The sequence below is a fragment of the Nerophis lumbriciformis genome, linkage group LG11 (genome assembly GCF_033978685.3).
Source record: "Nerophis lumbriciformis linkage group LG11, RoL_Nlum_v2.1, whole genome shotgun sequence".
NCBI classification, from domain to species: domain Eukaryota; kingdom Metazoa; phylum Chordata; class Actinopteri; order Syngnathiformes; family Syngnathidae; genus Nerophis; species Nerophis lumbriciformis.
Window position 1 is genome coordinate 13,427,396 of NC_084558.2, and position 144,179 is coordinate 13,571,574.

The window sequence follows — 144,179 nt, forward strand, 5'->3', positions numbered from 1 at the left end:
TTAAAATATTTGGCTTTCATGGCTCTCTCAGCCAAAAAGGTTCCCGACCCCTGGTATATGACATCTTTAAAGGGAAACTGCACTTTATTTTATTTTATTTGCGTATCGTTCACAATCATTACGAGAGACAAGGGAGCCATCAATACTATCTCTAAATCACTTTAAAAATGCATTCAAAAACCGTCACCAATATTTCATTTACGTTCCATAACCTGTGTAATAACCAAGCTGTAGCGACATCATTATTGTAAGAGCGAACACTGAGGAACACTTTTTCTTTCGTAGTAACACATCGGCGTGCTACGGTATTAGCCGTAAAAGCTAACTAAGCTGGCTTCTATGACAACACCAAACACGCTTGAGTTTGTAATACACAACACAATGCGATAAGACACCAATTTGTACTGACTGGAAAAAATGGCAAATCATATTACAGTATCTGTAAAGTATTATCCCCCATTTCATGTTTTGTTTGTAGACAGCTAGCCAGACTGCGTATGTTCTGTATTCTCCACTCATTTCACAGAGAAACTTAAAAACATTGTTTATGCTACATCTCTGGCTCAGCAGGTATGTTTGTGTGTTGTGAAACTGAGTTACGATGCATGTCTTCATCATAATAGACTAGAACCAGGAAATGTGAGCACATTAGTCCAGTGCTTAAGTCACTGCACTAGCTTTCTGTTGCTCAGAGAATAGACTTTAAAACAGCTCTGCTTGTGTACAAGTCTTTCCACGGTCTCGAGCCAAAGTACATCTCTGACATGTTAGAACCATATGACCCATCTCGACCTCTGACAACCTCGGGGAGTCACGGTCTCCTGCAGGTGCCGAGAGTCAGGATGAAACATAGTGAGACTTGTGTTTCAGTGTCATCCTTGGCAATGTTCAAATCCAGCCTGGAAACACTTATTCAATTGTGCACATGACAACTGAAAGTATTTTTCCACACTGTTTGATTGATTTTAATTTGAATTATGATTGTTTTATGATGATTCTATTTTCTGACTTTAATTTAAATTATGATTATTTTATGATTATTTTATATTTTCATATTTACCTACTAGTATTTTTCTGTAAAGCACTTTGAATTGCCTTGTTTACAAATTGCGGTCTATAAAATAAACTTGCCTTGCCTAATTGCCAGCTATCATAAACGATAATATGAATTTAACAATATCATTATTTATTCATGTTTTTATTTTAAACCTGCAAGGTCAGGGGATTTTAATTGAAAATCCCCTGACAAGCAGGGAAACCTGCGAAACAGGCTTGAAGGGATGATATAGCCTCTGTGTTTTTTCTGACCTAACGTATATTCCGCTCTACCCCGGTATTGAGCAATGTATAACGGATAAACCACAGAAACCTCAACTATAATATATATATATATATATATATATATATATATATATATATATATATATATATATATATATATATAGTACAGGCCAAAAGTTTGGACACACCTTCTCATTCAATGCGTTTTCTTTATTTTCAAGACTACATGGTAGATTGTCACAGAAGACATCAAAACTATGAATGAACACATGTGGAGTTAAAAAAGGTGAAATAACTGAAAACATGTTTTATATTCTAGTTTCTTCAAAATAACCACCCTTTGCTCTGATTACTGCTTTGCACACTCTTGGCATTCTCTCGATGAGCTTCAAGAGGTAGTCACCTGAAAGGGTTTTTACTTCACAGGTGTCATAGTTCCGATGCCTTCAGTGACAATCTACAATGTAAATAGTCATGAAAATAAAGAAAACGCATTGAATGAGAAGGTGTGTCCAAACTTTTGGCCTGTACTGTATATATTTTTTTTTATTAATCAGTCCAACAAAATAATACACCACAATACCATAATATTCCAATTCCAAAACCAGCAACATTCAGATTAGTAATCAACAGAGCAATTGAGAGGACACACAGACATGACTCAAAACAATCTAAAAGTAATCAAACAAAAATTAATAATATCAACAACAGTATCAATATTAATAAGAATTCCACATTATATGCAATATGATATACTCTGCGTGCACGTCGTCCTTCCAGGTTCTCCCATCATGCCTGTGGTTTGATCAAAAGCGCGACTCTGTGATAGTTTTGGCACGCTTGCAGAGAACACTCCAGCTGCTGATGCATGGCACGGAAGCCACCCGCAGGTAGCGATAAGTAAACAAAGTCAAAGGGAAGGACGGCCATACTTGCCAACCCTCCCGGATTTTCCGGGAGACTCCCGAAATTCAGCGCCTCTCCCGAAAACCTCCCGGGACAAATTTTCTCCCGAAAATCTCCCGAAATTCAGGCGTAGCCTCCAGCTCCGCCCCCTCCAGCTCCATGCAGACCTGAGTGACGTGTCGACAGCCTGTTTTCCGCTTTCCCACAATATAAACAGCGTGCCTGCCCAATAACGTTATAACTGTAGAATGATCGAGGGCGAGTTCTTGGTTTCTTATGTGGGTTTATTGTTAGGCAGTTTCATTAACGTCCTCCCAGCGCGGTAACAACACACAACAACAGCAGTCACATTTTCGTCTACCGTAAAGCAGTTTGTCTGCCGTAAACAGCAATGTTGTGACACTCTTAAACAGGACAATACTGCCATCTACTGTACATACATATGTGACAATAACATCTAAGGCTTTTAGAGTGTGCAGTGCACAACTGCGCACACAACAAGGAGACGAAGCAGAAGAACGAGGAAGATACAGCCATGGCGACGCCGACGACGAGTAAGATGAAGAAATACGCTTGTAAGTTCCAAGCCGCAGCTGCGATTGGACCTGGATAGCCTTCGGGAAGAAGTAGTGGACTGCCAAGTGCTTGGCAGTGAAGATCTTCCTCAGGAGGCAAAGATTGACCGGTTTTGGGCCATGCTAGGGAGAGAAGGAAGATTCCAGACTTTAGTGCATTTGATGAAAGCACTTTTGTGCGTGCCACACAGCAATGCATCATCAGAGAGGGTGTTCAGCATGGTTAGAAAAATAGTGACAGAGAATAGAACAAGGATGGACAAGTCAACCCTTAACAATGAGTAGATGAGTGTTATGTGTGTGTATATGTGTAAATAAATGAACACTGAAATTCAAGTATTTCTTTTATATATATATATATATAAATATATATATAATAAAATACATATATACTGTATATATAGCTAGAATTCACTGAAAGTCAAGTATTTCTTATATATATATATATATGTATATATATTGGTGTATATATATATATATATATATATATATATATATATATATATATGAAATACTTGACTTGGTGAATTCTAACTGTAAATATACTCCTCCCCTCTTAACCACGCCCCCAACCCCGCCCCCGCCCCCCACCCCCCACCCCCACCTCCCGAAATCGGAGGTCTCAAGGTTGCCAAGTATGAGGACGGCAACAAAGCGCCAACCTCGTCGGCTCCAAAAAACATTTCACAATTGATAAACACGGAGGTGCAGTTTACCCTCCAAATGAAAAAGTCACGGGGTAATTCGCTTACACGTTTGTTCTAATCTGGGCCCGACATCGTGAGGAATTAGCATCCTTGCTAATTAACTAGATGTTAGTTGCGTTAATATTGTGCAATATTGCAATGTGCTTCATGATAAGACACAATCTGATTAGCATAATCCATTGGTTTACCTGAGGGGTAAAACGCAACACCAGTGCATGCTGTCTAGTTCTCGGGGCCCTGCTGCTTTGAACTACGGGTGGTGCACCCGGAAGGAGTCAATCAATGCAGAGGTAATTGAAAAAGATGAAAAACAAGCGAGAACTCAGAAACAATCGATTTCCCCGTGAAGTGTTCAAAGACTCCCAGGCAAGAGAGCAGCTTTGTTTCGTCCGTCCGTCCTGGTTGCTGAACAGGAAACAAGGCGTCAACTCGGCTGAACGTTACAATAAGAGGCGGTAGCAATATGACCTTTGACCCCCCCTCCATTACTTCAAGCTTAACATGCAGTCAGGAGTCTGGTTCCAACAACAACATAAAAAAAAAAAGAATCTCTAAAAGTTTTAAAAGTTTTGGTTTCTATAGCACAAAGAAATCCCTCTATCTTCCACAACATGATGCAACACCCCTAGTTGGGCATACAACATGATGCCCCGCCCCTAGCTGGATGCCCCGCCCCTTGTACACACCCACAGCTCAACAAAGCACCAATTCGGAAAAAGACAATGGAAGACAAAGCACTTTATTGTCTTTGCACAAGTACAACCGCATTTCATGTTGAGCACAATCCTGGGGCAGCACGGTGGCACAGGGGTTAGTACGTGTGCTCACAATAAGAAGGTCCTGGGTTCAATCCTGGGCTCGGGATCTTCCTGTGTGGAGTTTGCATGTTCTCCCCGTGACTGCGTGGGTTCCCTCCGGCTATATCGGCTTCCTCCCACCTCCAAAGACATGCACCTGGGGATAGGTTGATTGGCAACACTAAATGGTCCCTAGTGTGTGAATGTGAGTGTGAATGTTGTCTGTCTATCTGTGTTGGCCCTGCGATGAGGTGGCGACTTTTCCAGGGTGTAGCCCGCCTTCCGCCCGAATGCAGTAGAAAATGGATGGATGGATGGATGGAGTACAATCCTGTTCAGGAGCAAACCTTGTACAAGGAGACAGAACAGGAACACTGAAAACACCCGTAAAAGGTGGGAAAAGGTGGGGTTGAGGGGAAAAAAAGGTCGATCTCAGACTGGGCTCCTATGGGGGGGCAGACAGGGGCCAAGAAAAAAAAATTGATAGTTGATAAGCACACATAAAGATGGTACGACACATAAAGCAAAAGACTTGCAACAGGAGGGGAGGGAGATGGGAGAGGCTGCAGCTTTCTCAGCGCTGCTCAAGCCGCCCATGGCCCCTGAGGGGTTTGAACGCTGGCAAAAGGGGCGGGGTTAGGGGTATGTGCGCATCAGTGACGTGCGGTGAGGTTGATGGCTGGTGAGGCACTGACTTCATCACAGTCAGATTTACAAACATATGAACCCTAAAGAGTATCTTATTCACCATTTGATTGGCAGCAGTTAACGGGTTATGTTTAAAAGCTCATACCAGCATTCTTCCCTGCTTGGCACTCAGCATCAAGGTTTGGAATTGGGGGTTAAATCACCAAAAATTATTCCCGGGCGCGACGCCGCTGCTGCCCACTGCTCCCCTCACCTCCCAGGGGGTGAACAAGGGATGGGTCAAATGCAGAGGACAAATTTCACCACACCTAGTGTGTGTGTGACAATCATTGGTACTTTAACTTAACTTTAATTTTACACATACAAACTGTAGCACACAAAAAAGCACATTTAATAAAAAAAAACGTTATTGTGGTCTTACCTTTATGTAATATATTGGGTTGGAGGCAATAACCAGGCGAGGTGATGAAGTACGTCTCTTTACTGTAGACTTCAGAACAGACTCAACACACTTGACGTCAGGTGCGCAACACCACGTAAATCGTTGGCCAACCAAAAAGTAACCACAGTACGCTATGGCCAACATTAACCAGGAGATGGCAACAGACAAACATAGATCACTCTATTACATTCCTCCCCTTTTAGAAATGTAGAAGTAAGTTACTCAAAAGAAATAAACAACCCAACTAACAAATGCAGCAGCTCAATAAGAAGCCAAAAAGTGCAAAAACAATAATGTTCATGTTGGAGGAGTTGTGAATGAATGAAATATGAAATCCGTGCTGCAGTCTGCAGGTGTACCTAATGTTGTGTCCCTGCAGTCTTCACGGCTCCTCCAACACGAACATTATTGTATTTGCACTTTTTGGCTTCTTATTAAATAACTTTTTTTAAATAGATTCAATCTTGCACGTGGAAAGTTTAAGTGTGGGCTTTAGTTGATATAACACTCTTGTGAGGGGGTACATTCTATGGCCGGGGTGCATTCTCTACCACCAGGAGGCGGGATTACTGCGAGACTCACACAGTGCGTCTTCGCAGCAGTTTTATGATCACTCAGCACAAGAAATACGTTACACACATACAGTTGTTGACAAAATACACTGTACATTATATACCTCAGCTAACTAAACTATGGAAATGTATAACATAATTCATATAGCAATACGGTCTCACTGCACAGCAGGCCAGCAGTTAGCCGAGAACGCAATCCATGTTGAGGCACTGAGTGACTTGCCTCAACTGGCTGCTGATCACCGCACCGTCTCTTCTCAGTATTTGAACGGCAAATGTGAAAATTCAGCGATTTTGAATACAAATAATCTAAAACTGGTGAAGTTAAATGGAAAATAACTTTATAGTATAATCACTGGATACATATAACAATTTAATTAATTTTTTTTCTTTTTAAATTTTTTTTCTTTCCATGATGGCAGGTGAGGCCCCGCCTGCCTCTAGTGACTGCACGTCAATGGTGCGCATATGTATCCATGGTCCATGGTGGGGGTTATAAGTCTGTAGGCCTGGAGTTGCTCTGCAGGCGGTGGCAAAGGAACAGAGTTCATCTCTCCATGAGTTGTTGACAGGGAAGGAGTTATAGTTTCGTCTTGGCTGCACTGTCCTCCAGAAGAATTTTAAAGTATGGACCTTGCCAGGTCGCAGCCAGGGAAGACAATCAAAATCACAATTGGTGTGTTTGAGCGAGCAATTTTTTTTTTATTACTCCAATTGTCTGTATGTGGTACTCCAATTCATCCTGCAGAGCAGACGGCGTCCGATGTTATCCAATTTGCAATTTATCCAAAATCACAAAATCTGAGTGTTTTTCCCACATCCTCCAATCATTTGTGACAGCTCTGGGGTGTCTTGAACGGCTGCCACCATCTTCCACTTTGTCGATACATCGGAGCAACGTTTACTCCAATCAGCAGATGTCCTCACAGAAAAATATTGTGGGTTGATGGTTGTTGACTTTTGTGTCATATTAACATGTGCAGTGATGACATCGTTCTAAGGGCGGTGCTAATTTAGCTAGTTGGATGCAAACACTGCTGGTTGAGTGAAATAAACCACACCTTTACTCCATCCAGCCATCTATAAACCTGCCCAGTGGCCTTGTGGTTTGAGTGTCAGCCCTGAGATCGGTAGGTCGTGAGTTCAAACCCCAGCTGTGTCATACCAAAGACTATAAAAATGGGACCCATTACCTCCCTGCTTGGCACTCAGCATCAAGTGTTGGAATTGGGGGTTAAATCACCAAAAATGATTCCCGAGCATGGCCACCGCTGCTGCTCACTGCTCCCCTCACCTCCCAGGGGGTGGAACAAGGGGATGGGTCAAATGCAGAGGGTAATTTCACCACATATAGTGTGTGTGTGACTATCAGTGGTACTTTAACTTTTAACTTTATTTCCTCTTGTCCCGGTCACGCGCATTTCGCTCATTCCCGTGACGAAGGAGAGGAGAACAACTTGGTTGAAAAAAGGTAAGAACTAAATATATTTAATTGAATGGAAACACTCCAGATGGAGTAATAAACCACGCCTGCATTCAACAAGGGAATTTCACTTATTGTACTTAAAACTTGTACAGGCTTTTAATGCTCATATAAAGTTGAAAAGTCATATGTTAACGTCTGCTGGGGTGTAAAATGATTCATTTGTCATTAAAGCCGGACCAAATGGTAATCTGCTTACTAAGGTAGCTAGCTAACAAACATGGTGCTTAGCATGCACGTTAGCTAACAAAATCTTACTTAGCATGCTAGCTAGCTAACAAGCATAGTGTTTACTTAGCACGCTCGCTAACAAACAAGCATAGCGTTTACTTAGCACGCCCGCTAACTAACAAAATTTTAATTAGCATGATAGCTAGCTAACATGCATAGTGTTTACTTAGCACGCTCGCTAACTAACAAAATTTTAATTAGCATGATAGCTAGGTAACAAGCATAGTGTTTACTTAGCACGCTCGCTAACTAACAAGCATAGCGTTTACTTAGCATGCACGCTAGCTAACAAAATTTTAATTAGCATGATAGCTAGCTAACAAGCATATTGTTTGCCCGTGTATAAATGTATAATGTATATCGAAAGTAAATATAGTGTATTTAAATGCCATTTAGAAGCCAAAGAAGCCGAGGATGTCATTATGGTTTGTGAAGCCCTTTGAGACATTTGTGATAACGGCTGTTATCGTCATTCCGAATAGGTAGATATCGTCAACGTCCTTGACTGAAAAGGTTGTCGGGCATGCGGCACTCCTCTTCTCCCAAGAGTCCGTCATGTGTGCAGCAACAACCGCTCCGTCCAGACAGGCACGTTTCCCCGAATCTGAGATCTTGTAAATTTTGTTGAGAGACCAGTTGATCAATTCCATTGTTTAGATTTCATAGATCAGTGCAAAAAGAGGCTACAAGAACGTTAAATAATACCGGACGAGACAAAGAGACAAGCAGGGCAGACATGGACAGGGGAGGGAGTGTGACCGCCTTTGCCAAGAGTCTTGGGGTGTAAAATGATTCATTTGGGAGCCGGATGACACCCGCTAACAGGTTTAACCCAGCCCGAGGTCCGCAATATGAGTTTGCCAAGTATGAAAATGAGCTGCAATTTTTCGTGAAAGAAAATCTGTTCTAAATGCATTCACTGGATGTCGCAATAGCAATTACAGTACAGGCCAAAAGTTTGGACACACCTTAATGGGTTTCCTTTATTTTTGTAGATTGTCACTGAAGGCATCAAAACCATCAAAACTATGAATGAACACATGTGGAGTTATGTATTTAACAAAAAAAGGTGAAATAACTGAAAACATGTTTTATATTCTAGTTTCTTCAAAATAGCCACCATTTGCTCAGATTACTGTTTTGCACACTCTTGGCATTCTCTCGATGAGCTTCAAGAGGTAGTCACCTGAAAGGGTTTTCACTTCACAGGCATACTTGCCAACCTTGAGACCTCCGGAGGGGGGCGGGGGGGCGTGGTTGGGGGCGTGGTTAAGAGGGGAGGAGTATATTTACAGCTAGAATTCACCAAGTCAAGTATTTCATATATATATATATATATATATATATATATATATATATATATATATATATATATATATATATATATATATATATATATATATATATATATATATAAATCTACATCCTGAAAATATGCAAACAAAACTGTGTTTATATAATTGATACTTCAAACTTGCATAAATAAATCTTAAGGAATATAACATAACTTGGCTTCTGAGAGCTTCAAAATGTAATGAATAAAATGCTAAAGTTGTTGATAAACAAGCAATTATTTTAATAATTAAATATGGTCATTTTAAATGAATTATTATGATCATTTAAAATTAATTATTTCAAATATGTTTATTTTAATGTATAATTATATGGCTGGATGTAATAAGGAGTCAGAAAAAATACAAATAAAAATATAATTAATTTTGATGTTTTTAGCAAAATATAGTAAAAATGTATTTAGTTTTTAAAAAAAAAATAAATAAATATATTTATTTTTAGGTAAGATAAACATAATACGGTAATACAATTTATCTCTAGTCTGGATGATTTAGTTCTTGTCACCCTGTTGTCCTCCCGTCTCTTCCCCAAGGATGGCTTCATGAGCAGGGCAAACGCCCGGAGATGCCCTACGTCAGTGGTCCCCAACCTTTTTGTAGCTGCGGACCGGTCTACGCTTGAAAATTTGTCCCACGGACCGGGGGGGGGGGGAGGGGTGGTTTTTTTTGTTTGTTTGTTTTTTTCATAAAGAAATACAATCATGTGTGCTTACGGACTGTATCCCTGCACACTTTATTGATCTATATTGATATATAATGTATATATTGTGTTTTTTATGTTGAATTAATAAAAAAAAAAAAAAAAAAAAAAAAAAAATATATATATATATATATATATATATATTTATTTATTTATTTATTTTTTATTTATTTATTTCTTGTGCGGCCCGGTACCAATCAGTCCGCGTGGTTGGGGACCACTGCCCTACGTCAACAACACGGTCGGCGGCCCGTGGGTGCGCAGCTCGTACATTGCCGCCCTCTACTTCACCCTCAGCAGCCTGACCAGCGTCGGCATTGGCAACGTGTGCGCCAACACGGACGCCGAGAATATCTTCTCCATCTGCACCATGCTCATCGGCGGTATGCAGGACGCCTCGTATAGAATAACGTGATTGGGCAGGCACCTTGTTTATATCGTGGGAAAGCGGACGTGAATAAAGGTTGTCCTCACTCAGGTCCGTATGGAGCTGGAGGGGGCGTGTCCTGAAAAATCGGGAGATTTTCGGGAGAATATTTGTCCCGGGAGGTTTTCGGGAGAGGCGCTGAATTTCGGCAGTCTCCCGGAAAATTCGGGAGGGTTGGCAAGTATGGTCACAGATGTCATAGTTTTGATGACTTCAGTGACAATCTACAATGTAAATAGTCATGAAAATAAAGAAAATGCATTGAAATGAGAAGTTGTGTCCAAACTTTTGGCCTGTATTGTATGTTAGGCAATCAAGCGGTTTATAGTGGGGCCAAGAAGGTATATCGAGCAAGAGGTACACACCAAAGCGGGGCTGCGGCTTCTCCCCCTCAACATAAATGAAACACTGTTTCAAACACATCGTGCTTTGGCACCCTCATTGCCCCGAAAATGAGTAAAGTGGATGCAAAATGAAACTCCACCCTCCTGAATAGGGTTCCCTGTATGTCGCGCCTATCCTTTTTTTGTTTGGATTAGAACAATCATTTCCCTGTTTTTAGGTTTGATCATAAATCCATTATCCGAATTTACTAATGTGTTTTGAAAATCGAAAATGGGAATTTATCGACGAATGAAAAACTTTTTTCTCTATTCTTGTGGATTGGCCATGCACAGTGTCTCTTCTCAGGATCCTGGTCTGTGGGTGACCTAGAACAACCGAAGAAGACAAAGAACAGTGTCAGTGTCGTTTAAACAAGTTGGTTGCGGTCAAGAGTTCCCTTCTATTTGTTGAATGTACAGAGACATGGAAAGTGACACATTTTATTGGTTGTCTATAGAGCAGGCAAACGGGTCCGAGTACATTGCTCTTTTTTTTTCTGTTGTAGTTCCGGGTCACCCACAGACGAGGATACGGAAAAGAGACTCTGTGCATGTGGAGTCGACCATATCTCCAAACATTGAATGGGGAATGGAGACAAGAGTTTTTCACATGCTGTTTTAATTCTTGATTTTCAAACCCATTAATAATTTGGGATAATGTTAACGATCTGTTCGGTTTTTTGTTTTGATAATTAAAACCCAAAAAGATTTTTATGTTTTCTAATTCAAACGGGAAAAAAAACAGATGGCCGCGACATTGACAACGCCTATTTGATACCTAGAATAGTTTTTATTATGTATTATCTTTTTAGTATTCTGCTCAATCCCTGATAGGCTGTGACTTAAAGTTGTATTGGCTTTGTAGATACACTGAGACAAACTCTAAGTTCATTGTGTACTATGTTGTGTTTTTAACTTAAACTGCACCAATTTGTTCTTCAGAACTTTCAACTAACTTGAAGTGTTTTGTCAAGAGGATCATTTTTTATATGTACATTTTTTAGAGTGTGCTTGTTTAGTTTTGGCCAAAGTAAAACAAAAAAACCCAACAATCTAAAGTTGTCTTTATTTCTTAATTATTATGCCATGATTTCACCAGTCAGGCCCATTTGGGATTATATTTTCCTACATGCGGCTCATGAGCTAAAATGAGTTTGACGCTACTGGCACACAAAAGCAGGCTTCACCACACGTCCTAAAATTAAACCTGGAGCTCTGACACCTAACAGACGCAGGTAGGTGTACGTTTTAAAGTTTTGTTTTTCTTTAGTTAATAAGATATAGCAGTGATTCTCAAACTACTAGTGGTACATGGGCTCCATCAGTAGTACAACAAAGAAACACTTGATTAAAGTACCGTATTTTCCGCACCATAAGCCGCCCTGGGTTATAAGCCGCGCCTTCAATGAACGGCATATTTCAAAACTTTGTCCACCTATAAGCCGCCCCGTGTTATAAGCCGCATCTAACTGCGCTAAAGGAATGTCAAAAAAACAGTCAGATAGGTCAGTCAAACTTTAATAATATATTAAAAACCAGCGTGATGTGGGCGCGCATGGAGTCGTATATCAACATGGACGGAGCTGCGTGAAAAAAGCCACCCGGCCTCTTCGCGTAAACTTACCTTAACCACTCGCTCATCTTTTCTTCATCCATCCATCCCTTCGAGTTAGCTTTTATGATGACGCCGGCTGGAAAGGTCTCTTTTGGCAAGGTCTTCCTTTTGAATATCACCATGGGTGGAAGTTTCTGGCCATTAGCATGGCAAGCTAGAACCACAGTGAAGGATGACTTCTCATTCCCTGTGGTGCGAATATTCACCGTACGTGCTCCCGTTGTATCCACAGTGCGGTTCACAGGAATATCAAAAGTCAGTGGAACCTCGTCCATGTTGATAATGTTCTCTGGCCGGATCTTTTTTTCAGCTATCTTGTTTTTACAATATGCACGGAAAGTAGCCAGCTTTTCTTGAAAGTCTTTAGGCAGTTGCTGTGAAATAGTAGTCCGTGTGCGGATGGAGATATTGCGTCTTTTCATGAACCGGAAACCTGTCGCTTAGTAGGAGCCATTTTGTGCTCTTTACAGATGTAAACACACAAAGGAAATGAAACGTAATATCCGCGCGCTTCTTCTTCTTCTTCTACGCGGGCGGGTGGTTGCTTACAGTAGAAGAAGAAGCGCTTCCTGTTCTATGGGGGCGGGTGCTTACCTTGGCGGTTGCTTGCGTAGAAGAAGAAGCACTTCCTCTTCTACGGGGAAAAAAGATGGCGGCTGTTTACCGTAGTTGCGAGACCGAAACTTTATGAAAATGAATCTTAATATTAATCCATATATAAAGCGCACCGGGTTATAAGCCGCACTGTCAGCTTTTGGGTAAATTTGTGGTTTTTAGGTGCGGCTAATAGTGCGCAAAAATACGGTACAGTGTTTTATTTTCAAACACAGTGTTACTCTTCGAACTGTGTGTATTGTTACAGTGGCCAAAGATATTAAATATACTTGTCAAATAAAACCTCGGCCTTGTTTTCAATGAATACTTAGGCCTTCTGCGCTGCTGTATTTTAATGTTTTTCATTATGGTGATACTTGGAGAGCCAAGTGTTTTCTGAGGTGGCACCTGGTAAAACATTTTTTAAAAACCATTAAGCCATAGCATTGCATGCTGTTTATAAAAAGCCCTTTAATGTTAGCACCGACATTTGTGTCCTTTCGTACCGCTCCTCTATGTTTGGTTCCTGTCTGTGATACACGGCGTGGAACACATTGGACAAGTGCAGAGTTGTATGAACGCTGTTTCAGTGTAGGAACGTTTCATCCACCCATTGTGTGCCTGCAGCACAGCCATTGTGGGCGGGCTTATTGATATTTTCCAGTTTTGCTAGCTCAATATGCGTCCAAAGAAAGCAATGGACAAGCGATGTATGGTTGGAAACATTCAGGAAGTATCCACAGCATTGTAGACGGTGCCTCTCCCCACCCACTCCCTTTGACTGCATACCAAGAATATTAACCGACAAGGTAAGGTGGATTTTTTTTTTCTATTCCTAATCATTGTAGCGATCTGGCTGTTACACTGAAGAAGTTTTGTGATTTCCAACTGAGTGCCCCACAGGGCTAGTGACAGTGTGTGTGCGTGTCAGCAGGGTGGCTGTGTACAAGGATAGTTCAGCTTGTTTTTGTTGTGGCTTTGTGATTAAATAGAACGTTGATGCATCACCTCCTTGGTATATTAGTGACGTTTGTCGAGGCTGTAACCGTTTATTCATGTTTACATAGTTTTTTTTTACGGAGAAATTTGCTTCAAAATACACACATTTCTATTTACAAACTCTTTTTAGGAACCAATTAAGTTCGTAAATCAAAGTTTCTCTGTGTTTTGTTCACCAAATATAATTTTAGCATTTTTCCTGATTCAGACTACATTTTTTTTAAATACACGTCACCATACTTGCCAACCTTGAGACCTCCGATTTCGGGAGGTGGGGGCGGGGAGCATGGTCTGGGGTGGGGCGGGAGCGTGGTTGGGGGCGTGGTTAAGAGGGTAGGAGTATATTTACAGCGAGAATTCACCAAGTCAAGTATTTCATATATATATATATATATATAGGAAATTCTTGACTTTTAGTGAATTCTAGCTATATATATATATATATATATATATATATATATATATATATATATATATATATATATATATATGTATATGTATATATATATATTTTTATTTTTATTTTATTTTATATATATATATATATATATATATATATATATATATATATGAGAAATACTTGAATTTCAGTGTTCATTTATTTACACATATATACACACATAACACTCATCTACTCATTGTTGAGTTAAGGGTTGAATTGTCCATCCTTGTTGTATTCTCTGTCACTATTTTTCTAACCATGCTGAACACCCTCTCTGATGATGCATTGCTGTGTGGCACACACAAAAGTGCTTTCATCAAATGCACTAGAGTCTGGAATCTTCCATCTCTCCCTAACATGACCCAAAACCGGTCAATCTTTGCTTCCTGAAGAAGATCTTCACTGCCAAGCACTTGGTAGTCCACTACTTCTTCCCGGAGGCTATCCAGGTCCAATCGCAGCTGCGGCTTGGAACTTACAAGCGTATTTCTTCATCTTACTCGTCGTCGGCGTCGCCATTGCTGTATCTTCCACGTTCTTCTGCTTCGTCTCCTTGTTTTGTGCGCAGTTGTGCACTGCACTCTCTAAAAGCTGTAGATGTTATTGTCACATATGCATGTACAGTAGATGGCAGTATTGTCCTGTTTAAGAGTGTCACAACATTGCTGTTTACGGCAGACGAACTGCTTTACGGTAGACGAAAACGTGACTGCTGTTGTTGTGTGTTGTTACCGCGCTGGGAGGACGTTAATGAAACTGCCTAACAATAAACCCACATAAGAAACCAAGAACTCGCCCTCGATCATTCTACAGTTATAACGTGATTGGGCAGGCACGCTTTTTTATTGTGGGAAAGCGGACATGAAAACAGGCTGTCGACACGTCACTCAGGTCCGTATGGAGCTGGAGGGTGCGTGGCCTCCAGCTCCGCCTGAATTTCGGGAGATTTTCGGGAGAAAATTTGTCCCGGGAGGTTTTCGGGAGAGGCGCTGAATATCGGGAGTCTCCAGGAAAATCCGGGAGGGTTGGCAAGTATGGCAGTCACTATTGTTTGCAGCATTGCGCGACAGTCTGTCGATTCACCTACTAGTGGCTCCAATTGCTGGGGTGCAACCGTGTGACCTCAAAGCCGTCCCCTTTGACTTGCACGTGCTCAGATGGTGGGAAAACATCCAACATGACTACTGTTTATTTAACTTTAGCGGCGCAGAATTGGGCATATTCTAAAGGTTTAGTGGCGAATGTACAAGCCGGATATCATCATTAAAATAACTGAATGTGATGAAGTGAATCCATACACTTTTAAAAAGAAATGGTTTCAACAAAATTTAGGAGATTCTACATCACTGAAGTGGACTTTTCAAGCTATCTGGTCAGTGAAACTTTCTTTTAAACCCGCAAGGAGTAGAAATATAAAAAGTATGAAGGCAAGTCATTTGGATGGTCCACAAATCGAGCATTAAGTGATGAAAGATAATTTTGTATTTATTGGCGCATAAGTAAATAACATATTTGATGGATGTTACAGAGTGAGTCACCGATCATTTTTATTGGCGTTTCTGTGTTGTTAGGCAATTAGCATAAAATATTCTGTTGGAAGCCAAATATTTTTGCTATCGTCTATAAATCGGCGTCTGGAGTTATTTTAATGGTGTGGAATTATTGTTTTGTATCAATGTTTAGTTTAGATTTAGTACTTCCCTGTTGTTCAGCAATGTTTAGTTTCGACCATTAACCGACTTCTTAAAAACACTGTTTACTGCCTTCAACATTATGAAGGCTTTGTAGACAAAAAAACACACACTTTAGTCTCCTTTAGACTCTTTTAATCCGTTACAGTTATGCTGTCGGAAGCTGAGCCCATCAGTAGACATGATACTGAACAGTGTGCTCTGATTGGTTTGGTCTTATCTCGTGGCCAATAGGGCTGTGATATTGATATTTTAAGTTTATTTAGCCAGTATTATGCTTACAAATGTTTAATTTAGGACCAAAACATTGTTAAATATGCTTTGAAAAAAAAAATATCCCCAAAAAATCTGCTATGAGGTGAAAGCCGCAACAATTGAAGCGCAATGTTGCAAGAGGCGACTGTATTTCTGTGTTATGCAGACTATTGAGCGCCCCGGATATAATCAACACCCATTAAATTTTACAAGAAAAAAATATTTTTCCATATATTAGCCGCACCACAGTACAAGCCTTAGATATACACGTTGTGAAATGAGTTATTTACACAGAAAGATTTTGTAAATGTTTATTTACATAGCTTAATTGTTTCCAAACGGTGCCTGTAACACAGCAGTAAAACGGCTAATCAAACAAAACAGAAGTCATCGTCATGGACCAACTAGCTGCAGAAATTAGCTCTTCAATCAGCTAAACAGACTCAGCGAGTCCACAGTGACACGGTGACATTTTGATGAGTTTACTGAGGAATTTGTGAAACTAGCAATACAAGAAGAATGCCATTGTAAGTTAATATTACTAACATAGACACTCGTAAACGTGTTCATTACATTACGATAGCGCGTACAAATGTGAATGATAATGAAAATACTCTTACAGGCATCACACATGGGATGGTTTAGTAATTATAAATTGTTTTAGTTATATTGTAAAACTTACAAACGTTGCTTGGAGTGAAGAATGAATAATCCTTTTGAGTTTTTACTTACTTTTCATTTTTACGGTTTTACTTTCGGTTTAAAGCATCAAAAAACAAAGTACATTTTCAGCCAGCAATACCTGCAGTGAGCAAACTTGTCTGAAAGATGGCGCCATAGCACAAACAATAACACACCACTTCAGTCCTCTGCTTGTGTTTAATGAAAACTATTGAATGCAAAACATTATGACCATTAGCGGGAAAAAAAATCCATAAATTAGTCGCACCGTTTTGGCTTATAGGCTGGAATTTACGGTATGTTGTGCCAATGGTGGCTAATGTTGCCGCTATCTTCACCGCAACAATCTCAACTTGACCAACTTATGGCAAAAGAAAATTTTGATGGACTTCATCTTCAACTCCTAAATTGTTTATATCAATTTTTATGGGTGAAATGATTTGTTTTAACAACAATTCGATTCGATACTGAATTTGTGGTTGCCGATACGATATCTGGATGATAATATTTTTTTAGCACGATACGATCAGTTACTTCTTTAAATAAATAAATAAACCAGTGTGACTTTGAAAAAAAATCTGGACACTGCAGGTGAAGTTTCATATATTCCTGTTATTTTTTTTAAGATAATGATGTATAAATGAATTATGAATCCAAACAACCAAGTGAACAACAATTAATGGCCAATGCATTCACATCTTATGTGAATAAAGTGCAACCAACATTTTAGGTTCAAATAACAAGAGGAAACCTTTTCTGTCCTCATTTTCAATAATCAAGAACTTTTCAATTAAAATATAGTAACCAAGTTTTAAGATTTACCTGCTAAAAATACAGTATCAGTTCTCGGCCCTGGCATCCCTGATGAAGACAGCATCCCAGGTGTGTGTAAGCATGTATGCCCCGGGATCCCTGTTGACGGTGTTGGTCCCTCACTTCCTAATTTCCACAGCCTCCTTCATCCATCTCTTCTATTTCTTTCTTTCTCATGAAATAACTTTTCCTTGGCTGCCAGTTGTTGTGTTGTCGTTTCATGTTGTTGTGTTCTGGAAATCGGTGCTTCGCTGTAACTTGCTCTGCTGTCACTTCTGTTTTGTCAGTCCATTCTTTGTGGCTTAAAGTTGTGTTGCGGCTTTATATCATTGTGTTGTGTCGTTTGCCTTTGTTGTGGCTTTTGCAAATCGTGCTGTAGCTGAAAGTTTTTGTGTTGTCATTAATGATTGTTGGGTCATGGGTTATACTTGTAGCGCTTTTCTACCTTTTTTGTGTTTGTTATGACCTTTCTGGACCACCGTAGGTATCCGCTATTTTTGTATTGATGACCCACAGACGGGCAAAATAGACTTAATGTTTAACGTCCTTATCTTTAAAAGTGCGAAACTTCATATAGAGTCTGCCATTTTTAAATCCAATGTTTTCCTGTTTCTAGTATCGATAAAATCAATACTAGACCTTTTAAAACAAATTTGGTCCAAAGACATGCACCTGGGGATAGGTTGATTGGCAACACTAAATTGGCCCTAGTGTGTGAATGTGAGTGTGAATGTTGTCTGTCTATCTGTGTTGGCCCTGCGATGAGATGGCGACTTGTCCAGGGTGTACCCTGCCTTCCGCCCGAATGCAGCTGAGATAGGCTCCAGCGACCCCGAAAAGGGACAAGCGGTAGAAAATGGATGGATGGATGGATACCTATCATCCAGAAGGCAAATTTGCAAAGCACAGATCATTGTAGTAGGAATATAAAACTATATATCGATTAATCGTTACAACCCTATCAATTAAGCATCCTCACATTGGTGAGACTTTTACACAAAATGACAATAGTACGATAAAGCATCAGACATTTGGTTCAGCACTTAAAGCTTACTGAGACTGCTATCAACCAACAACAGCTGTTCAGGCAAAAGTGTAGATTACCTCTTGACTCAAGAGGAAACTATTATTCGATGTCAAAACAGCTTTGGCGAGAGCGATGTGGGATGACAATGCAGGACACTCATTGCTAACAAGACAGAATGATAAGTGACACCAAAGCTAAAGGCCATAGCTGCGACTGTTGACCAAGTTTTTGCAAAACATTACATGCTCGTGGTTTCAGCAGATGGAAACCCAGTTCTAACTTGGAGGAATTTCCCAGGATGTGACTAAGTTGCCATAGTAATTGTCATGTCTGTGTTGATCATGTTTTTGTTTGGCCATGTGCTGTTTGTTTTTTGGACGCTTTTTAGTTCCTGGTTTCACTCTCTTGTTTTGTCACCATAGCAACCATTAGTTTTCACCTGTCACGTCACACACCTGTTTCACGTTTTGAGTCACGCACCTGTTTTCACTAATCATATCACTATAATTTAAGCTTCGAGTTGCCAGGCTATCTTTCTGGCAACATCACTCTTTATGATCACTCTTCTTCATGCCATGTTCACAGTTCCATGCCAAGTAAGTTTTTGTTTCTTGTTCATAGTCTTTTGCCTTTGTGCAAGTCTTTTGTTTTCATTAGCCAAGGTTTTTACCTTCGCCCTTGTGTGCGCCTTTCGTTTGTTGTTTTTTGATAGTGTTTAATAAATCATGTGCTCACATTCCCATCTGCCCGAGCCAACTTTCCGTTGCCTTCCGGAAAAACAAAACCCAAGGACCAAGTCCTGACAGTAATGATGCTTGCATGATCCTCCAAGCTGCTGTGAGTACTGTATTCTACAGGAGAACACACTCAAGGCAACTATATTGAAACAAGTGTATAGGTGACTATATGGTTATACATTTTTTATGTTCTATAAAAATATTTAATTTATTAATACTAATCCTAATTCGCCGAAATTCTTTTGCCACGGTCATGTCCAATACCAATTATTCGCGATAAACGAGAGATGACTGTAATACCGATTTTTGCAGGATATCCTTCTAATTCCTCCTTTCTGTAAAGTAGATCAGTTGATAACTGGCCCTAAATAGCCCTGCAGCTAAATGAGATAAACCTCCGTTTGTGCATGGAAAAACAATGGAGGAGAAAGATCGGATAAAATTGAAGTAAAGGATGAATCAGGCTACAGGATGATAACGGATGACAGGGGGAGGACAGAGGAAAAACGGAAGCAAGTGCGGTGTGAATGATTGTGAAGTAATTGTTCGGTCAAAACACAAGGTTGCTGTCATGCTGCCTGGACACATACAGACACATACCCCCCATCAGGACAAGAGAGAAGTGGTCATTACAAGTCAATAGGCGGCCTCTCAGTCGTCATTCAAGAGGCACCAGAAGAAATTGGCTGCATTCAGCCTGAATACCATCTTTGTCGTGTTTGAGTTCAACAGGGATTATCAACTTCTATTGGCTTTGGTATAGAGATGTAATACGAAAAACCATATGGTTAATAAACTATGGTAAAAACTCCCGATGGTTGGTACCACTGCTTTAAATTAAAATCGTAAAACCATGATTGATAATCACACTTTGATAAACTCATGGACCAGTGGCACTTCTTCCTGGAGAAGAAAACCAGGGGTAGCTCACTTACCAGGTTACAAGAAAACAAGACATTAAAGCAGTGGTTCTTAACCTTGTTGGAGGTACAGAACCCCACCAGTTTCATATGCGCATTCACCGAACCCTTCTTTAGTGAAAAATACAATGTTTTTTTTTTTCAAATTCAAGAAAACATTATGTTTTTTTTACTGGTGCACAAAATGAACCGTGCATGAACATCACCTTGTTCAAAGAACAAAACCAACACAGTGCATGAACTCACAACAAATTACACACCTTACACACATTCACATGAATTGATTAACGTGGACCCCGACTTAAACAAGTTGAAAAACGTATTCGGGTGTTACCATTTAGTGGTCAATTGTACAGAATATGTACTGTATTGTGTAAACTGTACTGATTAATATAATGTATTCTCTTCCTTTGCAATCTGCTAGTAAAAGTTTCAATCAATCAATCAATCAAAAAACCTGCAAATCAGATGGAAAATTAGAAGGAACATTGTTTGGGGGTATCCATAATACGCTGATAGGGAGAAGTTTTTATTTACACGATAAGTCGGATGTGTCTTTACCTGCGTGGCGGAGGCTCCGCTGAACCCCTGATGCCGACTCACCGAACCCCTAGGGTTCGATCGAACCCAGGTTAAGAACCACTGCATTAAAGTATTTCGCTATTAAAAAAACAACTTAACCCATTTAAGAGATGAATAAACCTATTGCTATTTGAGCAACTAAAGTATAAAATATTTCATTGTGACATTAAACTTACGAGCTGTGTTTTCTTAGTACACAGTAGGATTATACGGTATACAATGGTGCCAGAACACTGCCAGTAAGATTTGGTATTGAAAAAAAAAAGACATTTTAGAAAAAGTTGTATTGGCACCGAACAAGTTTGGGCAACAAATAAATACAAACAATAAAAAATATAATATTTTTGGTGGATGTTTTCGATGCCAATATTCATATTTTTGTACACTTGTATTGTTTTTGTGTGTTTCAAAGGTTTTTATGATTGTTTTTCGTTTGAATACAAATATCGATTGTAACTATACCAAGTACAAGAGCCGTATCTCGTCGATACTACAATGATTACATCAATATTTTTTATCATCAGTAAATATTTTGTCCTTTTTCTTTTTATGTTTTTGTTTATAAACTCAGGAAATACATTCCTGGACAGAGAATCGTTTTAATCATGACCACTGTATGACCCTGCAACTTTTTGGTATTGAACAATACCTACATTTGTAATGTCACCCACAAATGTGTAAAATAGCCAAACAACAGAAGCATAAGTGCTTATCACATTTTAACAGAAGTGTAGATAAAACATGTTAAAAACGATATTAACAGTGAATGAAAAAGTAGATTCATTTTATACCACTTGTCCCTCCATAATTTTGACAAAATAATGCAAAGAGAAGTAACACAATATGTTACTGTATACGTCAGCTGCCAAATTAGGAGCTGCTTGCATACTAGTAAAAGAGAAGTTGCCACGTATGCTCACTATCTTATTTATATGTTTATTGTATCAAATGATTTTTTGTTAATACAAAGCCAATAATGCCATTTTTGTGGTATCAAAATACATTTTAGTACCGTTACTGGTACCAAAATATTGGTATCAGTTACCCTAGTCCAGAGTGATTGATCTTTTTGAGCACATTCAACAATACAATATTGACATTGATAACTGTGATAATTTTGGTCACAATACTTTGATATCAACTTTTCATCTCTTTACATCCTTACTTGGGGCTGCAAGTTCACTTTTTGTTCAAGTAACCTAGAAAACTTTCACTCCATAAGGCACAAGGTCAGCAAGATGATTTTGTGAAGGATGTGAAGGAAGAAGGTCTATTTGTTCCACAGAATTGATGTCCCCTGCTCTAAATGATAGGTTTGAATTTAAGAGCGAGGATGACACCACAGTGAGCAGCAGTTAGGAGGCAGCTGGATTGGTCAACGAAGCGATGAGCCTCATCATCAGCTAAAGAACAGACTTGAGTTCTATTCCATCAGTTCTTTTATTTTCATTCATTAGTGGAGTACTTTGGCATTCAATAAGTGTGTGAGGATTATTATAAGGCTTAAAACTAGATTATGCTTCTATGCATTTAGCTTGGTAGCTTTCTTCGTCGCGAACGGACAATGGCAATTAAAAAGACAGGAAGCTGATCGAATGGATTTGTTATGGCCAGGCAAATGGTGATCCAAAATCGGAGGAGAATGTTGACGCCAGGCTATGCAGGAGAGTTTGGAGGGGGAGGAGCGAGCTGGCGTCAGCCCACATTTCATGATTTTTTTTTTTGTACACAGCTAGACAGACAGCGTATTACAACTTTAGTTGTAATAACACGCATGATGTGCTGTGTGTACCATGATCAATATGAAGTGTGACTCACTCGATGTACAGTTGTTTTCCGGTTTATTTTGGATAAGTACTCCATTTATGTCAAAATAGCTTGTCTCCAAATTCCACATTTGCAGCTTTGAGTAACTTTCCCTTCACATCGGCTTCCGTCTGCTCCAACGTTTCACCCTCTTTTTCGTGCTCACTTCTAGGAGCAGCAGTTCATACTCTGTTCATTCAGCTTCAAAAAGATAAGGTTGTGATTCCTCCTTTGTCCAAAAATAGCCATCTTTGTTGTTTGCTAACAAGTCTGCCATGATTAGAACACACACATTATCCGGAAGTAGGAACACACATTGTTGCTGGAAGTCGGACGTGCGCTGCTATGGAAACGGAAATCAATGCACGGAAGATGATTAACATTTAAATTTGATTAAAATGATGAAAATACGGTATATTTTGTTATGAAGGTGTCTGTTACTACATTGTATATAGACTTGCCGTGTGTATATAAAACGTTGATGGAGGGCTTTGAAGTTGTCTTACTGAGCTTTAGCTACATCTTCCAAGCGTTTATCATCTTTAAAATCCTAATTAAAAAAAGACATGTGTGTTTTTGTCTATAATAATGATTGTGAATTCTAAAAAAAAGTGCATTTCCCCCTGAAGGTTTTCATAAGCTGTAAGCAATAAACAACATAATATCAAAAGAAGGTTCAAAATATCTCATGTTGGATGCCTTTTTAGCCAATATAGGTCAATACCCATTTGCTGCATTGTTAGAACCTTTTTTGTAGTGTGTTTTTAATGTTTAGAACACACCAAAAAAAGGACTTGTGTTTGTGTCTCACATAATGATTGTGAATGATGGGCAATATTCCCTCCAAAAAATCCAGTTCCCCTTTAAAATGCAGCGTTTCATCATGACTATATGGATAAAAGGCTTGGGGCAGCTGACCATTACACCTACAGTCCAGGACCTAAAAATAAATACAATTCCTCTTTGCAGCTGTAACACTTTCTAATTTATGGACCTTGCTTTGGGCAAGGACTGTTCCAGTCATGCTGAAACGGAAAAGTGTTTTTCAAACAGCATAGATTATGGAAGCATAAAGTTGTTCAAAATCTCAAAGTATGATTAAGATAAAGTACTTATTTAGGTTCAAAATTTCTGCCCATACAGTGTAGCTTTGGTACGTTTAAACAAGAAAACTGTTGTAAGCATTATGTCCCGCCCTCTTCTGGCTTTGAGTATGTAAACTATTTTGGGGTTCCGATAGTAAAAGTTCACTCATACTTTTCTAGCAGATATATTTCTCACATTTAACACACTTTTCTCACATTTAGCTCATTTTCATCACAATTAAATCTAAATTAAATGTTGAATCTAAATGTTAAATCTAAATCTAAATGTTAACTCTAACTGAATTTTAATTTAAACCTATATCTTGAATCTAAATCTTAAATGTTAAATCTCGACCTAAATGTTGAATCTAAATGCAAATGTTAAATTTAGATCTTAAATCTAAGTCTTAAATCTAAATTTTAAATCTCAATGCAAATGTTAAAATTAGATCTTAAATATAAGTCTTGAATCTAAATCTTAAATCTAAATGCAAATGTTAAATTTAGATCTTAAATCTAAGTCTTAAATCTAAATCTTAAATCTAAATGCAATTGTTAAATTTAGATCTTAAATCTAAGTCTTAAATCTAAATCTTAAATCTAAATGTGAGCGTTAAATGTTAAATCCAAATCTAAATGATGAAAGATAAATCTACATGTTAAATCCAAATTTTGAATCTAAACCTAACTGTTAAATCTAAATCTTAAATCTAAACTTTAATTCTAAATATGAGTGCTAAATATTAAATCTAAATCTAAATGTGAAATGTAATTATAACTGTTGAATCTAAACTGTGAGCGCTAAATATATTCAAACCTAAATGTTTAATCTAAATCTAAATTTTAAATCTAAATCTTAAGTCTTTACCTAAACCTATATATTAAATCTAAACCTATATCTTAAATCTAAATGTTAAATCTAAATCTAAATATTTAATCCAAATCTTAAATCTAAATGTTAAATCTTAACCTAAATGTTAAATCCAAATCTAAATCTTAATCTAAATCGAAATGTAAGCGCTAAATCTCTCCCCAGGTGTAAAGATGAATATTCATAGAATGTCAATATTACACCTGGACTGTGTGACAAGGAGTGGCACTTTCATGACTTCTGCGGTGCTTTTTTGTGAACTTATGGATCTGCCTCCAGGGAGACTTTTGGCCAAGGAGACCAGCTGCTGGGACTCTGCCACACCAGAGTCAGTTTGGAGAGACTGGAGGAGAAGTGGATGAAGAGACAGGGCTGCGGAGCTGGTGCTGAGTGCCGTGACGGACAAGCTTCACAGTGTCTTGGCTGAATGAGCAGGTATCGGACACCTTGGTCTCCTTAGACGCATCCTCGCTCATCCATGCGGACTGGACACTGGCCGAGGGTGGAGTCGACTCTCTTTGTTGCTATATTGGGTCTGCTCCTGTCTCTGGCCATGCTCCCCCGACCCCAGCGGACGATGGCGTGGAAATCCGCAGAGGCCACCACAGTGTACATGTTTTTTTTTGTTTTTGTTTTTGCTTTTGTAGCTGTATGTACAAGTGGCTGGTTGCATCAGCTCTGCTCTTTTAATGTCTTTAATGTCCTTTGTGTTCTTTGATGTTTCCCTCTTACACACATACTTGTGTGTGCTATGGCTATGAGTATTTTTTTTCTTGGCCTCAGTATGGACCCCCTTTCCAGGCTTAGACTGAATTTAGAATTTTTTTTTCCCTCACCCCCCCCAGCGTTAACCTGTTTCTCACCTTTTTTGTAAGGGGCGCCGGAAGTTGGCAGACCCGTCAGCAATCCTGTTTAGTCTCCCTGTAATGTTTGTCTAATCTTGAATGATATTGACCTGAAAATCTTAATTTCCCCTCGGGTATTAATAAAGTATTTTTGATTCTGATTCTGATCAATCTGAGGCCAGTCAGTCGCAAAGTCGAGCCCACAGCTCTGCCTCTCAGTGTACAACTGTTCTACAATTTTTCCTAATGCAGAAAAAGGAAACATGACAGATGCTTAATGACAATCTCATGTCAATAAAGTTACATAGTTCTAAAAATGTAAGCTCCAAACGTGTAAGTGTTTGTAATGTAATATAATGACCCCCTTAAATGTTTTTCTGCTGCCGGGTCTGATCGCAGAACTGTTTGCGTTTGACGTGAACATTGGATAAACAAAGTGCTAGTTGACGGGGCACTGACCCGCCTGACATTGATTCAATGCACAGCACCGTACGCTAGTAATACCACCAACGTGCGTCACAAAGTAGCAGTGGAGAACTTTCTACCGTGTTGAGTATTTGTATCTTGTGATCCCAGAACATGTTAACATCAGGCGTCAGCGGTGTCTGACAGAGCGAGTCATTTGATCTTTGAGCTTGTCAGCTGATTCCTACTGTGCGATGCAGTCAAACGCACAAGGCTGGAGAACGAGCCAGCAAGGGGAGTCGAGATTGTTTGTCAGCTGCTCTTTTACGCTCCTTGACGCCATCTCCTCAAAACCCAACAATGGCAGTCACATTTCTTAAAAAAACAACCTGATACTGTGTAGTCAGTGTGAAATGTAAGGCCTACCACCATTTCCCAACATTTATACCATGAAATGTGTGATTGCAACTCATGCAATTATCAAGAAGAGGTTGAACTGTAATTGGACTGTGAGTCATGGCAAAAGATGTTTTACAGGCAGAACCGATGAAACTTTAATGGAGGCGATTGTGTGCTGTGCAGTGATGTAGGAAAAAAGATGTCCTCAAGTGGCAAACTAAGCCACATTAGTAAAATTGGGAATGTGGATTTAAATAAAAAAGGTTCGGCCTCTGAGACTGTTTATACTTTCATTAGCATCAACTAACACTACAATAGAACCTCTAAGGCCATGTCTACACAAAGTCGTTTAACCCCTTAAACAAATAATTATTTAGCCTAAGCCCGGTTTCAGCCACACTAAACCAGTGTTTAAGGTCCCCCTCCTTGGACACATTTTTACACGGGTAAGTCAGCCGTGTAATTCTTGAATCTCCGGCACTTAGGTTTGTATGGACTTATTGATCGTTTACAAAGTGAGTTCGGAGAGGAAGTGACGCCAGAAAGACCACGCCCACAGCCAGTTTCATAATAAAGCGATTTCGTAACTCGGAGCTAACCACTGGAAATATGAAGGCGAGTCATCCAGACATGCTGTGTTTCTCCTTCTTCTACATGTACAGACGCATGTGGAAATCACACATGAATACCTTAAAAGAAAACGATTGCAGCTATTTCGGATACAACACTTCTCAAATGGCAAGAAAACTTTCCAATGTCCGGCCGGGTAAGCTGTATTTCTACTTAGCGGAAAAATGTGTCCATTTTTTCGAAGGAGAGACAACGAGAATGCGAGCTCCCGTGGATGTGATAAAAAAGGTAGCATGTGCTTTGTATTACCTGGCCGTCGAGGGAAGACTACAGAAAACGGCGAATGCTTTTGGACTGGCAAAGAAGACTGTGTCATTTATTTTCCGCCATGTATGTCGCGGACTCAACGTCTAGGTCCAGAGTATATAAAGAGTCACCAAAAAGGAATGGCCAATGAAGGTGAAGGCAAAAGAGTGAGGAGTGTCCTGACCAGATGTCTAGATCCATAGATTGATTGTTGTAAAATGTTCTTTGTCACATTGTTTACTTTCACATGTTTATTAAAGATTAGATTAATTTATGATGGCTCAGGTGTGATTCACTACAATAGGGCCCCACAGCACACTGGATTCCAGTTAATTTAAATACCACAACACTGGATATTGTTCAGATAAGTTACATTTTAATTTAAGAACTTGCACACAAAGCAACACTGGAGGTGACTATGACGTGTGTATTTTCCGCGGCTGCATACTAGGTTGCGTTGCGTCGGCGGACGGAGGGGGCGAAGGGGTCTTGAACGGTGGCATTGTTGTGTGTGGACACGGATAAGGTTAGGTGTGATTTACCCTGGATAACCTTAGTGTAAACGGGGCCTAAGGTCCAACACAATCCAGCATTGGTTAACCTCAGATTTGATTCAAAATAAAGCAATCCCATAGTATTCCATGCATTCATTTTGTCCTCATTAGGGTCACAGGTGAGCTGGAGCTTGTCCCAGCTGACTTCAGGCAAGAGCTGGGGTACACCTTGGATCGGTCGCCAGCCAATGGCAGGACACACACATGGACAAACAACCATTCATATTCACTATTTAGTGTTTCCAATTCACCTAAAATGCATATTTTGGGTATGTGGGAGGAAGTCGGAGTACCCAAGAAAAGCCACCCACGCACAAAGAGAACATGCAAACTCCGCACAGAGATGCCAACACTAACCACCGAGCAAGTATTGGAAATGAGTTGCCCAAAATCTAGCCCTGATGCTGGAATTCAAACAGTGTTTTTAGTAACATTGAAACATACTGGAAACATGATATTTTCTGTATCTGTAGCTTTAAGGCTAATGAGATGTGGCTCAAACAAATGCTATTGTGCACTTCATCCACTTTTTACATATTCAGTTTTTGCTAATAATTAGTTTTGCTTAAAAAAAGAGATTGTTGATTGACCACTGTGGGCAGGCGTGGCCGGCAGACAAACAGCGAAGCGGGGCACGCTGGGGCCGACTCCGAGATGGCGGCGAGGAGGCGTGGCCGGCGGACCAGCGGAAAGGCGGGGCGCGCCGGAACCGGAGCCGTAATGATTGTCAGGTGCGTGGGTCGACCGGCTGGGCACAATTGTGTAATCCTCCCTCAGTGTGTAAAAGGGCGGCAGCCGTGAACCAGGAGGCAAAGGGATCGAGTTGGAGAGCCAGCAGTGAATGCAGCGCGGAAGAGAGCGAGAGGCAGACGAAGGCGACGACGCCGCAGGCTGAAAAGCGTACCAAAGAGCGAGCAGGAAGGGGAGCTGAAAAGCGACACGAGACTGAGTATTTGTTGAAAAATAAAGCGAAGTCACAAACCTTCTCCAGTCATGTCTGGCCTTGGTGGTCCATGGAACCCGGACGACAGTGAGAGACTGTCTCAACCACCTTCTTGTCATTCCTCCAACGTCTTGATAGACATTACAATGCAAACTATCAATAATGTACAAAAATTTGCATAGATGCAGTGGATGAATAGTATCTAGCATCATTACTAAAACAAGAAACAGTTTACCCTTACCATTATTTTTTGGAAATTTTCACCACTTATCCACAATCCTTATTTGAGACGAGAACACACGTCTTTCCTATTCATGTGTGTTCTAAATATTGAAAAACTGCTAGTATGAGGCAGCTAACAATGTGTGTAATTGGGACTATTCTACCTATAAATCCCTCTAAAACACATTCAAAAACCATCAACAAAGCTCCATTTTGATCAAAATAGTGACATTGTTATTGTAAGAGCTAACACAGAGGAACTACTTTTCTGGCTTGGGAACACATTGCCTTGCTCACACTGCTCCTCCAACGACTAGCAATTAGCCAGCTACTAGCTTGAGCTGGCGACCCGTCATAAAATAAAATAGAAGAAGTAGCTTGAGCTGCTGCTGCTGCTGCTGCTGTATCGCCTTTGAGTTTGTAAAAAATGAAATGTTGTTGCATTAGCTCGTTGTGGTGCAGGATAAAAAGAGCAATAATGTGCAGATATACTGTAAATAAATAGATTACTGAACAGATAAATATATTGCACTTTTTGATATGCATCGAGGATGTATGTTTATGGGGAGGCTTGGCCGGCAGACCGACAGCGAGGCAGGGCACGCCGGGATCGACGCCGTAAACAATATCAGGGCAGCAGCAGAGAACGACGGGGCAGAAAGAGTTGGAGAGTCCGCAGCACATGCAGCGCGCAAGAGACGGAGAGCCAGAGGAAGACACAGACGCGGCAAACTGAAAAGGGAACCGAAGAGTGAGCAAGAAGAGGAAGGAGCTGAAAAGCGACCCGACCAGAGACTGCGTATTTATTGAAAAATAAAGAAAGTCAAACCTGCTCGACGTAATGTCAATCCTTGGTGGTCCATGGAACCCGCACGACAGCAACAGACTGTCACAATGTTATGTTGTCTTTATATTCCAGCGAGTTAATCCGTTTTTGGGGGGGAATTGAGGGAATTATTTTGATGCGTTCAAGAGTCTGATGGCCTGAGGGAAGAAGCTGTTACAGAACCTGGAGGTTCTGCTACGGAGGCTGCGGAACCCCTTTCTAGAGTCCAGCAGTGAAAACAGTCCTTGGTGATGTGGGAGGAATCTCTACAGATTTTCTGAGCCCTGGTCAGGCAGCGGCTTTTTGCGATTTCCTGGATAGGAGGAAGAGGAGTCCTTATGATCTTTTCCGCTGTCCTCAACACTCTCTGCAGAGACTTCCAGTCTGAGGCACTGCAGGCTCCAGTCCAGACAGAGATGCAGTTGGTCAGTAGGCTTTCTATAGTGCCTCTGTAGAATATGTTGAGAATGGGGGAAGGGAGCTGTGCTCTTTTCATCCGACGTAGAAATTGCATGTGCTGCTGAGCTCTTTTTTACAAGAGCTGCGGTGTGTAGGGACCAGATCATATTGTCAGTTATCTGCACCCCCAGGAACTTAGTGCTGCTTACCATCTCCACTGCTGTGCCGTTGACGAAGAGTGGAGTGTGGCTGGACTGGTGCCTCCTTAAGTCGACAATGATCTCCTTGGTCTTGTCGACGTTCAGGACCAGGTTGTTTGTTCTGCACCAGTCAACCAGATGTTTAACCTCCTCCCTGTAGTCCATGTCGTTGTTGTCACGGATGAGACCCACTACTGTTGTGTCGTCTGCATACTTCACAATGTGGTTAGTAGTGGACCTGGTACAGCAGTCATGGGTCATCAACGTGAACAGCAGTGGAATCAGGACGCAGCCCTGGGGGGAGCCGGTGCTCAGGGAGATGACACTGGAGGTGTTGTTGCCCATTCTCACAGATTGGGGTCTGTCTGTGAGGAAGTCAAGCAGCCAGTTGCAAAAGGGGGTACTGAATCCAAAGAGCGCCAGTTTGCTCACCAGGTGCTGCGGGATGATGGTGTTGAACGCTGAGCTGAAGTCCAGAAACAACATCCGCACAAGAGTGTCCTTTCCTTCCAGATGTTCTAACCTCAGGTGGAGTGCAGAGGAGATGGCGTCCTCTCTGGAGCGGTTAGGGCGATAAGCAAACTGGTATGGGTCGAATGTGGGGGGAAGTCTGGAGACAATGTGTTCCTTTACCAGCCTCTTGAAGCACTTAATTATGATGGGGGTGAGTGCCACAGGGCGATTATCATTGAGGGAGGAGATTGTGGGTTTTTTAGGCACTGGAATATAACCTATTACAATTTAATGTATTCACTATAATTTAAGTAATACATGTAGGTCAGTGGTTCTGGATGTTGCGGGTCAACAGAGAAGACCTCGCTGGCCCTGACAATGCACCACTGAGTAATCGTAGCAGCACAATGAGGTAGCAGGAGCTCAGTCTATAAGGGCTGATTAGGAGGCTCCCTGTCCTGCTTTGTGACATCATGCAGTCCTGCTTTGTGACATCATGCAGTCCTGCTTTGTGACATCATGGACCACTGTGCTTCAAAAGCCAAAGTGTTGTGCGACTTAATTATTTTTTTTCTAAAAAGTTTGGTAATTTCCCAAACTGTACGATGTATCTAGCTGAAATTAAAGCAGGAGTTTAGGTATGAGAGAGAAGGGAGGAGAGAATGGAAGCACATTCATTCGCCCGACAAGATTCAAAGCGGCTGCCATCACAGAATACGTCAAAACAGATCCGTCTCATGTGCGTCAAATGAAGGTCAGTTTAATCTGTTTCTCTGCAGAGACCTCTTGGTCCTTGATCTGACACAGGCGAGCGATGGCGTAGGAAAAGGCGAGGTTGGGAGGGATAGGGCGATGAAACGATCATTGACGGGAAACATGAAGGTTGATGCCATCCCGAGCAGACTGAATAGATATTACTGTCAAACAGGTGCGTCTCATGAATGTGTAATGGCTGGTTGCTTTAGCGTAGCTGCATATGTGAAAAGATGCCTTTCACTTTGCAAACATGAGGGTCTGATGGTATTTGACACAGACCTTGATGTAATTCTCTTATGAATAAAGTCAGCACTATTGTCGCTATCACCAGGGGTGTCCAAACTTTTAGACTTGGGGGCCACATTGGCCCAAAAAAATTTGGCCGGTGGCCAAAAGCAGACTGCATGTAAAGTAACTATGTATATGCATATGTATATGACTATGTATAGTCAAGGTTTCTGTGGTTTATCCGTTATACAGTGCTCAATACTGGGGTAGAGTGGAATATACGTTAGGTAAGGAAAAAATACAGAGGCTATATCATCCTTACAAGCCTGTTTGAAGGTTTCCCTGCTCGTCAAGGGATTTTATTACTCCATGCATGCTCTTGGTGGCAATAAATGTATTGTTTTTTTGGTTAATACTTTTTTTTACTAATCAGCCTGACCTAAGCCCAAGGTTTATTTATTAAATTAATAATAATATTTGTGATTGCCTGCACTGCGGGCCGTCCTCCAGCTTTTATATTATGGGGTCCATCATGTACCACTCCTACTAGCAACTACAGTGGTCATGGCCAAATGAAGCTTCTTGAAGCAATGAAGCTTTCTAGTCCATTTCATCCATCCATTTTCTACCGCTTATTCCCTTCGGGGTCGCGGGGGGCGCTGGAGCCTATCTCAGCTACAATCGGGCGGAAGGCGGGGTACACCCTGGACAAGTCGCCACCTCATCGCAGGGCCAACACAGATAGACAGACAACATTCACACTCACATTCACACACTAGGGCCAATTTAGTGTTGCCAATCAACCTATCCCCAGGTGCATGTCTTTGGATTGAACCTGGGATTGAACCCCAGACTACTCAGCACCTTCGTATTGTGAGGCAGACGCACTAACCCCTCTTCCACCGTGCTGCCCCGCTTTCTAGTCCAATTTGCAAAATACATTTAACGAACACGTCTCTGCCAAAAAATCGAAATAAACTAAACTCAAAATTAAGCATCTGAAATGGCCTTCCCAAAGTCCAGACTTAAATCCTATTAATGTCTGTGAATATTCTCATTCATCAATCGTTGTATTCTCAGGGCATTGAATTGACCGCAACTAATGGTAGAAAATGGATGGATGAATGGACTGGTCAGGTTATCAAAGAAGACGCTTCGCCCCACCTTTGAGTAGGCTTTATTAGTTCATGTCTAAAAACTAGATAGTACAGTTCTTGTCTGACCTGAGACTAGATACTAAAGCCAAAGGAGGCTTTATCAGTTCATGCTAAAAGACTAAAGGTGGGAATCTTTGTGCATCTCACGATTTGATTATGATTACAATTCAGGGGCTCCAATTTGATTATTAATTGATGATTTATTTATCTATAATTATTGTATTGCATATTATTATTATATTGTATAGTGTCAATATATCGTATATCTATTATTATATATTCTAAATATAATATTTTAAATTATTGATATGTATAAAAGGCTCCTTTTTTGGCTAGTAACGTATGCAGTATTGCGTCATTTATGGTTTTCGGATTTAGTGCGCACAGCACAGTTATGGAAGACTAGATCAGTGACAACTGTGGTAGCCTGCTCAGGGAAAATAAATATTTAATTTGTGTGCCTTCTCAAACCACAACATGTACAGACATTGTGGCCCCAGTTGCCATACATTTGCGGTTCAAAGACACGTGTCATCTATCTGCTCATTAATATCTATGGCTGACAGACGTGTTGCAGTACTGTGTGGATAACATTGTCTCTCCTGATTTATTTAATCTACCTGCTAATTTCCTTTTCTCAACTGGTTACTCTCTCCTGTAACGCGGTTGGTTCCTCTTGCCTTCTGTTGAAGTCTATAAAGAATCTATTATTTTCTTGTTTCACCACTTCACATTTAAAGGTGCCAAGTGATAATTTCATGTTAAGTCATCATTAAAAAACCCTGATATGCCAAAAGGCTTTAATAAATCATGTTCTTTTCGAATACCTTTATAACTGATAACAGTAGTTCAGCCGGGATATGCTCATTTCAAAATTAGATTTACAGCCCCGGTATTTCTCATAATTCCTCTTCCTTGTACTTTGTAAGCACTATTAATTTGAACAACCTGGATTATATCAGTACATTGTTTAACTTCTTTGCTTAATCCATTCCATAGTTTAATTCCACATACTGATATTCTAAAGGTCTTAAATGTTGTACGTGCATACAAATGTTTTAAGTTAGTTTTTTCTCTGAGGTTATATTTTTCCTCTTTAGTTGAGAAGAATTGTTATAGTTTGCTTTGTACATAATTTTAGCTGTTTGCAATTTTACCAAATCGTTGAATTTCAATATTTTTGATTGAATAACTAAAATGTTTTTATGTTCTCTATATCCAACATTATGTACTGATCTTTTTTGTAACACACTTAGTGAATGAAGTGCACATTTGTAGTTATTTCCCCATATTTCTGCACAATAAGTCAGATATGGTAACACTAGCGAGCATAGAGAATATGGAGTGATTTTTGGTCTAAAACATATTTTACTTTGTTCATTATTGACATATTTGCCACCTTATGTTGCATATTTTTTTACATGATATTGCCAGTTATTTGTATAATCTATTATTAAACCCAAAAATGTAGTTTATTTTACCCTTTCAATATCTACTCTGTCTATTTGTATTTGTGTATGATGCTCTTTTGATGTGCTTAAATGTAAGAGAATGCAGTGCGTCAGGTTGGCTGCAACATGGAGTTATGCTGAAAGAAATGTGGCAAATCATTTTACTGTTGGCCTTGGCTTGCATTCAAAGTAGGCCTATGCGATATATAATATATTATATACTCGAAGTGGCTGGGGAGAGGGAAGTCTGGGCTTCCCTACTCAGGCTGCTGCCCCCGCGACCCTACCTCGGATAAGCGGAAGAAGATGGGTGGATGGATGGATTATTATATATAATTATACATTTTAGCATGGTGATGCCATCAATCTGTCCCAACTCCCGACTAAAATATTGCTGTGTAACTTTACAAATACATTTGGCTAATCAACATCAGTAAAATGTGGCATAATTACTTAGTAAACCATCTTGCAAGAAGCATAAAGAAGAGAAACCTACAGCGTCGGACTCGTCGATTCCCATTTGAAGTTCCCTGGAGAAGGATTCGGATTCGGCTGCGTATCTGGCAACCTCAGTCATGGAGAGTGGGAGGGGACTACAGAATCTTGACCGTGATTGCAGTACCATTTCTGGCCACATTACTACATATAGCACCTTTAAGCCAGCTGAACACCCTGCCTCGCATAGCTTGTCCTCTACTCCTCCCTTCTCCGTGTGTGTTCGCGCTAACTCAGCTAAAATATAACGTTAAAAGAATGGATCCCTTGGTTAGTTAGACCTGAATCTAGAACTAATGGACAACAAGTTCTTTTATTTAACATAGGTAAATAATCGATGTTTGGACATTTGTCCATCGATTCATGAAATGTCTACGTTTTTTTCCCCACCTCTAATAAAGACTAGATAGGAACACTTTAGAATGAGCTGATACTAGAGACTAAAACCATAATAGGCTGCATCAGTTAATGCTTAAAGACTAGATAAACCAGCTATAGCCTGAGCTGAAACTGGATAATAATATCTAGATAGGACAGCTCTAATCTTAGCTGAGGCTAAAGACTGTCCTATCTAGTCTTTCTAGATAGGGCAGCTCTATTTTAGAGGCTAGAGCTGTCTTTTATAGTCTTTACCAACAGGCTTCGTAAGTGCATGCTCAAAAACTAGATAGACCTTGTCATGGTCGTGGATGTGGTGGCAAGGTGAGGTGGACCCAAGTGCAGGAAAAAGAGAAGCCACAGAGAAGTGTTGTTCATAATGTTCCATCCAAGATATAAAACAAAGTAGAAGTGTCCAAAACAAAGAGTACAATTTAACAGTATGTTGCAAACAGTAGCTTAGAAAGTACCTGACCACAAATGACGATCGGACAAAGACGTGGCAGTAAACAGAACTAAATACACCGACTAATTGGACAACTGAATACACCTGGACTAGACACAAGAGGAAGGGAAGAGCGGATTGGAGGAAACCAGGGCAAGTCACAGATGCAACTAATGAGACTAACGAGCACAAAACACAGAACAACGGGGAAAATAATATGACAGTTTTCCAGTCTTCATTAGTGCATGCTAAAAGACTATATAGAAAAGCGCTAGTCTCAGGTCAGACAGAAGCTGTCGTATCAGTTCAGGCTAGAGCTGTGCTGTCTAGTCTTTGAGCATGAACTGATAAAGTCGGAACAGTCTCAGCTGAGGCTCAAGCTGTCCTATTTAGCCTTTCAGCATGGACTGATTAAGCCTGCTAGGAGCGCTGATCAGAAACTAGAGACTTGACATGTCCTATCTTTGAGCATGGAATGATGAAGCGGGCTGAGAAAGACCAGGTAGGAAAGCTCTAGGCTTAGCTGAGACCATCTATAACAACTAGAAAATGAAACCTCAAGCTCCAGCCCTAGCTGAGACTAAAATTTGTCCTATCTAAGACACCCATATTCTCAAACCTATAGACTAGAGCTGTCCCATCTAGTCTTTCTAGATAGGATAGTTCTGTCTAGGCTTTAACAGCAAGTTTTGTCAGGTGGTAGGACAGATCTGGTCTCAACTGACGCTGGAGTGTTCTTATCTTGTATTTCTTGATATGGCAGCTCGAGTCCCTAACTTGTCTTGGAGCATGAACTGATTAAGTCTGCTAGAAGCTCTAGTCTGAAACAAGAGACATAAGCTGTCCTATCTAGTCTTTGATCATGAACTGATATAGCCTACTTAAAGAAGAGGCAGAGAATGTTCTAAGACAACCCGAACAGTCTAGTTGTGATTGATTCAATGCTCAGAGAATACAATGCTTTATATAAACCATATTTGGACTATATTTAAACTGCAAATCTGTGTCAGGAAATCAAATCTGTAAAGAAGAGTGGTCAGATGCCAAACTAACGTGCACCCAATTTTTTAAGTTTGAAAAAATTTGGATGAACATTGCATAATCATTCAACCCTAGAACAATAAAGTTTTGAATAAATTATTAAAAGCACAATTTTAACATGCATTCCCATGATGACTCTACAGTATGTAAACTGACCACAGCTTGTATGTTGACACTAGAGTCTCAGTCGCAGTCGAAGAAAGCAACATTTTAAATTGATTATGTTAGACGCTGCCCGGGTTCTGGGCAGCACGGTGGAACAGGTGTTAGTGCATGTGCCTCACAATACAAAGGTCCTGAGTAGTCCTGAGTTCAATCCCGGGCTCGGGATCTTTCTGTGTGGAGTACTCCGGCTTCCTCTCACCTCCAAAGACATGCACCTGGGGATAAGTTGATGGGCAACACTAAAAAAGGGACAAGCGGTAGAAAATGGATGGATGGCTACCCGTGTTCTTTTGTTCAACAGTCAGAGGCAAAAAAATGGTCTATTGCATACGTAACCACTTCGAGTGGGTGCCTCCACAAGCAAGCCCCTGCATAATTCTTTACTCTCTTAGGGGACGGTGTGGCGAAGTTGGTAGAGTGGCCGTGCCAGCAATCGGAGGGTTGCTGGTTACTGGGGTTCAATCCCCACCTTCTACCATCCTAGTCACGTCCATTGTGTCCTTGGGCAAGACACTTCACCTTGCTCCCGATGGCTGCTGGTTAGCGCCTTGCATGGCAGCTCCCGCCATCAGTGTGTGAACGTGTGTGTGAATGGGTGAATGTGGAAATAGTGTCAAAGCGCTTTGAGTACCTTGAAGGTAGAAAAGCGCTATACAAGTATAACCCATAATAGCAAAAAGAGCAAATGAGTCCAATTGGTCAACAGTTCCATGGTCAACGAGTCCATGGTCAACAAGTTTTACAAGGGTGGGGACCACTCCAAGGTAAAATAATTGTGGTTCCTTTCATCGATGAGGGACATTTTTGTCAAAATTGTAATAATTGAAATTATTATCATAATTAAAAAATATAACTATCTGAGGCTAGTTCATCCTTTTCAAGATTTTAACCTTTGTAGCATTCTTTATGAATGGATGGAACATTTTTGTCATTGCACTTAAAAAGTACAACAAAATGTGTTTTCAGTACAGGGTAGACCGAACAGGAAGATTTATGGGTCGCCACAAGGACGGCACCCCGTAGAAATGTAGGAACAAAGGTTAACATGGGTGGAGGAGGAGTAGGGGAAAAAGCAAATCCCAAACTAAGCTCCGATTAGGCGGGGGCTCAGATTGAGACCAGCAAAAAACCACAAAGCACATATGAACATAATATGACACAAATCTCGAGACTTGCAACACGGGTGAGAGGTGGCCATCTAGCCCGAAGATAATGCCACTAGGGGGCGCTGCTTCATTGTCCATCATACAGCGGGGAGTGAAGCAAAGAAGGCGTAGAATGGGGTGGGGAGTGGTGGTGGAGTACATGTGTGTGTAGTGTGTATTTTCCGTTGATTTGTGTGTGTGTGTAAGCCTGAAGAGTTGCTTGTCTGTCGATCTTGGTGCTCGCAGAGTGTTATTGAGATAACACAGCCAGTCAGTACAACAAAAGTCAACAAACAACAAATACGTGACCATGAAAGACAGGAGAGGAATTTGGAGTTTCTTCGCCGCGCTGTCCTCTGGGGGAGTCTCGTAGCAACGACCTTGCTACGCCGTTCCAGCCAGGGAAATTAAAATGTAGACTAGAATGTTTGAGCAAGAGAAAACAGATTTAAATGTCTCACTCTAATTGTCCATTTCTGGTCCTTAAACTGATCATAACTTCACCTTGCAGAGCAGACAACTTCTCCAAATGTTATCCAGTTTTCAATTTAGTGCAAAATCACAAAAGTCTGAATGCCCACAGCTCTGCCCATCCTTCAATCATTTGTGGCAGCTTCGGGGTACCTTGAACAGTTGCCAGCATCTTGGAATTTATCGATACACCACGGCAATGCTTACTCCAATCGGCAGATGTCCTGTTGTCATGATTCTAAATAGGTAGATGTTTTTAACGTCCTCGACTGAAAGAACTGCCATGCACATGACACTCAATTTCTCCCAAAAGTCCATTGTGTGTCCAGCAACAAACGTTCCATCAAGACAGGCAGGTTACCTCAAATCACAGCTTCTCCACAAGAAGATCTTGTCAATTATGTTGAGAGGCAGGAGATCAATTCCATTGTTTGGATTTTGGAGAGCAGTTCAAAAAAGAGGCTACAAAAAAATTAAGACAAGACAAACAAGCAAAACAGGAGAGAGAAGGGTCCGCCTTTGTTGAGAGCCAGACAAAAAAAAGAAGCTACAGTTTAGCTATTGAAGACAGCTTGAACTTGAGGTTCCATTGGGAAACATTATTCTTTACATGGAATTCGAAGTTCCAAAATGCACATCAACTTCTCTTAAACAACGATAGTAGGGAAGACCTGAAAATACATGTGTGTCCACTTAATCAAACAGTTTGAAGTCGAATTAAGTTCAAAACAAAAGGGTGAATTTAAAGTACTTCATCTAAAACTTACTAAATGTAAATTCTAGATTCCAATTAATGTATCCCTCACCTGACCAAGGACACATTTTAAAGGGCTTTATAAATAAAGTTGGTATGGTATGGTATGGCATGGTAAATGGACCGAGAGGCTGGTCGACTTTGACATCCCTCGAGATGGCAAAAAAGACACAAAAAGATGTAGTTGCGGCAACTTTGTTATAATCCTTCGTGAGGATTGCGATTGAACCTTTGTTTAAACGTAATTATGTGAGCGCCCCGTCGGTCGGCATCCCAGCGAGAGTGGAAATATTACAATAAGTGTTTGTTTTAGTTTAGTTTAATATCATTAGTTTGATTGTAGCTGAGATAGGCTCCAGCGCCCCCCGCGACCCCGAAGGGAATAAGCGGTAGAAAATGGATGGATGGATGGATGAATGTTTACCACCAAGCAATGCTGCTAATGCTACAGTGTCACAATAAAACTGCATCTGTTGAGCACTCAGCTTCTAAAACTTATTGCTCATCCTCTTTGTATTCGGGCTCAAAAATGTATAGTCCCGGATCATAATTTTTCCCCACGTAATTGTTGTTTGCTGGCTTCCTCAATACTTCTCAAAATGGCTCGGGAATCTCTGTGAGATTGATATTATTTTGATCATATCTATTTACTCGCAAACTTTGGATGTCTTTTGGAGTCATAAATCCGATATACACTATATTGCCAAAAGTATTGGCCACCCATCCAAATGATCAGAATCAGGTGTCCTAATCACTTGACGCGTTCTCTGGAGTGATGAATCACGCTTTTCTATCTGGCAATCTGATGGACGAATCTGGGTTTGAAGGTTGCCAGGAGAATGGTACATTTCGGACTGCATTGTGCCGAGTGTGACATTTGGTGGAGGAGGAAAAATGGTGTGGGGTTGTTTCTCAGGAGTTTGGCATGGCCTCTTAGTTCCATTGAAAGGAACTTTGAATGCTCCAGGATACCAAAACATTTTGGACAATTCCATGCTCCCAACCCTTCCTCTTCCAACATGACTGTGCACCTGTGCACAAAACAAAGTCCATAAAGACATGAATGACAGAGTCTGGTGTGGATGAACTTGACTGGCCTGCACAGAGTCCTGGCCTGAACCCGATAGAACACCTTTGGGATGAATTAAAACGGAGACTGAGAGCCAGGCCTTCTCGACCAACATCAGTGTGTGACGTCACCAATGCGCTTTTGGAAGAATGGTGGAAAATTCCTATAAACACACTCTACAACCTTGTGGACAGCCTTCCCAGAAGAGTTGAAGCTGTAATAGCTGCAGAAGGTGGACCCACATCATATTGAACCCTATGGGTTAGGAATGGGATGGCACTTCAAGTTTATATGTGAGTCAAGGGTGGTGGCCAAATACTTTTGCCAATATAGTATATATCATAATAGCTTCAATATAGAAACAGCTTGTTTTTCCACTCTACTGGTACTTTAAGTGAATTTAAGTGTATATTTGCTATTATATTGTAATATTCAAGTGAAACGTTAATGTGTATTGTTTAACTTCATTTGTACACTGTAAAGCCCAAGTAAATTACTAATTTTAATAAGTAAAAGCGTGTACACGCACTATATCTGCTCACACTGTACAATAACTATAGCACTGACGCTAACGCTAACACTGTCTAGGCTAGTCTACCAATCGACCACAAAAGAGACACTTTGAAGAAGTCCTGGCAAGGCCGATAGACTTTTCTCCACATGTACAATAACAACATTGTTTGAAAGGTCAACCTATATATTGCTGCTTTAAGGATTCAACGTTGAGAACATCCCTTTCTACTGCTTTGAAATCACTTGTGGGATGCAAGAAGGTGACAGAAGCACTGAGTCATAGGTGGAATCCTCGTGATATGGTGCCTTGAAAGATGCTATGCTAAGCTGTTAATTATCACACCCTTTGGAACTGTAGCTTCCCTCCTCGCCTACACCAGGCTTCCCTTGCATGCTGCAAGCGTCTGTGCTCTGGTCGCGTTTGGGTGTATATTTGTATATATTATGTGACTTTCTTGCCAGGGTGTGAGTTTTATTGTCTGTTCATGCGGATACATTGTACGTGTCAAAGTGTGCATGGTGCCGCTCGCGCTAATTACCTTTTTTTTTTTCTCTTGCTGCTATTTGAGAGAGGCGCAACATCACAGCGTCTCAGGTCAACCACGCCGCGTCGCCTCGTCTCCACAGGCTTTCAACACTTTATCAGTTTGGCCAACGACTGCCTATTGAGTTCCATTTTAAGCAGGTTGCGCGCATGAGAAAGTGATATTTTCACACTGCTGTCCAGGTGACAAATACTCCTACCAACGTGCAGTATATCTATATCAAGTTAAAGTTAAAAGTTAAAGTACGAATGATAGTCACACACACACACTAGGTGTGGTGAAATTTGTCCTCTGCATTTGACCCATCCCGATGTTCACCCCCTGGGAGGTGAGAGAGCAGTGAGCATCATTTTGGTGATTTAACCCCCAATTCAACCCTTGATGCTGAGTGCCAAGCAGGGAGGTAATGGGTCCCATTTTTATAGACATTAGTATGACTTGGCTGGGGTTTGAACTCACGACCTACCGATCTCAAGGCCACTGAGCAAGATACATCTGCTGGCAAAAGCGGCTAAATAAATGCTAGTATGGACTTACTTTCCATGCAACAATCACAGTTATTCTTTTGCTTATTAATTAACGGCACAAATTAGATCCAATACAAGAATTTGGATAAGTGACCATTTGAATTTGTTTCAGGCTATATCCACATGAATATGGTTATTGTTATGATCCGTTGCCCGGATAGTGTCCTGAGCAAGACACTTCACCCTTGCTCCTGATGGGTGCTGGTTAGCACCTTGCATGGCAGCTCCCTCCATCAGTGTGTGAATGTGTGTGTGAATGGGTAAATGTGGAAGTAGTGTCAAAGCGCTTTGAGTACCTTGAAGGTAGAAAAGCGCTATACAAGTACAACCCATTTATCATTTATTTATTATCATAGTTTATTTAGGTTTTTGATTCACTTGTTGTTTAAGTTCTGTTTCAGCACCCCTGTTTTGTGTCTCCTTGGTTGCTATGGTTATTCATTGTGTTCACCAGCCTCTGATTAGTGTTCGGGACATTCATCTGTTCCTGGGCACTAATCAGAGAGATATTTATTCCATCCTGTTGCCTCACTTGGTCTGGTGCTTTTGTTTGCTTCTATGCAACGAGTTACGACGTCTACATATTCTATTCCTGAGCGAAGCTTCGCCCTGTTCATGTGCTTAGTTTTTCTTGTTGGCTACCCCGTTAGCTTCCCGTGCTATAGGCACGCTTGTTTTGTTTATTTTGTATGTTTCACGAAGAATAATCATTCTTCTTACCTGCAAGCTGCCTCCTGTTGTTCCGCCGCATCCTGGAAAGACAACATCCGGCATCATCATGCCACGGTACAGTAACAGATATACTTTTTTAAAACTACAAACTTTTCTATGCGTTTTGGCCTTTTGACCACACAGCGTACGATTTTGTGTTTAAAAACTGAGCTTTTGTTAAAAACTCAGGCCGAGTAGAGGTTTTCCAAATCCCCAGCTTCAACGAGCTTTCTGGTTTGTGTTATAAAGAAATATGTAACATTATCTTCTGTTTTAAAACCCTATTCAACAACAGAATTCGAAGATGTTGTGTTGATGGTTATTTCATTTTGCGTAACTGTCAAGGCCGCCCTAATGCACTGGGTTACCTGGGTTAAAGCCCAGTGGCCCCCATCCAATCAGGGGCACACTTTTTTGGGCGGCGGAATGCAATGTCATAGCTGTCAATCACAGACAGCTCTGCGTCGTGTAGCGCAGTGTTTTTCAAACACTGTGTACCGTGAGATATTGGTTGGTGTGCCGTGGGAGATTATGTAATTTGAACTAATTGGGTTAAAATTATTATTTACAAACCAGCAATTATAATCTGCAAATGTGCCGTTGTTGAGTGTCTGTGCTGTCTAGAGCTTGGCAGAGTAACCATGTAATACTCTTCCATATCAGTAGGTGGCAGCATGTAGCTAATTGCTTTGTAGATGTCAGGAACGACGACGATGGTTTGCAGGTAAAAAGGTATCTAATGCTTAAACCAAAAATAAACAAAAGGTGAGCTCCACACACAAAAGTGTGAGCTCCACACTTACAGCGTGTGGAGCAGACACGCCGTCTGCTCCACACGCTGTAAGTCTTTGCTGTCGCCTAGCATTCTGTTTTTCCACAAAGTACATCCATATATGACATGGCAATCAACACCAAAATAGGAGCGCAAGACAAGAACTAAAACACTACACACAGGAAAACACCAAAACGCCAAATATGTCACGGCGTGATGTGACAGGTCGTGACAGTACACCTACTTTGAGACAAGAGCTATACTGATGCATGGTTGGTTATGGTTTGAATTCATATCCAACAATTGCGAGAAGGACTTTTTAATGTCAATATCGGCTGCTGAGTTAAAATTTTTTTATGTTTTCTGCTGGTGGTGTGCCTCTGAATTTTTTCAATGAAAAAAATGTGCCTTGGCTCAGCAAAGGTTGAAAAACACTGTTGTTGCGACTGTGTAGTCTCTCTCTCTCGGCTGCGTTGTTTTTTCATACTGCTTCGAGCAGGGCGTGAACCCAGGTCGCCGGTGTGAGATGCCAGCGTGCTGACAACTGAGCTACAAGCACAGACAATCTCCTGGATTGCCAGCACTTTTCAAAACCCACTCAGCCCTTAAATCGGACCTAGTAACGGTATACGTGTGTGTTTGCGCCTTATAACACACGCAGACAATTAAAATAAAAACAGTCATGGTGTTTACTGGGTTTCGTGTGAGTATACGCTGATTTAAAAGATAATGTACTTTTCATTGTCTGTGTAATACTACTTTGTTGATGAACAGGGGTGTAATCTTAGGCGACTAAGGGCCCGAGATCCAAATAACATATGAAAAATAAAGTGTGCAAACTATAAAATTGTGTGTACTACAACAGTATTAGTGGGCATTTTGTGGGTGATCTACTAAGACTGCATGTACATATCACATAGCAAGTGCATATGAATTGAAGTGTATACTGGCTGACACCATGGAGACATGCGGTTCCCTCCACATTTATGGCATCCTGTCGTCCAACATAACCTATTTTTAGCACGCTGAAGTTGCACTCTGGGAGGCTCTGCGGTGTTATGGTGCATCTGGAATCATCCAGTCGCGAAAAATGCATTTATTTTCATATACAGTATTATAACATTACACATGTCTCATTAAAAAATGCCAGTAGACATGAAAACAAATCAATTGGATTTGAATAAGCCACCCAGCATCTGTAAAATTGGAAGATGTTGTTGCTGAATAGACAATATGTCTGATATTTTTATTTGTGACAGTCCAAATATTTTGACAGGCACACACACAAATATATTTTCTCTCTCAACTGTTTGTCTTTGCAGGGCGATCGCCTCTTTTCTCACGCCCATCATTCCATAACTGGGCCAGTGTGCACGAACATTTTATACGTGCTGAATACAGTATAGACCAGGGGTGGGCAAACTTTTTGGCTCAGGGGTCACATTGACTTTTGAAATTTGACAGCGAGAACATGATGCATTTCAAAGCATATCATATCTGTTGGAACTAAGAGCAGGCTTCTCAAACATGGGCTATTTTAACAATATTACATATATTTATGTATATGTACAATCCAGTGACGTGCGGTGAGGTTGATGGCTGGTGAGGCACTGACTTCATCACAGTCAGATTTACAAACATATGAACCCTAAAGAGTATCTTATTCACCATTTGATTGGCAGCAGTTAACGGGTTATGTTTAAAAGCTCATACCAGCATTCTTCCCTGCTTGGCACTCAGCATCAAGGGTTGGAATTGGGGGTTGAATCACCAAAAATTATTCCCGGGCGCGGCGCCGCTGCTGCCCACTGCTCCCCTCACCTCCCAGGGGGTGATCAAGGGATGGGTCAAATGCAGAGGACAAATTTCACCACACCTAGTGTGGGTGTGACAATCATTGGTACTTTAACTAAACTTTAACTTTACACATACAAACTGTAGCACACAAAAAAGCACATTTAATTTAAAAAATGTTATTATGGTCTTACCTTTACTTATAAGTGCGGGAACAGTGGTGTTCGTGTTGGAGGAGTTGTGAATGAATGAAATATGAAATCCGTGCTGCAGTCTGCAAGTGTACCTAATGTTGTGTCCCTGCAGTTGTTCACGGCTCCTCCGGCGCGAGCATTGTTGTTTTTGCACTTTTTGGCTTCTTGTTAAGTGACTTTTTTTTGGGTGGATTCGGTCTTGCACGTGGAGGGTTTGGGTGTGGGCTTTGGTTGGTGTGGCGCTCCCGTCGGGGGGTGCATTCTGCGGCAGAGGTGCATTAACCGGCACCAGGAGGCGGGATTACTGCGAGCCTTACACAGTGCGTCTTCGCAGCAGTTTTATGATTGCTCAGCACAAGAAATACTTTACACACATACAGTTGTTGACAAAATACACTGTACATTATATACCTCAGCTAACTAAACTATGGAAATGTATAATATAGTTCATATAGCAATACGGTCTCATTGCACAGCAGGCCAGCAGTTAGCCGAGTCCGCAATCCATGTTGAGGCTCAACTCAGTGACGTGCCTCAACTGGCTGCTGATCACCGCACTGTCTCTTCTCAGTATTTGAACGGCAAATGTGAAAATTCAGCGATTTTGAATAAAAATAATCTAAAACTGGTGAAGTTAAATGGAAAATAACTTTATAGTATAATCACTGAATACATATAACAATTTAATAAATTTTTTTTCTTTTTACATTTTTTTTCTTTCCATGATGGCAGGTGAGGCGGTACCAGTGACCGCACGCCACTGGTACAATCTCTCTTTTAGTGGGAGCAGTGTTGTGATCACACTTTTTTCCCAGTGCGTCCAAGTCTAGTGTCAGTTTTGTCGTGGCAGATTTTTGCTCAATTCTAGTTTAATATTTGGCAGGCCTGATTAAAGGGACCGACGGGCCGGATGTGGCCCACGGGCCGTAGTCTTCCCGCCCGTGGTATAGACGCAGAACAGTTTTAGTCTTGATAAATCACATTGCATGTGCTAAATTATTAATATTTGCATTTTTTTCCTCCCAGTGTTGTGAGCGTTCTGAATCTAATCATATATTGCATATTTTCTGCATTTACATGAATACAAACACCAAATAGATCTCGCTATTTTGCTTGTTTTCCTCTACACACAAGTTTATTACCGTATTTTCCGCACCATAAGGCGCCCTGGGTTAAAAGCCGCGCCTTCAATGAACGGCATATTTCAAAACTTTGTCCACCTATAAGCCGCCCGGTGTTGTAAGCCGCATCTAACTGCGCTAAAGGAATGTCAAAAAAACAGTCAGATAGGTCAGTCAAACTTTAATAATATATTAAAAACCAGCGTTCTAACAACTCTGTTCACTCCCAAAATGTACGCAAATGTGCAATCACAAACATACGTATATCAACATGGACAGAGCTGCGTGAAAAAAGCCACCCGGCCTCTTCGCGTAAACTTAAACTTACCTTAACCACTCGCTCATCTTTTTTTCATCCATCCCTTCGAGTTAGCTTTTATGATGACGACGGCTGGAAAGGTCTCTTTTGGCAAGGTCTTCCTTTTGAATATCACCATGGGTGGAAGTTTCATTAGCATGGCAAGCTAGAACCACAGTGAAGGATGACTTCTCATTCCCTGTGGTGCGAATATTCACCGTACATGCTCCCGTTCCACAGTGCGGTTCACAGGAATATCAGTTGCTGTGAAATACGGTAGTAATCCGTGTGCGGATGGAGAGATTGCGTCTTTTCATGAACCGGATCCTTGTCGCTTTGTAGGAGCCATTTTGTGGTCTTTACAGATGTAAACACACAAAGGAAATGAAACGTACGGTGATATCCGCGCGCTTTTTCTTCTTCTACGCGGGCGGGTGGTTGCTTACAGTAGAAGAAGAAGCGCTTCCTGTTCTATGGGGGCGGGTGCTTACCTTGGCGGTTGCTTGCGTAGAAGAAGAAGCGCTTCCTGTTCTACCGGGAAAAAAGATGGCGGCTGTTTACCGAAGTTGCGAGACCGAAACTTTATGAAAATGAATCTTAATATTTATCCATATATAAAGCGCACCGGGTTAAAAGCCGCACTGTCAGCTTTTGAGTAAATTTGTGGTTTTTAGGTGCGGCTAATAGTGCGGAAAATACGGTACCTTTGGTAGCTCAGGCCCCAAAGCTTTTGGTGGGAGGAAATGTGCTCGACATCAGGTGTTTTTATGTGGACAGACAAAACTTCACCTGTGTGGATGGAGATTTCTTTGACACTAGAGTGCTGTTTTGGAAATACCCTGTACTATGTCAAACCTGAATACAATATTTTGAAAAACGCACATTTTAAAGCAGTCTCGACTCAACCATTATTGAATTAATTGATTTCAATTTTTTTTTTCTGTTACGTCCCCCTGAGGATGGAGAAAATATATTGCGCACCCCACACCGTGACTATATATAGTACAATTTGTCTATAAAATTGTTATAACTATACCTCTGCATAACATTGTAAGCTTATTAACATTAATGGAAACAACACACCGGCCTTTCCTCGTCTCCCACCGTGGTTACAGTGAAGCAAAGTGCTACATACCCTTCATCATATTCTGGTACGGCAAAAAAAGCATGTTCCCCGATGTCACACGAGTCCCCCCTGGCATTGCACCATGCCCGGGCCTACCCAAAGGGCCCCCCACTATTTAAGAAGGACTGGATTAAGAGGACTGTAACAATGCAACCTCATGGTGCGGTATGCACCTCGGGTTATTTTCGGTACAGTAAGCGAACAAAATGCTAAACATACAAACTGCTTAGCTGTTTTGTTCAAGTCTTTGTAAAATGAAGCTTGAAAATACAATTGCAATCACCTGGCAGGTAATTCTCCCTTAAATAAAATCACTCAAAATGTGTCCAGAGTAGGAAGTCTGTACCGTGCTTCTAATTTAATACAACTGTGTACCAATTGCATCTGAATAAAAATATGTGTATTTGTTTTACTGCTGCGATTGACAGTTAATGTACAGTAGAAAGGGTATTTACATGACCCCATTTGTCGCGGTTTACCTGACACATGAAACATGACAAATTAAGGGGGTGCGCTATCCACTTCAGCTGCCAGATGGTGTTGAATGTCTTAAAATGTGTCTTGTGGCAACTTTCACCACAGCGTCAAACACTATGTAGAGTGGCACTTTCCATCATTTTCAGCAGACTGCATTGCAAAATTATTAACCCCTCTCATCCTTTCACGCCAGATCCACCCAGGAATGGGGCCATATGAATCCCTTCCCTACTGTATGCAAAGGCGGTGTCATATTAAATTTTTTTTTTTTTGTCATTCTTCCAGGTTGCTTCAGGCCATGTCTGTGAATCACAGCGCTCCCTGAGGTGTTTGTGATGTTGTTGTTGTTGTGTGTGAGCCCACCTGTGAGACGTGTGCGGTGTGTTTGAATACACATAAAGATATGAAAGATGGAGTGAAGTGCGACTTATTTCGGTGCCGTTGCTCCTGGCAGCTTCCTCTCCTCTGCTCACTTGCCAGCGCCAGTCAGTTTAAATAAGCTGAGGGTGTCTCCTATTTGTCTGATCTGGACCAGAGCCATTGATCCATCTGGAACAGAACGTCTGTATTGCAACATTGTGCTTAGGATTACTCAGTAGATAGAAGTCACAGAAATGGCCACAGGGACAGAGCAACTAAACATACACACTGACAGGCTGCAGTCTTTTGTAACCATTTCAATGATTGTCATTTTTGATTATTCTGCTTCAGGTTCAGATCAGTTCAGTTTCAGTTTATTTCGAACATGCGACACAATGGAATGCATCACATATTTCCAGTTGTTTCATTACAGCACGTCCGAAAAGGAGTAGTAAGAAGCTGAGCTTAAGTGGCTTGTAAGGCATTTCTCAAAGTAATAACTCCTGGGGTAAATGACCTTTTGCCAAGTGAAAGAAGCGTAGTTGGATAGACACCCTTCAGGAGGCTTTCGTTAACATTTATTTGACTTTAACATCTAGCAGTAAGGGTTGGGGAGCAGACAGAAAGGTGACGCAGGAAGAAAATGTCTGCAAGAAACCATTGATGTGTGACGAGGATATCAAATATTCTTCTTATTAGGGATGTCCCGATCCTTTTTTGAGCCTGATCCCATACTCAGACTTAGACTTAGATTTCCTTTTATTGTCATTCAAATTTGAACTTTACAATACAGATAAGAACAACATTTTGTTGCATTAGCTCGTTGTAGTGCAGGATACAAGAGCAATAAGGTGCAGATATAAATAAATACAAACCCCGTTTCCATATGAGTTGTAAAATTGTGTTAGATGTAAATATAAACAGAATACAATGATTTGCAAATCATTTTCAACCCATATTCAGTTGAATATGCTACAAAGACAACATATTTGATGTTCAAACTGATAAACATTTTTTTTTTTTGCAAATAATCATTAACTTTAGAATTTGATGCCAGCAACATGTGACAAAGAAGTTGGGAAAGGTGGCAATAAATACTGATAAAGTTGAGGAATGCTCATCAAACACTTATTTGGAACATCCCACAGGTGAACAGGCAAATTGGGAACAGGTGGGTGCCATGATTGGGTATAAAAGTAGATTCCATGAAATGCTCAGTCATTCACAAACAAGGATGGGGCGAGGGTCACCACTTTGTCAACAAATGCGTGAGCAAATTGTTGAACAGTGTAAGAAAAACCTTTCTCAACCAGCTATTGCAAGGAATTTAGGGATTTCACCATCTACGGTCCGTAATATCATCAAAGGGTTCAGAGAATCTGGAGAAATCACTGCACGTAAGCAGCTAAGCCTGAGACCTTCTATCCCTCAGGCTGTACTGCATCAACAAGCGACATCAGTGTGTAAAGGATATCACCACATGGGCTCATGAACACTTCAGAAAACCACTGTCAGTAACTACAGTTGGTCGCTACATCTGTAAGTGCAAGTTAAAACTCTCCTATGCAAGGCGAAAACCGTTTATCAACAACACCCAGAAACGGCGTCGACTTCGCTGGGCCTGAGCTCATCTAAGATGGACTGATACAAAGTGGAAAAGTGTTCTGTGGTCTGACGAGTCCACATTTCAAATTGTTTTTGGAAACTGTGGACGTCGTGTCCTCCGGACCAAAGAGGAAAAGAACCATTCAAATTGTTATAGGCGCAAAGTTGAAAAGCCAGCATCTGTGATGGTATGGGGGTGTATTAGTGCCCAATACATGGGTAACTTACACATCTGTGAAGGCGCCATTAATGCTGAAAGGTACATACAGGTTTTGGAGCAACATATGTTGCCATCCAAGCAACGTTACCATGGACGCCCCTGCTTATTTCAGCAAGACAATGCCAAGCCACGTGTTACATCAACGTGGCTTCATAGTAAAATAGTGCGGGTACTAGACTGGCCTGTCTGTAGTCCAGACCTGTCTCCCATTGAAAATGTGTGGCGCATTATGGAGCCTAAAATACCACAACGGAGACCCCGGGACTGTTGAACAACTTAAGCTGTACATCAAGCAAGAATGGGAAAGAATTCCACCTGAGAAGCTTAAAAAATGTGTCTCCTCAGTTCCCAAACGTTTACTGAGTGTTGTTAAAAGGAAAGGCCATGTAACACAATGGTGAACATGCCCTTTCCCAACTACTTTGGCACGTGTTGCAGCCATGAAATTCTAAGTTAATTATTATTTGCAAAAAAAAAATAAAGTAAAAGTTTATGAGTTTGAACATCAAATATCTTGTCTTTGTAGTGCATTCAACTGAATATGGGTTGAAAAGGATTTGCAAATCATTGTATTCCGTTTATATTTACATCTAACACAATTTCCCAACTCATATGGAAACGGGGTTTGTAGATTACTGTACAGATAAATATATTGCAGTTTTGCATATGCATCCACGTTTATGGATGTATGTTATATTGTCTTTATATTCCAGCGAGTTAATCCGTTTTTGGGAGGAATTGAGGGGATTATTATGATGCGTTCAAGAGTCTTATGACCTGAGGAAGAAGCTGTTACAGAACCTGGAGGTTCTGCTACGGAGGCTGCGGAACCTCTTTCTAGAGTCCAACAGTGAAACTTACACAATAGATTAAAAAACTGAAAATGTTTTACAGAAAGTAACTTAAGTAAATCACATAAAAGGCTTTTAATATACCTTTTAGATACAAATTGTACCACTTTTGTTGCCTTGGTGCAGACACCAGTGTGGGCAAAAGGCCTCAGCTGAGAAAGCCACACAGTGGCATCATTGCTTTGTGCCTTTTAGTGTGCTTGGATGACAATACTACAGTCAAAATGTGGGCAAAATATCCAATAGACGTATGGTATTGTTAACTTTGGAGCAATACTAACAAACAGATTACAGCAAAATAAGGTGAAATTAGTACGCACAAAATGTTTTCCTTTCAATTTACAAGGGATCGTTCTGGAAGTGTCATGTCTGTGTGATCATGTTTTGTTTGGCCATGTGCTTTTTTGGATTTTGTCAGTTCCTGTTTTTTCACTCCCTGTTTTGTTTCCACGACAACCCATTAGTTTTCACCTGTCCTTATGTCACACACCTGATTCATTTGCACTCACGCACCTGTTGTTAATCATGTCTGTGTTATTTAAGCTTTTCATTTTCTGTTGGTCGGCCTGGCGACATTAACTCCGTGACCCCCGTTTACCTCCGATGACTTCTGCTACCCATGTTTCCATAGTTCCATGCCAAGTAAGTTTTTGTTATTAATGCCACAGTTTGACGTTTTGCTTCATGTTCATAGTTTCTGCCTTTGTGCAAGTTTTTGTACTTTCGCCTTTTGTTCCTTTTTTATAGTAATAATTAAAAGATGTCCTTACCCTCACGCCTTGCCCGCGCCAACCTTCCTTTGCATTCCGGGAAAACACAACACCCCAAGGACCACGTTTTGACAGGAAGAAGCGCACTGAGAGGCGGGACAATAAAGTTTAAGTTTCAAGTTTCAAGTTTATTCGTCACATGCAGAGTACACCACAGTGAAATGCTTTTGTTCATGCTCTTCAGATATTGCGTACAGTGGGATCCAAACACTAGTTGCAGAATATACAGTTTGTAATACACTAAATACCAAGCATACACAAATTTGAATAGCTCTGATGTACATTAATTACAAGACAATAGGTTGCACAATAAGCTACAGTAGTTATGGTAGAGGTATCAGTACAAGTAGAAGTACAGTAGTCAAATACAGTACCAGTATCAAGATCAAATAGTAAAACAGTATATACAGTATAGGAAGCAACAAATATTAAGGTGTCTACAGTTCTTTGGCAGTTGAGTAGTGACAGTAGTATGAACAAAGGTAATGGAACAGTACGACTTCTTTATACTCTTGTTTTTACATTATTTACAGTCATTGAATGAACAGTATTGTAGTCCGGTAATTACAGTGGTAAGTAAAGTGATTCTTGTGCGTGCGGTTTTGTGCAATTGTGATAAAGTGTTAATCAGCGGTGCAGTTGAGCAGTCTGATGGCTTGGGGATAGAAGCTCCTCCTGAGTCTCTCTGTGTTGGCCATGAGACTCCGGTAGCGCTTGCCTGACTGCAGCAGTGAGAAGAGGCAGTTGCTTGGGTGGCTAGAGTCCCTCACTATCCTCTTGGCCTTGCATCTACACCGCCTGGTGTAGATGTTGCAGATGGTTGGGAGCACACCTCCGATGGTACGCTCGGCTGATCTGGCCACTCTCTGCAGTCTGTTGCGGTCGTGTGCGGTGCTATTTGCAAACCAGGGGGTGATGTTTTCAGTCATGACACTCTGTTGTGCACAAGTTTGCTTTTACACTGTGATTGGGCAGCCAAAGGCTGGAGCTGGGCATTTGATATGCGTTTGGAAAGACGGAACTGGTTGTGTGATTGGCCACAGAAAGATGGAGTCAGCCCGTTGATATAGGAAATATGGGCTCGGCCCGGTGAGCGTAAGGGCGGGACAAAAAACTCATATTAGCGCTGTGATTGGGCGTTCAAAAGATGAAGCTGATGTAACCAGTGGGACGGCTTCTTTGGAGTAAGGATGAAGAATGAAAGCCATATTGCGTTATAAATATCTCTGCGATGCCTCCATGGTTTGATTTCAAAGTTTCAGAATGATCCATCCATCCATTTTCTACCGCTTGTCCCTTTCGAAGTCGCGTGGGGGGGGGGGGGGGGGTGGGGGGTGGGGGGGGGGTGCTGGAGCCTATCTCAGCTGCATTATGTAGATCCCAAATACACAACAGCTGGTACTAATAGGTAAGACAAGATGGTTTTGCATAATTGGGCCCGCAAATGCCCAATTTTGAAAAATAAATATCTCCCCGACCGTGTTAAAGAAAGCTGAGCATCATTATCTTTACAAAGGCAGAGTTGCTATTACCGATATTAGACCCCACATGTTGCAGGCACCCAAGAGACCATCCCAAAAAGTGTGACATGCAATGTTAATACCTCCTTAGAAGCTCAAATGGTAATTGTGTTTTCAGAATGCTCTCACATAATTTCACAAATCAAATAAAGACAATCATTAGTGTCATCTGTTGGAGGGCGATTTGTCCTTGTGTTGGAATAATTTGACTACATCCATTCATAAAACAAATCTCATTTTATTGAGCGTATGCTCCGCCACAACCCTTCTGCCGTGATGCCTCGTATTACGAAAGAGACTTAACGAAGCAAATCATATTGATGAATTTGGGGAATTGACTTCTCTTGTGGTGAGTGATGTCTAAGTGTGGATGATGCTCACTGTTGTCTAATAAATGTGTTTAGGATGCCTTAAAAAATGTAACTGTTTTCCCACAATTTAATGACAATAACAATGTAAATTTACCCCCACAATGACTTACTGTTAATGATTACATTCTGCTTTGTTTTTTTTTATCTATACTGCAACTTTCAGTTTTAGATGGGCTTATTGGATTGATTGTGGAAGGAGACGTGCCTCCGTGGACTTCCCGTATTGTAGGTTGGAGTATTCCCAGGGTGACACGCGTGCACATGAATGCACAGAGTCAAATGTGGGAGCGTTATGGTCAAGCAGCTGAAAGGCCCACTGAGATTTCCTCTTGGTAAAATCTACTTTCATTCGTGTGAGTGTGTGTGTGTGTGTGTGTGTGTGTGTGTGTTTAACATCAGACAGATGTGCCTCCCTAGGACAAATTGGTTGTGGTGGTTACAGAGTTACTTTACAAAAAAAATACTGTAGATTGATTCCATATTATGTTGTATACTCCCCCCTCCCAATTTTGATCAAATCAATTTAATTTAAGTACTTATGTCATGGAAAGTTGCTACATGTGGAGCACACTGCAGGTAAAGCTACACATAGGCCACTTACCGGTAGTAAATACGTTGACATACACTATATTGGCAAAAGTATTTGGCCACCTGCCTTGACTCACATATGAACTTGAAGTGCCATCCCATTCCTAACCCATAGGGTTCAATATGATGTTGGTCCACCTTTTGCAGCTATTACAGTTTCAACTCTTCTGGGAAGGCTGTCCACAAGGTTGCAGAGTGTGTTTATAGGAATTTTCGACCATTCTTCCAAAAGTGCATTGGGGAGGTCACACACTGATGTTGGTCGAGAAGGCCTGGTTCTCAGTCTCTGTTCTAATTCATCCCAAAGGTGTTCTATCGGGTTCAGGTCAGGACTCTGTGCAGGCCAGTCAAGTTCATCCACACCAGACTCTGACATCCATGTCTGTATGGACCTTGCTTTGTGCACTGGTGCTCAGTCATGTTGGAAGAGGAAGGGGCCCGCTCCTAACTGTTTCCACAAGGTTGGGAGCATACCAAAATGTTTTGGTATCCTGGAGCATTCAAAGTTCCTTTCACTGGAACTGAGGGGCCAAGCCCAACTCCTGAAAAACAACCTCACGCCATAATTCCTCCTCCACCAAATTTCACACTCGGCACAATGCAGTCCGAAATGTACCGTTCTCCTGGCAACCTCCAAACCCAGACTCGTCCATCAGATTGCCAGATGGAAAAGCGTGATTCATCACTCCAGAGAACGCGTCTCCACTGCTCTAGAGTCCAGTGGCGACGCGCTACACCACTGCATCCAACGCTTTGCATTGGACTTGCTGATGTATGGCTTAGATGCAGCTGTGGCCTACCTCTTCGTGGCTGAGTTGCTGTTGTTCCCAAACTCTTCCATTTTCCTATAATAAAGACGACAGTTGACTTTGGAATATTTAGGAGCGAGGAAATTTCACGACTGGATTTGTTGCACAGGTGGCATCCTATGACAGTTCCACACTGGAAATCACTGAGTTCCTGAGAGCAGCCCATTCTTTCACAAATGTTTGTAGAAACAGTCCCCATGCCTAAGTGCTTGATTTTATACACCTGTGGCCGGGCCAAGTGACACCTGATTCTGATCATTTGGATGAGTTACTTTTGGCAATATACTGTTAATGCATGACTTTCCAACAAACAAATAGGCAGAGATCCAATTCTCCTTTTGATTGTTTATCACAATAAATACAAACTGGAAACATGCCTTCTTTTTAACATTGATTTTAACTTGCAAAGTTGTAACATCATATGTCAACCAACCAATAGTCATGGAGTTTTTTCTGTATTTTTTCTTTGCCCCCTGGATCCCCGGCAGGGACAAGCAGTGATGGATGAATGGATTTGCAATCCATCTTCTCTCTTTGTAGCTCGTAGCTTTTATAGACGCTACATCGCTAGCTAAGCTACACCAATCGCTACTGGTTCAAAAAGTAGCGACGCTACCTCCACGCTACTGGGAAATGTAGTTTAAGCTACGTAGCATCGCTACTTGTAGCTTGTTACCGCCCATCACTGCTAGTTTCCATGCTCCATCTCTCATGTAACTGTTGGCCATACGCAGTATGCCTCTTGTATGCTAGAAGGCGATTGTTGTCATTTTAGCTCAGAGCCAAGAGAATATGGCCAACTAAACGATAGTATTTCTGGTCGAGTCATCCTCGTCCGGACAGAAGGATTACTCGGCAGTGCGGCTGGATCAAAGGAGACGTCGGAGACACTTTAGTGAACCAAAAGTTGCTTTATTACAAGCGAGCGTCATTATACAGGACTGCAGTTCCTGGAGGAGGTCAAGTCAAAAAATTAGGCACTCTTAACATGGAGAAGCCAAACTATCAGTTTTATATTCCCCCTTCCTGTCTCTCTGTGTGTGCTAAGTCAGGAGAGCGCAACCTGACCATAAAAAGAGATGTTCGTGTGTAAGTGTCTGAAAAACAACTGCTTTAAGCCATAACTTAAATGTTGGCGTTGAGCTGAACATGTAGTCTCTTCTCAAGGATAGGGCTATCCCTTTTGCATTCTGAAGTTTGATTGATTGATTGAGACTTTTATTAGTAGGTTGCACAGTGAAGTACATATTCCGTACAATTGACGACTAAATGGTAACACCCGAATAAGTTTTTCAACTAGTTTAAGTCGGGGTCCACTTAAATTGATTCATGATACAGATATATACTATCATATATACTATCATCATAATACAGTCATCACACAAGATAATCATCAGGGTGTATACATTGAATTATTTACATTATTTACAATTTGGGGTGTGGAGGGGGGCGGGGGGAGTGGGCGGGGGGTTAGGTTTGGTTGTCATCAGTCAGTCATCAACAATTGAAAACAGAGAAATGGATATTGAAACAGTGTAGGTCTGACTTGGTAGGATATGTATAGCAAGTAGTGGACATAAAGAGAGAGAGAGAGAGATCAGAAGGCATAAGAAAAATATCTGCATTTGATTGTTTACATTTGATTATTAACAATCCGAGGAGGGTGTTAGTTTAGGGTTGAAGTTGCCTGGAGGTGTACTTTTATTGCCTTTTTGAAGGAGGATAGAGATGCCCTTTCTTTTATACCTGTTGGGAGTGCATTCCACATTGATGTGGCATAGAAAGAGAATGAGTTAAGACCTTTGTTAGATCGGAATCTGGGTTTAACATGGTTAGTGGAGCTCCCCCTGGTGTTGTGGTTATGGCGGTCATTTACGTTAAAGAAGTAGTTTGACATGTACTTCGGTATCAGGGAGGTGTAGCGGATTTTATAGACTAGGCTCAGTGCAAGTTGTTTTACTCTATCTTCCACCCTGAGCCAGCCCACTTTGGAGAAGTGGGTAGGAGTGAGGTGGGATCTGAGGTGGAGGTGGGATGTTTGGAGTCTAGATTTGAGGGTTTTGGAGGTGCTTGGGTACCAGGAGGTGCATGCGTAATCGAAAAAGGGTTGAACGAGAGTTCCCGCTAGAATCCTCATGGTGCTTTTGTTGACCAGAGAGGAGATTCTATAAAGAAATCTCGTTCTTTGGTTGACCTTTTTGATTACCTTGGTTGCCATTTTATCACAGGAAAGATTAGCCTCTAGAATGGAACCTAGGTAGGTGACCTCATCTTTCCTGGTGATAACAATGTCACCCACTTTTATAGTGAAGTCATTGACTTTCTTAAGGTTGATGTGGGACCCAAACAGGATGGATTCTGTTTTACCTAAGTGTATGGATAGCTTGTTGTCAGCGAGCCAGGTGCAAGTTCTACAGAGTTCAGCACTGAGGATTTTCTCCACCTGTGACTTGTCCTTGTCTGATACCAGCAGGGCCGAGTCATCCGCAAACAAGAACAATTCACAGTCACATGCCAAATAGGGCCTCTTTCCTACGAGAAGTGATCCAATCCACCTGCGAATGTCAAACTAAGAGGCCTTATTTATTATGTGCTCAAACTGAAATACCACTATTTACTTAAACTTGGTGGTTTGCCCTCTCCAAGGTGAATATAAACCTTCACCATATGCAAAACATCCATCCATCCATCCATCCATCCATTTTCTACCGCTTGTCTCTTACGGGGGTCGCAAGGGGTGCTGGAGCATATCCCAGCTGCACACGGGCAGAAGGCGGGGTACAACCTGGACAAGTCACTACCTCATCACAGGGCCAACACAAATAGACAACATTCACACTCACTTTCACACACTAGAGACCATTTAGTGTTGCCAATCAACCTATCCCCAGGTGCATGTCTTTGGAGGTGGGAGGAAGCCAGAGTACCCAGAAGGGAACCCACGCATAATATGAGTTAATTAATTCACTTCACTACAATTGACGTGTGCGGCTGTGTCCAGGTGCATGCAATTGCTTATGTTTCGACAAAATAAGTCATAATAGAATGTCTAAATATAGTTCTTAAACTCCAGCTCATAAACTTATAATAAAAAATGCTTTTATTTTGTCAAAATATAATTATACGGCCATATTTGATGCAATCCGCTGTATACATTCATGCATTGTTTAGTGACCAGCAGGCACTCTAACACGCACTTGACAGCGCAATAAACATAAATAAAACATACAAAACGACCAAAAAAAAGTATTACCCTCATTTTGCCAAAATCCTCATTAGCTTGGGACCAGCAATCACGGATAAATTGTGACTTTTGTGTGAAGAATGTGAACTGTGGTGGCTGCCTCTAATGTATTTGTAATCACTGTGTGTATCACTCTTTATGTATTATTCTAAATCATCTTTTTTTTTTTTTTTGTAACATGGTAAGTGAATTAGTGTGCTTTGGTACTTATTTCCCCAATGTTTTTTGTCAAACCATTCCTAAAATGTATTACTGTTATTATTTGAATTAGCTTCTGTGTGTTCTGTCCAGAAAAAAAACAACCCAAAAAACCATACTTGCCAACCTTGAGACCTCCAATTTCGGGGGGTGGGTTCGGGGGGCGTGGTTGGGGGCGTGGTTAAGAGGGGAGGAGTATATTTACAGCTAGAATTCACCAAGTCAAGTATTTCATATATATATATATATATATATATATATATATATATATATATATATATGTATATATATATATGTATATATATGTATATTTATATAAGAAATAGTTGACTTTCAGTGAATTCTAGCTATATATATATATATATATATATATATATATATATATATATATGTATATATATATATATATATATATGTATATATATATATATATATATAAATAAAAGAAATACTTGAATTTCAGTGTTCATTTATTTACACATATACACACACATAACACTCATCTACTCATTGTTGAGTTAAGGGTTGAATTGTCCATCCTTGTTCTATTCTCTGTCACTATCTTTCTAACCATGCTGAACACCCTCTCTGATTATGCATTACTGTGTGGCACGCACAAAAGTGCTTTCATCAAATGCACTAGATGGCAGTATTGTCCTGTTTAAGAGTGTCACAACATTGCTGTTTACGGCAGACGGACTGCTTTACTGTAGACGTTCTTTATATTGTGGGAAAGCGGACTCAGGTCCGTATGGAGCTGGAGGGGGCGTGGCCTCCAGCTCCGCCTGAATTTCGGGAGATTTTCGGGAGAAAATTTGTCCCGGGAGGTTTTCGGGAGAGGCGCTGAATTTCGGGAGTCTCCCGGAAAATCCGGGAGGGTTGGCAAGTATGCCAAAAAACACAAGCGTTGTGTCGTATGTTTACCTAGCAGAAGAGACACTGTAGTGTTTGGCTCTGCAGTGTCGATGGAGGACCTTCGCTCCCCATACTTGTTTTCTTTCCCGATTGTGGGGAAAGCGATGTAAAAGCCTTCCACAATTCTCACGAGTGGAGCAGCCCCATGCTGCACGACAGGACATTTTTACACGTCAAAAAACTAACAAGGAAGCACTGCAAACATAAGTTAGTAGCAGTCATGGCGCCCTGTAGTCACATAAGTGCCTTTTGACCAATCATTGTGGAGATTGCCTGAAATCCATCGTTGGCCAAACTCTCGCAATACACGACTCTGTTTCAGCTGGTTTGGAGTCTTCTTTGAGAACATTGTGACACTTACAAGTAAGTTGTTTTTATTTTATCATATATTAAAAAAAAAACTTATTTCAGCTTCTGTGTCTTTACTTTGTGCTTGTTGGGGTAAACTGTGTCAGTCCCTCCCACCACTTTTCAGGCCTGGATCAGAAATAAGACTCAGATGCAGAGTGGAGAACAATCAGGCAGGCTTTTATTTTGGAATGATCACTTTTCAACTCTTGAGTCAGGGCAATAAAACAACGGCTATGAATTCTGGCAACTGGGCGATAAGGTTTCACAAAAGGGGAAAAACAGAAAATCCCTCCGAAAGGAGTAAACAAAAATATCAATCTCTAACTACACTGGCGAAGAATATAACTATGAAATTTAAACAACAAAAAACGCACCAGAAGGAGGGAAAAACAATGGGCTATAAAACTTCTACACTGTTTCTGGTCTAGGAAAATGATTAAAGGGGAACATCATCACAATTTCAGAATGGTTAAAACCAATACAAATCAGTTCCCAGTGGCTTATTATATTTTTCGAAGTTTTTTTCATAATTTTACCCATCACGCAATATCCCTAAAAAAAGCTTCAAAGTGCCTGATTTTAACCATCGTTATAAACACCCGTCCATTTTCGTGTGACGTCACATAGTGAAGCCAACACAAACAAACATGGCGCATAGAACAGCAAGCTATAGCGACATTAGATCGGATTCAGACTCGGATTTCAGCGGCTTAAGCGATTCAACAGATTACGAATGTATTGAAACGGATGGTTGTAGTGTGGAGGCAGGTAGCGAAAACGAAATTGAAGAAGAAACTGAAGCTATTGAGCCATATCGGTTTGAACCGTATGCAAGCGAAACCGACGAAAACGACACGACAGCCAGCGACACGGGAGAAAGCGAGGACGAATTCGGCGATCGCCTTCTAACCAACGATTGGTATGTGTTTGTTTGGCATTAAAGGAAACTAACAACTATGAACTAGGTTTACATTTGGCAACAACATGCACTCTGAGGGTGCAGACAGCCCAATTTTCATCAATTAATATATTCTGTAGACATACCCTCATCCGCTCTCTTTTCCTGAAAGCTGATCTGTCCAGTTTTGGAGTTGATGTCAGCAGGCCAGGGAAGCTAGGGTCGATATTCTTCTCTTGATCATCTTCGGTGGCATAAGGGACGGTGTGAGCCAAGACATCCAGGGGGTTTAGCTCGCTCGTCTGCGGGAACCAACTGCCGCCATTGCTTGCCGTGCTACCGAGGTCCTTCGTCCCTGAATTGCTCACACACTCCGGCAGATTCAATGGGGGTCTGGCGGCAGATTTCTTTGACTTTATCGTTGGAAATGCATCTGCTTTGAGTGTCGCAGGATATCCACACATTCTTGCCATCTCTGTCGTAGCATAGCTTTCGTCGGTAAAGTGTGCGGAACAAACGTCCAATTTCTTGCCACTTTCGCATCTTTGGGCCACTGGTGCAACTTGAATCCGTCCCTGTTCGTGTTGTTACACCCTCCGACAACACACCGACGAGGCATGATGTCTCCAAGGTACGGAAAACAGTCGAAAAAACGGAAAATAACAGAGCTGATTCGACTCGGTGTTTGAGAAAATGGCGGATTGCTTCCCGATGTGACGTCACATTGTGACGTCATCGCTCCGAGAGCGAATATTAGAAAGGCGTTTAATTCGCCAAAACTCACCCATTTAGAGTTCGGAAATCGGTTAAAAAAATATATGGTCTTTTTTCTGCAACATCAAGGTATTTATTGACGCTTACATAGGTCTGGTGATAATGTTCCCCTTTAACAAAATATCACTCAAAAATGAGGAAAATAAAAGACTGTATAAATAAACTGAACTCACTACTTCAACTTGAAAACGTTACAAACAAAAAATCACTCTGCTTAAGAGGAGAAAAGGAAAACTCAAAATACCAACTTGAAAATTCAGGATCCGGATAAATCAAAACAAGACGAGACAAGGCTTGGGCATGATGTTGGAGATGCACAATACAACGAGACATTCTGGCACAGAACAAAAGGAGACGCGGACTATAAGACACATTGGGGTAATGGGGAACAGGTGTAAACAATCAGGGATCAGGGATGACGTCAGACTGATGACACAAGAGGAAGGGCAAGTGACCTGAAACGAGAGGATAGTTACTTTTCAAACTAAAACATGAAATTCACAAGACAAAAAACCAAGACAAGACATCCCTCACCGCGAGTAGTATGCTAGGCTCCGTTTGATTGGTGAAATAGAAGCAAACGTCTCAAGTGCTTACGTTGGATTGGTGGAACAGAGTCATGTGACAGTTTTCGCTGGAAAAAGGCCTCGCTGACTAACCAAATTAATACATCTTTTCAAGCAGTGATCAATAGTTCATATGTAATATTGAAATAAATACATGTAGCAATCAGAATGAAACTCACTAACAGAGTAAAAGCTTTTCTTCTTCACAAAAATACTGAAGTAAAAGTAAAAAGTATGTTGGATTAAAACTACTCCGACAAGTACAATTTATCCAAATAGTTATTTAAGTAAATGCAACATTTACCCACGTATTGTTATTAGCTACTAAAACTTTAATTTTGTTTTTCTACCGCATGCTAGTGGCAAAACACCTCACGCTGTACTGTGTGTTTGACGGGCCAGCTGCGCCCGCAAGGAGTCTTGACCCACGCAAACCCCCCTGTCGGCGCAGTGATGGAGTTTCTCCACCCGTCTCTGTCAGCCTTCTGCGGCTCATTACAGTGAAGCCACAGTGCGCACTGCTGCCAAGGACCCCGGGAAGCTGTGTTTATCTACAGAAGATTGAGACAGATTGAATATGTAAAGCAAGCAGCAAGTGCAATCCCATCACACTGATTGCTTTAGACCAGCTGAGAGTCTGAGATTGATTCTTGCAATGGTCTCTAACGGTTGTTGCAGAGGGCCAGCAGTGCCTATGATTGTGTGTGGCTCTGATTCATACGCATTACAGACCCTATTTTCATGACCACCTAATGTGGACCATTACAACACATCCGAGGGACGGGGTTGCAGGTCCACTTTTTAATGATATACTATGGAAGCTAGCCAAGAGAGTTGAGGTCAAAGGTAAAATGAGTCACACTCGTCATGCAACCCTGCCTGAGTGTGTGAAAAAACATAAAAAAGGCTTACATTAATGCGCTAAGATGCTTTATCTTGCCACTTGTATCCTTTAAGAGGCACGTCAATGGATTACGGTGCGCATTTGTTATTGTGGTAAACCACATTACACCACTGGTCGTAACTGACTTATGTCATCTTGCTTTTTTACTGGAGGCTGCTACTGCAGCATGATATGATCAAAGTCATATGAATGGCAAGGATGTTTAATGTTTGGTCATAGTTTATTTGTTTCAGACGTAATGCTTGACAAGTTACATTTTGGGACATCACATGTTTACACTTGCACAATTCCATATGTCTGAAAGGAGTAGGAAGAAGCAGAGATTATTCAAGCCTAGCCCTTCTCATAAACGGATAATTTATAAACACCCTTGGCCTGATCTACCAAGATCCAAACAACAAGTGTTAGATAGTATGTGCAAATTTCAAAATTGTGTGAACTATTAGTGGGCGTGTTACGTGTGATCTGCTACGACTGCGTGTACAACTGATAATAAGTGCAAAAGTGTACTCCCGGCTTTATGTTGGTTGGTTGAAGTTTTTTTCGAACATTAATACAGTTTCAATATATATTACACCAGCTGGGATAGGCTCCAGCGCCCCCCGCAATCCCTGAAAGGGACAAGCGTTAGAAAATGGATGGGTGGATGGTTATTTTACATATGTTTATTTTTCTTTACAACATGTTCAACAAAGAGTAAGAAGCAACGCTTTTTTAATCCGACACCCTTTCCATTTCTTAGCAATTGCTAAGACATTTGTTCACTTCCTGTTTTTAATGTGTACACAATTTACATCAATTCACTCTCAATACAATTGTTCTCTTTATAAATAATTAAATCAGTTGTGATTATCCTAATGAAATTAATATCAAAGATTAATAAAGTAATATTTTTTTTCAATAGTTCAAGACATTTAGCATAATTCTTCTTCTTTGTACTTTCTAAACACTTTTAGTTTGAACAGTTTCTTAAACTGCATCATATTAGTACATTGTTTCACTTTTTTGCTTAATCTATTTCATAATTTCATTCCACATACTGATATGCTAAAGGTCTTAAATGTTGTACGTGAATACTAATGTTTTAAACTACATTTTTCTCTAGGGTTACATTTTTTTTTTTTGAGGAGATTTGTGGCACATTCTTGGGTAGCAGGTTATAGTTTGCTTTGTACATAATTTTAGCTGTCTGCAAAAGCACCTGGTCATTGAATTTCAATATTTTTTATTCAATAAATAAAGGCTTTGTAAATTCTCTATATCCAACATTAAGTATTATTCTAACTGGTCTTTTTTGTAACATAATTAGTGATTGAAGTGTAAAGAGTTTTCATGTGCCCATAGAAACTCTTCCCTCTACATTTGTTATTAAGCTGTCCATCCTGTGTGCGGTGTTGTTGAACAAACATCACACATCTATAATCTGTAACACCTTGTCTGCAATATCGAATTGCAAACTCTATAGACTTAAAACTATTTCTAGCGTGCTGCCAGGACGCTCTGCAGGGAGGCGGTGGACCATCACAACACAAAATTCATGCATCTGCAATGATCCACACACACAATAAAATGTATATTGCAAGATGTTTTCTCATAAATGAAAAAAATTAACGGCATTTAAAAAAAACGCCAGCAGACACCAAAACGCATCAACTGAATTTGTTTTAACCAGCCTCTTAACCAGACCTGGGCAAAATACGACCAGCAGGCCGCATACGGCCCATCAGGGCCGGCCCGTGGCATAGGCCGTATAGGCAAATGCTAAGGGCGCCGTACATCAGGGGGCGCCACGCCAGTGCCACAAATGTTGGAGGAAAAAAAAGAAAAAGAAAAAAAAAGTTGATACTATTATTTCTAAATACAAAAAAATAATCCCACAATAATTAAAATGCAAAGTAAAGCCTATTTAATAGAAATATTATTTGTTACAACATTACGCCCCCCCCACCCCACCACCGCACGGTGCGCCCCCTCCCTTCCCGTATCATGACTCTTTTTGGACGTCACCACATCAAAAAATCAACACAACATGTCAAAACGGCCAAAACTGTCAGGTGCCCAGGGAAGAAAAAAGAGAAAAGAAGAGAAGGAGAAACAAGAAAAGACAGAGGTAGCAGGTAGGTAACGTTAGCCTACATGAAATTATTTGTCTGTTACAGAATGTGATAGTACCTGGCTTTTTAGCATTAAGCTAATGTTACATGATTCGGCAATTGCTAATCAATAAATAGCTAGTTCTGTTTTAACGTCAGGTTAATATTGTGGAGGGGGCTAAATTGTTATGGAAAATAATAATGTAACGTTAGGTAATTACAGTACTCCCACCTTACATTCCTCAGGGACATTTGTATTAGATCTTTTAAGCAGGTGTTTTTTGTTTATATTGTTATTGCCTTCTGGTTAGCTAATGTTTGCCCTGCAGGTAATAGTCACTTTTCCACCCCTTTATATATTAGGTATAGTTGTAAGTAAAAAAAAAAAGGTCAAAGACAAAGCTATTCGGTTTCTTCTGAGTATATACACTTCAATGCCGATGTGGGGGGGCGCCACCTAAAATTTTGCCTAGGGCGCCAGATTGGTTAGGGCCGGGCCTGCGGCCCATTAAAATATTCAATGTTGCAGTGCTGTTTTCAAATTAACGTAAGTCTTGAACTATAAAAAGCATTTCAATGGTTAGAATCTGCGCTTTTGAGTGATATATGGGTTATTACAATCGATCAAGGAAGTGGTCTTCGAAGTAAAAGATGAGCGATGTTCATATGTTACCCTTATTCAGTGTTTTTTTTGTTCATATTCAATATTGTAAATTCCACATTCTTTATTTTCATGTGCATTCTGGGTGTCTCATTCAGTAAAATAATGTTAAATTCTATGCTGTTTTTTGAGGTGGTCTGTCTTAACGTTTTTAACATTCAATCAGACATTATTGTGTGAGTTCAGCATGGAGATAGCTGTTGGGAAGAGGCTGTTCCTGAACCTGGTGGTTCTTGTTTGCAGACTCCTGTAGCGCCTACTAGAGGAGAGGAGAGCCAAAAGTCTGTGTTCTGGGTGGTAGGAGTCCTTTATGATGTTGGTGGCCCTTCTGAGACAACGCTTACTGTAGATGTCGCCGATGGCAAGGAGTAAAGCTCTGGCAATGCGCTAAGCGGTTTTCACCACCCTCTGTATCGCCTTCCGGTCTGAGACAGAGCATTTTCCATACCAGACTGTGATACAATTGTATATTGTTAGGATTTTATCAATACTGATACCAATGTCTATATTCCTTATTGAAACCGGTATTCCTCTGTATTCTTATCGGTACTAAATGTAATTTGTGTAAATACAGATCTGAAAAATGCATTTTTATTAGCACAAATGTTTGTACCCGAGCAAAATCATGTAACCTCTCACAGAAGGGAAGTCTTTTTATCAAGACCTGCTTTTTGAGTCTTATAAGTCAACTATCTGTGCAGTGCAAAGTGCAATGCCACTATGTCATCATTCAATTCTAATTTAATCTTTATTAATCCATCAAGAGGCAATTCATTGTGAGCAGCAGGTTTTTGTGACTCATATAACATATAGCCTATATGGCCCACAATAAATAGTCAACACACATCAGACATCAACATGGAGCTTAGAATGGATAATAATATAAAACCTTGTGATAGCCTACTGTATACGTAGATATAATCTACAAACCACATTGCTTTAAACATTAAAAAATAAAGAAAGGAAAAAATAAAAATAACCCTATTAAAATTAAGAGTCATCTTGTAAAGACTACACAGATCAGGGGTCCCCAAAGTTTTTGACTCGGGGGCCATTTTGGGTTAAAATAATTTGGCCGGGGGCCGGGCTGTTTGTCTATAAATATATATATATATATATATATATATATATATATATATATATATATATATATATATATATATGTATGTATATATATATATGTATATACATATATATATATATATATATATATATATATATATATATATATATATATATATATATATATATATATATATATACATATATACATATATATATACATACATATATATATATATATATATATATATATATATATTCCGAGCGTGATGATGTCACGTTATCGATGGGAAAATGCATTTTTAAAACAAAATGATTTGCCTGAGTGGCTAGGAGACACCGAGAGTAACATACGGCAGAACATGGATGAGAAAGGACAGATTAAAAAAAAAAAATCATGTACATTTTTTTTTTAACTTGGGACTTTCCGCGGGCCGGATTTTGGACGCTGGTAGGTAAAGATACTTAAATACTTCACTTGGACATTTTTTGGGAGAGAATATTGAGAACAATTAAATAATATCATTGTTTTATCGTTTTTTGAAAATTCACAATTTAAAATCGGGATTCAGATGTGAATTGATTTTTGGTGCACCCCTAATAGATAGCCTAGAGTTAGGGTCCCCAAACTTTTTGGCTCGTGGGCCGCATTGGGTTAAAAAAATATGGGCTGTATATATATATATTTATATATAGTTTAGGAACCCCTGACACAGATTCATCACTATGTTTCTATTCATTAGTTACACTCTGTATGTCCATCCATCCATCCGTCCATCCATCCATCCAGCCATCCAATTTCTACTGCTTACCCATATTATAACATTTAGAATAACAGTAATATAGTAATACATAGTTAAATAAAATATTATTCATGTATGGCATTCATGTGCAGAGCACAGACCTTTTACATGATATATCAAATGTATAATGAAAGTAGGGGTGTATAATGTTAGGATTTTATCAATACCGTTACCAGTATCGATATTTATTATCAATACCGGTCAGCTGTACTTTTATTGGTACTATATGTAATTCGTGTAAATAAAGATGTGCAAAATGTGATATTGTATTAGCTTTATTATTTTTATTTTTATTGCTTCCTTATTTGTAATCATTCTAAGCTGATAATCAGATCCAAGGGGTGGGAGATATAATAACAAAAAAAACATCTTTGTGGTGTTTAGCCTCAGGTTGTTATTGGTGCACCACCCTGCCAGTGCCTGTATGTCGTGTATGTCGTCTGCGATGGTGTTGGAGAGATGAATGGGGACACAGTCATACGTATATAGGGTGTACAGGAGGGGGGTCAACAAGCCAATGCTGAGTGACAGGGTGGAGGAGCAAAGTTGACCCACCTTAACAACCTGAGGGTGATTGGTCAGGAAGTTTTTTATCTGGGAGCAGATGAGGGAGGGTAGACCCAGGAAGCTCAGCTTCTCCACCAAGATGTCAGGGATGGTGATGGTATTGAACACCAAGCTGTAGTCGACCAAATGTAATATGCTCGTGTTGTCGCTGAGAGATAACCGCTGTTGTTTATTATGTACGCTATATATTGTTATTTTCAGCTGAGATGGATCATAAGGACTCTCTTGACCCTCATGAATTCCTAATTTATTGAGGGGACAACATTATGACGGTTAAGCACTGCAGACAAAAGTCCAACTTTTTATGTAAAATTTCGTACATCTTGTCTTTAAATAATTATGCTTTGTATCTTATTGCTTTGTATTTTATTTACATGATATCAGTGTAGAAAAATACTGTACCACTCCTCCATACGTAACGCCTCTTTGTATAAACTATCCTGAGCTTTGAAATGCGGTGGAAACAAAAGCCACTCAGGTCCACAGGAACCTTTAGTTCCAGGAACTAAACGTTCAGGAACTTTTGGCGTAAAAGGGCCTATTACGATTTGAGTAGCCATTTAAAGTTTAATGTTAAAAATATGTAGGTTTTACAGTGTATGGAGTGTTTCAAAGAGGCCATATTATGATTTTAATATACATTTAAAACATTTCCTTGTGGTCTCCAAAACATATAATGGTGGTTCTTTGGTCAAAATGTTGCATAAATTATGTTTTACAAACCATCTTCAGGCAGCTTTCTGACTCTTCAGAATGTGACGGTTTGTGGGCAGTCTTACTTGCGTGCCGAAGCCCTCCTCTTGGCCATGCCCCCCATGTTATAGTTTTTTAGTACCTTCATATTTAGTCTACTGACAGATATAAGTTGGAAATATACACCGGAGGATTTTGGCATTAATGTGCATGTACGAGCCAGTCTACCCCACAACATGAGAATAGAGAAAATTAAGGAACTTGTTGATTATAACTTTGGACTACAACTGAATAAAATCGGCAGAGTCACGCAAAGCTTTTCAAACTGAGGTTACGTCTTTAGTGACAAATACGTCACTAAAGTCTCCAATTCCAAACAGCTCGCTCGAAGCATGTCCGGAAGAAGGCAACAATGTTTTATAAATATCTCTGCCATGTCACCATGGTTTAATTTCACATTTACACATGGTGATCCCAAATACACAAAAACAGGTTTTGCTGTTGAGATGAGGAATTGGTCATTTGCAGAGGTGGGTAGAGTAGCCAGAAATTGTACTCAAGTAAGAGTACTGTTACTTTAGAGATTTATTACTCAAGTAAAAGTAAGGAGTAGTCACCCAAATATTTACTTGAGTAAAAGTAAAAAGTATGTTGTGAAAAAACTACTCAAGTACTGAGTAACTGATGAGTAACATACACACACATATCATATATATATATATATATATATATATATATATATATATATATATATATATATATATATACACACATATATACAGTATATAATTTATATGTATTTATTTTGCCGTTTTTGTTTACATGTTAAAGGTGTTTTAATGAATATACATGCATGTTTAACACATATAGATTCCTTTCTTTCATGAATACAAGAATATAAGTTGGTGTATTACCTGATTCTGATGACTTGCATTGATTGTAATCAGACAGTAGTGCTGATAGCGTCCACGTTTTCAAATGGAGGAGAAAAAAAGTTCCTCCTTTCTGTCTAATACCACATGAAAGTGGTTGGTTTTTGGCATTTTATTTGTCCAGCTTTCATATTCGTTTTTATACACTTTACGAGAAATACATTGGCGGCAAACTCCGTAGCTTGCTAGCTAGTTTGCGCTGGCTTTCGGAGACTCTTATTTTGAAAGCGCAGTCGCGATGGAGCGGCACTTTTATTGTGAAGACAGGAACTGTGCAGTCAGTCTTTAGGCTTTTGACGGGATGTACGGTTGAAATAAAAAAAAGGGTCTTTTTTCCTTCACACTTTTGATTGATTGATTGAAACTTTTATTAGTAGATTGCACAGTACAGTACATATTCCGTACAATTGACCACTAAATGGTAACACCCCAATAAGTTTTTCAACTTGTTTAAGTCAGGTCATGTGACCGCCTGGCTCTGTTTGATTGGTCCAACGTCACCAGTGACTGCATCTGATTGGTGGAACGGAGTGAACGTCACCAGTGACTGCATTTGTTGAAACGCAGGCACTATGACGAACCAAAACAAACAAAGCGTGCATTAACAGATCGATAAAAATTAGTAGCGAGTAGCGAGCTGAATGTAGATAAAAGTAGCGGAGTAAAAGTAGCGTTTCTTCTCTATAAATATACTCAAGTAAAAGTAAAAGTATGTTGCATTAAAACTACTCTTAGAAGTACAATTTATCCCAAAAGTTACTCAAGTAGATGTAACGGAGTAAATGTAGCGCGTTACTACCCACCTCTGGTCATTTGTAGTCAAATGTTATTATTTATTTATTTATTAGAATTAGGACAGTACAAATAAATCGATGTTTCAGCAAAAAAACGGCGTCAACATAAATATGCTGGAATTAGCACAAAAGCTAAATTGCATCCTTTGCCTAAGGCAGGTAGAAAAACAAAAACACATAAACACTACGGACACAATAGACAAGCAAAAACATCACAGGTACACATAATGAATTTTACAATTTCTAATGTTGCAGTTGTTAATGTTGGAATATAATTTTAATTGTCAGGGTGGTGACATAATTACAATCTCCTGGGGCCTCATGTAACTAGAGTTGCATGGATTTCCTACTAAAAATACATGTATGTTCAAATCCAGAAAACTACGTACGTAAGTAAAAATTCAAGATGTATTAATGTGTGCTCACACACAAATCCAAGCACATTTCAGTGTTTCCCTTTAATATTTTTGATTGTCGGTGCGCCACGGCATTAAAAAGGAGGATTTTTTTATGTGAAAACTGTCATGACTTGGACTTTGGCTTGGTTTGTTCTCCCGAGGTGCAAGTGAATTGGACTGGATATGATAATAATAACACTCAAAGAAACAAAAGGCGCGCTCAAGGCGGATGTACAAACTTGACTAACGAAAACAAAAGACTTGCACGGGGGCAAAAAACTATGAACAACAAAAAACACTAACTATGGCAATAATAAACAAAACTTACTTGGCATGGACATGAAGTGCGCAGAGGTGGACAGAGTGTGACAGGTGTATGAATACGGGGATGTCGTCAGGACGAACAACAGAAAATGAAAAGCTAAAATAACACAGACATGATTAACGAAAACAGGTGCGTGACTCAAAACGTGAAACAGGTGCGTGACGTGACAGGTGAAAACTAATGGTTGCTATGGTGACAAACAAGAGTGCACAATGAGTCCAAACGTGGAACAGGTGAAACTAATGGGTAATCATGCAAACAAGACAAGGGAGTGAAAAGCCAGAAACTAAACAAAACATGACTTAAAACAAAACATGATTACACAGACATGACAGAGCCCCTCCCTTAAGGACAGATACCAGATGTCCATAAAAAAATTAACAAGAGTCATGGGAGGGCGGGAGGGGGACATGGCGGTGGGTCGCCAGACCACGCGTCCCCGTATCCACCGGGGCAGAGTTAGGTGGCGGCGGCGAGTGGAACGCCGCTGCAGCAGGCGAGGCGGGCGCCCAGGGAATGGCCACATTCGTGGCCGACTGGGAGGTGGGCGCACTTGGCGTGGCGGGCGACCAGGTAGCGGCCATATCCGTGGCCGACGAGGAGGAAGGCGCGTCGTCATCGTGGCAGGCGTGGAAGCAGCAGATGATGCAGGCAGCGAAGCTCGGCGTGGCGCGTCAGGCGGCGAAGCTCGGCGTGGCGCGTCTTGGTCTTGGCATGGCGGGTCTTGGTCTTGGCATGGCGTGTCTTGGTCTTGGCATGGCGTGTCTTGGTCTTGGCATGGCGGGTCTTGGTCTTGGCATGGCGGGTCTTGGTCTTGGCATGGCGGGTCTTGCCGTCGGGGAGCTGCGACTGGCGGCACTTGGCGTCGTGGAGCTGCGACTGGCGGCACTTGGGGTCGTGGAGCTGCGACTGGCGGCACTTGGCGTGGAGGGTCTTGGTCTTGGACTTGGCGTGGAGGGTCTTGGTCTTGGACTTGGCGTGGAGGGTCTTGGTCTTGGACTTGGCGTGGAGGGTTTTGGTGTTGGCGTGGAGGGTCTGGTGCTAGCCGTGGAGCAGCTACAGGTGCTAGCCGTGGAGCAGCTACAGGTGCTAGCCGTGGAGCAGCTACAGGTGCTAGCCTTGGAGCAGCGACAGGTGCTAGCCTTGGAGCAGCGACAGGTGCTAGCCTTGGAGCAGCTAGCCGTGGTGCTAGCCTTGGAGCAGGTGGAGGTGGCCTAGCTGGGGGTTGCGGCTTGGCATGGTGAAAGATCGGTGGTGGTGGCCGTGCTGGAGGCTGTGGCTTGGCAGTTCGGAAGACTGGTGGTGGCGGCCGTGCTGGAGGCTGTGGCTTGGCATGGTGATGCCGAGCCACCCCACCAACACAGCTCCCGACCCCAGCCCCCCCCTCAAGGGGCGGATACCAGACGCGCTCCCTGCGGTCTGGAACTCTCTCTAGGGGTGGGCGGAGGGAGGTCTGGAGGGGGGCTGAAATTTCCCCTTTAAGTTGTCCACAATGTTGTTGTTTTTTTATCCCCCACCTGGGGTTGTGTGGGCGGAAAAAAGAAAAAAATTGTGACGGGGGCGGGACTTGAGTCTTGGGGGGCGGGGCATGCAATTTGGGACGTGGCTTGGACTGATTAGACCTGATTTCTAAAAACATGTTTTGATAATGATTTATCAAAGTCATGCCATTAGAGTCTTTTGTTGGAGGCGGGTGTTCAAAAGAAAAAGAGTTGAAAAAAAAATCCTGGGCTGTGATGTCATCCTGGGGAAGCCGGGCAGATTGTTGCTTGCTTCCGCCCGGAGGGGGCGGGGCTTGTGGGAGCGGCGTGTCACGCTGGCTCGCGGAAGTCCTTCCTGGCGTCCCTCGCCTTTGGTGGCGCTTCCGTGGCTGGGATGACGCGCCAACGTCCCCGGGCCAAACGGAGCTGATCGGCACCAGTTTGCCGGTCGGACCCCACATGAGATCCTTGCGCTCCGTGGGGGAATAGCGGAGCGTCTCAGCTTCCATGGCGCGCAGGACCTCCCACGTTCCTTCGTCCAATCTTGCGGGAGAACTTCTTTGCTGACATCTGTCAAGACTTGGACTTTGGCTTGGTTTGTTCTCCCGAGGTGCAAGTGAATTGGACTGGATATGACTTGAAGGTAAATACATGATTTAATAATAACACTCAAAGAAACAAAAGGCGCGCTCAAGGCGGATGTACAAACTTGACTAACGAAAACAAAAGACTTGCACGGGGGCAAAAAACTATGAACAACAAAAAACACTAACTATGGCAATAATAAACAAAACTTACTTGGCATGGACATGAAGTGCGCAGAGGTGGACAGAGTGTGACAGGTGTATGAATACGGGGATGTCGTCAGGACGAACAACAGAAAATGAAAAGCTTAAATAACACAGACATGATTAACGAAAACAGGTGCGTGACTCAAAACGTGAAACAGGTGCGTGACGTGACAGGTGAAAACTAATGGTTGCTATGGTGACAAACAAGAGTGCACAATGAGTCCAAACGTGGAACAGGTGAAACTAATGGGTAATCATGCAAACAAGACAAGGGAGTGAAAAGCCAGAAACTAAACAAAACATGACTTAAAACAAAACATGATTACACAGACATGACAAAAACAAAATAATATAATGCATTGTAGCATCCAGAAGAAGACACAAAAAGTCTGACTCTTTTTTTTTAGCTTTTATTGCTAATTTTCGCCTAACAACGAGCCCAATTCCAGCAAGTATTAACACTTCCTCATTCTCCGCTGACACGGTATGTTCACAGACCATGGAAAAAATTAGCCTCCTAACACACTAACATACACATTAACACCAATAGGTAGTTACAGTTTAAATTAATGTATAAGTGTATCACTTGCGCAATATTGACTAGTGATGCACCGGAAATTTGGCCAATTAAAAGACACACTTTGACCAACGGAACAGCGCTGCCGAAACCGAATGTTGTGATGATGTAAGCAATACGCACGGGGTTGTCCGGAGCCGAGGCAGCATGTCCGCGATGTGGACGTACTTTATTGTATCCAAGACATACCCGCAGACGGCGATCTTCAAAATGTAAGATGACGCTGGTAGCTTTTAAGGAGAGAAAGGCTCCCAGCAACGGCGTGGCGTGTTTGGGAGAGTTCAATCCCCAGCTTCTACCAACCTAGTCACGTCCGTTCTGTCCTTGAGCAAGACACTTCACCCTTGCTCCTGATGGGTCGTGGTTAGTGCCTTGCATGGCAGCCCCCGCCATCAATGTGTGAATGTGTGTGTGAATGGGTGAATGTGGTAATAGTGTACAAACGTTTGTACCTTTGAGTACCTTGAAGGTAGAAAAGCGCTATACAAGTATAACCCATTTACCATTTAAAGGCCTACTGAAACCCACTACTACCGACCACGCAGTCTGATAGTTTATATATCAATGATGAAATCTTAACATTGCAACACATGCCAATACGGCCGGGTTAGCTTACTAAAGTGCAATTTTAAATTTCGCACGAAATATCCTGCTGAAAACGTCTCGGTATGATGACTTCTGCATGTGACGTCACGGACATTTTGGGACAGCATGGTGGCCAGCTATTAAGTCGTCTGTTTTCATTGCAAAGTTCCACAGTATTCTGGACATCTGTGTTGGTGAATCTTTTGCAATTTGTTCAATGAACAATGGAGACAGCAAAGAAGAAAGCTGTAGGTGGGAAGCGGTGTATTGCGGCAGGTGTTGTGCTGGATAACACACCCCCACCGTAGAATGCACCCCTTGACTGGTGTGCCGGATAACACAGCCGGTGTTTCATTGTTTACATTCCCGGAAGATGACAGTCAAGCTTTACTATTGGCCTGTGGAGAACTGGGACAACAGAGACTCTTACCAGGAGGACTTTGAGTTGGATAGGCAGACACGGTACCGTGAGTACGCATGCAGCTGCGGCTTCCAAACATTTGATCGCTTGCCCGTACGTGCGTGCCGTTATGTGCATGTCACGTACGTAACTTTGGGGACTTTGGGGAAATATATGTGCTGTATGAACTTTGGGGAGGTGAACGGTACTTTGGGCTGTGGGATTGAGTGTGTTGTGCAGGTGTTTGAGTTGTATTGGCGGGTTATATGGACGGGAGGGGGGAGGTGTTTGTTATGCGGGATTAATTTGTGGCAAATTAAATATAAACCTGGTTGTGTTGTGGCTAATAGAGTATATGTCTTGTGTTTATTTACTGTTTTAGTCATTCCCAGCTGAATATCAGGTGCCAACCGCCTCTCACAGCATCTTCCCTATCTGAATCGCTCCCACTGCCCTCTAGTTCTTCACTCTCATTTTCCTCATCCACGAATCTTTCATCCTTGCTCAAATTAATGGGGAAAGCGTCGCTTTCTCGGTCCGAATCGTTCTCGCTGCTGGTGGCCATGATTGTAAACAATGTGCAGATGTGAGGAGCTCCACAACCTGTGACGTCACACTACTCGTCTGCTACTTCCAGTACAGGCAAGGCTTTTTTATCAGCGACCAAAACTTGCGAACTTTATCGTCGATGTTCTCTACTAAATCCTTTCAGAAAAAATATGGCAATATCGCGAAATGATCAAGTATGACACATAGAATGGACCTGCTATCCCCTTTTAAATAAGAAAATTGCATTTCAGTAGGCCTTTAACGTGAAGCAAGTGTGACATCAGGCTCTCTGCAGGTCGCTTTTCATCGTTAACACAGAGCGACGGATGTAAGGAGTCTTTAAACACAAGTACAGTCTCCAATAACACCAGAAATAGATGCTAGATTTGTTGCCAGTTGTTTTTAATGAAGAAAGCGTGACAAAAAGTATTCGTGAAATCTCTAGAAAATTCTGTTTTATTCTAATGTTGAAGTAAACCAGTCTGTAGAAAACTATCAGAAAGGGAAACACCTACTGTTATATTTTGGTTATTGTTCTTACATTTAATGTTACTAATGATCTAATGTGCATAGACCAATTACAATACAGTTAATATTTTAAGTTGCACAACAATTCTGTTTTATTTTGCAATTACAATTGTACATTTTTTTGCGACTAAAACAGTTACTGGAAAAGCATATAGTGGCAGATGCAAATAAAAGCAAGTAAATAAACAACCACATCTGTGCTTTATGAAACAGGACTTTCCCAAAAGGGATCAATAGTCTGAGTCTGATTACCAGGCTATACAGAATATGCAAGAAATATTTTCTCCCATTGCCTGATGTGAAACAAAAATAATTATTACTGTTTCAAAAATAACTTCCCAACAGGGATCAATAGTCTTTGATTCTGATTACCACGCTTCAGAATAGCTTAATTCGGCTGGTCTTATGTTTTTTGGCAAACGCATCCACAAAGTCATCAACATTTATGGCCCTGGCCCTTCTTGATTCTACACTCAGCACACCCAAATTGCCTAAATACTCATCAGTCACGGTACTTCTCAAGGCAGTTTCGCATAGAAAAGCTGTGCTCACAGAATGCGATGCTCACGGGCAATGCAAGTGCAATTTTTGCACAGTTTCAACATTTGGTGGAAGACATATTTAAATGGGTACAGATTTCCCCCTCTTGTGTTACTAAATAATATATTGACTTATTTAATTACCTGTAGTCTTCTTCGTCTTATTTCTTAACTTATTTTGATATTGTTGAACAGTGTGCACGCGCTGAGTTGTTGCGGGGAGGGTGGGGGAGAGGGCCGGCTACTGTGTGCCATCTAAGTTCTAGAGCCCACCTCAATCTACGCACGGAAGGGGGGGGGGGGGGGTGGCAGCGGGGGTGTATGATGTAGCCCGGAAGAGTTAGGGATGCGTGGGATTCTGGGTATTTGTTCCGTTGTGTTTATGTTGTGTTACAGTGCGGATGTTCTCCCGAAATGTGTTTGTCATTCTTGTTTGGTGTGGATTCACAGTGTGGCGCATATTAGTAAGAGTGTTAAAGTTGTTTATATCACAACCCTCAGTGTAACCTGTATGGCTGTTGACCAAGTATGCCTTGCAGTCACATACGTGTGTAAGCAGAGACCGCATATTACATGTGACCGGGGCGGCACGCAGATAGCATGGTGTAAAAGCGGACGTCACGACATGTTGTAGAGGACGTTAAAGGCAGTGCCATCACGGCACACCCTCAATGTTGTTGGCACACCCTCAATATTGTTGTCCGAGTGAAAAATTATCACCTAGATATTTTACATTGGTAAAATTAAAGGTGGCAAAGCCCGAACAACCACCTCTGTATGTCGACAAATTATCCGCAGCCTGTAAAAACGTACGTACGCCAGCCATGAAGTTGGTGTGGTGAATCGATACATCTCATCTTTGCTGTGAAAAAGGGCGTACGCAAGGCTTTTGTGCGCAAGCAAACTTGATGCATGAGGGCCCATATCTTCTTTTTCAGCTATTCTTTGTTTTGTCGTGTTGTCATTATCAACTATTTATGTCTTTTTTCCCCCCATAATTCTTTCTCTTGTTGGGCCTTTTGTTTTCCTGTGACCTTGAATATTTGTCCAGTTCATTAATGTTTGAGTTATTTGGCGTCTTCCAGTTCTTTATTTTGTTTGCAGTTGGTGCTACAGTGCATTGAATTATCTACTTTTCCGCACAAAAGATGGCATTACAAGAATGCATTAACAAAGGGATTTGTGGAATGACCTAAGGTTTTCCTAAAAATATTTTTTTTCAAAGACTCAAGGTCAAAATATGCAATATTTTCCCCCAAATAATTTCAAAGTGGAAGATTTGATATCAAGTAATTGGCCAATAATTCACTCGACATTGATTTTGATTCATTAATATTTTTTAAGCATTGACAGTTTGAAAAAAATGCATGAGAGCTTTTTGTGTTATTAGAGTTTCACCTATTGGCTCTTTTATTCCACTTTTTAATGTTTTTTTTTGTAATAGTATGTTTCGAAACTTTTTTCACCAAGTACCCCCCCAGAAAACATGTGGTTCTCCAAGTACCACCATGATGACAACATTAAAATACAGTATTGTAGTAGACCTAAATATTCATTCAGTACCACCATAATGACAACATTAAACTATAGTAGTGTAATAGACCTAAGTATTTATTAAGTACCACTATAATGACAACATTAAATACAGTAGTGTAGTAGGCCGAAATATTCAGTAAGTAACACCATATTGACAACATTAAACTACAATAGTGTAGTAGGCCTAAGTATTCAGTAAGTACCACCATAATGACAACATTAAACTACAGTAGTGTAGTAGACCTAAGTATTAATTCAGTACCACCATAATGACAACATTAAAATACAGTATTGTAGTAGACCTAAATATTCATTCAGTACCACCATAATGACAACATTAAACTACAGTAGTGTAATAGACCTAAGAATTTATTAAGTACCACCATAATGACAACATTAAAATACAGTAGTGTAGTAGGCCGAAGTATTCAGTAAGCAACACCATATTGACAGCATTAAACTACAGTAGTGTAGTAGACTTAAGTATTAATTCAGTACCACCATAATGACAACATTAAAATACAGTAGTGTAGTAGACCTAAGTATTAATTCAGTACCACCATAATGACAACATTAAACTACAGTAGTGTAATAGACCTAAGAATTTATTAAGTACCACCATAATGACAACATTAAAATACAGTAGTGTAGTAGGCCGAAGTATTAATCCAGTACCACCATAATGACATCATTACAATACAGTAGTGGAGTAGACCTAAGTATTCATTCAGTACCACCATAATGAGAACATTAAAATACAGTAGTTTAGTAGTAGTTTAGTAGACCTAAGTATTCATTCAGTACCACCATAATGACAACATTAAACTACAGTAGTGTAGTAGACCTAAGTATTGATTAAGTACCACCATAATGACAACATTAAACTACAGCAGTGTAATAGACCTAAGTAGTGATGTCCGATAATGGCTTTTTTGCCGATATCCGACATTCCGATAATGTCCAACTCTTAATTACCGATACCGATATCAACCGATACGATATATACAGTTGTGTAATTAACACATTATTATGCCTAATTTTGTTGTGATGCCCCACTGGATGCATTACACAATGTAACAAGGTTTTCCAAAATAAGAGAACAACTTCAACTCAAGTTATGGAAAAAAGTGCCAACATGGCACTGCCATATTTATTATTGAAGTCACAAAGTGCATTATTTTTTTTAACATGCCTCAAAACAGCACCTTGGAATGTGGGACATGCTCTCCCTGAAATAATCCTGATACCCACTACAACAATGGGAAACACTGTATTTTGACTTTCACAAAGTGCATTTTTTTTTTTTAAACATGTCTCAAAACAACAGCTACAAAAACAATGAAGGCACACACAGAGTATACTATAAACTGGGCTCAATCTGCCCTGTTCTTAACATATTCGTATGAGTAACAAAAATGTGCAAATAAAAACAAGAAAGGCACAAAAATAAAAAACTGCTTCAGTCTAGACTAGTAGATAACACAGCCATCCTTTAAAGTGCATGAACATTAATAAAACTGCTTCCGTCTAGACCAGTAGAAAACACAGCCATCCTTTAAAGTGCATGGGGGAAAAAAGCACAAAACATAAATAAAACAGTTTCACTCAGTCCAGACTATTAGTCTATTTGTGCAACAGATGAAGCTCAAAGAGTGGGCTAATTCTTTTTCTCCTTGTCATCACGTGTGAGAGGTAAATTTTTCTGAATGAAAACAAGCATCTCAGCATTGTCACAATGTATGCGATTTCTGTTCTTGTCGATGATACGGGCGGCAGCACTAAACAGACGTTCGCTGTCGACACGGATGCAGGGTGCGGTGAGGTACTGGGGTGGGCGGGGCGTGTATAATATTGCCTCCCGGAAGAAATAGTCCTGCAAGGGGTTCTGGGTATTTGTTCTGTTGTGTTTATGTTGTGTTACGGTGCAGATGTTCTCCGAAAATGTGTTTGTCATTCTTGTTTGGTGTGGGTTCACAGTGTGGCGCATATTTGTAACAGTGTTAAAGTTGTTTATACGGCCACCCTCAGTGTGACCTGTATGGCTGTTGATCAATAGTGCTTGCATTCACTTGTGTGTCAAAAGCCTTTTATATTATGTGACTGGGCCGGCATGCAAATGCAGTGCCTTTAAGGATTATTGGCGCTCTGTATTACACCTTCCGTTCGTGTACACAGCGGCGTTTTTAAAAGTCATACATTTTAGTCTTTGAAACCGATACCGATAATTTCCGATATTATCGGAGATCCCTAGACCTAAGTATTCATTCAGTACCACCATAATGACAACATTAAACTACAGTAGTGTAGTAGACCTAAGTATTCATTCAGTACCACCATAATGACAACATTAAACTACAGTAGTGTAATAGACCTAAGTATTCATTAATTACCACCATAATGACAACATTAAACTACAGTAGTGTAATATACCTAAGTATTCATTAAGTACCACCTTAATGACAACATTAAACTACAGTAGTGTAATAGACCTAAGTATTCATTCAGTACCACCATAATGACAACATTAAACTACAGTAGTGTAGTAGACCTAAGTATTCATTCAGTACCACCATAATGACAACATTAAACTACAGTAGTGTAATAGACCTAAGTATTCATTAAATACCACCATAATGACAACATTAAACTACAGTAGTGTAATATACCTAAGTATTCATTAAGTACCACCATAATGACAACATTAAACTACAGTAGTGTAATAGACCTAAGTATTCATTCAGTACCACCATAATGACAACATTAAAATACAGTAATGTAGTAGGCCTAAGTATTCAGTAAGTACCACCATAATGACAACATTAAACTACAGTAGTGTAGTAGGCCTAAGTATTCAGTACCGTATTTTTCGGACTATAAGTCGCAGTTTTTGTCATAGTTTGGCCGGGCTTCAGTGCGACTTATATGTTTTTTTCCTTCTTTATTATGCATTTTCGGCAGGTGCGACCTATACTCCGGCGCGACTTATACTCCAAAAAATACGGTAAGTACCAACATAATGACAACATTAAACTACAGTAGAAAAAAAATGAAAGACTAAATGACACTAAAATGCCCTCTGAAAGCTAATTGCATTCTCACCTGTGAGCTCAGATATGCGTGTGTGTGCAAACCATCAAAGTTTTTTTTGGTTGTTGGGGAAAGCCAAGGAGACGAAAGTCTGAAATTCAATTGTTTTTTTCTTGTATGTGTGATTTCTCTTAGTTTGTCTTTCACGTGCACGTTTCAACAGACAACTAAAATTGTTAGTGCACAATGAGCTTCGATTTTAAAAGAAACATTTGAAAAAAAATACTTCTAGAGTGAAAGAGCTTGAGAGTCCCTTGACCGTTCCGAGCTGCCATGAGCACTGAAGTACAGTCAACAACAGCAGCATGCGGCGATTAATTAGACATTTGTCTCAATGAGGGGAGGTTTGGGAGGCAGCAGAGGGATAAAGGCAGGCAAATCTGCTGGCCTAATTAGGGGAATTTAATTTCTCTCAGGCTCACATTGACTCAGACCTTGATGAAGCATTCTAAAGAGGAAGGGGGGGCTGACAAAGAGGCTTGTACACAATCCCTGATTTTACATGAAGGAATCGACGGGTGTTGAAGAAAGCTCGCCAAAAAAGGAAGTGCACGACTTGGCGTAATCATGGCGAGCCGTCACAAAGGAGCTCATCAAATGTGCCTCTGCATTGTGTGTTAAAGGTAAACGTCTGATACGGTGTGTATGTAATGTGATTATGTTACGTTTGGCGGGGGAAGGAGACGACACAACGAAAGGGGTAAAGCTCAAAAGGTTTATTTGAGCTTGATGATGGTGTGGAATGTGTATGCTACTAAATGTGTGTGAAGTAGGACTATGTGATGAATTAACAATGTGAATGTTACCAGGTTTGTTGTACGTGCCTGTTGGAGGAATAGTGCAGAAGTCCAGTGGGGCGAGGCTGGAAGGATGTCTGTATAACGTGCGAGAGGTCCGGGGGCTAAAGAGAGGCGTCAAAGTCAGTGTCCGAGCATGAGTCGAGGATCGAGGGGGGCAGTCCAATTCCAGAGGGAAGTCCAGGTAAGCGAGGCGCACAGCTCGATCCAAGGAAGCAGAAGGAATGCTGCGAGAACAAAAAGGGGCACGTGAAACAAGGGCAGAGGGAAGCACAGAGAGCAGGTATACAAGGAGAGAAGCCAGAGACGCGATGCTTACTGATAGCAGCGAACTACGTTCTAGTACTGGATCTCAGGATGCGCTGGTCTTTATGGCGTCGATCCTCATCAGATCCAGGTGCGTTGATTTCTACGTGATGAGCGAGCAGGGGTGTGTCCCGTGTGCTCCCAGCAGAACCACCAGCGGCGCTTGCTGTAGAGGGAATGATGGTATGCGCATGCGCCGTAACAGATTATTAAGGATATCACTTTGATTGACTTTTCTCTGTACTACTAAGTCATACTGATGCTTTACGACTAGGGATGTCTGATAATGGATTTTTGCCGATATCTGATATTCCGATATTGTCCAACTCTTTAATTACCGATACCGATATCAACCGATACCGATATCAACCGATATATGCAGTCGTGGAATTAACACATTATTATGCCTAATTTGGACAACCAGGTATGGTGAAGATAAGGTACTTTTTAAAAAAATTAATAAAATAAGATAAATAAATTAAAAACATTTTCTTGAATAAAAAAGAAAGTAAAACAATATAAAAACATCCATCCATCCATCTATTTTCTACCGCTTATTCACTAGTAATTAATGAAAATTAGTCAAATTAACTGTTAAAAGTTAGTACTATTAGTGGACCAGCAGCACGCACAATCATGTGTGCTTACGGACTGTATCCCTTGCAGACTTTATTGATATATATTGATACATAATGTAGGAACCAGAATATTAATAACAGAAAGAAACAACCCTTTTGTGTGAATGAGTGTGAATGAGTGTAAATGGGAGAGGGAGTTTTTTTGGGTTGGGGCACTAATTGTAAGTGTATCTTGTATTTTTTATGTTGATTTAATTAAAAAAAAAAAAAAAAAAAAAAAAAAAAACGATACCGATAATAAAAAAAACGATACCGATAATTTCCGATATTACATTTTAACGCATTTATCGGCGATTTTATCGGACATCTCTATTTGCGACGGAATAGCTAAAATGTATTCTCGTACCAGTCATATTATTTGGATATGCGTGGCGCAGTGGAGGAGTGGCCGTGCGCGACCCGAGGGTCCCTGGTTCAATCCCCACCTAGTACCAACCTCGTCATGTCCGTTGTGTCCTGAGCAAGACACTTCACCCTTGCTCCTGATGGGTGCTGGTTAGCGCCTTGCATGGCAGCTCCCTCCATCAGTGTGTGAATGTGTGTGTGAATGGGTAAATGTGGAAGTAGTGTCAAAGCGCTTTGAGTACCTTGAAGGTAGAAAAGCGCTATACAAGTACAACCCATTTATTATTTATATATACATCATTTTTTTTTGTTTTGTTTTAAAATGGCTTAAACATGTAAACATAATCTTTCCATCTCAACATTTCGGATTTTTGCCTACACAGAAGTCGCTAAAAATGGACCTGGCATTGTCTCTTCATTTTATTATTTTAGTTTTTTTTTCTTCCGGAAAATCTTCTTTAAAGGGCACCTATACAATAATTCTGACACCTCCTTGTGTCCAAAATTTTTTCAGCGAAGGCCACATACATTAAAAAATGGAGGATGCGGGGGCCACTTGACTTTGTATATTAAAGATATTATAACTAATAAAACGTAGGTCAATCAATAGATGTAAAGGAAACATCCACATGTTAGCTTTGTCTTATACATAACAAAGGTGAGCAAATTCATGTAAAATGTAACTAATATCATTACTGATTGTCATGACCTCTGAGACAGTTGTGGACTTTTGTTGTTTTTTTCCCCCGCAAGTGTGGTATTTGTGTTCCTGTTTTTGTGTACCCTGTCTTCACTGAGCGCTGGCTTCCACACCTGTCCCTGATTGGCAGCCGGGACAAACCTGCTCTTGGTTGCTAATCAGGCTCCTATTTATGCCTGCACTGTCAATTGGATCATTGTCTCCTGTACACATCGTTACACTGATATTAATATTCTGCCAACAAAAGCCTTTTTAACGGTTTTAGCACAGTACCATATCTTGCAAGAAACGTGTGCACATGTTCATCATGACAGGATGCACAGAAATCATCCAAGACCACATGCAGTAAGATGCACAGGTTGTCAGTCATTTTGGTTTTTAGGGCCCATTTTGAGGGGATTTGGGCCAATTCCATTGTGTCTTTTTTTTGTGTGTACCTCTATCTTGTGTGTCTGTAGAATGTGTTGAAGGCCAATAAAAAAACAAGCTGCAAGCTGCACTTTGGACACCCCATCTAGATAATGTGTTGGATATAAAATAAAATAAACATTTCTTTTAAATCAGCTTACCCGACATGTTACAGCAACATCACGACACAACCTCTGAGGAAGGCAACAGTTGTGGCCGAAGCCGTCAGCTACGGAAATAAACACACAAGACATACTATAAGAATAACAAAATTGCATGTTTTGGATTTGTTTTGGTGTACATTTTGCGTACATTTGTAAACTGTCCATTTGTGGAGGCGTTCCAAGATTGCAAATAAAACCACGCTCCACCCTCTTCAAAAGTATCAGAATTCATCTTCTGAAAATGTACATGTTTAAATATGTCTTGAAGATGAACATCATTGCAATTTTTTTAAGACACGACTAAAAATAAACATCATACACATTAGGTAGACCTGCACACACATACCAACATTAGATGAAAACAATCCTGCATCCGGGCAGCACGGTGGAAAAGGGGTTAGTACGTGTGCCTGGCTTTGATCCTGGGCTCGGGATCTTTCTGTGTGGAGTTTGCATGTTCTCCCCGTGACTGCGTGGGTTCCCTCCGGGTACTCCGGCTTCCTCCCACTTCCAAAGACATGCACCTGGGGATAGGTTGATTGGCAACACTAAATGGTCTCTAGTGTGTGAATGTGAGTGTGAATGTTGTCTGTCTATCTGTGTTGGCCCTGTGATGAGGTGGCGACTTGTCCAGGGTGTACGTCGCCTTCCGCCCGATTGCAGCTGGGATAGGCTCCAGCACCCCCCGCGACCCCGTAAGGGACAAGCCTGACAGTTTAGTTATGTTTTGGTTTTTCCTCTGTCATTTCCTGTCAACGCTCTTATTTTGGTTATTTCCTGATTGTCTCCCTGAGTGCTGCTTCCCCTCAGCTGTGGCTGATTGTCACCTGTCCACACCTGGTGTCAATCAGCCAGCTGCTATTTAAACCTGCCTTCCCCTCCAGTCAGGGCTGGATTATTGTCATTCCTACCTGTCGATATTGTTACAGCTCCTACCTGTCGTGCTACTACTTGTCCTTGTACCTGTTGTCGTAGCGGTAAGCAGTTCCTGTTAGCTATTTGTAGTTTGTTTTTTCCTAGCTCTTTTGTTTCGTGTTTTTCTTGTTAGCCATTAGCTGTTTCCAGTTTTTTCTGTTTGCTGGTTCCTGTTTTCAGTTTTGGCTATTCATAGTTCCTGGTTTGTGTTTTTTCTTTTATTTTATGAACATTAAATCATGTTTTTCTGGACAAAGCCTGCCATCTCTGCATCTTGGGGTTCGGCACCTACGCACTCTGACACAAGCGGTAGAAAATGGATGGATGGAATCCTGTATCCTACCATTTCCTTAAACCAATGGCACCGTCTTTCAGCAGATGTTTACCGGCTAATCCAACATCCTACTGGCCGATGTTGACCAAAAAGTCCTGTGTAAAATGTTATGAACAAATAAACACGGAAACATTTTTATTTGTAGACATCAGAGCGGACGTGACGGCATGAGATGAGAAGGCATGACACAGGAAGCTCCAGGCAGCAGCCCACAGTCTCGAAGCAAAGAGCATGTACTAGGATGCCCACATAAGTAGGTCCGTCAGTGTGTGACGACGCAAATGGCCCAATGCTACAAAACCCCCCAAAACAGTTCAGAGGAATCCAAAACTGCAAGCAAATGCACAAACCTTATGATTTGACATTTTGGCATAGTTTAACACGAGTATCCATCATTGCAAGAATCATAGGTTTCATTCTAATTCTAAATTTCAATGTAAATTCCACACGTTTCCCTGAGTCTGAGTGTAATATTCTGCTTGTCATAAATGAGCCATTAGTCAAAAATATGCAAAAAATGTTACCCCCCCTGCCCCCCATTCCCTCCACTCCGCATCCTTCGATTCTTCAGTATGCAGTGCTGGTGTACACGTTTACAGGGTGCATGAAAAAAGAAATGTCAAGGTGTTGTATGAGCTCATCAAAAGTATACAACAGACACTGGCAAGAAGGACTGGAATGCTGAACAAATAAAAACTGTTCTACTTTTGTAGATTAATACCCCCACATTTTAGTGGTGTAACTATGTGGATTATTACAAGCCGCCTAATTGTGCAGTAGTAGTGGGTAAACATTGTCCTAATTCTAACATTTTACTTAATGCAAAAGCAATATAGCATCTCCTGAAAAAGCTGTTTTTTTTAAACAAATTGCTGAAAGTTACTAATCAGGTAATCAATCACAGATGCAAGAAAAAGACAGCTGCTTATTAGAGCAAGAACAAAAGGCTTAAAAAAAAAAATTAGCTCCTTTGGACAAGAGTATTTGTATTGTCAGGTTGCGGTAATTCAGTGCTTGTCAATTATTTTCTGTCATGATCCCCCAAAGAAACAGAATTTACTGAGACCCCCCTAAATTGAATTACTATTGAACATGTTTTTCCAGTTAGTGGAGTGGAGAGAAACACAATCACTAGACAAAGCTGAGCTGTTTGTTGACAGCTATGAACACCAATCATTGCATTCTGCAGTTATCCCGCCAGGTAAGCCCATGCATTAAGGCGGCCTTGGCCATAGTGTTTAGACCTCAATATTTTAACGCCAGAATGAGAACTTAAAACAGTCACAATGTCCGCTCTCATTGGGATGTTCAACTGATGGGATGGTTGTATCTTTCAGCATTGACATGTGCTCCCTGTTTAGCTAGTAAATGCAGCATAAAAAATGTTATAGCGTCTTCCTAGTGAAGCATGAGTGCTTCAATCAGTCCGGATCTTTAGCAGGTACAATGACAAGCAGTAGTAAATGGATGGATGGATGCAATTTCAATTTTCCAAAGTTTTCCAAGCGCAGAGGCGATTTAGCAGCACCAGCAACCAGTAGCTAGCATCACCTCTTGGCTCATGATAGTAAAATGAGACGCGGTGAGCAAGGCTCTATGTCACTACGCCAGAAAAGTAGTTCCTCTCTGTTAGCGCTTACAATAATAATGTCGCTATAATTTGGTTATTATGCATGCAGGTCATCACATGGAGCGTTGTTGGTGGTATTTGAATGTATCTTTTTCACTTTATAGGTGAAATGGTAGAATCCTCATTACCAGCATTGCCTTGTCCTAGCAGTCTCTAACCATCTCAAATGCACAGAAAGGGAAATATATATTCTCAGATGTCTCACATAGAGATTGTGAATGCTGGGAAAATCTCCAAAAAATGTGAAGTTTTTGATCAAACCAATTTCCATGTTAAGTTCATTTAGTCAATTTGTAACATTTAAAGAAGACTACTCAGTCTGCGTGATTCACAATACACAGGAAAATACTGCAAATGATTCCCTGGGTTGTTTGATTGATTGATTGAGACTTTTATTAGTAGGTTGCACAGTGAAGTACATATTCCGTACAATTGACCACTAAATGGTAACACCCGAATAAGTTTTTCAACTTGTTTAAGTCGGGGTCCACTTAAATTGATTCATGATACAGATATATACTATCAGATATATACTATCATCATAATACAGTCATCACACAAGATAATCATCAGGGTATATACATTGAATTATTTACATTATTCACAATCCGGGGTGTGGGATATGGAGGGGGGGGGGGGGGGGGGGGCATAGGTTTGGTTGTTATCATTACTTCAGTAATCAACAATTGAGAACAGAGAAATGGACATTGAAAGAGTGTAGGTCTGACTTGGTAGGATGTGTACAGCATGTAGAGAGAGAGAGAGAGAGAGAGAGAGAGAGAGAGAGAGAGAGAGAGAGAGAGAGAGAGATCAGAAAGCATAAGAAAAAGTATCTACATTTGATTATTTACATTTGATTATTAACAAACCGGGGAGGGTGTTAGTTTAGGATTGAAGTTGCCTGGAGGTGTACTTTTATTGCAGTTTTGAAGGAGGATAGAGATGCCCTTTCTTTTATACCTGTTGGAAGCGCATTCCACATTGATGTGGCATAGAAAGAGCATTAATTAAGACCTTTGTTAGATCGGAATCTGGGTTTAACGTGGTTAGTGGAGCTCCCCCTGGTGTTGTGGTTATGGCGGTCATTTACGTTAAGGAAGTAGTTTGACATGTACTTCGGTATCAGAGAGGTGTAGCGGATTTTATAGACTAGGCTCAGTGCAAGTTATTTTACTCTGTCCTCCACCCTGAGCCAGCCCACTTTGAAAAAGTGGGTAGGAGTGATGTGTGATCTGGGGTGTGCATCTTTAGAAACCCAACATTACATTGAAACTGTAAATATTGGTCACTTGTCAGCTTTATCAGCCTTTTCCTTTTGAAAAAGAGCTGTGATCTTTTGTATTTGTTTATTTTGCGCAACATTTGCAACACTATTGCTTACACAGCTTATCAGAAGGAATGAAAAGAGCATGTTTGCATTTGCTTACCCTGAACATATTGTGTATCCAGAAAATAATTTTAAAAAGCCTTGAAAGCTGAAACTTTCAAACTCATTCATTTTGACATTCTTTTTAATGAAACACAATTAACCTTTACTACGGTACCTGTACTTTGTTCAAACTTATTCCACACCATATGTTTGTTTTATTTGGACGCAATCAACGTCAATGCAAAAATTATGTCCTTTTTGCACTCCACATCCTTTCAAATCTGTGCTTCATACTTGATATTGCTACTCTTAACTCTTGTTGAATGTTGTTTTTATTGCAGCAACAGTAGAAAAAAGCAATCTCACACAGAGAGGATGTTGAAAAGGTAACAGAATGGCACAAAACACACAGATCGGTCTTTCCTCATTTCCTATTGTAGATACAGTGAATCCAACGACAATGCATGCCTCATTCTACTTCCGCGTCTTTTTATTCTGGTTATCGTCACTTGTTTTACTTGCCGCTTCTTTTAAAAAAAAAGTCTGTCACAAACTTCATCATCTTTCGGCCTACGTTATGTCATGATCCGTAGTCCGGATCATGTTTTTGTTATGTTCTGTTAGATTTGGACTCTTTTAGTTCCTGTTTGACACCTGAGTTTGTTTTAGTTACCATGGCTACTTATGATTTTCACCTGCCTCTGGTGTTCGGGACGCGCACCTGCTTCTAATCAGAGGACTATTTAAGTCTGCCTTTGCCAGTCAGTCGTCCTGGCGTCATTATTGGTTTCATGCCACAGTTTCGTGTTTGTTCTATGCCATAGTTAATGCTATTGGTTTCATGCCACAGATTCGTGTTTGTTCTTTGCCATAGTTAATGCTGGTTGTTTCATGCCACAGTTTCATGTTTGTTTCATGCCACAGTTTTGTGAGGTTCATGTCTATAGTTTTTTGCCTTAGCTTCTGCGTGCGATAGGCACGCTTGCCTTCGGGTTGTTTTCTGTTTTGTACCTCGTTGATTGTTTCTTAAAATAAAATCATGTTCCTACCTGCAAGTCCTGTCCGGAGTCGCCCGTTTGCCTTCCTGGGAGAACAACCCCGCAGTAAGCGAAAACCACGTCGTGACACGTTAGCTCTTTCCCCATGTGTTCCTGTGTACGTACTACTTCTCCTGGGTAGACAGGGAGCCTGTTGATTAGTTTGATCGTTCTAACATAAATACTGGAGTGTGGAGACAAACTCTCCCCTGCTTTTTCTAACCCCTGTGACACCTCACAGCGACTGCCCCTCCAAAGTGGTCCCGACCCACTATTTGAGAAACAGTGTGCCAATTGATTATACGGTAGGAAGGGGATTCATATGGCACCATTTGTCACGGTTTACCAGGCACATGAAACGTGTTGAATTTGGGGTACACTATTCACTTTAGCCACTAGATGGCACTAGAGCAGAGGTGTAAAACTAATTTTAAATCGGGGGCCACGTGGAGACAAATCTACTCCCAAGTGGGCCGGACTGGTAAAATCACGGCACGATAACTTAAAAATAAAGACAACTTCAGATAGTTTTCTTTGTTTAAAAATAGAACAAGCACATTCTGAAAATGTACAAATCATAATGTTGTTGGGTTTTTTTTACACTCACATGTTGCGGTTAATAGTATTGTACCTTTATTTGTCGTTATTTATACTTTCTGGATAAATTATGTGATAGTGTTCATCAGTCAACTCATCGGTGTTAATTTTCAATCTATCAAGATGAAAAAATAATATCAAAATCAATTTACAGGATGTTATTTATGTAGTTTGCTCATTTTCCTCGACTGATGTACTGACATCATGTGGTTTATTTATTTTTTACATATGTAGCATCATCTACAAAGATACAAATAATTGCTATTGCGACATCCAGTGGACACATTTAGAGCAGCAGTTTCTTCCATTCAAAAATTTCGGCTCATTTTTATACTTAGCAAACTCATCCCTAGTCCAGTGAGGGTCATTTTGTACTTCATCGTCTGAGGAAGAGTGCATTGCGGAAATCTTTTATTTATAGATCTGTATCGCTCTGGAATAACCTGCCTTGAATTCTCACTGGCATTGAAAGTAAACAGGTTTTTAAAAGTAAACTAATATTTTATCTGAGTCTGTAAATCATCAAATCAAATCAAATCAACTTTATTTATAAATTAGTTTGCTTGTTGATGATTTTTGTTTGGTTTTGTATTGTGTAGTTATATTTATATTGTAACTAATATACTGAGACTGTAAATTGTTTGCTTGTTTGCTTGTTGATGATTTGTATTTGTTTCTGTATTGTGTAGTTATAATTATATGCTTTTACTTGTAACTGTATTGAGTTTGTGGACCCCAGGAAGACTAGTGGGTTGTTGTGGCACCCAGCTAATGGGGATCCACCATGAATTGATTAACGTGGACCCCGACTTAAACAAGTTGAAAACTTATTCGGGTGTTACCATTTTGTGGTCAATTGTACTTAATATGTACTGTACTGTGCAATCTACTAATAAAAGTTTAAATCAATCGATCCTCAATAAAATTCAATACAAATCAAATCCCGCGGGCCGGATAAAAACCTGTTCGCGGGCCTGATCCGGCCCTCGATCCTTACGTTTGGTATCCCTTCACCAGAGAGCTGAATCTTAAAATGTATTTTGTGACAATTCCAACTTTGACCACAGCATCAATTGCTATGTAGAGTGGCACTTTCCATCATTTTCAGCAGACTGCATGGCAAAAATAATTAGTCCCCTGTCCCCCCTTTCCTCTCACCTCAGATCCACCCAGAAATGAAACCGTGGGAATGCTTTCCCTACTGTATTTTTTATCATTATGTTTGCATTGATATGTTACCAAAGTAAAAGCAGCTGTCTCACTCTCTCTTTATTTTTTTCCTCAACTAGAGTAAATAGCTTGCACTACATGTAAATACTGTAATCAGCGCCTGCATGCCAACAAACTTGACCTTTTGCACATCCGTTGCACGTGTGTGAGAACGCGCCCCGCAGAGTATGATGCCGTGTGTAGCACCCGGGGGACTGTTAAAGAGGTACTAATATCATGCTTGTAAACACCGTAGTCTTCAGTGTCCAGTTTGATGGCAACCCCATCATTGCTGTCTTGCTGACAACCACCCACACCAGGGGTGCAGTATATGGCGGGGACATGTTAGGACTATTCCAACACAAGAACAGCTGCAACAACCGTGGCCCAATTTGGGGTTTTTTCATGGGGCTCACAGAATTTCAGGCGGTGCCCCTGACCTTCACACATGTGCAGAGGCTAACACATTTTCAACCTAACAGCCCTTTCAGTAGTGCCAATTTGAAGACAAATGGGCACAATAAGCAACCCAAATCGCTCTGTCTGTTTGGGTTTGGGGAAAATCCTCGCTCGCCGGCATGCTTGTCCTTAGATTAAAACACACCGAGCAAGAAAATAGAGCAAAGAGTGGATGGAACGGATGTGGCATTGACAAAGTAGAGCATAATCACCGGAAAATACGGTCAGCCTTAACAAGGCTGAATGTCAAGCTGCTGTTACAAGCGTTATCGACAGAACCATTATGGAACATGAGGGAACAATGAATGAGGGCTGTGGACATAGAGTAACATGAGGGAACTATGATGGGGAAATAACTGACTGACGGAGTGTATTTGGATACCATGTGACAGAAGTTAAGGTGTGAGGCTATACTTCCGTTTTCTTGTCCAAGTTAGGGTCGCAGGTGAGCTGGAGCCGACACGAGCTGTTTTATGGGCGTGAGGTGGGGACCACTCTGGACTGGTCAACAGACAATCACAGGCAGGGGCTTCAAAGTGAAGGGATACGTGGAGATGCTGTACCGGGGCCCTCAGCACAGCTTTTGTGAAGTTTGAAATATTTATTTTCTGTCTTTTCAATGTGTAAGTTATGAAAATAAAAAAAAGACGTCAGACGTGTTAAGCTAAAAATAAATATGACTGTGGAAGTACATTAATAAGGTTGTTGGAATTAAATGAAGAACATCTAAGACTATCTACACTCAATTTACACCTCTTGGTCATTATTGTGATGCGTTCAAAGACCCCGCGATTAAAGTTATAAAAAGAGTCACTTCTCCGGTTCCGGTTTGAGTGAACGCTGCCGCAATTTGCTGCTGCTGCTCTCCAGTGTTTTCTAATTGATTTTTATGTCATGGCCCATGCGCAGTCTGATGCGCAGCTGCACTCACTCTCCAATCAACACACCTGGCACTGATGAGAGTGAGGACTACTTAAACGACCGCGTCCTGAGATTCAGTGCCAGAACGTAGCAACCTGTACACGTACCGTAGGCTCGTCTAAACTCCCTTGTCGCCTTGGTATTCCTGATCTCTGTGTTGTCCCAGCGTTTATTGTCGTGTCCTCCCTCGTCCCGCAGTTTCTTGTGTGTGTCCCCGAGTCGAGCTGTGTGTCTCGCATTCCTGGACCTTCCCCTTCCTGGATCTCAACCTCTCGCCTGTCCCTGGACTACGACGCCTCGCTCCTGCCTCTTGACAACTCTTCTGCCCCCGGACTACCCTGCATGCCTTGCCTTGTCAGACAGCACCGGATTTACGGTAACACTCTCTAGTTAACTACAACACATAGTCTGACACTCATTCTCTTTTGGTTAGTTATATATTATATATTTATATCTTTAATAAATACGCCCAAGGCTAAACGCTCTCCCTGCCTCAGTGCCGTCTTCTTCTCCCCAGTATCATTACATTTTAAATGCTTTTGATATTTTTTTCCCCCATTTATTTACAGCAGATATTCTACTTCTGACCAACGCGGTACTGTTAGCTTCTTCAAGGCTCCTCAAACGCTACCGCTTGCTGCGTGTTGGCTTCTCACTCACCTGGCCCACCGCTGCTGTTTTGGTTACGTACATCTGCCCGTCCATCATGTGGATTTACAATCTCGCTTTGGGCTCTGCTCTTGTAGACTGTCCTGTCCATTTTAATAAACCCAGCGTCATCTCTGTTCCAATACATGAGTGCGGAGCTCTTCCAACTCATTCGGTCTGCTCCCTCGCCTGGATTGCATCACTTTCGGGACATTGTCGGAGGTATATCCACCCACCGCCGTCCTCCGAGAAACACCCGCAGGAAGGTCGGTCACTGCACGTTAGCTAACCTGCCCAAGTCAGCTAACGTTAGCTTCTCCAACCAGATCTCCGCCGTCAAATTTGGATTATTTAACACCTGTTCCCTCACAGGCAAGGGACTACTTCTGCAGGACCTCCTCCATGACCGAAAATATGCCTTTCTCTGTTTAACAGAGACTTGGAAAAATCCCAATGACTTTTCGAGGCTGAACGAGTCTACTCCACCTGGGTTTGTTTACATCTGTCAACCCCGCGTCACCGGAAGAGGAGGTGGTCTCGCGTTGATTTACCACAAGAGTTGGAGGTCTCCTCTGTCACATTGCCAGAGTCAAGTTCATTTGAGTCAGTGGCTCTTCAACTAAATAGACCCATTCCAACTGTTTTAGTTAATATTTACTGCCCACCCAAACTAAATAAAGAATTCAAGGAAGAGTTTAATACACTTGCTCACTCTCTTCAAACATAATTTTGCTAGGTGATTTACATATTCGTGTAGACATCACTAATCATTCACTTACAAAGGAATTAATCTCTTGTATGGACTGTGTTTTTGTTTTTTTTATCAAACATTGTATTAACTTTCCCACCCACTCCAAAGGCCATAAATTGGACTTGGTCTGCTGCTCTGGTGTCACTTCTCTCAACTGTTCTGCTACTGATCTCCCCACCTCCGACCACATGCTTATTTCATTCAAAATATGTTTGTCACTATTCAAAATCAAACAACCACGTTTAATGTCCTACCGTAACATAAACACATCAAATTACCAAATCTCACAGCAGGCATTGACAGTTTTCCCACCATCACCTTGCCCACATGCACCCCAGATCAGCTTGTCTACCCCTACAATGATGGTCTCCAAAATCTGCTGGACTCACTTGCCCCCTGGTTCTCCCCTCTGCTGAAAGCCAAAGGTCGTCACCTGGAGTAGCTTTCCAGAAAAAAACAGACTCACTGTTCACAAACAAATGCACCATTTTCCTCAGACATAATCACAGCTGGGGATGGGAACACCCGAGGCCTGTCCTCAATAGTTAACAAAGCAGTCCAGCCCGCTGATTCCCTTCCCTCACACTTCTACTCCGCTGACCACTGTAACTCCCTGATGTCATTTTTCAACTCAATAATTGCCAATTATCCACCAACAACTGACCCCTCTAATGTTCAGTTGCCCATCCACTCTTATTCCTCACCCTGTTTTTTCTTGCTTCCATCTCCCTTCTGCTGGTGATCTGTCAAAATGTAGCAAGAAATCCAAGCCATCCACCTGCCAACTTGATCCTTTGCCTTCCTCCCTAGTAATAGCATCCCTCCCCTCTCTCCTCCCCTTGATGCCTGCAATCATCCATTCCTCTCTCACCTCTGGTTCGGTCCCGTCGTCTTTTAAACCACTACTGTAACACCAACCCTAAAGAAACCTGGTTCAGACCCCAATATTGTCAACAATCTACATCCTATATCCAACCTGCCATTTCCTCAGAAATCCTGGAAAAAGTAGCTTTACAGATCCATGCCCATCACTCCAGCAATATTAGCAATAATTTATGAACAGTTCCAGTCTGGTATTTGCCCCCACTACATCACAGGAAGAGCTCTTCTTAAAATCACAAGTGACCTTCTCTTGGCAGCTGACTCAGGACTTCTATCCATTCTCATCTTCCTTGATCTGAGCGTCGAATTTGACACCATATGTCATTCCACCCTCCATGACCGACTAGCCTCCATTGGTTTATCTAACACACCCCTAGCCTGGTTTCACTCCTATCTTTTTGACCGTATTCAGTTCATTCAGTTAAAATAATTCTCATCCTATTCATCCCCTTCCTCTCTTCTGGTGTACCAGGTCTGAGGGCTCTGTCCTCAGACCTATACTTTTCATCATCTACCTGTTTCCACTTGGTCAGATGTTCCGTAAACATAACATACATTTTCACTGTTACGCAGACGACACCCAGCTCTGTTTCCTCTGGCTGACCGGCAGCACCCGTCACTGCTCGCTGAGTGCTGCTTGCTTTCACTTCAGTCTCCAAAACACAACAAGTCTCCAATATCACTGGGAAAAGTTGCTAGATTTGTCGCTAGTAGCTGTTTATAAAAAAAAGAGGTTTGGTAACACTGTCTGTGCCATCCTCAAGTATGTGTTTCGCTATAAAATGTTATTTTAAACTTGTTGTACGCCGATGATGAGGACGTTTTGTCGCTGCAATACCAACAAGTTACCTTAGAAGTTCTGTTTTGAAGTGAAAGTGGCCGCCCCTCATCGTGATCACAGACCGTGTAACAAATGCGCGCCTTATCCCGGATGCAGGGCCGGCCCGTGGCATAGGCCGTATAGGCAAATGCTAAGGGCGCCGTCCATCAGGGTGCGCCACGCCAGTGCCACAAATGTTGGAGAAAAAAAAAAAAAAAAAAAAAAAGTTGGTACTATTATTTCTAAATACAAAAAATAATCCCACGTTAATTAAAATGCAAAGTAAAGCCTATTTAATAGAAATATTATTTGTTACAACATTACGCCCTCCCCCCCCTTCCCGTATCATGACTCTTTTTGGACGTCACCACATCAAAAAATCAACACAAGATGTCAAAACGGCCAAAACTGTCAGGTGCCCAGGGAAGAAAAAAGAGAAAAGAAGAGGAGGAGAAACGAGAAAATACAGAGGTAGCAGGTAGGTATTAGCCTACATGAAATTATTTGTCTGTTACAGAATGTGATAGTAACCTGGCTTTTTAGCATTAAGCTAATGTTACATGATTCGGCAATTGCTAATCAATAAATAGCTAGTTCTGTTTTAACGTCGGATTAATATTGTGGAGGGGGCTAAATTGTTATGGAAAATAATGTAACGTTAGGTAATTACAGTACTCCCGCCTTACATTCCTCAGGGACATTTCTTTCTTTCTTTAGTTTATTTGGAACATGAACACACTTACATCATAATACATCACACAATTTCATATCATTTCATTTTACATCATGCCCGAAAAGGAGTAGGAAGAAGCAAAGCTTATTTAATCCTACCCCTTTCCCACTTCAAAGCGTTTACAAATATATAGAATCATTTACTGACCTTTTTATATAATAAAATAACATCTATGAATTAGTATACAACAGTTTTGTAATATGTAATTAATTAATTAATTCAGTCATTATTAACATACTGAGATGAAGAATATCTTATTTTCAATAAGGTTGAAAGTATTTCTCACAATTCTTCTTCTTTGTACTCTGTAAGCACTATTATTTTGAACAACCTTTTAAACTGGATAATATCAGTACAATTTTTAACTTCTTTACTTAATCCATTCCATCATTTAATTCCACATACTGATATGCTAAAAGTTCTAAGTGTTGTACGTGCATATAAATGTTTGTATTAGATCTTTTAAGCAGGTGTTTTTTGTTTACATTGTTATTGCCTTCTGGTTAGCTAATGTTTGCCCTGCAGGTAATAGTCACTTTTCCACCCCTTTATATATTAGGTATAGTTGTAAGTAAAAAAAAAAGGTCAAAGACAAAGCTATTCGGGTTCTTGTGAGTATATACACTTCACTGCCGATGTGGGGGGGCGCCACCTAAAATCTTGCCTAGGGCGCCAGATTGGTTAGGGCCGGGCCTGCCCGGATGTAATTAATTTTCATTCATATTTGATAACGCAATAATTTATTTTCATTAACGTTGACAGGTCAAGTATACATATATATAAATATTTATATATGTGTATATATTTTTTATATGTACAGTATCTACATGTGTGTATTTATGTGTGTATATTAGGGCTGTCAAACGATTATAATACTTAACTGCGATTAATCGCATTTGTTCATAATTAACTCAAAATTATCGTGTTTAATCGCAGATAGGTATAATTTTGAATCATTAATAAGTGTACCCTACAATATATAAGCCAGTGTCGGGCCGTGCGTTTCTCACCTAGGCCTTCAGTGATGTCCGACTTCAATGATTATCACTCAAAATACCATCATTTATGTCCCCACATGACCATTGCTGGAGAAATACTATACAGAAACACATTTAAGCACTACTGTCCATTGAAACACCACCAACAGTGTACAAAACGGGTTATTTCTTCGCGCATTTAAAAATCAATAAAGCCGCATCAGCAATTTAAAACAAATCTTATGTAGTACTGTCAAAATTAGAATTGCAAAAAACATTAAACGTGAAAAAATAAAGAAATAAAATATTTGAATTTACAATTTGTAGAACCCATTGGAGCTTCCGGGGTTGGCCGACATCGTCTCGAAATATGTTGTTTCTCTTTAAATATCCTTCTTGAAAATGGCCTTGCAAATATATGTGTTGTCTTGTCTAATCATAAAAGATGCAGACGAGGCTTGTTGGCTGAATTCTTAAAGTTTACTCCACAGCGTGCTCATCAAAAACATCCGGCATGGCTAAACAAGGCTACTGCGCATGCTCTTCAGTACTGTGGCATGCTGGGTAATGGCGTTTTTATGCTACCTAGCTCATAACATCACTATATATCTGCCTTAATTAGGCTATCTAGAAGGCCTTACTGACAACAACTCGTGATCTGATTGGCTATCGCAACTGTCTGTCAAATGTTTGTGTCCGTTCACTATCAGTGAACGGACTGCATTGTTAATTCTGAAGGCTTCGGGCAGATTTGGTACAGCATGGCAACATAAGCTAGCTAAATTCTGATTGGATAAAAACTCTATAACCTAAAATCAACAGCGCTGGAAAGAGTATAATATGACATGAAGAGAATATGAATACTTTTGGATATTTAGAGAGAGTAAATTAAAAAATACTTTTATCTTTAATTATGATCATGATTTCTGGTTATGTTAGGCCAACAGAGAAGGCCTTGCTGGCCCTGACGGCACACCACTGATATAAGCTAATGCTGAAAGTTAACAATCCAGTCTGTATGCAACATAACTGCTAATTTTGCAAATTTAATTTTCACTTGCATACAAAACATTCTAATTTGGATTGTTTCCCTGGCTTCGAGACTCTCCCAAAAGACAGTGCGGGGAAGACACAAGAAACTCCCTTCTTGTCCCTCATGGACACACACCTGTTGTTGTTGTTGACTTTGGAGTGACTGGCGATTGCAGGAGAACCAAGGTCGCGGAACAGAGACACCCTGCAGGCTTACATACATACATGCATCCACGAGAAATACACGCCACACACACATACCCCACCCTCCATTCCACACCTTCCACTTCGATCCCTCAGGCGGTACTGCATCAAAAACCCAACATCAGGGTGTAAAGGATATCACCACATGGGCTCAGGAACACTTCAGAAAACCACTGTCAGTAAGTGCTGTTCGTCGTTACATCTGTAAGTGCAAGTTAAAACTATACTATGCAAAGTGAAAGCCATTTATCAACAACACCCAGAAACACCACCGGTTTCGTGAGCCTGAGCTCATTTAAGATGGACTGATGCAAAGTGGAAAAGTGTTCTGTGGTCTGACGAGTCCACATTTTAAATTGTTTTCGGAAACTGTGGACATTGTGTTCTCCGGAAAAAAGAGGAAAAGAACCATCCGGATTGTTAAAGGCGCAAAGTTCAAAAGCCAGCATCTGTGATGGTATGGGGGTGTATTAGTGCCCAAGGCATGGGTAACTTACACATCTGTGAAGGCACCATTCATGCTGAAAGGTACATACAGGTTTTGGAGCAACATATGTTGCCATCCAAGCAACGTTATTATCGATGCCCCTGCTTAATTCAGCAAGACAATGCCAAGCCACGTATTACAACAGCGGGACTTCGTAGTAAAAGAGTGCAGGTACTAGACTGGCCTGCCTGTAGTCCAGACCTGTCTCCCACTGAAAATGTGTGTTGCAATCTGAAGCCTAAAATACCACAGCGGAGACCCCGGACTGTTGAACAACTCAAGATGTACATCAAACAAGATTGGGAAAGAATTCCACCTGAAAAGCTTCATTTTCGTTTACTGAGTGTTGTTAAAAGGAAAGCCCATGTAACACAGTGGTAAAAATGCCCTTGTGTCAACTTTTTTGCAATGTGTTGCTGCCATTAAATTCTAAGTTAATGATTATTTGTGAGTTCTGCGCAACACCCGGTTAATGTATTCACGTCCATTCTCTTCTTCAAATACGTAAGCCAATGTAGCAAGCGCGTGAATCTTTCCGCCGGCCTCCATGGATCTCGCGTTGTTTTACAGACAAAAAAACGACAACTGATTTCTAGTTTTGTGCAATACCCAGTCTTTGTTTCTACACTCAATTAATCTAAAGCTTCACAGCTGATTCTTAATAATTGAATTGTCTGCTACCGAAGCAGCCGAATGGCTCACACGGCAAACCGGATATGCGGTCTTATCGGTTTATCTTTCACAACCCTAATATATACGTGTTCTAGATATGTTAAGCACATCTTTTAAAGTCCAAGACCTAATTAATTGTTCCATGCGTTAAAAAGCTGGTTTCAACCAAATTCATGCAATCATTTTTTTATTGCATGTAAACATACTAAGTGTGTTTATATGGTAATAATAGCCTTAGGCTCCTTCTACACTAAGCCGGCTAAGGTTATCCAGGGTAAATCCCACCTAACCTTATCCTTGTCCACACACACACAATGGTCGTTTAAGACCCCCTCACTCCCTCCGTCCGCCGGCGCAACGCGACCTAGTACGCATGCGCGGAAAATGCACACGTCATAGTCACCTCCAGTGTTGCTTTGTGTGCAAGTTCTTAAATTCAATTTAACTTATCTGAACAATATCCAGTGTTGTGGTATTTCAATTAACTGGAATCCAGTGCGCAGTGGGGCCCTATTGTAGTGAATCACACCTGATAAATTATTCAAATCTTTAATGGACATGTAAAAGTAAACAATGTGACAAAGAGCATTTTACAACAATCAATCTAGGGATCTAGATATCTGGTCAGGACACTCCTCACTCTTTTGCCTTCACCTTCATTGGCCATTTGTTTTTGGTGACTTTATATACTCTGGACCTAGACGTTGAGTCCGCGACATACATGGCGGACAATAACTGATACAGTCTGCTTTGCCAGTCCAAATGCCTTCGATTTTTTCCGTAGTCTTCCCTCGACGGCCAAGTAATACCAAGCACACACTACCTTTTTTATCACATCCACGGGAGGAATGGACAAAGTTTTTTGCTAAGTAGAATCACAGCTGACCCGGACATTCGAAAGTTCTCTTACCGTCTGAGATGTGTTGTATCCGAAATAGCTGCAATCGCGCGTTTTCTTCTCTTAAGGTATTCATGTGTGATTCCCACAAGCGTCTGTACATGTAAAAGAAGGAGAAACACGGGCATGTCTAGATGACTCGCTTCCATCTTTCCAGTGGTTAGCTCCGGTTGTTATAAAGCTGGCTGTGGCACATTCCTTCTGATGTCACTTCCTGTGTGGGGTGCGGTCTTTCTGACTTCACTTCCTCTCTGAACTCAGTTTGTAAACGATCAGTAAGTCCATACAAAGCTAAGAGCCGGAGATTCAAGAAATACACGGCGTACTTACCCGTGTAACATTTTTTCCGAGGAGGGGGACCTTAAACGATAGATTAGTGTGGCTGAAACGAGGCTTAGGCTAAATAATTATTTGTTTAAGGGGTTATCCAGCTTAGTGTGGACATAGCCTTAAAGTATAACGGCATTACTAACAATGTTATTTTTTTCAGTAACGAGTAGGGATGATGTTTGATAAGAAATTATCGAGTTCGAGCCTATTATCGAATCCTATTATCGAACCGATTCCTGATCGATTCTCTTAGCGAGTCCAGATAGGTTGTTGTATATGGAAAAAAAACACACAATATTTGGTTTAACAAACTCACTTTTATTATATAAGAAAAAAATTGAATCTAATAAATAAATAAATATTGACTGTTACCCCCTTAAAAAAATAAAATAAAATAAATAAATATTGACTGTTGTTACCCAATGTATATTAAGTGGGATTTTTCAGAAAAACAAATATATACAGTAACACAAAAACAACCTGTCTCTGTGATCACTATAGGTGTATAAATAATAATATAGTGTTAAATAAAATCAGTCCATTGGGCACAAAACTGAAAATAATACAGCTCTCCAAAAAGTGCACTTCTGCTGCTATTTGACATAACTGTTTGTTATGATGCTTTGACATTTTTGCACTTTATTTCTTTATTGAAAGAAAATTCTATGAAGGGAAAAGTTGTTTGCAAATGTGGTTACAATGTTAAAAAATGAAAAGTTACAGCTAAAAAAAGAAATACACTTTATTGAGTTAACATTATTTCTTTATAGGGGGAAAGATGTGATGTTATGAGCTAGGGAATATAACAACTACACTACCCAGCATGCAACGGGAGTGACGAGCATGCGCGGTAGCCCCGAAAAGTGTTGTTGCATGTCGCTACCCGGCAGCTAAGAATGAGGTTATGAGCACGCTGTGAAAGTAAACGTCAAGAACTCAGCCAACACGCCTCGTCTGCATTATTTATAACGATTGTAGCTGAGATAGGCTCCAGCGCCCCCCGCGACCCCGAAGGGACTAAGCGGTAGAAAATGGATGGATGGATGGAACACATATACCAGAGGTGGGACCAAGTCATTGCTTTGCAAGTCACAAGTAAGTCTCAAGTCTTTGCCCTCAAGTCCGAGTCAAGTCCCGAGTCAAGACAGAGCAAGTCCGAGTCAAGTCCAAAGTCAAGACTGGAAAGTCTCAAGTCAAGTCCCAAGTCCTGCATTTTGAGTTTCGAGTCCTTTCAAGTCGTTTAACCACAGACTAATATATTTACACAGATTGTGTATGCTTTTAAAATGCTGTATTTATTTATTAAAACAAGTGCATTTGAAATTGCAGGGAAAAAGATAGTGCTGACATTGCACTTCAAAATAGCACTATTAACCAGTCATTTTAAACATGTAACTCATTCCTTTACAGAATAAACACATTTGAAAAAAACAAGTGCAACTGTACTTATTTGCACAAAAGTGTTAACATTGTATTTCAATGGCATATTGCATTGTAACTAGTTCCACAGCAGTTTCTATCCTGTTCTTACCTTATCTCATTGATCTCATCTCATACTGTATGTGTGTTTATGTGTGCGTACACATGAAAAACATAACACATATATGAACATAACAATGAACAGAGTTGTACTTTTTAGATGTCAGGACCCTATGCAATATGTACACATATTCTTATATATAGTATACATTTTAACTGACCTTTATTTGACTATGTTTGTCTTTTTGTAGGTGGCTAAAATACGCGGTGCTGCTGACCACCGTCTAACTTTACGTTACTGTGTGTGATACATTGACTAACGTAATGTTACTGTGTATGATACATTGACTAACGTAATGTTACTGTGTGTGATACATTGACTAACGTTACGTTACTGTGTGTGATACATTGACTAACGTTACGTTACTGTGTGTGATACATTGTCTAACATAACGTTATGTGTAGGTACCTCATGCAACCCTGCTTAAAAAAAAATCACTTGACAAAAAGTATGAATAAGGTAGCAAGCTGCAGTACACGCAACAGATTGCCGTGTTTGCAATGACGTTGTAACCATAGACATCTTATAAGTAGACGCAGGTTGCTGTGACGTGAGCAATTTGGCCGCCATCTTGAAGTGGTGATGAGGAGCCGGCGAGCAGCCTAAACTGACAGTTGACAGGTAGAAAACAAAGATGCCGGGCTGGTGTTCAGCGTTTTGCTGCTCAAATGAGCGGACTGTTGAAAATAGGAATCGGGGGATTACTTTTCACAAGTAAGATTTAACATTAACGTACTATTGGTTGTATCTTATGAAAATAATATTACCACAGAGTTGAGAAGGATCAAAGATCTTCAATATTTGTATGTGAAAATCACAAATAAATCTTCTGGGGGAGGATGACGCCCCTACAGGGGTTTGGTTTACAAACTTTCAGTCCCACCTAAAACAAAATTCACCAGCCGCCACTGATTATGATGCATTCTCATTTTAGGCAAAGTATAAGACAATACTTTCTTAACAGTATAATTGTAACCAGGAATAAGTCTTCAAGTAACAATATTCAAATACTAACATTGTTGGGTAAAACAGAATTTGGTTTTATTCTGAATCCAGTGAAACAGATTGGTGGTTTTAGCTGATATGAAGACTTTCAGGTGTTTATATGTGTTTATGTTTAAGTATTTGGCAGACGCTTTTATCCAAAGCGACTTACATAAAATAATACATATAAAACAATCACTGCAAATATTATCATTTAAGGGAAGAATGTAATAGAAAATATCAATACAAAGTGTCAAGACAGAATAAACTCTCTGCTGCTGCAGCAACAGAGATACAGTCTATAGGTCCCTAAGATATATAGATATCTAATGTATTCATACATGTATATATAACCTAATCATATTGTTTCTTCAACTTAAAAATAGTTTACCGTTTTTTCCCCTTCTCTAGGATTATAATCCCAGTTTTGATCTCGGACGTCTGGTCACTTATAGCATATAAGAATATTATATTACTGTTAAGCAAACTATGAATACTAAAACACGCCAAAACATGTGTCTGTTATCATAGCTACATGTATGACAAAAAAGGGGGGTGAAAATCAGTGGTATTCAGTGAGGTAAAATGAATTAAATGCGCTGACAGTTCATTGTTCCTGCCAAATGAATTGCACTGAGTGGAGCGGATCACCACTCCAAGATGGCGGCCCCGCGCCTCGTCTGCGCCAGTAGGCAGTAGCGCTCCATGCTGCGTCTACTTATAAGATGTCTATGGTTATAACGTTAGCAGTGAGTTTGCAGCCTCACTGATTTAACTACACAGCAAATACAAGTCACGTAACTTAGCCAATAAACGTTATCTTACATTCAAAACTTACCCTTCTTTGTGCAACTTCAAATGTTGAACGTTGTTGCGTCTCCGTCTGTAATATTCGAACTGCGTGATTTCCATACGGCAATTCGTTTTTTGTTGACCAAGTCGTAGTTTTTATACCCGAACGAAACCAACTTTGGCATAATTGTTGCGTTGTTTGACAACTTGTTCGGTGGTTGTACTGCAATTTGATTGGATGAATGCTGCGTGATGAAAACAACGTAGATCTAATTTGATTGGCTGTTGTACTGACAGCACACCAGCTGACAGGAACAACACGCTGAGAGACACAGACGAAGAAAATGAAAAATACGGAGCGCTCCCAAATAACTTTTTAAGCGTTGGATTTTGGGGAAAGTAGCAAGTCATGTCAAGTCGTGTCAAGTCAAAAGGCTCAAGTCCAAGTGAAGTCACAAGTCATTGATGTTAAAGTCTAAGTCGAGTTGCAAGTCTCTTTACATTTTGTCAAGTCGAGTCTAAAGTCATCAAATTCATGACTCGAGTCTGACTCGAGTCCAAGTCATGTGACTCGAGTCCACACCTCTGACATATACAGTGTGATTTTGTTTTGTTTACAAGGAAAGAAAAACAAAAGTTAAAAAAGGGAGATCATGTCATATATGTTGTATACTGTATATGTATGTAATGCGGTTGCTTTAAGAACATTGCAACAGCTGCCGTAAAGGAGGTGCGTTGCTCGCCTGGTTGCTATGTTTCCGGTTGGTCGTAAAAGTGTTCGTCATGTGTGTGTACCCTGCTCAAATCTCTCAGTAAAGTTATTCATTGGATTATACCTTTTGTTTTGAACTTTATTACTCCTTGGAGCGCTTTTTCCGGTCCATTGTTTTTCCTGCTTTCCCTATCTGCGCCTAATGACTGAGCTACGTGACGTCATTTCTTGTGATGTCACACGGAGCATTTCTGGTCGGGACGGGATTCGTTCCCAGGGATTCGAATAAAGAACCAACTCTTTTTCTTAACTATAGTGGTCTCGATAACGGGTACCGGTTCTCAAAAAGGGATTCGAGTCTGAGGACTCGGTTCTTTTCTTATCGAATAACCGGGAAAATCGGTTTCGAGTATCATCCCTAGTAACGAGTCATCTAATTAATTACTGCTCCCATCGTTGCAACGTCGTTGCCGTTAATGACAATGTGAAGTGGCGCATTACTACGGTTTGGTTGAATGAGGTGCAAGGTGTCAGGTTTCTGCCACACATCAGCTGCCTGGACAGAGACCAGAGTGGGGATGATGACGCTGTTGTAAAAGCGTTGATGATGATTGGCTGGGTGGGGGGATCCTACCCTGCTCATGCTGTCTCACTGCACGCCAAGCTCTGACTAAACCACAACAACCGCGATAATTGCGACGAGTTGGAGCCAGGGAAATTCAAAGATAGCGTTCTCAAACTGCAAGAACTGCAGTTTTCCTGAGGGAACTCTCCTGAAGGAATCAATGAAGTACTATCTATCTATCTATCTATCTATCTATCTATCTATCTATCTATCTATCTATCTATCTATCTATCTATCTATCTATCTATCTATCTATCTAATACTTGTCACTCATTGAAATTAAAGGCAAGAATGTTTGACCTGCTCAGTGGCCTTGTGGTTAGAGTGTCCGCACTGAGATCGGTAGGTCGTGAGTTCAAACCCCGGCCGAGTCATACCAAAGACTATAAAAAAGGGACCCATTACCTCCCTGCTTGGCACTCAGCATCAAGGGTTGGAATTGGGGGTTAAATCACAAAAATGATTCCCGGGCGCGGCCACCGCTGCTGCCCACTGCTCCCCTCACCTCCCAGGGGGTGAACAAGGGGATGGATCAAATGCAGAAGACAAATTTCAACACACCTAGGGTGTGTGTGATAATCATTGGTGCTTTAACTTAACTTTAACTTTGTGTACCAAGCACGCTTTGTCCAGGAAGAAAAATGTTTATCCACGTCTGCCTCAAGCAACTCGAATCGCACATCACGTCAACAAATGCCAACATGACACTTGTTGCTGCTGCTAAACCCACTACAAACCCAAATGCAGCATTGTTTTTAAATCAGATTTATCACCTTTTGGAATTTGGATTTCTCATCATAATTAATCACAGGTGACTGTCTATCTGTGTTGGCCCTCCGATGAGGTGGCGACTTGTCCAGGGTGTACCCCGCCTTCCGCCCGATTGTAGCTGAGATAGGCTCCAGTCCCCCCCGCGACTCCGAAGGGAATAAGCGGTAGAAAATGGATGGATGGATGATTACTCGCTTGCATTATTAAAATGATCTCAGGAAAAGACCGCAACAATTGTACACAAATGCAATTTTATTGTCAGAATGTCCTCCAGGAACATTTTTAAACAATTTACTTGAATGCATGTCATTTAGTTGCTCAGAACAATTTCATCTAGATCTTTCACGCTGTATTTTGGTATACAGGTGCAGAGAATTGCACTACTTAAAGGCCAAATTTTCTTTTGCGTCTTTTTACCTGAGTTTACACTTTTGATACCGTATTGGGTTTTGGCTCTCTAAGAGTCTTGTGTATAAGGGCTCCGAATTTGGTGCTATGCCCCAGATTACAGCCACTCACATTCACACCTGTGGACAAATTAGAGTCTCCAATGTGTGCCTGTTTTTGGGATATGGGAAATACAAACACTACAGTTTTTTTTTCTCTGACAAACATTCTTTTTTAACAAAATCCACAGTCATGTTATGCATAAAATGTTTGATAAGATAAAAACAACATTTAAAAGTAGGATTGGTGTAACGATGAAACAAAAAGCAGTTTTCAAAATATGGTCTAGAGCGGGGGTCAGCAACCCTAGTGGCTCCCTGGAGCTTTTTCAAAAATGGAAAAAGTCGGGGGGAAAATATATTTGTTTTAATAATGTTTCTGTAGGAGGACAAACATGACACAAACCTTCCTAATTGTTAGAAAGCCCACTGTTTAATATGTTTGTGTTTATGCCTCAGTGTGTTTATGCTTGACAGTATTTGGCCAGCGCCGTTTTGTCCCACTCATTTTGGCGGTCCTTGAACTCACCGTAGTTTGTTTACATGTACACCTTTCTCCATCGCTGCCACAGAAAGACATGTTTTATGCCACTCCTTCTGTGTCTCATTTTGTCCACCAAACATTTTATGCTGTGCGTGAATGCACAAAGGTGAGCTTTGCTGTTGTCATTGACTTGCGTGGAGTGCTAATAATCAATGCTAACATGCTATTTAGGCTAGCTGTGTGTACATCATTATGCATCGTTTGTAGGTATATTTGAGTTCATTTAATTTCCTTTATTTATGCCCTATGTGTATTAAATGTATATTTGCATGTCTCATGACACATATGTAATATTGGCTGCATTTCTGATTGTGTGCCATTTTGTTCCAGACCACAGCAAACGTTACCCAGCTTGCAAAGATTGTAATAAATCCATTAGAAGAAGAGATCTGTCCTTTCCTTTAACTTGGTCACACACATATATACCTTTGGTAGTTTTAAGCCAGTCATTTCCAGGAGTTATTTCACTCTTTGAGACACTTACTTAATGTGTTGCCTTCATCATAACACTTACATAAGGCTTTTAACTTTTTGCGGCTCCAGATAGATTTGTTTTTTGTATTTTTGGTCCAATATGGCTCTTTCAACAAGTTAGGTTGCCGATCCTTGGTCTAGAGGAGTGGTGCATGAGTCATTAGTAAAGATCTGGCTAAAAAGGCCAATTTAGGAATTTAAACTGGTGTATTTTGTGTATATGCTGCAATCTCGGATAGTTCTTTAGGTGTGTGTGTGTGTGTGTGTGTGTGGGGGGGGGGGTTGGATGGTGAATGGCAGTGTGGGTGGGGTATGATTGGTGTGTGTGTGGGTGATGATGCAGGCGGTGGCAGGGACTGTCTAAAATAAAAGAATGGTGTGTCTGAAAGAAGAATAAGGTAACTCTCTCTCTCTCTCTCTCTCTCTCTCTCTCTCTCTCTCTCTCTCTCTCTCTCTCTCTCTCTCTCTCTCTCTCTCTCTCTCTCTCTCCCTGCTTGTGTGACAGGACACAGAGATTTGTGAGAATTAGTCAAGGATTAGACATCTATTTTGGCCTCTTTTGTCCAGCCCAATATTCGGCATGCTCAACACACTGAGTGAAAAGCTGCAAAAGGAATGCAACAAATAGCAAAGTCAACAAATGCATCAGACACCATTGATATGTTATGATTTGTGACATCAATGTTAAAAAAAAAAAAGAAATGCTTGCATTCTCTTTTCCTACGGTTATTTTTCTGTGTGTTAGGATTGCTCAGAGCACCTTTTTTGCATCCTTCAAATCTCCTTTGAGGTGCTGGTTTCCATAGAAACAAGGACTGAGGAGAGTGTGTGTACGTGTGTGTACGTGTGTGTGCGTGTGTGTGTGTGTGTGTGTGTGCGTGTGTGTGTGTGTGTGACCAGCTCAACTTGTTGCGTGTTGTGAAGCGCTTTTCTGTGTCACATGCTTGGCTGGGCACAAGCGCCCAACAGCCAGAACACAAGTGCAACTGGTACCTGAACCGCAAAGTCAGTTTCTTACACATTTGAGTGACACAAACACATGTTGCATGTAAAACTGTTTACTCAATGTGTTCATCACTGCAGCTTAGCTCTGCATTATGTTACTAATCTGAAGGCAGAGTGACATCTCTCCTTATGCCACTTATTACTTTACTGAACATATTATGAGCACCTCTTTTCTACCACACTGCAAAAACTGAAATCTAACTAAGATTAAATATCTCAAATGAGGGTGATATTTGCTTATTTTCTGTCTGATAAGATAATTCTTTTCACCAAGCAGATTTTATGTTATAGAGTGTTTTACTTGTTTTAAGTGTTTTGGTCCTAATTTATCTCAGTAAGATATTACAGCTTGATGTTATGACCTATATTGAGTAAAACATGCTTGAAACTAGAATATCCACTGTTGCAAAGCTGTGTCATCAACACTCACAAGTATAAAACTACTTTTCTAAAGTAATAATTTCTTTCTTCAAGCATGAAAAAAAAAATCGTGATGCCGAGCGCATATCGTTATGTCAAGATAATGGCACAAGCATTTACTTAATTTAAGAATATTTTTCAACATATTGAGCAAAAAAGGTCTCTTTTTTTTCTACTAAGAAAAGTGCACTTGTTATTAGTGAGAATATACTTATTTTAAGGTATTTTTGCTTTCATTGAGGTTAGCTAATTTTACTTGTTTTGGAAAGTCTCGACAAGCCGAATTTTCTTGTTCTATTTGCAGATAATTTAGCTTAAAATACCCCTAATTTTTGTATATTTTTTTCTTGTTTTTGAACACTGACTTTTTGCAGTGCACTTAAGACCATTTTGTTGACAGATTATTTTGTGCCTATTTAATAAATTGAGGCTATTTTCGAACCATCCATCCATCCATCTTCTTCCGCTTATCCGAGGTCGGGTCGCGGGGGCAGCAGCTTAAGCAGGGAAGCCCAGACTTCCCTCTCCCCAGCCACTTCGTCCAGCTCCTCCCGGGGGATCCCGAGGCGTTCCCAGGCCAGCCGGGAGAGATAGTCTTCCCAGCGTGTCCTGGGTCTTCCCCGTGGCCTCCTACCGGTCGGACGTGCCCGAAACACCTTCCTAGGGAGGCGTTCGGGTGGCATCCTGACCAGATGCCCGAACCACCTCATCTGGCTCCTCTCGATGTGGAGGAGCAGCGGCTTTACTTTGAGCTCCCCCCGAATGACAGAGCTTCTCACCCTATCTCTAAGGGAGAGCCCCGCCACTCGGCGGAGGAAACTCATTTCGGCCGCTTGTACCCGTGATCTTGTCCTTTCGGTCATGACCCAAAGCTCATGACCATAGGTGAGGATGGGAATGTAGATCGACCGGTAAATCGAGAGCTTTGCCTTCCGGCTCAGCTCCTTCTTCACCACAACGGATCGATACAGCGTCCGCATTACTGAAGACGCCGCACCGATCCGCCTGTCGATCTCACGATCCACTCTTCCCCCACTCGTGAACAAGACTCCGAGGTACTTGAACTCCTCCACTTGGGGCAAGATCTCCTCCCCAACCCGGAGATGGCACTCCACCCTTTTCCGGGAGAGAACCATGGACTCGGACTTGGAGGTGCTGATTCCCATCCCAGTCGCTTCACACTCAGCTGCGAACCGATCCAGTGAGAGCTGAAGATCTTGGCCGGAGGAAGCCATCAGGACCACATCATCTGCAAAAAGCAGAGACCTAATCCTGCAGCCACCAAACCAGATCCCCTCAACGCCCTGACTGCGCCTAGAAATTCTGTCCATAAAGGTTATGAACAGAATCGGTGACAAAGGGCAGCCTTGGCGGAGTCCAACCCTCACTGGAAACGTGTCCGACTTACTGCCGGCAATGCGGACCAAGCTCTGACACTGATTATACAGGGAGCGAACTGCCACAATAAGACAGTCCGTTACCCCATACTCTCTGAGCACTCCCCACAGGACTTCCCGGGGTACACGGTCGAATGCCTTCTCCAAGTCCACAAAGCACATGTAGACTGGTTGGGCAAACTCCCATGCACCCTCAAGGACCCTGCCGAGAGTATAGAGCTGGTCCACAGTTCCACGACCAGGACGAAAACCACACTGTTCCTCCTGAATCCGAGGTTCGACTATCCGGCGTAGCCTCCTCTCCAGTACACCTGAATAGACCCTACCGGGAAGGCTGAGGAGTGTGATCCCACGATAGTTGGAACACACCCTCCGGTCCCCTTCTTAAAGAGAGGAACCACCACCCCGGTCTGCCAATCCAGAGGTACCGCCCCCGATGTCCACGCGATGTTGCAGAGTCTTGTCAACCAAGACAGCCCCACAACATCCAGAGCCTTAAGGAACTCCGGGCGGGTCTCATCCACCCCCGGGGCCTTGCCACCGAGGAGCTTTTTAACTACCTCGGCAACTCCAGCCCCAGAAATAGGAGAGCCCACCACAGATTCCCCAGGCCCTGCTTCCTTATAGTAAGACGTGCTGGTAGGATTGAGGAGGTCTTCGAAGTATTCCCTCCACCGATCCACAACATCCGCAGTCGAGGTCAGCAGAGCACCATCCCCACCATACACGGTGTTGACACTGCACTGCTTCCCCTTCCTGAGGCGGCGGATGGTGGTCCAGAATTGCTTCGAAGCCGTCCGGAAGTCTTTTTCCATGGCCTCCCCGAACTCCTCCCATGTCCGAGTTTTTGCCTCCGCGACCGCTGAAGCCGCACACCGCTTGGCCTGTCGGTACCTGTCTGCTGCCTCAGGAGTCCCATGAGCCAAAAGAACCCGATAGGACTCCTTCTTCAGCCTGACGGCATCCCTCACCGCCGGCGTCCACCAACGGGTTCTAGGATTACCGCCACGACAGGCACCAACCACCTTGCGGCCACAGCTCCAATCGGCCGCCTCGACAATAGAGGTACGGAACATTGTCCACTCGGACTCAATGTCCAGCACCTCCCTCGTGACATGTTCAAAGTTCTTCCGGAGGTGGGAATTGAAACTCTCTCTGACAGGAGACTCTGCCAGGCGTTCCCAGCAAACCCTCACAATGCGTTTGGGCCTGCCAGGTCTGTCCGGCATCCTCCCCCACCATCGCAGCCAACTCACCACCAGGTGGTGATCGGTAGAAAGCGCCGCCCCTCTCTTCACCCGAGTGTCCAAAACATGAGGCCGCAAATCCGATGACACAACTACAATGTCGATCATGGAACTGCGGCCCAGGGTGTCCTGGTGCCAAGTGCACATATGGACACCCTTATGTTTGAACATGGTGTTTGTTATCGACAATCTGTGACGAGCACAAAAGTCCAATAACAGAACACCACTCGGGTTCAGATCCGGGTGGCCATTCTTCCCAATCACACCTCTCCAGGTTTCACTGTCGCTGCCAACATGAGCGTTGAAGTCCCCCAGTAGAACGAGGGAATCACCCGGGGGAGCACTCTCCAGTACTCCCTCGAGTGAATCCAAAAAGGGTGGGCACTCTGAGCTGCTGTTTGGCGCGTAAACGCAAACAACAGTCAGGACCCGTCCCCCCACCCGAAGGCGGAGGGAAGCTACCCCCTCGTCCACCGGGTTGAACTCCAACGTGCAGGCTTTGAGCCAAGGGGCAACAAGAATTGCCACCCCAGCCCGTCGCCTCTCACTGCTGGCAACGCCAGAGTGGAAGAGAGTCCAGCCCCTCTCAAGAGAAGTGGTTCCAGAGCCCTTGCTGTGCGTCGAAGTGAGTCCGGCTATATCTAGCCGGAACTTCTCCACCTCACGCACTAGCTCAGGCTCCTTCCCCCCCAGCGAAGTGATGTTCCACGTCCCAAGAGCCAGCTTATGTAGCCGAGGATCGGACCGCCAAGTGCCCTGCCCTCGGCTGCCGCCCAGCTCACACTGCACCCGACCTCTATGGCCCCTGCTATGGGTGGTGAGCCCATTGGAGGGGGGACCCACGTTGCCTCTTCGGGCTGTGCCCGGCCGGGCCCCATGGGGTCAGGCCCGGCCACCAGGCGCTCGCCATCGTGCCACACCTCCGGGCCTGGCTCCAGAGGGGGGCCCCGGTGACCCGCGTCCGGGCGAGGGAAATCTGGGTCTTGGTTTGTGTTCTTCATCGAGGTCTTCGAGCTGCTCTTTGTCTGATCCCTCACCTAGGACCAGTTTGCCTTGGGAGACCCTACCAGGGGGCATAGAAACCCCCGGACAACATAGCTCCTAGGATCATTGGGACACGCAAACTCCTCTACCACGGTAAGGTGGCAGCTTAACTGAACCAATGCCTTCATTTAAAACACAGCAAGGACCTAGCAGCCAAACTTCTGTAGAATTTTCATTGTTCTCCCTCGTGGGTTTACTTCCCCAACAGTCCAAAAACATGCATGTTGTTTCAATGGATAAAGTGGTACCTCAACTTGAAGGGGAACTGCCATTTTTTTTTAAATTTTGCCCATCATTCACAATCATTATGAAAGAAATGACCACGGATGGATTTTTAAAAATGCATTTTAAATATTAAATAAATGCGATCAAAAGTCTGCTTACAATGGAGCTTATGAGAGCCATTCAATTCTGCCTATAGAGCCCCTAAAAACACATTCAAACATCTCCATTTGGGTTTTATGTACATGATGTAATTATATATGTAATGTAGTAACGACCACTTTTATAATAACATTTGATATTGACGTATTTTGATCATTTAAGCATACGTTGCACATTCATTTCAGTTTGCTTTTTTTTTCTTCATCACGACTGCAGAATTTATGAGAGCCAACAAACATAATAAAATATAACTTACTGTACAATGTCTGCTGTCATTGGGTTGCTGACTGCTGGGATGTTCATATATTCCCATTTAGGTGAAAAATGTCTCATAATCCTCACAAAGAAACAGGGTGGCGGGGGGCAACAAGTGCTTTTTGTGTTGTTCTCGCCAGTTCCAGGTCTTAAATTGCCTGTCAAAGTGTACCAACTTGTCGGGATACCTACTCAGACGTCTCATGTCCAGGTGAGACGCATGGTTTATGATGTACAATACATTTACAGGGAGCAGGGAAGTGAGGAAGCAGCAGACCACCCGATGATGTACACATAAGGACACACGGAAGTGATAACGTCGCCACTGTAAATAGTTTGTCTGTGTTAGCGCTTAAAATACCAATATCACTAATACTTGGTTAATATTCAAGTCACAAAATGTAAATTGAGTATTGTTGTTGCTTTATGAAGGGTTATTTATCGGATTTTATGGGCGGTATAGTGGAGCTCCCACTGGCTCCGCTGTAAACATTTAATATTTAGAATGCATGAAAAAAATCAATTGTCGTCATGTCTGTCCTAACGATTGGGAACGATAGGCAAAATTCCAAAAAAAGTGCAGTTCCCCTTTAAGAGTAAATTGAGATATGAGCTGCCTCTCTGCATTTTTGTTATGCTTTTATTGCGAGCATAATTTGAGTTACACGCCCAACCTGCCGCAGGTCGAAGTACTATTTGTCACATGGTAGTGCTGTTTGAGCAATAACGTTACTACTATTTTCTTACTCTTTGAATCTTGCAGCTTATAAAACACTGTGGCTAATTTATGGATTTTTCTTTGCCAACGGCCATAATGTTTTGTGTTCAACAAATAGTTTTCAACACCGACAGAGACACTGAAAATGTGTGTCATTGTTTGTGCTATGGCGCAATCTTTTGGACGAGTTTGCTCTCTGCAGGTACTGTGGGTTTCGTGCCTTGACCCGAACATTTATTGTGTTTCGTCTGCTATTTGTCTATAGCAGTGGTTCTCAAATGGGGGTACGCGTACCCCTGGGGGTACTTGAAGGTATGCCAAGGGGTATGTGAGATTTTTTTCTAAATATTCTAAAAATAGCAATTCAAAAATCCTTTATAAATATAAATAAAAACCTATGTTTTTTTCCAAATAGTTCAAGAAAGACCACTACAAATGATCAATATTTTGCACTGTTATACAATTTAATAAATCAGAAACTGATGACATGGTGCTGTATTTTACTTCTTTATCTCTTTTTTTCAACCAAAAATGCTTTGCTCTGATTAGGGGGTACTTGAATTAAAAACAAATTCACAGGGGGTACATCACTGAAAAAAGGTTGAGAACCACTGGTCTATAGCATCCATCCATCCATCCATTTTCTACCGCTTATTCCCTTTGGGGTCGCGGGGGGCGCTGGAGCCTATTTCAGCTGCATTCGGGCGGAAAGCGGGGTGCACCCTGGACAAGTCGCCACCTCATCACAGGGCCAACACAGATAGACAGACAACATTCACACTCACATTCATTCACACACTAGGGACAATTTAGTGTTGCCAATCAACCTATCCCCAGGTGCGTGTCTATAGCATTTCTGCTCAAATGATTGCAGCTGAGATAGGCTCCAGCCCCCCCGCAACCCCAAAAAAGAGACAAGCGGTAGAAAATGGAAAGACAACATCTCGCCTTGTGTGATTCATGCTTCAGAAGTTAAGAGTCCATGATTGTTTGTCTAGTTTGTTTGGAAATGTCCTAACTTTGTGTCCCCGAGCATTCTTACACTTTTTCCCCTCAATTTTACTTGGGTCACTTCCCTTCCTTGACCAAAGCGTCACTGTTTGGCTCCATCTCCCACCCACATCCTGTCCTCTAGGCCGTCATTTGTCACCCGTGTCTCCCACTCACGATAACATCTGTCCGCCTTTTTGATGAATCAGTCCTCCTGCTGTGGATCAAAGTGCGCAACGCTCTCAGATACATGTAGTGATCGCTGTCATTTGTCCTCCTGTCAACATGAGCACTCCCACCGTATCTTCCCTCTTTTCTCCTGTCCTCTGCTGTCCTTGAAGATAACTTAAACAGTCAGCAATGAAGTCACACGCCACAAAATGATTAGAAGACACCAAGGCGCAACAAAAATGCCATGTAGTGCTTTATTGCGTAAAAGGGGCTGTTTGCAAGCTTTCTACGCCCTAGGTCAGGGGTCGGCAAGCCAAAATGTTGAAAGAGCCATATTGGACTAATAATACAAAAAAGCACAATACAGTATGAGACCACATTCGCAAACACCTAAACATAAAATTCTGTGTGACACCCATTATGGATTCTGTGGGAAGCAATCTACAATTGACATGCTTTCTTAGGGGTGCAACAATGCTCCCAACACAATAACATTTTGAAAGTTCTTGCCTGAGATATAAAGAAAGCGTTTTAATTGTGTATGTCAAAACTGACCTGATTTGGTAACCAAGGTGATCTACATGGTTGTAGGGTTGTTCCAATACCAATATTGTGTTCCCGGTACCATATTGTGTTTTGATTAAGGCTGGGCAACGATTAAAAATTTTAATCAGAATTAATCGCACTATTTCTCCCATTAATACCGATAACCGTATTTTTCGGAGTATAAGTCGCTCCGGAGTATAAGTCGCACCGGCCGAAAATGCATAATAAAGAAGGAAAAAATCATATATAAGTCGCATTTTTTGGGGACATTTATTTGATAAAACCCACCACCAAGAATAGACATTTGAAAAGGCAATTTAAAATAAATAAAAAATAGTGAACAACAGGCTGAATAAGTGTACGTTATATGACGCATAAATAACCAACTGAGAACGTGCCTGGTATGTTAACGTAACATATTATGGTAAGAGTCATTCAAATAACTATAATAAATAGAACATGCTATACGTTTACCAAACAATCTGTCACTCCTAAACGCTAAATCCGATGAAATCTTATACGTCTTGTCTCTTACGTGAGTGAATGAGCTAAATAATATTATTTGATATTTTAGGGTAATGTGTTAATAATTTCATACATACGTCGCTCCTGAGTATAAGTCGCACCCCCGGCCAAACTATGAAAAATACTGCGACTTATAGTCCGAAAAATACGGTAACTGCATTGTATACGCAAAACCCAATAATGAATTCAAAAGTAGTGTGTAGTGCACCTTTATTGGAATATTCTCCCATATGAACAAAAGCGCCAAAACATTTGTTGTGCAAACACAATTTAAATCAGTACTTGTTAAACAGTAGCAGTTAAATAGCATATTTTATGAAAATCAACTCAAAAAATGCAAATACAAACTTTCAAGCTTATTGCCACTGCCAGGGTATTTAAGTTATCCTGTTTGTTATGGAAAATAAATTTAATCTACATACAAATCCCTGAGCCACAATCACATACTTGGCAACCTTGAGACCTCCGATTTCAGGAGGTGGTCGGGGGCGTGGTTGGGGGTGTGGTTGCGAGGGGAGGAGTCAAGTATTTCATATATATATATATAAGAAATACTTGACTTTTAGTGAATTCTAGCTATATATATATATATATATATATATATATATATATATATATATATATATATATATATATATATATATATATATATATATATATATATATATATAAATAAGATAAATACTTGAATTTCAGTGTTCATTTATTTACACATACTGTATACACACACATAACACTCATCTACTCATTGTTGAGTTAAGGGTTGAGTTGTCCATCCTTGTTCTATTCTCTGTCACTATTTTTCTAACCATGCTGAACACCCTCTCTGATGATGCATTCTGCTTCGTCTCCTTGTTGTGTGCGCAGTTGTGCACTGCACTCTCTAAAAGCCGTAGATGTTATTGTGACATATGCATGTACAGTATATGGCAGTATTGTCCTGTTTAAGAGTGTCACAACATTGCTGTTTACGGCAGACGAACTGCTTTACGGTCGACGAAAACGTGACTGCTGTTGTTGTGTGTTGTTACCGCGCTGGGAGGACGTTAATGAAACTGCCTAACAATAAACCCACATAAGAAACTAAGAACTCGCCCTTCGATCATTCTACACTTATAACGTGATTAGGCAGGCACGCTGTTTATATTGTGGGAAAGCGGACGTGAAAACAGGCTGTGGACACGTCACTCAGGTCCGCCTGAATTTCGGGAGATTTTCGGGAGAAAATTTGTCCCGGGAGGTTTTCGGGAGAGGCGCTGAATTTCGGGAGTCTCCCGGTAAATCCGGGAGGGTTGGCAAGTATGCACAATCATAACATCCGAACAGGCAATTTCTGAGGTAACAGCAGAAACATTTTATTTTATCAGGGAGAAAGAAAAGAAAGGGTGAAGCACAAAACACTTCACTGCGGGGATTTCCTTTACAGGCGACTAGAATGTAAAGTTCATGTGAATAATGGAGTTCATTCAGAGAATCTCACTCAACTCGGTGCAGTTTGTTCATTCTTAGAACTTGATGGCCATTCATTTTAAATGTACTGCCCTATGAATTAAAGTGCCATAACATTTACTGTGCAAACACACTTTTAACAGCATTTTAAACAGTTAGCAGTTAAACAAAATATCAGCTTCAACAATGTTATCAAAGCAAATACAAAATTAAAGCTTATTGCCACTACCTGGGCATTAGTGTTATACTGTTCCTTATGAAAACTAAAACAAAGTCCTGAGCCACAATCACAACAATTCTACAGGCAATTTCTGAGGTAACAACAGTTACAATAAATATAACAATATAATGCACTGTAGGTAATTATGCTTACGGATTGATGTCCAGTAGTCCCCACTGAGAGCAACTTCAGCTGCACGTTGTAAAGTTGTCACTTTTACAGTCCTCTCCTTTTCATACAACTGGTGTATTCTTCGTGCGATGGTGCGTCTTGATGGCGGCTCATACGTGCTGTCACTTGTTGCGATTCGCACAATGTTTCTCAGTCCGGCGTCTTCCACAACACTAATGAGCCTACAGTTTGTAACTATGAGGGGCCGTTAGGGACATTATTCAGAATTACCTCTTACATACACTACAGAAATGCTCTCACACAAACAACTGAAATCTTTTTCTTTTATACACACTACTGAAACACTCTTATAAACACTACTGAAATGCTCTTATAAATACTACTGAAACACTCTTATAAACACTACTGAAATGCTCTTACATACACTACTGAAATGCTCTCACATAAACAACTGAAATGTTTTTCTTTTATACACACTACTGAAACACTCTTATAAACACTACTGAAATGCTCTTACATACACTACTGAAATGCTCTTATAAATACTACTGAAACACTCTTATAAACACTACTGAAACACTCTTACATACACTACTGAAACACTCTTATAAACACTACTGAAATGCTCTTACATACACTACTGAAACACTCTTATAAACACTACTGAAATGCTCTTACATACACGACTGAAACACTCTTATAAACACTACTGAAATGCTCTTACATATACTACTGAAACACTCTTATAAACACTACTGAAACACTCTTATAAACACTACTGAAACATTCTTACATACACTACTGAAACACTCTTATAAACACTACTGAAACATTCTTACATACACTACTGAAACACTCTTATAAACACTACTGAAATGTCTTTGTCTCACGCACACACACACACACACACGCACACACACCTGGAATTATTTTTCACTAGTATGTATAAACGGATTTCACCTGTGTGTGTGTGTGCTTTTTACACGTGCGTGTGAGAGACAACAATTTCAGTAGTATATGTGCAAAGATTTCAGTTATGTGTATGAGCGCATCTTACCAGTGTGTATGCAAGCATTTTACCAGTGTGTGTAAGAGCATCTTACCAGTGTGTATGCGAGCATTTTACCAGTGTGTGTAAGAGCATCTTACTAGTGTGTGTGAGCGATGTTGCATTCCGGTTCCGGTCACCAATAATCCCCGCCCCTTTTCAGACAAGTTTTTTTTTTTTTTTTTTTTTTTTTTTTTAAAGCCAAGTTGTTGACAAAATGTCTGCCGACAAATAGCTTAACCGAGGCGGGAGCTCCACTTCATAATTTGAGGGCTTCAGCGGAGAATATAAGAACACTTTCAATGCAACAAGGGTCGGGCTGCCGCCGTGGGTCGCCCCTGCAGGACGCGGTATGAGGGGCCGTTAGGGACATTATTCAGAATTACCTCTTACATACACTACTGAAATGCTCTCACACAAACAACTGAAATCTTTTTCTTTTATACACACTACTGAAACACTCTTATAAACACTACTGAAATGCTCTTACAAACACAACTGAAATGCTCTCACATAAACAACTGAAATCTTTTTCTTTTATACACACTACTGAAACACTCTTATAAACACTACTGACACACTCTTATAAACACTACTGAAATGCTCTTACATACACTACTGAAACACTCTTATAAACACTACTGAAACACTCTTACATACACTACTGAAACACTCTTATAAACACTACTGAAATGCTCTTACATACACTACTGAAACACTCTTATAAACACTACTGAAACACTCTTATAAACACTACTGAAATGCTCTTACATACACAACTGAAATGCTCTCACATAAACAACTGAAATCTTTTTCTTTTATACACACTACTGAAACACTCTTATAAACACTACTGAAACACTCTTATACACACTACTGAAATGCTCTTACATACACTACTGAAACACTCTTATAAACACTACTGAAACACTCTTACATACACTACTGAAACACTCTTATAAACACTACTGAAATGCTCTTACATACACTACTGAAACACTCTTATAAACACTACTGAAACACTCTTATAAACACTACTGAAACACTCTTATAAACACTACTGAAACGCTCTTATAAACACTACTACAACACTCTTACATACACTACTGAAACACTCTTATAAACACTACTGAAACACTCTTACATACACTACTGAAACACTCTTATAAACACTACTGAAACACTCTTACATACACTACTGAAACACTCTTATAAACACTACTGAAACACTCTTATAAACACTACTGAAACACTCTTATAAACACTACTGAAACATTCTTACATACACTACTGAAACACTCTTATAAACACTACTGAAATGTTTTTGTCTCACACACACACACACACACACACACAAACACCTGGAATTATTTTTCACTAGTATGTATAAACGGATTTCACCTGTGTGTGTGTGTGCTTTTTACACGTGCATGTGAGAGACAACAATTTCAGTAGTATGTGTGCAAAGATTTCAGTTATGTGTATGAGCGCATCTTACCAGTGTGTATGCGAGCATTTTACCAGTGTGTGTAAGAGCATCTTACTAGTGTGTGTGAGCGATGTTGCATTCCGGTTCCGGTCACCAATAATCCCCGCCCCTTTTCAGACAAGTTTTTTTTTTTTTTTTTTTTTTTTATAAAGCCAAGTTGTGGACAAAATGTCTGCCGACAAGTAGCTTAACCGAGGTGGGAGATCTACTTCATAATTTGAGGGCTCCAGCTGAGAATATAAGAACACTTTCAATGCAACAAGGGTCGGGCCGCCGCCGTGGGTCGCCCCTGCAGGACGCGGCACCTGAGCGGCCACACAGGTGCCTTTCTCCTCCCGACAGCCAAGCAGCCTGGAGCAAATGTTACCTTGCGAGTTTACACTGCAGCATCATCAAGTGCAACGTTTCAGCTCATGGACATCGGGGCAAGCGGAGGAAAAGGTAATTAGACATTATTTATTTCTAAATGATTGTAGAATCACACGAAATGTAAGGCGACATGGTATTGTAGTGAGCTACAATGGTAACATGTCGAAATGTGAGTCACGTCGTGGTACGTCAGTAGCTGATCAAATACTAATGATAATGGATTACATTTATTTAGCGCTTTTCTATCGACTTGATAAGGGGTCCCCAAACTACGGCCCGCGGGCCAACATCCGGCCCGCTGGAAAAAAATATGTTGTATTATTATTTTCAATCTGTCTTTTCTAATCCATATTTTGGTGTCCCCTAGCCGCTCAGGCTAATCATATTGTCTAAAAATGCATTTCCCTGTATGACTTATATTGTCTTGGCTGTTTTCATGTGATCTGATTGTTACATTCTTATTTCAGAGTCACCACGCAGCTGTGTGACCATTTCAACAAAGACGGAATAAACTACCTCTGGATTCATGGAACTTCTCTGCACACACAAATATATTAAGTGGAATATTCAATAAATTTCACATAGAAACATTGTGATTATTATTTTCAACAGTGTGTTGAAAACAACATTTTTTGGCTCAGAAAGGTTCCTTATGTCTTATTATTCATATGCTTTCAATACTTGGTGTGTAATTCCAGACATAGATGTAAACATTAATGAGACAACAATGAACATTTTTCAACAAGTGAACCCACTTGAAAATGATGGCAACTATGGAATAGACATTTTCACTTCAATTCTGCACTTTATTCAGTGAACAATATGTGATATATAAGGTTTGTTAAAATGTTTTCTTCTCTTGTGCAGTGTATTCTGCAAATTAACATTTTGTAAAAAATAAATAAATAAGGAACCTGTTATACAGACATATATGAAGTTGCCCACTTTATTATTGCAAATATCAAAATAACACTGCAATATGTTTGTGCTGTAAACATTTATGTTTCTACCGTTGAGGTCTTTAAGTTATTTTATGTTCTGACGAGTAATGTCATCCAGCCCCCACCATCACACACACTTTGTCAAAATCTCCCCAAACTTGTCCCAAATGTTTGTGCTACACAATTTTTTTGTCTTATGATTATTGTATTTAGGCTAGGTGTAAATATTAACACATTAACTTAAACTATAATTTTAGACAAACAATATATATTGTCTGACTACAAGAAGCATTGAAAAGTATATAAATAATAAGGCATAACAGGGGCGTCACTAGCTTTTAAGGACAGGGGGGGGCTTAGCCCCCAGGAGATGCACAGGATGCGAGCGAACGTAGCGCACGAGCAAAACACTTCACAAACAGCTAACAAAGACTTATAAATAATTCATTGTTATTATTTTTATTTCAGTCGGTTTATTTTCAATCTGTGTTCAGTACAACAACAAACATGGCTTTGCACAGTGATATTTTGTTTACAGCATCAACAAGAAACAATTACTTGCATGATCCTTCAAGATACACTGAAACACAATGAAAGTCATGGCATTAGCCTTTATGTTATTAATTCACAACATAGAGGCTAATGCCACCACTTTAGCTCACAATACAATAATTGTTTGTTCCCAAATATTTTGAAGTTGCACAGATTACATTTTGGGCACATATGTGACTAAAATGGTTGTAAATTAAAGCCCTGGAAATATTACTTAGTTACTTGAATTAAAGTAATATCTGGATCGGGATAATTTGGCTTATATAAAATATATATATATATATATATATATATATATATATATATATATATATATATATATATATATATATATATATATATATATATATATATATTATGGCAAGCCGTTAAGGAAATTAAATATATATGGAAGTCTGAATAGAAATGAGAAAGGTTTATATATACTGTAAATAAGAAAGACTTAGAGCCCGTCTGCTGATCTGAAAAAGAGCCAAAGCTGTCAAAGAGTTGAGGGATCATCTTCAAAGTGCAATGCTGAAACAAATAATGCAAACAATAAAATGTAACTTCCAGGGTTTGAGATTAACGTAGTCCCGGGGACGGTAAAAAAAATGCACGTGACGAAATGAAATGCTCCCCGGGACAATGGCTTTTAACCATTGTTTTTCTTTTTCTTTTTATGTATTTATTAATTTTACATTTGATATTAAATGTCTTGGTTTTTCCTCCCTCTGAAAATACAATACAATAAAACAAATATATTTAATGATGTTTTTTTCATTATTTTAACAATAGGATAAAGTATATTACTTTATATAGACTCTACCAGAAACACAAAACTTAAAAACTAAATTATTTACAATTGCAGACACAAGGTTTCGTGCAGCTTCACTCATTGTAAAGGAAGACGGAAGTCCACGCAGGAGAAAAATGACTACAAAGATGGTGTCTGGGTTTTTCTTATATATATATATATATATATATATATATATATATATATATATATATATATATATATATATGCAAGGTCGCAAAGAAAACGCGGACTGGATTTTGAGTGATGTGGGCATTTTCTATATGAACAAGTGGAATGTATTGGATACCGACGCACTAAAGGGGCTCTCTACCTTACGCTATGAAGTGAGGGGAAACTGAGTGAATAATGACAGGTTATATAATTATTTATTTAAACTCATATTCGGGCCACTTTATAATGAATATGTCGGCATGTATTTGTAAAAAAAAAAAAAAAAAATGGTCCCCAAATTATTTAGGGGCCTTAAGAATATTTTAGGGGGGCTTGAGCCCCCCTAAAACAGGCCTAACAACGCCAATGAGGCATAAGGAACCTTTTTTGAGCAAAAAAAAAGGATATTTAATATGTTTATGTGAAATTGATTGAATATTCCAATTAATATAATTGTGTGCAGAGAAGTTCCATGAATCCAGAGGTTGTTTATTCTGTCCTTGTTGAAATGGTCACGCAGCTGTGTGGTGACTCTGGAATAAGAATGTAACAATCAGATCACATGAAAACAGCCAAGACAATATAAGTCATACAGGGAAATGCATTTTTAGACAATATGATTAGCCTGAGCGGCTAGGGGACACCAAAAAATGGATTAGAAAAGACAGATTGAAAATAATAATACAACATATTTTTTTCCAGCGGGCCGGATGTTGGACTTTGGCGGGCCGTAAGCGGTAGTTTGGGGACCCCTTATCAAGTCGATAGAAAAACGCTAAATAATTGTAATCCATTATCATTAGTATTTGATTAGCTACTGATGTACCATGACGTGACTCACATTTCGACATGTTACCATTGTAGCGCACTACAATGCCATGTCGCCTTACATTTCGAGGGATTCAACAATCATTTAGAAATAAATAATGTCTAATTACCTTTTCCTCCTCTTGCTTCGATGTCCATGAACTGAAACGTTGCACTTGATGATGCTGCAGTGCAAACTCGCAAGGTAACATTTGCTCCAGGCTGCTTGGCTGTCGGGAGGAGAAAGGCACCTGTGTGGCCGCTCAGGTGCCGTGTCCTGCAGGGGCGACCCACGGCGGCGGCCCGACCCTTGTTGCATTGAAAGTGTTCTTATATTCTCCGCTGAAGCCCTCAAATTATGAAGTGGAGCTCCCGCCTCGCTCGGTTAAGCTACTTGTCGGCAGACATTTTGTCAACAACTTGGCTTTAAAAAAAAAAAAAAAAAAACTGTCTGAAAAGGGGCGGGGATTATTGGTGACCGGAACCGGAATGCAACATTGCTCACACACACTAGTAAGATGCTCTTACACACACTGGTAAGATGCTCTTACACACACTGGTAAAATGCTCGCATACACACTGGTAAAATGCTCTTACACACACTGGTAAAATGCTTGCATACACACTGGTAAGATGCGCTCATACACATAACTGAAATCTTTGCACACATACTACTGAAATTGCTGTCTCTCACACGGACGTGTAAAAAGCACACACACACACACACAGGTGAAATCCGTTTATACATACTAGTGAAAAATAATTCCAGGTGTGCGTGCGTGCGTGTGTGTGTGTGCGTGAGGCAAAAACATTTCAGTAGTGTTTATAAAAGTGTTTCAGTAGTGTATGTAAGAATGTTTCAGTAGTGTTTAGAAGAGTGTTTCAGTAGTGTATGTAAGAATGTTTCAGTAGTGTTTATAAGAGTGTTTCAGTAGTGTATATAAGAATGTTTCAGTAGTGTTTATAAGAGTGTTTCAGTAGTGTTTATAAGAGTGTTTCAGTAGTATATGTAAGAGCATTTCAGTAGTGTTTATAAGATTGTTTCAGTAGTGTATGTAAGAGCATTTCAGTAGTGTTTATAAGAGTGTTTCAGTAGTGTATGTAAGAGTGTTTCAGCAGTGTTTATAAGAGTGTTTCAGTAGTATTTATAAGAGCATTTCAGTAGTGTATGTAAGAGCATTTCAGTAGTGTTTGTAAGAGTGTTTCAGTAGTGTGTATAAAAGAAAAATATTTCAGTTGTTTATGTGAGAGCATTTCAGTAGTGTATGTAAGAGCATTTCAGTAGTGTTTATAAGAGTGTTTCAGTAGTGTGTATAAAAGAAAAAGATTTCAGTTGTTTATGTGAGAGCATTTCAGTAGTGTATGTAAGAGGTAATTCTGAATAATGTCCCTAACGGCCCCTCATATGTAACTATCCATTTCGCTATGGCATTTGTTAGCTTCTCTTGCTCTCGTTTATCTATACTTCTCCCGCACGCTGCATTTAACGTAGTCTGCCGAAGCCTGGCTCCACTTTCTGCTTTGTTGAATGGTTTGCTCGCATCAACAGTGTGCTTCGTGTTAAAGTGATCTTTTAGACTGGAAGTACTCCTGTGATAAGAAAATTCAGCTTGGCAGTGGCTACAAACGACTTTGATTCTGTCAAATCCGCCGCCTGGAAGTATTTTATAATGAAAATGACCCTGTAAAAGTTCTGTTGAGTTACCCTTCTTCGCCATGCTTGTTTTGTTTTCTTCCGCGTTGACCTTCCTTTTCCGCAGGAGCCAGCAATAGGCGTTAACAAAATAAAAGCATGTAAACAACATACGCAAATCCGCGATAAAAAAAAATTGTCGGCGTTAATAGATTGATGGGTTACCTCGAAATTAACGCACTAACTTGCCCACCCCTAGTTTTGATACATTTCGATACTTTTCAAAATAAAGGGGACCACAAAACATTTAATTACCGTATTTTTCGGAGTATAAGTCGCACCGGAGTATAAGTCGCACCTGCCGAAAATGCATAATAAAGAAGGAAAAAAACATATACAAGATATATACATGATTGTTATTTAAATATTTACATTATTTGAAGCAAAAGTGGTAATACTTTTTTTGCAAAACTTTTGGCGAGGCATGTTTTAAAGCACCACTTGCAGCGCGTTTAAAGCGTCATCTTTATCGATAGTTTTGAAGCCCAAATACCTCCATATTGTGCTTCACGCACTCTCTTTATTAACCACAAGAATTGCAGTTTTTTGGCATTCTTCATCTTCACGCTGTATCTGCTTGTTTATGTGCTCGGTGTGTGCGTTTTGACACAATCTACATCCTGCGCTTTGGCTCTGTACGTCACCACCGCGTGGCAGCATGCGGATAAAAAAAAAAAAGTACCGGTATTTTTCAAAGGCAGTATAGTAGCGATTTTAATTCACTGGTATTTTATTAGTACTGGTATACTGTACAACCTTACATGGTTGGGTATCATCTTTCCTGACAGACATCAGTTCCGTCATATTGGATAGTTTAATTTCTTCAGCACTGCCTCTATCTGACCCTGCGCCTCATTTGGAGGATGATCTCCACTTGTTTGTGGATGACTGAACTCTTCATGTCATCATTAAAAAAAGCCAAGCCTCAGAGACATCTGTGCAGAGAGCCTACAGCAAGACTTATGTACAATTTAAAAGTGGGCTGCGGTGCATCACATTTGATGCCAGTAAAACTGAAGAGATGATCATTAGCAGGAAGCGTACACAGAACCATCCTCCACTCCACATTATGAACGATGAGGTGAAGGTGAAAAAAACCTTAATTCTCCTGTGTGCGATCATCACCAACATACTAAAATTGACATTATGCATCGCAGGTTTTGCTATATTTAAAAAAACTCCTTCCCCTACAAACAACTGTTTATAAGGTATACATAAGCACACTCAACACATGGCAGGTATTTTTCCTTTGTTGCATAGAAGGAAAGTTGCATTACTCTGTATCTTCTATGGCTTTACTTCTTGGTACCATTGATTGAGATGTATTATACCAGCTGCATGTGCGATTAATTCAATCTACTGCAAGTAGCCATCCCAATATTGACAATATACCCAAGTTCAGCACTAAGCTCCATCTTTTGTCTGAAATCTCAAGAACAGCCAGCGTGTGAAACTCTCACCCACCACAGTGCATTCACGGACACTCCAAATACGGACTTTTTCAAGCAAGCATTAAATCACATTTATTGTAATTGAGTTTTGATGTTCATTTTCAATAATTTGATTTCAAGTACCGTATTTTTCGGACTATAAGTCGCAGTTTTTTTCATAGTTTGGCCGGGGGTGCAACTTATACTCAGGAGCGACTTATGTGTGAAATTATTAACACATTACCGTAAACTATCAAATAATATTATTTAGCTCATTCACGTAAGAGACTAGATGTATAAGATTTCATCGGATTTAGCGATTAGGAGTGACAGATTGTTTGGTAAACGTATAGCATGTTCTATATGTTATAGTTATTTGAATTACTCTTACCATAATATGTTATGTTAACATAACAGGCACATTCTCAGTTGGTTATTTATGCGTCATATAACGTACACTTATTCAGCCTGTTGTTCACTATTCTTTATTTATTTGAAAGTGCCTTTCAAATATCTATTCTTGGTGTTGGGTTTTATCAAATAAATTTCCCCCAAAAATGCGACTTATACTCCAGTGCGACTTATATGTTTTTTTCCTTCTTTATTATGCATTTTCGGCAGGTGCGTCTTACACTCTGGTGCGACTTATACTCCGAAAAATACGGTAGTATCTATTTTCCATAATTGTAATGTGTTAATTATTATATTGCACCTTAAGGGTCACTTTACATCTATTAGATGGCAATATTAGACCCATAATTCAATTATATGTATATATATATATATATATATATATATATATATATATATATATATATATATATATATATATATATATATATATATATATCATCCATCCATCCATCCATCCATCTTCTTCCGCTTATCCGAGGTCGGGTCACGGGGGCAGCAGCCTAAGCAGGGAAGCCCAGACTTTCCTCTCCCCGGCCACTTCGTCCAGCTCCTCCCGGGGGATCCCGAGGCGTTCCCAGGCCAGCCGGGAGACATAGTCTTCCCAACGTGTCCTGGGTCTTCCCCGTGGCCTCCTACCGGTCGGACGTGCCCGAAACACCTCCCGAGGGAGGCGTTCGGGTGGCATCCTGACCAGATGCCCGAACCACCTCATCTGGCTCCTCTCGATATGGAGGAGCAGCGGCTTTACTTTGAGCTCCCCCCGGATGACAGAGCTTCTCACCCTATCTCTAAGGGAGAGCCCCGCCACCCGGCGGAGGAAACTCATTTCGGCCGCTTGTACCCGTGATCTTGTCCTTTCGGTCATGACCCAAAGCTCATGACCATAGGTGAGGATGGGAACGTAGATCGACCGGTAAATCGAGAGCTTTGCCTTCTGGCTCAGCTCCTTCTTCACCACAACGGATCGATACAGCGTCCGCATTACTGAAGATGCCGCACCGATCCGCCTGTCGATCTCACGATCCACTCTTCCCCTCACTCGTGAACAAGACTCCGAGGTACTTGAACTCCTCCACTTGGGGCAAGATCTCCTCCCCAACCCGGAGATGGCACTCCACCCTTTTCCGGGCGAGAACCATGGACTCGGATTTGGAGGTGCTGATTCCCATCCCAGTCGCTTCACACTCGGCTGCGAACCGATCCAGTGAGAGCTGAAGATCTTGGCCAGATGAAGCCATCAGGACCACATCATCTGCAAAAAGCAGAGACCTAATCCTGCAGCCACCAAACCAGATCCCCTCAACGCCCTGACTGCGCCTAGAAATTCTGTCCATAAAGGTTATGAACAGAATCGGTGACAAAGGGCAGCCGTGGCGGAGTCCAACCCTCACTGGAAACGTGTCCGACTTACTGCCGGCAATGCGGACCAAGCTCTGACACCGATTATACAGGGAGCGAACCGCCACAATAAGACAGTCCGTTACCCCATACTCTCTGAGCACTCCCCACAGGACTTCCCGGGGTACACGTTCGAATGCCTTCTCCAAGTCCACAAAGCACATGTAGACTGGTTGGGCAAACTCCCATGCACCCTCAAGGACCCTGCCGAGAGTATAGAGCTGGTCCACAGTTCCACGACCAGGACGAAAACCACACTGTTCCTCCTGAATCCGAGGTTCGACTATCCGGCGTAGCCTCCTCTCCAGTACACCTGAATAGACCTTACCGGGAAGGCTGAGGAGTGTGATCCCACGATAGTTGGAACACACCCTCCGGTTCCCCTTCTTAAAGAGAGGAACCACCACCCCGGTCTGCCAATCCAGAGGTACCGCCCCCGATGTCCACGCGATGTTGCAGAGTCTTGTCAACCAAGACAGCCCCACAACATCCAGAGCCTTAAGGAACTCCGGGCGGCCTTGCCACCGAGGAGCTTTTTAACTACCTCGGCAACCTCAGCCCCAGAAATAGGAGAGCCCACCACAGATTCCCCAGGCCCTGCTTCCTCATAGGAAGACGTGCTGGTAGGATTGAGGAGGTCTTCGAAGTATTCTCTCCACCGATCCACAACATCCGCAGTCGAGGTCAACAGAGCACCATCCCCACCATACACGGTGTTGACACTGCACTGTTTCCCCTTCCTGAGGCGGCGGATGGTGGTCCAGAATTGCTTCGAAGCCGTCCGGAAGTCTTTTTCCATGGCCTCCCCGAACTCCTCCCATGTCCGAGTTTTTGCCTCCGCGACCGCTGAAGCCGCACACCGCTTGGCCTGTCGGTACCTGTCTGCTGCCTCAGGAGTCCCATGAGCCAAAAGAACCCGATAGGACTCCTTCTTCAGCCTGACGGCATCCCTCACCGCCGGTGTCCACCAACGGGTTCTAGGATTACCGCCACGACAGGCACCAACTACCTTGCGGCCACAGCTCCAATCGGCCGCCTCGACAACAGAGGTACGGAACATCGTCCACTCGGACTCAATGTCCAGCGCCTCCCTCGGGACATGTTCAAAGTTCTTCCGGAGGTGGGAATTGAAACTCTCTCTGACAAGAGACTCTGCCAGGCGTTCCCAGCAAACCCTCACAATGCGTTTGGGCCTGCCAGGTCTGTCCGGCATCCTCCCCCACCATCGCAGCCAACTCACCACCAGGTGGTGATCGGTAGAAAGCTCCGCCCCTCTCTTCACCCGGGTGTCCAAAACATGAGACCGCAAATCCGATGACACAACTACAAAGTCGATCATGGAACTGCGGCCTAGGGTGTCCTGGTGCCAAGTGCACATATGGACACCCTTATGTTTGAACATGGTGTTCGTTATTGACAATCCGTGACGAGCACAAAAGTCCAATAACAAAACACCACTCGGGTTCAGATCCGGGAGGCCATTCTTCCCAATCACGCCTCTCCAGGTTTCACTGTCGTTGCCAACATGAGCGTTGAAGTCCCCCAGTAGAACGAGGGAATCACCCGGGGGAGCACTCTCCAGTACTCCCTCGAGTGAATCCAAAAAGGGTGGGTAATCTGAACTGCCGTTGGGCGCGTAAGCGCAAACAACAGTCAGGACCCGTCCCCCCACCCGAAGGCGGAGGGAGGCTACCCTCTCGTCCACCGGGTTGAACTCCAACGTGCAGGCTTTGAGCCGAGGGGAAACAAGAATTGCCACCCCAGCCCGTCGCCTCTCATTGCCGGCAACGCCAGAGTGGAAGAGAGTCCAGCCCCTGTCAAGAGAACTGGTTCCAGAGCCCTTGCTGTGCGTCGAAGTGAGTCCGACTATATCTAGCCGGAACTTCTCCACCCCACGCACTAGCTCAGGCTCCTCCCCCCCCAGCGAGGTGACGTTCCACGTCCCAAGAGCTAGCTTATGTAGCCGAGGATCGGACCGCCAAGTGCCCTGCCCTCGGCTGCCGCCCAGCTCACATTGCACCCGACCTCTATGGCCCCTGCTATGGGTGGTGAGCCCATTGGAGGGGGGGCCCACGTTGCCTCTTCGGGCTGTGCCCGGCCGGGCCCCATGGGGACAGGCCCGGCCACCAGGCGCTCGCCATCATGCCACACCTCCGGGCCTGGCTCCAGAGGAGGGCCCCGGTGACCCGCGTCCGGGCGAGGGAAATCTGGGTTCCTTGTTCGTGTTCTTCATAGAGGTCTTCGAGCTGCTCTTTGTCTGATCCCTCACCTAGGACCAGTTTGCCTTGGGAGACCCTACCAGGGGGCATAGAAGCCCCCGGACAACATAGCTCCTAGGATCATTGGGACACGCAAACTCCTCTACCACGTTAAGGTGGCAGCTCAGAGAGTCTTGTGGAGAACCAATATGGATTCCGAGCAAATATCTTAACATCAATAGCACTAACCAAAATAACAGAGGAAATTACCAATGCAATAGATGGTAAAGAATGTGCGGCCGCAGTATTCATGGACTTAACAAAAGCATTTGACACAATTAATCATGATATTTTAATACGAAAATTAGAACGATATGGCATCAGAGGTTTGGTATTGAATTGGGTAAGAAGTTATTTAACCAACAGGAAGCAATATGTAAAGATGGGTGAACATATGTCAACACGGCTAGATATATCCTGTGGTGTACCCCAGGGGTCAATACTGGGACCAAGATTGTTCAATCTTTATATAAACGACATTTGTAAGGTTACGAAGGACTTAAAGTTGGTTTTATTTGCAGACGACACAACTGCTTTCTGTTCAGGAAAGAGCACACAGAAGATAATACAAATAATAACAGAAGAAATGAACAAATTAAAAAGATGGTTTGACAAAAACAGACTATCTTTGAATCTCAGTAAAACTAAAATAATGCTATTTGGTAATAGTAGAAAAGAGCATCATACACAAATACAAATAGACGAAGTAGACATAGAAAGGGTAAAAGAAACTAGATTTTTGGGAGTATTAATAGATGATCAAATGAACTGGAAATCTCATATACAAAACATACAACATAAGGTGGCAAAAAACATTTCAATAATGAATAAAGCAAAATTTGTCCTGGGCCAAAAATCACTACATATTCTCTACTGCTCGCTAGTGTTACCATATCTGAGTTATTGTGCAGAAATATGGGGAAATAACTACAAATGTGCACTACATTCGCTAACCGTGTTACAAAAAAGATCAGTTAGAATAATACATAATGTTGGATATAGAGAACACACAAACCCTTTATTTATTAAGTCAGAAATATTAAAGTTTGGTGATTTGGTAAAATTGCAAACAGCTAAAATGATGTACAAAGCAAACTATAACCTGCTACCAAAGAATGTACAACAATTCTTCTCAACTAAAGAGGAGAAATATAACCTTAGAGGAAAAAATAATTTAAAACATTTATATGCACGTACAACACTTAAAACTTTTAGCATATCAGTATGTGGAATTAAATTATGGAATGGATTAAGTAAAGAAGTTAAAAATTGTACTGATATGATCCAGTTTAAGAGGTTGTTCAAAATAATAGTGCTTACAGAGTACAAAAAAGAAGAATTATGAGAAATACTTTCAACCTTATTGAAAATAAGATATTCTTCATCTCAGTATGTTAATAATGACTGAATTAATTAATTAATTACATATTACAAAACTGTTGTATACTAATTCATAGATGTTATTTTATTATATAAAAAGGTCAGTAAATGATTCTATATATTTGTAAACGCTTGAAGTGGGAAAGGGGTAGGATTAAATAAGCTTTGCTTCTTCCTACTCCTTTTCGGGCATGATGTAAAATGAAATGATATGAAATTGTGTGATGTATTATGATGTAAGTGTGTTCATGTTCGAAATAAACTAAAGAAAGAAAAAAGAAAGAAAGATATATATATATATATTGCTCAAAACTTGGTGACAGTAAGTACAGTAAGAAAGTGCACATTTTGAAAGTCTTTGCGATAATATAGCAAACTAGGTGGAGAAGTATAGTATAGAATGCACCATAAAAGCAAAGACTGCAAATTATTTGCCACAATTCCTGCCCTGTGAGGGTCTTCACTCTGCTCGCACAGAAACTGCACCAGCTCACCGCCTGTGCTCACAGCAGCAACCAAGACACAGAAATTGTTACGATACAGTGGGAGAAGAACACGGCACAGAGGCAGGGACATCGTTTACCTCTAGGCGCATTTATTAATATATTAAAATGACGTGTGTAATAAATCAAGATTGTTACCAGGAGTTCTTGAAGGTGCGTGTTGAGCGAGATGTCGAGATGTCCAGGAAGGCAGCCAGGGAACCAGAGGGAATTCGGGGAGCCGAGACACACAGCTCGAAACCAAATTACGGAGGAACGCTGCGGGATGACGACACAGGACACAAGACGATGAGCACAGAGGAGGAGAAACACAAAGAGAGCGAATGTACATAGGGAGAGAGCTAAAGACGTGTAGGCTTACTGTACCATACAGGAGTTACGTTCTGGCCCTGGAACGCAGGTTGCGCTGGTTTAAGAAGGTGTGTAGATTGCAGATTAAAGACAGCCGCCCGGGGGCGCCGCCGCGGCAGGAGAGGCACGCGCAGGGGCGTGCCCAGAGATGCGCTTAGCGGAGCGCACTGAGGAATGCGCAGCGGCAAGCACTTGCGCCGTGACAAAAATGTCTCTAATAACACCGGAAAAAGTCGCTAGATTTGTCGCTAGCAGCTGTTTTCGAAAAAAAGGCACCAAGAGGATTGGAAAGTCGCCAGATTTAGCGACAAAGTTGCCAAGTTGTCAACACTACTGTCCATTTAGAAAAGACATGTTTTAACTTACCGGTACATGTATCTGTGGTGAACGCAGGTAAACTGCCGCCAGCATCGTTTGTTGTCCATTGTTTGCTGTCGCTCATGCTAGCGACACCTCCCTCGGCTTTATGTTTCTTTTTAAGATGATATTTTAAACTTGATGTGCGTCGATAAGAATGTTTGTCTCTGCAATACTAACTAAACATTATCTAAAGTTCCGTTGGATTTGATTCGAAGGGCACAGAGCACATCGCTCTAACTATCATCACACTAGCGTGTGACATGCTCACCGCCTGTGCAATGCGCGCCACCTTCTGGGAGTTAAAACACATTTTTGAACAGACATTGATATTTGATACACAATTCTGGCAATGTTGGACTACTTTAAAATGGTTACAGCCTGTTGATCCTACATGCGTGCATGTGGGAGTTGTGTATGAAATGAAAATGAAGTTGGTGTAGCAACCTGCTTCTGTTGTCATGTTGATGTTCAGAATTCAGCTGTTCGTGAATGCACCTCGAGTGTGATTGGTGGATAATGCGAAAGTGTTGTGATGCTCCAGTGTGGAATGTGATGGAGAAACGTGTGAGAGAGTTTAAAAAAACAATAATGGTATTTAACACTGCTAACCCGAGAGGGACAAGCGGTAGAAAAACGGATAGATGGATGGATTTTAAATGAGCGTCATTATGGTACCGAGTAGTGATGATGCATCGGCGCATGCGTCGAGCTCATAGAGCGAAACCCTGTGTCGGTGCGCGTACCGCTTTTCGCTTTTAGAAAGTCACATGACCGATCATGAGCTGTTTTGGTCACGTGACCGATACGCGAACTGTGTCGCACTCCCGCCTCCTCTGTGCCCTGTGAGCGGATCTTTTCTACAGCCGGAGAAATAACAACTAAGAAGAGACGACTGAAGTGTTGATAACAACCTAACTTAACCCCCCCCCCTATATCCCACACCCCGGATTGTAAATAATGTAAATAATTCAATGTATTTCCTCTGATGATTAACTTGTGTGATGACTGTATTATGATGTTAGTATATATCTGTATCATTAATCAATTTAAGTGGAGCCCGACTTAAACAAGTTGAAAAACTTATTGGGGTGTTACCATTTAGTGGTCAATTGTACGGAATATGTACTTGTCAGGTGCAAACACTGTTGACATCTATTAATCAGACAAGAAGCAAGAAGCAAGGAATCAATCAGAAACAGAGTTCAATTTAGCTCGAGGAGACACGTGTTTTGGACTGTATGAATGTGGTTCTCCGTCACTGGGGTCAGGAATTAATGTTGCTGGATTAAGTGTTGTGCATCTCTCTATTGTCAGATGTGGTTGAGATAGTAACGTTGCCATACAGGATAAGTGTCTAGCTGGTGATAAGAACGTTAGATTAGTTTGTAGTAATAGTGCTGACACAGCATGAGGCACTTTTAGGGTCAATGGGTGGAACAGTACAATTTGACTACTGCTATCAACTGCTATAGATGCTGCCACCACAGCTCGCACACACTGAGGAAGTGCGCATGCTACATTGTCTAATTTAGATGAGAAGTAGGCCACAGGCCTTTGTTTAGCGCCATGTTGTTGTAGCAACACAGATGTCATAAAATGGCCTCTGCAGTCTACCATTTGTGTGAACGGTTTGCTATAGTCTGGTAAGGCTAACGTTGTGCTGGACACTAATGTTCTTTTTATTTCACAGAATGCTGCTTCAGCTTTTGGATTCCACTGTATAGGTGTTGACATTTTTAGATCTTTTTCATACATTAATTTACTTAATTGAGCTACTATTTCAGCGTAATTTGGTATCCAACTTCTACAGTAATTAGTTAATCCTAAAAATGACATCATTTGCTTCTTTGTTTGTGGTTTTGGTGCTTGTAGTACTGCTGTTTTTCTGCTTCCCACAATAGTGCGCCCATCTTTGTTTAGCGAATGTCCTAGATATTTTACTTCTGTTTTGCATAACTGGACTTTTGTTTTGCTTACTTTGTGTCCTTCACTATGTAGATGATTTAGTAATGCTAATGTATCTTTTCTACAGGTTTCCTTATCCGGTGATGCTAATGATACGTCATCTACGTATATCAGGACTTGACTTCCTCCTGGAGGGTCGAATTTGGACATGCTTGCATGCATTGCTTGTGAATAGATTGTCGGACTTTCCGCATACCCATGAGGTAGTCTTGTATAGGTGTATATTTTCCCTTTATAAGTAAACGCAAACCAAAATTGACTTTCTTTATGTATTTCTATCGTTAAAAATGCATTACTGATATCAATCACTGTGAAATGTGTCGCATCCGTTCTTAGGCTGTTCAACAACGTGTATGGATCTGGTACACATGGTGCACGTTGTATTACTGCATTGTTTATTGCTTGTAAGTCTTGTACCATTCGCCATCCCACTGAGGGTGGTTGCTTTTTTACAGGAAATATTGGGGTATTACATGGTGAATCCTCACATTCTATTATAACCCCTGCTTTGATTAGATCTTCTATTACAGGTTTTATTCCTTCTAATGCATCTGGTTTTAGTGGATATTGTTTTATACATGGTCTATATTCTGTTCTTGATCTAATTTGTACTGGTTAATATTTTTAATTTTGCCCACGTCAGTGGGTCCTTTTGACCATAAGTCCTTTGGTATTTGATCTAAAAATACTTCTTCAGCTTCGGTAAGCAGCAATTGTCAGTATTTTGCGTCGGGTTCCAGATGTACTCCACTTTGTAGAGTTACAGTCCAGAACAGACTTGTTTTTGTCATTCCAGTTTCTCTATTTACCCATGTTTTGTCTGAGGTCTTTTCCCAATCAGTCAAATGTTCTCCTTTCGTTACTAATGCTCCTAGATCTTTCCATTTCATTTCATAATCTTTGTACAGTGATATATGTGGTGCAGTATACATTCTGAACAGGGCATACATTGGTGCAGGTAGCTTTACAGCCACTGCAGCTGCTGCTTCCCCGTCAGTGTACAGATGTGTCAGTGTTACTTTTGTTGGAGTCTCTTTCTCTAATTTCTTTTGATAGCCAAAATCTGGTCCGTCTCTGTACCACATGGTCATATGTAATTCGTCAACGTTCATGCTGTCTTCTATTGTTACATGTTTTTTTCCCTCATTTAGCAACGCTGTTGCTGTGTTTAATGGAGGTGTATTTTTTAGATCTAGGGAGTACAAGTATTTGGGTCCTCCTACTCCTTCCAGTACGCATATGTCTCCTCTCTCCAATTGGTGTCGTCTTTTAACAATCATTCCTCTTTCATAATTTGAAACTATTGCTAATCCTAGCACAGTCATTACATCCCGTCCTAATAGGTTTACTGGACAGTCTGGGAAACTTATGATTGGCATGTTACACGAGTTCCCTAACGGGTCTCGCAACCATACTTTTTCTGTTTCTGCTACTGTCACAATTTCACCACTTGCTGCTCTAGCAGAAATTTTATTTCCACTTAGTTTTATTCCTGGAAAATGTTCTCTACATGTAGTTCTACATGCTCCGGTGTCGCACAGAAATGTAATTTCTTTACCATTTATTTCAATTATTATTTCTGGTTTGCTCGCTGTTTGTTTACTTAAGTTCTCATAACTTGGTATGTCCTCATGATCACTCTGATCGTTTTCTTTGTCTTTTGGTGTGGTCCTTGGAGATTTGGATGTCTCCTGACCTAGTCATGCTGAGTAACCTTGATTGTTATCTTTTTTGTCAGGACAGTCTCGTGCGAAATGTCCTTCTTTTCCACAACGCCAACATGCAGTAGGGTGCCACTGCTGTTGTTGTCGTTGTTGTCCTCTACCTAAATTCCATCCACCTCGACCTGGTCGTCCTCGTCCTCTAAACTGTCCTCTACCACGCCCTCTATTTTGGTTGTAATAGATTTCGCTATTTTCGTCCTTGTGGTAGAATGTGTCAGTATCTGTTTTGGCTTTCTTCCTGTTTGTAACTTTTTCTGCATATAATGCATGATTTATGTATTCATCCAATGTTCCTGTGGGAAATCCAATGTAATGTTTGTTCACCCACTCATGTATGGCTTGTCTGGAGTTTGCATGCAGAATGTTTTTTAGTTGTTGTTGGTAGGGTCCCTGTGGATCAGCATTTTCATTTAGTCCACTGTGTTGTTTAAATGTTTTTTCCAGTCTTAGTTTATAATCTTCAAATGTTTCTTCATTTTTTTGTTTTGTTCTTCCCAATTCAGTGTAATTTGCTCTCTTTTGGAACCTTTGTTCAACTCGTGTCATTAGGTCTCCCACTCTATTTCTTAGGTCGTCATGGTCATGCTCTAATGGTATTCTTCTTCCGTCTTGCATATCTAATCCCATTGGATCCCAATTTCCACTTACTTGGTGCCATTTCGGCCCCAATGCTGTCATCCAGACATTCTGTGTCTCTATCCCGTTAAGGTGATAGGACCTGCGGAGGTTTTCCATTCCCTCGAGGAACTGTATTACGTCCTCGGTGTATGTGTATGCTTTTTTAACATCTACCAACGTCCATGTTCTATGTACTAGCAGTGTTGGGACTTGTCCCTGTTCTCCTGCACGTGGATTAGCCACCTCAATTAATGGATATAATTCTCCATTGTCAAAATTATCGTCTCGAGTTGGCGTTTTAGGTTTGGGCGAAAACACTACCCCTTGCTTTCTAGACCATTTCAGGTCAGAGTTTTTTGGGTCCCTTTTTGATCTTACTGTTGGTTGTTCCGATACATTTTCATTATATGGCGGTGGATTTTGTAATTTGTTTAGGTCTGGGTACAACGCTGATCTACATTTTGTTGTTGTTGGAGCACTGGGTGTGGCGGCTTCTGTCTGTACTTCTTCCTCACTTGACTCTTCCCCACTGTCTTCCCCTACAATTTGCCTATTTCTTCTCCTAACTGAGCCTGTCTCATAATCTTCTGCTCTATGAAACATAAGCTTTTCGTCTCTCTTAGCCCTTTCTTTTTCCTCTTCTCTTCCTTTTCTTTCCCTTTCTTCTTGTTTTTCCTTTCTTTTCTTTCTTTCCCCATTTTCTCTATTTTGAGCCATCCTCATCCAGCACTCCGTATGTTCCCACCCCATTCTGGCCAGTTTCTTTTTGTTATTTCCGCATTTTTGTATTATTGATTCCCGCAGCTTTAAAATATCACCTACTTTGAGGCTTCCGGTAAATTCATGTTTAGAAATCCAGTGATCGAGAAATTTCAGTAAATCTGGATTTGTTTTTTCTACTGCTTTCCAGTCTTTACATTTTAGCTCGTCTTTTAGACTAACCTTTGGTTTACTTGTCCCTTTTCCCATTTTGAGAATTTGGAGTAATCCGTCGTCCCCTACAGAGCCGAACTTATAAGGATTACTTTTGTCTTTGTTGTGAGATAGTGGTTTAATTTATTACTGTGGTACACGTCGCTTCTGCTGGAGGATTATCCCCCAGTGGAGGTGTCTTGCCTACAAGCTTCCACAATAACCCACTATTACTTCTCACAACTTTAGTATGGAGTGATAGCCTAGTGGCGATCACTCCCACACACTCTCACGTTCACACCTTTCACACTTGTTTTACGGAAGTTTCAGTACTTGCGGACTCCGATGTCCTTCTATGGCCTCTTCTGTTTTAGAATTGTCGATTTTTACGTGGACTCCGATGTCCTTAATTTGGTTTATTTTCAATGTTGAATCTTACGGAAGTTTCATTCTTTGCGGACTCCGACGTCCTTCTAATTCTTAGGCCTTTTTACCTGTTAGAGCCTAGGATTCACAGGGTTTGTCTATGCGTCGTAACCCTCAGTCACACGCTATTTTTCCCTTGTAATTCAAAATGTACTCACTGAAATCTGCGTTCCTTCCTCTTGTCCTCGGTTCCCCGTCAGTCCTCAGATCCAGCCCGGGTGCAGAAAAAGCAGCTCCTCAATGGGAGATGTGGGTGCCATGGTCTTCTGGTTTTACTCACCAGGCTGGAATCATCAGACGTGTTGGGATCCGGCTCGAAGGACCAAGGAGATGTCAGGTGCAAACACTGTTGACATCTATTAATCAGACAAGAAGCAAGGAATCAATCAGAAACAGAGTTCAATTTAGCTCGAGGAGACACGTGTTTTGGGCTGTACTCTAGTTACAGATCCAAACTACGTTCTAAAAAAAAGCCCACGCGCCTCCTCTATTTCTTAGGAAATGGCCCTATTACATCAGGTGACTGAGGGAAGGGGGGTAATCTCGACAACTACAGTAAGACACAATATATGGTCATACAAAAATGCAAATATGTTGACACTTGGTGCAATCGCCGACTCTCTGCTTTGTCTGGTCTTGGAACAAAATATTCGGCCTTGGCAGCCAGCAGGCCGAGTCTGGTGCTATCGCCCAGTGTCTGCTTTGTCTGGTCCCGGAACAAAATATTCGGCCTTGGCAGTCAGCAGGCCGAGTCTGGACACAACACTGATAAAGAGTGTAGCAATCTTTCGGATTGCTAGCTCTGCACAAATACAAAAATACCATTTCAGCACAAATTGACAATACTTTAAAGTATGGCCCTTAAGCATAAAGTTATGATGATAATATATACATAATTATTCTAACAGTACTTCACTGTGCAACCTACTAATAAAAGTCTCAATCAATCAATGAAAGAAATCGTCCAAAATTGAATACATTGGAAAAACGTTTTTTTTTAAATAAAAATGTGTAAAAAATTAATTAAAAAAAATCCCAGTCCACAAGCATCCTCATTCACAACACATTCTCTTAGATTTCCATGTTATGATACGTGTTCACATTTTTTATTGACTGTATCTAAAAAAGATAAAAATATATTTTTATTTAAATGAAGATATGAAATAATCCTAAATGAAATACAATGACTTGGTTTATATTATTGTATATACTAGGTCATAAAATCAGTGTCAGTTGAGTCGGTCCATAGGTTGCCTGTAGGGATTTTTAATGTCCAGCAGATGTCAGTATTTAGTGACACAGTATCGACACAGTATCAATACAGTTTTGCAATGTGTCGAAACGCTTCATGACGCCTCATCAACCCATCACTAGTACCAAGTTTTGGTAACCATCTTGAGTCTCCAACAGGTAGCTCGTGAACGACCAGTCAATTGCCACCTGATTTTGAGTATCCCACCCTTGGGTCTAATAATATTTGCTTCAACTCGCAGTGTTCAACTCGGCCAACTGTTCAATTCAAACACAATGCCTCTAATTCATTACCACAGCATACCGTACCTTTAAGACAGTGTTTTAATGGAGCTCTGATTCGGAAGTAAGGTACAATTTAAAATTGTCAGCAAAATTAATCAAATACAAATAGCTCACATCTTCTTTCTAGAAGTTTTCAAAATGATGAACACAGTTCTTTTTTTCTTCCTCCCTGTCAGAAACACAGGATGCGAACAAACTACTAGTAATTTCTGAGATATGGATGTAGGGTTTAATCATCTCATGCTTTTCAAACATGTTGAAGTGTTGCTCAATTAATCTTGTGGAATTTGGACTGTCGGTAGAATAAAGAATTGTCTTTAAATACTAGCAAAATGTCATACTTCAAATCTTATGTGTATTGCATTTTTGAAGTAAAATTAACTTGACTAAACTTATTGCAACAGAAACAAATTATTTACAGTTTTAAAACTTTTTTTTCCAAACTCCATTTTGATGGTTTTAGGATGAATAAATTGCTAATTATAATCATCTAATTCACTAAATATTCAGTGCTTGACAAGATTATAAATCTCTCCTAATCAGACCATGTCCTAATGAGCTGTCTGTCCTGTGTGAATACTGCTTGATTACAAATACTACTTATTTCAATGTCATCGTGGAAAGCATGATGAAGTTTCAAGAGTGAACAATGTGATTAGTATGTGAGGAAATGCCAAAAATTGATGGCTCTGAAAAATAAACATCCTGCGTTAGATGGTGCTTAATTGGGGAAAAATATACACAACTCAAAAAAAGCTAGGGATCTTCAGATTTCAGGTGAAATTTCAGGATGAACCTTAAACAAGTGAGCTTAAAGAGGTATAACTGATCACTTGTTAGACGTCATCTTGGTCTCATAATGTCAAAATATGATCAACATGATGAAGATTGTTTAAATACCAAATATAATTGAATAAAGTCATTTATTGGTAACTAAGGTGAGCGATAAGGTTAGCTTCCATGTCAGCACTCGATTTGCGTTTGAATTTGTAATAAACCAACACAATACGATAGGACAATAATCTGTACTGACTGAAAAACAATCATATTACAGTATCTGGAAAGTATTAGCCCACATTTCATTGTTTTGTTTGTACACAGCTAGCTCGACAGCGTATGCACTGTAGTATACGGTAATGTGCTGCATGTATTACGAACAATAGTACAGGGAATTACTCGATGAACAGTTGTCCGTTTGATCAAGCCGGCCAGGGACGTTTACGGTTGATTTGGGCTCTCCAATAATTTGGCATTGAATGGTTCAAAAGTTCCAGATTTGCAGCAAAACCAAGTCACATCGACTTCACTCTCTCGGCTTTCGTCTCCTCCAACATCTCACCCTCTTTTTTGTGCTCGTTTCTGTAAGCAACAGTTCATCCTCTGTATGTTCAGCTTAAAAAAAATTAGATTGTGAATCTTCATTTGTCCAAAAACAGTCGTCTTTGTTGTTTGTTACCAAGTCTGCCATTATTAGAACGCACTCGCGTTTGTTTCCGGAAGTAAGAACACACATTTGTTGCTGTAAATCGGATGTGCGCTACTATGGAAACGGAAAGGGGAGGAAGTCCAACTGTTGATTAAAATGACCAAAATAAGGTAAATGTTGTTCATATAACAAATTGTTATGAAGGTGCCTAGTACTACAAGTATTTATAGACTTGCAGTGTGTATATAAAACGT

The 144,179-nt window shown here is 41.0% G+C and overlaps 1 protein-coding gene across 6 annotated transcripts; it reads left to right on the forward strand.

Annotated features, from left to right (window-relative positions):
* The first annotated feature begins 31,333 nt into the window (after window positions 1–31,333).
* On the forward strand, window positions 31,334–95,268 carry LOC133610735 (uncharacterized). 6 transcript variants are annotated; one of them, XM_061967301.1, is made up of 4 exons: window positions 31,334–31,498; window positions 82,532–82,703; window positions 93,750–93,927; window positions 94,121–95,268. In XM_061967301.1, exons 2-4 carry the CDS (start codon window positions 82,656–82,658, stop codon window positions 94,486–94,488), a joined length of 594 nt encoding a protein of 197 aa, XP_061823285.1. In that variant the 5' UTR covers window positions 31,334–31,498; window positions 82,532–82,655; the 3' UTR covers window positions 94,489–95,268. The 6 variants fall into 6 exon arrangements, with proteins under 6 accessions (XP_061823285.1, XP_061823283.1, XP_061823284.1 ...); XM_061967305.1 differs by lacking the exon at window positions 31,334–31,498 and adding an exon at window positions 31,579–31,672; XM_061967302.2 differs by lacking the exon at window positions 31,334–31,498 and adding an exon at window positions 73,528–73,773.
* Window positions 95,269–144,179: the final 48,911 nt, after the last annotated feature.

Bases quoted from the DNA above. Each gene is read 5' to 3' on its own strand.
- LOC133610735 (XM_061967299.1), top strand. From the start codon at position 31,385: ATGAGAGAGAAGGGAGGAGAGAATGGAAGCACATTCATTCGCCCGACA. The intron at 31,499-93,749 runs GTCAGTTTAATC...CTCGTCCCGCAG, and splicing joins CTCATGTGCGTCAAATGAAG to TTTCTTGTGTGTGTCCCCGA. The intron at 93,928-94,120 runs GTAACACTCTCT...ATTTATTTACAG, and splicing joins CAGACAGCACCGGATTTACG to CAGATATTCTACTTCTGACC.